Source organism: Rhineura floridana, chromosome 8 (genome assembly GCF_030035675.1).
Source record: "Rhineura floridana isolate rRhiFlo1 chromosome 8, rRhiFlo1.hap2, whole genome shotgun sequence".
Lineage (NCBI taxonomy): Eukaryota > Metazoa > Chordata > Lepidosauria > Squamata > Rhineuridae > Rhineura > Rhineura floridana.
The window spans coordinates 43,990,962-44,135,140 of NC_084487.1; the positions used below are offsets into that span (position 1 = coordinate 43,990,962).

Sequence of the window (144,179 nt, forward strand, 5' to 3'; positions counted from 1 at the left end):
GAACATTGCTGAGGGTATTGTTGGCGGACCATTTGATAATTTTTCTGCCTGTTGTAGCGATTGTAATGTGCGGTGGTATGTGCTGTATGATTTTTTTAAACTGCATTTTTACAGACATGCCGTGGACCACCAGAATGAAACTCGCGGGCCACAGCTTGCAAACCTCTGTTTTAGATCCTTCCAGACCAGTGACTGACATTGACTGACGCACACACACAGAACTCAAAATCCGTTTTCACTAAAGTAGCCTTCGGGGCTTGAAAGACAGTCTTCAGAAATAAAAACCATACAATAATATAAAGGAGGTCCACTAAAACAGCCACAAAAACTTCAGCAGCAAAAGCACGCCATCAATAGACAGATGTTTGTTCTTGACATGTTTGTTTAATAATATGGTTTTCTTGCCTTAATGGAATTAGAATTTACTGACTATGCTGGAGTAGAGATGAAAAATATTTCCCTCTGTCCTTTTCTCAACAAAACGCTAGGGGACTCTCTTTGTTACCTGGAATCTAAATACAGGAAAATAACAGACATCAAAGGCAGGAATTTGCTTAGGACTGTCTGCTGCAGAGGCTGATGGGATCTACCCATCACATGCAAGAGCCTGCATTTCAACATCCTCTTGCTACTTTTACTATTATGCTTCTCCAGTCACCGTCTTCTCACTACACGTATTAATTTATTTACTTCACATGCTACGAGAATGCTCAGTGACTACACCATACAAAAGCAGTCAGTTGTTCCAATAGATGGTGCTCAACAATACCTAACATGCTTTTTTGCCCCTTTTATCGTATCAAGAATCATCTCATAAAAAGTGGACCTCTGTTCACTATGGCTGACAAGACAAGTTGGTGTGCCTAGGGAAAATACTCTGAATGAATTCCAAACGTATATGCTTTGTGCAGAGGACATTCTCTACGTGGTTTAGCATGCTTTGGTAGCAAGCTGGTGTTCTGAAACTTTTGACAAAATATTTTAAAATCAGCATGTCCTCCTTTCCACCCACTTTACAAGACCAAATTACTAAAGTAGTCACTTAAAAGGTATAATTCCATCCTCCTACTTGACTGTCTGCATCCAGATGTCATCTCCTGCTGGTTTTCAAAGGTTCCTTTAACTGTAATAGAAGCTGCAGTCTTGAATCAGAAAGCATTTATTTTATGGCACCTCTAGAGCACTTTATATTTTAAAGTCATTGTATACACATTGACAGTGATGGAGCTCGTTTGCATATTGCAATCTTTTGCATTTTCAGTGAAATCCTTCTGTCAGAGATTACTGGGGATAGTCAATTTGCATAGTAGTGCTTTTAACAATCAAAATCACAGACACACCCAGATACTTTTCAGTTCCACACTTGTAAGAAATAGTTATTTTAGGCTAAAATCCAAACCACTTTCCTGGGAGTAAATCCCACTGAATCCAACAGAGCTTACTTCTGAGTAGGCATGTATTGGATTGCAGCCTCAGTGTGGCAGCATCTTCGCTTTGGAATTCCCTGCCTATAGACATCATACAGACTTCTCTGTACTCTTTTCGGCACCTGCTTAAAACATGTTTGTTTAGGCAAGCCTCTCCAGGCATGTAGAATGCTGACATGTGTTTTAATCTTTTTGCTTATTGTTTTTAGTTATTTTCTTAATGTTTTCAGATACTTGCTTTTAACAGCCTTTTATTGCTCATGTTAATTCTTTAATTTTTATTATTTTGTAAACTCCTTAGAGGTTTTATTACAATCAAGTGGTACATACAGATTGTGAAATAAAAAATAAGTGAATAAGTGACAACCCAGTAGCCATAACCATTTTAAGTTTATACAACAAAAATGATTTTGACAAATGAAGACATTATGGTTTCAATACCAAGCCAACTTTTTTCTCACCTCTCCATTTCCTATTTTGCTCAACATCCAAACCTCATGAAGCATTTGGTAGACTCAAAAACTCACCTGCTATTTTGTGACATGTTGGCTATCCGTAATAAAGGGATTGTGGAATTTTTCAAAAATAAATGTGGCAATTTAATTTTAACTGTACATGCTAATATAACCAACCTCTTCCTCTGCTTAGCTTATTTGCAGCAGCGTAGTGGCAAATTCATAAGTGCAGAGTCCCTTCATGATAGTCACAGCCACACCCCCTTCTAAAATTATACAACCTTCTAAAATTAAAAAAATAATGTGGCTAGGCTTGAATACTGCTTCCTGCTTCTGTCACTCACACCATTTGACTGTCATTTCTCACTGTTTGAGATACTGTTTGAATTACTGAATTCAATGTCTACACATTTGTCTCGTTGTTGTTGTTCTTATGTGCCTTCAAGTCAATCACGACTTATGGCGACCCTATGAATCAGCAACCTTCAATACCATCTGTTGTGAACCATCCTGTTCAGATCTTGTAAATTCAGGTCTGTGGCTTCCTTTATGGAATCAATCCATCTCTTGTTTGGCCTTCCTCTTTTTCTACTCTCTTCTGTGTTTCCCAGCATTATTGTCTTTTTCGAGTGAATCATGTCTTCTCATGATGTGTCCAAAGTATGATAACCTCCATTTCATCATTTTAGCTTCTAGTGGTAGTTCTGGTTTAATTTGTTCCAACACCCAATTATTTGTGTTTTTCACAGTTCATGGTATCCGCAAAGCTCTCCTCCAACACCACATTTCAAATGAGTTGATTGTTCTCTTATCCACTTTTTTCACTGTCCAACTTTCACATCCATACATCAAGATTTGGAATACCATGGTCTGAATGATCCTGACTTTAGTGTTCAGTGGTACATCTTTGCATTTGAGGACCTTTTCTAGTTCTCTCATAGCTGTCCTCCCCAGTCCTAGCCTTCTTCTGATTTCTTGATTATTGTTTCCATTTTGGTTGACTTTGCCAAGGTATTGTTAATCCTTGACAGGTTCAATGTCCTTGTTGTCAACTTTGCAGTTACATAAATCTTCTGTTATCATTACTTTAGTCTTCTTGATGTTCAGCTGTAGTCTTGCTTTTGTGCTTTCCTCTTTAACTTTCATGAGCATTCATTTCAAATCATTACTGGTTTCTGCTAGTAGTATTGTATCATCTGCATATCTTAAATTATTGATGTTTCTCCCTCCAATTTTCACACCTCCTTCAACTTGGTATATGTTCTGTGTATAGATTAAACAAATAGGGTGATAAAATACACCCGTCTCACACCCTTTCTGATTGGGAACCAATCGGTTTCTCTATATTCTGTCCTTATAGTAGCCTCTTCTCCAGAGTATAGGTTGCGCATCAGGACAATCAGATGCTGTGGCACCCCCATTTCTTTTAAAGCATTCCCTAGTTAAGAACATAAGAACATAAGAAGAGCCTGCTGGATCAGGCCAGTGGCCCATCTAGTCCAGCATCTTGTTCTCACAGTGGCCAATCAGGTGCCTGGGGGAAGCCCGCAAGCAGAACCCAAATGCAAGAACACTCTCCCCTCCTGAGGCTTCCAGCAACTGGTTTTCAGAAGCATGCTGCCTCTGACTAGGGTGGCAGAGCACAGCCATCATGGCTAGTAGCCATTGATAGCCCTGTCCTCCATGAATTTGTCTAATCTTCTTTTAAAGCCATCCAAGCTGGTGGCCATTACTGCATCATGTGGGAGCAAATTCCATAGTTTAACTATGCGCTGAGTAAAGAAGTACATCCTTTTGTCTGTCCTGAATCTTCCAACAACCATACATAGTTGTTTGTGATCTACACAATCAAAGGTTTTGCTGTAATCTATAAAGCACAGGGTGGTTTTCTTCTGAAATTCCTTGGTCCCTTCCATTATCCAATGTATGTTTGTGATATGATCTCTGGTACCTCTTCCCTTTTGGAATCCAGCTTGGACGTCTGGCATTTCTCGCTCCATATACGGTAAGAGCCTTTGTTGTAGAATCTTGGGCATTATTTTACTTGCATGGGATATTAAGACAATAGTTTGATAATTACTGCATTCACTGGGATCTCCTTTCTTTGCAATTGGGATGTATATTGAACACTTCCAGTCTGTAGGCCATTGTTTAGTTTTCCATATTTGTTGACAAATTTTAGTCAATATTTGGACTGATTCAGTCTCAGTAGCTTGTAGCAACTCTATTGGTATGCCATCTATTCCTGATGATTTGTTTCTTCCAAGTATTTTAAGAGCAGCTTTCATCTCACATTCTAAAATTTCTGGTTCTTCATCATACGGTTCCTCCATGAATCCTTGCAACTCTTTTATACAGTTCTTCAGTGTATTGCTTCCATCTTCTTTTTATTTCGTCTCAGCAAGTCAGTGTGTTCTCCTGTTGATTATTCAACATTCCTACCCTTGGTTTAAATTTCCCTAATCTTTTGGAATAGGGCTCTTGTTCTATCCTTTTTGTTGTCCTATTTCTATACAATAACTATTGTAATAGTTTTTTGTCCCTACGTACTAGTCACTGAATTATTGCATTTAGGGTTCTAACCATGTTTCTATCTCCTTTTGCTTTTCTCTTTATCGAATTTAAGAGTTTCTTCAGTCATCCATTGAGGTCTTTCTCTCTTTTGAACTATTGTATCTTTGCACTCTTCCCTGATAATGTCTCTGACTTCATTCCATAGTTCTGGTTATCTGTCAACTAAGTTTAAAGCCTCTCCTACTGCTACCAAACTGCTTGATTATGTAAATGGGACACTATCGGGATTCACTATCTCTTCTGCATTACAGAATTCTCATTCTCCACAACTTATCTTGGCTCTTTGAAGTAGCAAGTAATAAAGGCTTGCTTGCAGTTGGGACTCTTCTCAGTGGCTAATAACACTCCCCTTTCATTCTGATTGGCTTGTAGGACACTGGAGACATAGGGACCCTGCTGGGACCTGACTCCCCCAAAAATAAAGAGTCTAAGACACACACACCAGACCCTGGATGACTACTCTCCTGATTATTTGGTAGCCTTCTCCCTGAGAAAAGCTTATTAAGTTGGGATGCAAAGGGTTGGCAAATAGCACCCCAAGAGATGTGAAATAAGTGACGATGGTTTATTCCTGCTCCGCTATTCTTTATCACATCAATACTCTTGCCCTGAAGTTTGTTCTTACAGCAATAACCAGCTTGCTAGGTATAGCCCCCTTCACCACCATCCCACACCAGTGAATTACTGTCAAAGGAAGGGGTTAAGTTATATAACCCTCCTGGGCTTCTCAAAATGCTCAGTCTCTTTCATTCTTTCGAAAGTCTGGAAGTTTAATCAACTCCAGTTGATCTCCAGACATTCTCTATTTCTCTGAAGTACTTTTTACCTTAATTCAGTTCCTTGTTCTTTAACTAGGCACCTGTATTATAAATGCTTTTAAGGAAGAGCTGACAACAGTCACACTAATCCCTTTAAGTGGGATTGCTTTGGCTAATGACTCATGGAGGCTCTCTCCACTGTTTGAGAAACAAGATTTTATACACGGACTTCTGAAACAATTAGTGTAGCTTTTGCCAACCCAGCACACATTTCTATACAGGCTTATTTTTATTAACATTTCTTACAATACTAGTTACCCAGTAGCTGCCAGGGTAACTTCAAAGTGCTGGATTTGGTGTATAAAACCATATACAGCTTGGGACCAGGATATCTGAAATATCACTTTGCACCCTATATACCCAGTCGATGCTCTACAGATGAGGGCCTCCTGCAGATACCAGCTCATCACGAGGTCTGTTCCCACACAATATAAGTAGCAGACTTTTACTGATGTGACACCTATCCTTTGGAATTCCCTCCCCTTAAATATTAGATAGGAGCAGTCTGTTGCGCTTTCAGTGTCTGTTGAAGACCTTCCTCTTTCAATAAGCCTTTTAATTAGAGACCTTATACCATTCTGCATCTGTGTTGGAATTGTTTAAGATGTTTTGTTTTAAATATGTTTTATAGATGTTTTAGTGTTTTATCACTTATTCGTCACCCTGAGCTCCTTCTGGGAGAAAGGGCAGGATATATATTTAATAACTAAATGAAAGTTAATACTAATTTATTTAATACTATTTTATTATGTTGTATTATTATATTATTATATTATTAGATTTTTATCCTACCCTTCCTCCCAAAGGAGTACAGGACAGCAAACAAAACAATTATTTATATATAACACAAACTAAAAATCTTCACAACTAATAATTTCAAAGTTCTATATCAATCCACAGCAAACCTGGCAGTTGTTGAAAACACTTCGATACAAAAGCACCATATACACAACCAAGTACTGCTCTTGTTGCATCAGCTGTGGTATTAGCATGCCCCTTGTACATGTACATTTTGACTGTAGGCAAAATACCACAGGTGTACTTTCAGTATTTATTAACACCTGCCATAGATATATTAATATACATAAGGAAGGAGCTTATTGCAGGAGCACTAAGTTAACTCAGATCTCTTAGGTAGGGAACTTTGTCAAAAACCTTTGTGAAATGCAAGCTTAATGTCTACCAGATCACCCATCTACAATTTCGACACTCAAAGGGTTATGGAAGCAGGATTTCCCTTTGCAGAAGCTATGCTGATACTTCCTCGAAAGGGTTTGTTATACGTTTAACCATTCTGGCTTCAGCAATACTTTCCACCAATATACTTGGGGCAGATGTTAGGACAACAGGCCTACAATTGCCTGGGTAAGCTCTGGATCACTTTTTAAAACTTGGCTACTTTCCAGTCCTCTGGAAAAGAGGCTGCAATGTTAGAACACTAATAAATTTGTATTTGAGTTCTTTAGGAACTCATGATGTATGCTATCCAACATCTTCCACAGTAAAGAGACACAAAAAATTGCAGGATGATCCTATTTATGACTACTTAGAATTAACTCCTGCTGAGTTCAATGGGACTTACTAGGGAGTAAGGATGCTTAAGGATTGCAACCATCCCTTTGCAGCAACCTCCCAATCCTTTCACAATTTCATCTTTCCAGCAGCTTCCCTGGCTAGTTTCCTGCTTGTTTTCTTTACAGAAATTAATCTTCCACTGGATTTCAGTCCCATCCATGAACAGGAGCCCTTCAATTTGTTGCAGCTCAGAATCCAAGCTGTTAAAATTTCAGTGGGAAACATTGGTGTTTGTTCTCACTTCTTCTGTACTTATGCACAGACATGAAATATCTGTACCCGTGAATTACTCTACCCTTCACCAAAGTGGAGAAAGCTGGATTTTGCTCACTGGCCATGCCCTCACACACTTTTAACTCTAAGTGCACAGCTACCAGGGTGGTGGTGAGGTGACTACAGGCAAGTCAGTGTTTGGGGACAGGGCCAGCAGGCCTGAATCCTCCCCCCACCCCAATCAAATATTTGGTGAACCCGATTGGGCCAGTGATCCAAGACACAGGTACACTCATTGTTGTTGTTATGTGCCTTCAAGTCAATTACGACTTATGGTGACCCTACGAATCAGTGACCTCCAAGAGCATCTGTCATGAACCACCGTTCAGATCTTGTAAGTTCATGTCTGTGGCTTCCTTTATGGAATCAATCCATCTCGTGTTTGGTCTTCCTCTTTTTCTACTCCCTGCTATTTTGCTCACATAAATGTTCTCCATGGGAAGCAGTGAAGTGTTGTCTCCTGCAGAAATTATAATACCCTGACTAGTCACAGAAAAAGGAATGGGGAAAAAAACCTGTGCTTTGATTTTGGGTGCTGCCTTTCTTTTTGCTATTTCTGATAAGTAAACAAATCTTGGTTTGGTAAGAGCTATGTACGTGTCCCAGTCAAATTCACAGAGCTCATCACTAGGCTGAATGAGAATAATATTCAGGAAGTTAAAAGCCACATTGATTGATCAGTTTGTACAATTCAAAAGCTTACCTGCTCTCAGACTAACAAAAGCTGAGTCATAAAGGATGTTGACTTACAAGTTTATATATCTAATTCTTCAGAGACAACATGGTAACAATCTATGCATGGTAAATTGAACGCCAAGTTTGAACACAAGATGTTCGCAACTTCTGACCCACAACTGCAGGACTCCCTAACTCTTAGGCCCCCACTATGTATACACACAGTTGTGAGTCACACACCCATGTTGCTATCCCATGCTGCTGTGGTGTGTGTATACCACAGCTATTGTGCCCATCTTCCCCATGTAGATTGGCATTCCTCCTCCAACCTGGGTGCTTATTGGGTGGGAAACACCTGTCAATCCAGTCCCAGCCATGTAGTTCTTGTGTTTTCTCACATGCACACATCACAGCTGTGTGGAATAGCACCACAGACATATCACTCCATGATAGGCGTGGGAAAGAAGCCAAGCGGGAGGGCAATTCTTAGAGATCTTTCAGAGTTGCACTTTAAGCACATGTTGGTGGGTACTCAATTAAGTAGTTCAACTAGCACAAGGATTTTTCCCTTGTGTAACGGAACTTGCCCTCTCATGTCCCCTGCACCCTCTCCTCTTGCACCCTTTGCACTCCCCCCAAACCTCTGGAGCAGATTTGGGGGAAGACCCAGAACAGATTTAGGAGGGCACATGATGAGAGGGAAAGTTCAGCTGCACACCCAGAAGTCCTTGTGCTAGTAGAACACCTTCATTGGATACCACCATTCTCTCTGCCACATGAAATACACTGACCTTTCAGCAGATACCACCTGGCTGTGGGAGAATGTGACCAAACATGTCTTTCCCACATCATTGGTTCCCACTTTCCAGAGTGACAGTCCCATGCAAGAGATCCACATAAACTGCCTTATTAACAAGGTTAGGTCATTTAAACCAGGGATGAGGAACCTGTGGCCCTCCAGATGTTGGATTACAATTCCCCATCATCCTGGACCACTGGCCATGCTGGCTGGGGCTGATGGGAGTTTTGAGTCCAACCACATCTGGAGGGGCACAGATTCACATCCCCTGGTTTAAATACAACCTCCTAACAGCAGAGGTTCCATTCATGGATCAGTGGCTTCCATGCTTCTGGGACAATGTTTGAAAAGGCACCTAAGGCAAAGGCTACATGTTTTCTGGAGGCAGTGTGGACTTTCCCGCTTAGGCTAATATAGTGTGGGGTGATTTTAATTTATGTATTTTTACATTATGCAAGAAGGTTTTGCTTTAAGAAATGAGTAATATTTTCTTGCAATTAAAAAACCCATTACCCCTCCCAAATTGTTACAAAGAGGCAAGATAGAAATCAAACTCTTAGTGTAATCACAACCAGACGCTTTGAATAAGATCTTCCCTGTTTCCCCCAGCCATGTACCTTTTAGAGCCATACTGTACAAGTGAGATGAGAAGAGACTTCCTGGTGTGTAAAACGACTCATCAGACTGCACCACAGAAGGTGGTGAACAGTTGCCCTTGCCAGTGCTGTCTTGGCAGATCTCACAATTGATACCATACTTAGTCACACAGCCAGCTAACTCTTGCTGGAATGTGGAGCCTTGCTGAATCAGTTGTTCCAGCAATATCTTGCAACAGTGAGCTCTGCACTAGTTTTAATGGGAAGCATAACATTGAGATGATGTGTATCAGTCAGCTGAGCACAAGAGTGTGTGTATAAAACTGTATCCGTTTCAGGATCATTAAAATTGGAATGGACTCAATAGACAATATAGCCCAACCTCCTCCTCCTCTGTCCAATGGTCACTCTCAAATCAAGGCTTTGATGTCTTGAGGGATTCTATGGCCTCCCTGGGAAGCAGCTTCTTTGCTGAGCTGCATTTATATGCATGAGGAATTCTTGCCTGATGTTTTAACAAAAACATATGTATCTCATTTATTTTTAAAAGTTCCTATACTGCCCAGCATCAAAGCAGATTCCATGGATAAATTAACAATCCAATAACAAAACTAAAATTTAGAATAGTAAGAGAACAGGAAGTCCCTACTTCAAATGTGAACTGAATTTAAATCATTCCCCACTTCCAAAGTTCAGAGATGAGTGTGGTTTCTTATGCAGACAAAATGGCACCACCCACACACAAGAGGATGGTCACAGCAGGATTTCAGGAGGAAACTCCAAGGTTTGCAGATGTATAAAAACATAATTAAGGGGAACCCCCAGAAATGGTCAGATGGAGGAATGAGTGCACTCAGTGGTCCAGAATGGTGTTTGTGAGGGAGAGCATAGGAAAGACTAGTGTGGAGGGAATGACTGACTGGAATAGCGAACAGGAACACTACACTGTAACATTTTGTTGCAGATCCCACTTTTTTTATATATATAGTCTCAGTCTCAAGTATATTAACCTACTGTACAGTGCCTTGGACCCTCAGGAACAGCACTATATAAAATAATTTAAACTTGTTTCTCCATCTCTGGTGTATTGTGAAAAAGCTATTTTAAAGCCATTTGTCTGGGTATCAAGGCAGGAGTCTTTCCTAGCTCCTTACCTTAACATACATTTTTAACTGAAGATGCCAGGAACTGAACTTATACTAAGCATACGCTGTACCACCAACATACGACCCCCTCCCAAATTTTGTAATAGGAATAATTGTTTTTTAAGATCAAAGCTTATTTAGATTTAATGGAGTGTGCCCCTTCAAAATACTGAGAAGCAACAGTCTGCTCCTTTCCCAATGACCATTTGAATATTTTCAAGGAATGCAAGCCTTCTTACACTCCTGCGCACCCGTCAAGGCATATCCTAGCTTTGCAATTGGATACCCATTTCCAATAACAAAAGCTCTCCTTTTTCTTCTATGGGATACAAAAGACATAAAAGGGAGTTTCCATTCAGTATGACTCCCCTCCACACACACACTTGCTTAGCTTCAACAAGGTTGGTACAGGAGTGGGCAGACTTCAGGTTTGTCACATCCAGTTTTGTTTTGCCTTACAGCCTCAAGATCCACCAATCAAAGCCAGGCATAGAAGATGATCAGTTAGAATTAAAGAACAGGATGTCTCTTGATTATATTCTGAGCCTAGGAACTTGCTTTCAGTACGAGAACTGAACTGAGCTCAAAGTCCTTTCATAAAAAAGTCCACTCTGGGTTAGCTTTCTTCATTTCAGCAGCCTAATTTAGGCAGAAAAGGTCATTTAGTTGCTGCTGCTGGTAAACTGCTAGGAGTCAAGAAACCTTTGCTGATCTACTGCAAATCACCCAGTGACCTACCAGCAGATCCCAATCTACCTTCTGTCCTCCAGTGGTGTATCATGTGCCTTCAGACTGTTTTCGGATCACTCTGACCCACCTCACTTTGTGCTGAGGTTCTTCAGGCTTCTCAGACAAGATACACATTCCTCATCAGTAAAACACTGAAGTCCCTCAGACAATCACCTTCGCCTTCAGCTGGAAAAAGAAATCTCTCAATTTAGATTCTATTCCCAAGAAACATTGCTTAAGGATGGGGGGTGGGTCAACAAAAGAAAAGGATTGGGGCCAAATTAATAAGCAGTTACAGGGGCTGGGAGATGCAAAGGGACATATGAATGCAGGGAAAGACTCAGTTTGGCTTGAGATTTGTTACTTCTGCCACATGAGAAAAGCTGTCAAAATCATTTATTAATTCAGCATTTTCCCCTTGCTTTTGACCCATTTAGGGTTCAGAAAGTAAGCCGGGTTAACGAAAACACATAAGCCAGCCTTCTACTACATTCCACTAAATATATTATCCCTGTATTTTTTGCTTATACGACCACATGATGGAAGTACCTTTATGTTCAGGTGTTTGTCTGAACACACAAATGGTAAAAGTGTGGAAGGGTGTTATGAGTTGGCACACAAACTGCAACCCAAAGTCCTCACATGCAAGCCCCACCCCACCCCCGAACATGGTCAGGGACTATGATGCACAGGGTAGGTCTGCGTGGGGCTTCTACTTGCAGTCATAGATACCAGTTGTTGTAAATGAATTCAAGAGACATTCCCTGCCCAACGCTTATGACCTAATTCAAGCAACAAGGGGAATAGGAAGGTGACATTGGTTAGTACTGGTCATCTGTGGCATGCTAACTAGGCAGAATAAATTTTAACTCTCTCCCATATAGATGCTATCTGACCAGGGTTACCAGATTAAGTGTGGCTCCTGTGCCAATAGCAGCTATAAAGCACTGTTGTATTTAAGCACTGGCCTGACAGCCAGAGGCAACCCAGAATTGTATGTAGGCAAGTAAGGAGACTGGCAAAAGAGATTGAGCACACCATCCCTGCTATGTTGCCCAACACAGAGACCAAGTGGGTTGCTAGAGGGAAGCCTCCAGACTAGTAATTTGTTTACAAGGCTGCTGAAGAACAAAACCTTCATCTGGGATTGCTTCTCCTCTCATACTACTGCAGTGATGGAAGCTGTACCTACTGAAAACCATGCAACTACTATGGAGGGTGGTAACAAGGGAGAGGACCTTTTCAGTTGTGGCTCCCCGTCTGTAGCATGCACTCCGCAGTGAGGCCCACCTGGCATTTACATTGACATCTTTTTGGTTCCAGGTAAAGACTTATATTTTTCCCCAGGCATATGATAAACTGAGATGATGCTGTTGGTGAGCTGCCAAAGCTTTCTGTGGCTGTATGGGGTGGTTATTGTTTTATTTTTGTTTCGTCGTATGTATATTATTTTGGCTTTTAATTATGTTGGAAGTTGCTTGGAGACCTTTGGGTAGCAAGCAACTAATAAACTCTAATAATAATAATAATAATAATAATAGTAATAGTAATAGTAAGAGGCCTCTTCCATATTAAACCTAGCAACCTAGGTTTTAGTAGCATCTCCCTCAAAATAAGTAACTACAAGCCAGCAAGGAAAAAGCTTCACAGCTTTTTCATTAATACACTTTTGAGAAGCTGAGGCCTCTTATCAATATACACATTAGATATCTTTAATTCTGAATTTAATTCAGATTTGGGAGAACCATAGTACATGCTCAGAGAGGATCCTACCCAAATAACTATACCCGATCATTAGTTTCTTGCATACAATGTTTCAACCCAAACATTGCACACCACTTAACGTTTGTTCCAGCCAGGTATCATTCACAATTTATTTTTAACACAGGCCTTGGTGCTGAACAAGGTGCTCACTCAGGCCTGTTATTTCTATAGTACTTTTCAGCAAAAACAATAACATTTTTTCTTTCACTATAATTTTCACCACAGCAAGAGGGGCCAGGACTTGGCATACATAAGATCCCAATTCAATACCTGGCATCTTCATATAAAAGGATCAGGTAGCAAGTGATGGGAAAGACCTCATTCTAAGACACTGGAAAGACATTACCAGTCACAGTAGACAATACTTGGCTAGACAGAAAAATAGTTTGATTTGGTATAAAGGCAGCCTATGTTCCAAATTATGAATAGCGGCTCCCAAAGCTACCTGTCAAGTTTCATGGCTAAGAAGGAATTCAAAGCTCCCATATCCCACAACAAATTCCAGCACATTAACAAGCATGCCACCATGTTCTTATAAATCCACAGAAATTTCTTTTAATAGGAAATCATAAGGTAGAAAAGAACAATTAAACTTACCTGCTGTCAGACCTCTTTAAAAAAATGTTAGAACTATGTTGCTTAACGTAATCCAGTTCATATCAAATTGACCAACATTGAAAACAAAAGGTAGATGATTGCAGAAAATGCATCAGAGGATAACAGTTGGGTCCGTCTCTATCAAATGACAAATATCAATTAATCTGCAATTGCCTGACTAGTTGTGGTAAAAAATGCGCACCCAGTTTCTGCTGAAGGGTTCTAGCCTTTTGTGGCCGAACTGAAGTCACTAGTGTTCACTGAAATGTTTGTTTATTCATGGCAATTACGCTATTTAAATTCTAATGGAGTTCACAACTACTGCAGACTTGGAAGTGTTAAGGTGAGTTGATTTATATTTATTCATTGGATTTATGGTATTCGCTTGAAATCTAAAACTCTAAAAGAATAGAGAGCAAATCTTGGGTATTCAGTCCAACGTACTATGCTTTTATCAAGTCGAAATTACAGGCTGCGTGTTTTGAAAAGAGTCACATTTCACATGACTCTTCTGCTATCAGACCACTATCAGTTATGAATCTGAAGGCCAGATCGGCTTTATTTTTAGGTGTGCAAATGGTGTACATTCTCTTCCCCCCTCAATCTTTTTCCTGGAACTTGGAAACAGAGCAGGAGGGAGGCTGTATGTAAGATGATACTTCCTGCCTACACGACCTCACCACAGCCAGGTTGGGGCTGAAGGAAGGGGGGGGGGGAAAGACAGATGCTTCCATCACTTTATCATTTTCTACTTTATTACTTCAAATTAACAACCACGATAAAGCTCAAAAAAGTCCAATATTTACACAGGAAAAAAGTACAAAATTCCCCCCCAAAGTTCTTCAAGGTTTTTTGTTTTTGTTTTTTTTAAAGTAATAAAAAGGTTTTTTTACTTTAATTAAAAAAAGGAGAGAGAGAGAGAGAGAGAGAGAGAGGGAGGGAGAGAGAGAGAGAGAGAGAGAGAGAGAGAGAGAGAACAAAAGACACAGTAAGCAGGGGAAATAAATTAGGGGGAAAATAAAAGAACTGTGTGTTAAATAGAAAGAATAAAAAGAACAAAATATGCCAAGCCCCGCCTGCTTCCACTTGTTCCACACTGTCCAAAGTTTTAAAAAAACATAAAAAGTGTGCCAAGCAAGAGGCTGGAGGGCACAGTGACAATTGCTGCAATGGAAAATCCAGGATGGATTGGTTTCTTGAGGAAAACCTGAAGTTTTAAAAATAATAATGGGGTGAAAAAGGAAGGTGGAAGAAACCTTTTTAGTGAGGGGAGGTTGTGCTGGGTTGTCCTTTTAAAAATTGGTGATACAGGGTGCAACAATAAAAACCAGGGACTCTCCCCTCACTGTCACCTTTATATATATCTCCCTTTTCCTCAACACCCTCCTCCCCCAGCTCCTCAGGAAGTTAAAAAAATAATTAAAAATATAAACTAAACACACGCAAACAGTTTTGTTTTTGCTTCTTTAAAAAAAGAGAGATCCCCACCGCCTACATGCGAGGCACGCTACATTTCCATGTCCTTCACATTTGCTGCTGTCTTGCCAGCACACATCTCCACCCATACGCACACCCTTCACACACAACTGTCGCTGTGCCAGTATTGTTCACCTTAATAGTATTCGCCCACGGCATCTCCCAACTTGAATGCAGAGGGGGGCAGCGGTGTCCCCTACGGAAAGAAGGCCTGAATACAAATAGAAGGCTTCTTCTGCCATTGCCCCTGGCCCCCCAAGGCAGCACCAGCTTATAACTGCAGCCCACTTTAAAACGAATGTTAGGCCAGCTATTCACACTACCTCAGGCCTGGAATTTTTAAAGTCTGCTGTAAACCTCCTCCTCTCCCTCCCCACCCCAAAAAACTAATCCCAAAGGAATTTAAAATTATGTTGGAAACAATTTCATCTTACAGAAACTGAACTTTTAAAAAATTAAGTCAGGGATTTGATGTGTTTTTTTCTGAATGATACAAACAGATCAAAAAGGGAGTGAGAAGCTGGGGTGGCTGGCCATGGCCTGCTGGCGTGAAATGGGGCAAGGCCTATGGAGACGAAGCTGCACGATAGCAGCAGAGGTGTTTCCGCAAGGCTCCTGCATCGGTGGCTTGTCCAAGGCAGTTGGGCTCGGGAACGCAGGCAGCGATCTCAGAAAAGACATGGACACCAGCACAGGGCAGCTCCTCTCCTTGCTGCTGGCGGGAAAAAAAATTGGGTTTTTTCTTTCTTTTTTTTCTTTTTTAATTTGTTTTTGTTATTTTGTTTTTTAAAAGAAAATACAGTGAAGACACTAGAAAAAGAAAAGGGGGAAAAAAAAGAGTATTGTTAAAATGTTTCCCCCACCCAATATCTAAGACAGTGGTGATCTTATGGCAAATCTTACTACTATCCCCCAAGACTCTTGTGCAACCTCCGTTGAACTGAATGAAAATTGCACAAGAAAAAGCCTCAGTCGATTGTGCCGTTAATCCCCTTTAGAATTAACATTTCTAAAACAATACACAGCGTGCTTCCTGTTCCTCCTTGAGCTTCACAATGTGACTGCAAGGTAGGCACATACTGTTTTATATATTGAAGGCAGCCAGAAAACAATTAAAGATGTTCGCCTCAGTAAAGGCTGAAAGAGACAGACAAGGATTGTTAGCCTCTTCCCTCCTCCCAAAGAAAAATCACAATTCTGCACATCAAGAAAAAAGCAGAATTAAATCAGAAGAAATTGTGATTTCATGAGGGATTCCCCACAAATTTTCCTGTCCAGTTTTTGGAACCTTAAGGGTTAGAAACTTGATTTTATAAAAAGAAAAACAAATGGAAGCAGAGAATTTCAGGGTGCTGAATTCTGTTCCTAGTTCTCGATTTGAGCAGCAAAATTGATCTGGAGCTATGAAGATTCTACACACTTATGTGAAAGCTATAAAATAGTCTCAGAAACTTTTGTTAAATGTTCTCATGTCCGATCCTTCCAACACGTCAGTTCCACACTGACAGGTGTGGTGTCCTTTTTTTAAAAAAATGCAAGTTTAGAAACGCAACAGACAATGCTGCTGCGTGGTTGAGGAAAAGAGTTATACTGCCTAAGGCAAGAAACCTTATTTGGACCTTTGTTTCCCTTCTCTCAGCCATTACCACTGCATGAGGTGGAGGAGAGCAGGGGCACACTCCATGGCACTTCCCACTCTGTAACCTCACCATCACCACCCCTGCAGCCCTCCACGTGATTGGGGATTGGGGGGTGGACTTCTGCAACAGACAACCTGCTCTATTCATGGAGGCTTCCTGCTCAGTTAAGAACCCTGGTAGTTCAGGATTCTAAATCATACAGGGATCCTTCAGATGTAGGGCAGGTTCCCTGCTGCAGATATTCAGCCCCCAAGATGCAGAGGAGGGCTGTGGGAACAGGGATGGTGATGCAATTGGCGGAGGGGAGGCCAGGGAACCTATCTCCACTTGCTAATCACATGGGGGAAGGGCCCCTGGAGAGGGCTAGAGGGTGTTTATGCCATCAGAATTAGGACCAGGTCCAATTCCAGTAAGCTACAGTTAGATACATTTAGGCCTCTTCTAAGAAGAGCTGTGACTTACTCCTGCATTAACATCTGCACATACAAACGAGCAGGAATCAAGCCACTGCTCTTCCCTCTTAACCGGCTGCTTTCTTACACCTTCTGTTCCACAGGCAAGTAAAAGCTTACCCAATATTCCCTTACAACCAAGTAAGGAAGCATAGAGCAAGCTGTTCTTGAAGAACCAACTATTTTCACCTAAGAGAACAAGTGAGCAAGTTACAGTCTGCTATAGAATCATGCCGACCGCATCTTTCAAGAGACCCAGATGAAACAGTGGCAGGTTGTTGTTCAAGAGTGAGGCCTACAGTGGCTGGGTAGTAGCTCCTAGTGTGAATTCATCTCTTAATAATATCTTAATATATGCCCAGGATCACGTTTCCACAGAAATAAGCTATATGGTTTGCTGATCATAGCACATTAGTTAAGCCATGACTAATAATGTTCAAAAATGGCATTGTGATATTGTCTGGGTCTGAAACATTATTAAAAAAACATTTACCAACCAAGAGAGAGAAAGAAAATGAATATTTGGTTCTCTGTATCATGGGTTCTTATCATTTGGGGCTGTTCAAACATCCCAAATGTTCACTGACAGTCCCATTTCCATGACCATGGGGGCTTTATGCTGGGATTACACGCAGAAAGGAAGCATTCCAACCCATCAAGATCCACCATCCACATGGACAACACAAGATAATCCTGGCACAACAAAAAGGGGCAAAGGCAGACACTCACCTAAGCAAACACTGGTCCGGTGGAATCCTCTCTTCACTTCCCCAGGTGATCAAATGGCACACTTGTCTAAAAACAAATAGAGAAGTGAGAAGGCTCCAGAAGAGGATAACAAAAAGACACTGTTCAAGTCTTTTCTCCCACCCTTCTCACAACAAGCTGACCCACACCTCCTTCCCAGTCATATATCCCATTACCCACAAGCATAAGAAAATTTTCATCACAGTACTGGCATATGACTTGTCATTGAATGCACTTCAACCTTATTTCCAAGTTTACTTCTGTTTTCAGCAGATTCAAACACAGTTGTTTCAGATGTGATGCCTAGCTGATAAGTTAAAATGAAATCCACCTAAAAGGAGGAAGTGGTAACTGATAATTCCTAGAATCCAAGGAGTTGGGGTGTTGCATATGGAGGACCAGGCAGTGGCTGCAGCCAGGAGTGCTTTCTACCAATTCCATCTAGTTCAATTATTGTCTTTTTTCTGGTTAAAACCATCCATTTACTTTTGTTCACCTCAAGAACAGATTACTGTAATGGGACTGCCTGCCTTTCAACAGCTTTAGGACATTTCAGCCAGTACAGAATGCAAGAGCCTACCTTCTGTTGAGATGAGCAGACAAGAATGCACAAAGACCACACTGCCCACACTGGCTTCCAAGCACAATTCAATGTACTATTATTAATCTACAAAAAACCCAAAGGTCTAGACTCTACATACCTTGGGGAAATGGCAAATCAACAAAAAGACATTATGGCTGTTAAACATATTCGAGGGCCTTGCACTTGTGAAAAGTCACCCGCTGTTCTGGCAGGGCTTCACACAAGGATTCAGACTGAAGATTCTTTGTACTTTGGCATCTGAGAAGTACCTCAGCACAGCTAGCTCACCTGTTCTACTTCTCACGCTGGGCTGGCAGAACGTTTGCATTCTCAACAGCTGGAACTTTGGCAATTTCTCTCCTTTGTGCAAGGATGCAATTACCATCATTTTCAGAGAAGTAGGACGTTTTTAAAGCAGTCCCACATAGAAGCAGAGTAAGGACTTGCACCAACTGGGTAGTTACCAGATTAACATGTCCTGTTGAGACTCTTTACAATTCACTTAATCCAGCCACAGTGCATGATCCAACGGAAGCTGGTTTGGGCCACTGACCACCAGTAGGAACCTACCTGTGATGCTGAAATCCGTGACACCTCTTGCCGCCCTGTGAGGTCAGATGAGGAGATGTTTGCAGGGGCTCCTCGGTGTAACCTCATACTGACCTTCCGCTCCCTGTCCACCCGTGAAATTGCCCTGGGGGACGTGTTTCCTGACAAGGGGGAAATTATTAATTAATTAAAAAAACATTTTTGCAGAGTATCATAAGAAAAAAGGGGGAAGGGGGCCTTTCCATAGAAGATTAAAATCTAAATTTCAAGGGTACCACCATCACCAGACTGCCGAGGCCTGGAAAAGGCAAGAACAACAAGCAGCAAAGAATGGGAGCAAGTGTAGTTACATATATGGAGACCTTATTTTACTTAGGAATGAGTCCATGAAGCAAATGAGAGATGCATCTGCCTGGCTGGGCTTCCATTGCTACTCGGATGACGGGTTTGCATGTGACCTCCTTTCTACTCACCAGACTGCTGAATGCGGGAGGTGGGTGTGGAGGCCATGGGCTCAGCGACATTGCGGAGGCGGTTAGCTGTTGCTCCGGCAGGAGGCCCAGGAGGCAGTGCCCGCGTAGCAGAACCCCGGAGCTGTCCCATCCTCTCCTCTCGCTCATGTTCTCGCCTCTCTCGATCCATGTCCTCAGGATTCCGGGCTGCCCCCTGAAATATCAATGTCCCACAGTGCACCCAGACTTCAGTAGCAGGCAAAAAGGGAGTATAAATCGCTTCATTCATATGCACAATTAGCTGCAACAGCAGCTAGGGAGAGTCAAGGATTAAAAGCACACATTTCACCCTGCTGAATCATGCAGGACAGATTCCATGTTGGTTTATTTCTTCTAACCATGAAAGCAACAGGGAGTGTGGGCGGGTGGGCATCATGCTCCCCTCGGGCTCCTTGTTTGAATGCACAGTCTTCTTAAAAATTAAATGAGTATTTACCCTTTTTGTGCTGAAAGGAGCAAAAACTGCCCCATCCAAACCCCTCCCAGCAAGCCCAATTAGGGATTTGGATTGCTCTGTACAGTATTAAAATCTAATTACATGAAATTTGAGGGTAGAGACTCATTTCACTTTTTTAAAAAGCTGAACATTCAAATAAGGGGCCTGAAGGGGCACACTGCCCACACCCCCTGTCCTGGTTAGAAGAAGCTGAAAATACAGTAACTAAGTATTTTGCAATACTCATTTAAGCTTTTCCGCCAAGTTACAATACTACGTCACCATACCCTGAGGTTCTGTCACCAGAAGATTTCTGGCTATGGTCCAACAAGGAGATGTGCAGAACACGGAAGCCCTATTCAGCCCCACTGTGAGATTTTACGCTATAGTTTTAAAGCGTACTATCAATGATTACACAGACAGAAGCTGCGATCAAGACATGGAACTCTATTTTTAATCTATATTAAAAAAATTCTGTTTGCACAATGCAACATGTGGACATGGATGCAATCCAGCAGTAAAAAGAGGCCATCAAGCATGTTCATCCCTACTGTTTCCCCAGCCCCCTTGCAGCTCACTGGCGCACACAGACTCCAGCATACAGCAAAAACACTCAGAACTAGAATTACTCACAAACTTGAGCATGTTCCAGTCAAACACGTAGTCATAGGAGAAGCCCTGGCGATGGAACAGGTTGCGGAACAGCTGCCTCAGATAAGAGTAGTCCGGTTTGTCATCGAACCGCAATGAACGGCAGAAGTTGAGGTATGTAGAGAACTCAGCTGGGGGAAAAGCAGGGAGAGATGACCACTTACCATCAAGCACAGCTCCATCCCTATGAGGCTCTGCTGGTCTCTCCTTTGCCTTCTCAAAACCTTCATGTTAAAGATTCTAAAAGCATTACTAGAGAGGCCTTTTCAGTGGTGCCACCACCACTGTGGAATGCCCTCCCTCACCTGGCACTTAATTGTAAAGCCCTTTTTGTTTTTCCAGGCCTTTCAGTCTTAAGATCTTCTAGTGCTTTTTAGATCTTTTGAACAGACATTCTTTGTTGCTAGTTTTACTCTGATACTGCTCTTTATTTTGTTTTAGTTTTCCTGTTTATGTCTTTATTGTATATTGCATGGCTTTAATTTTTCAGCATTTAAATAAATAATAATAAACCCATTCCAGAGGGCCACAGCAGCATGGGATTAGGGTGTTATATGGATGTATCCATGCTCATTTGAATACTGACGGTGGTCATCCATGCTCACCTAAATAAACGATTGCTTATTCCATATTTTGGCTACTTTTCACACCAGAATTAGGCAGCAACATTGGGGCAGGAAACCAAAGCTGGCTGGCTCAGTAATGAGATTCTCCTCTGATATCACTCTTTTGAGTCAGATTGAGGACCCAGGAGAGGACCTTTTCAGCTGCAGTGCCCTGACTTTGAAACGTTCTTCTGTCACCAAGTCTGATGCCCTTCTAGCGCCAGACAAAGACCTTTCTATTTCACTGGTACATGACAATCTCTACCCCTTCTTACTCCAGTTCACCCTCCCAAAACTGTGCCAGAAGCATGCCCCAAGATTCATCCCACCCCTCTCAAATCCAGAGAGAAATAACCTACAGGCAGGCTTCCATGTCACCCCTCCAACAGCAATCTTTCCACATTTAAAGTGACAGTAACCTTAACAGGTACAGCTCTTCCTCTCACACATACGGCCCCATCCATCTGGGCTCAGGACGTATATCCGGCATGCATGCACCTCTAGTATAGATGTGGTACAGGGCAAGGCAATGCTGTAAACAGGACAGACAGGCTGCTTTGCATCTGCTCATAGGCAGCAACATTGGTCAACTGTGGCTACTTGAATACATGCATTCAAGGCTTCCAATTCCATCTTTACAGGAGACAGAATATGGACCGAATAATCCTCTACTACACAATCCCAAAGGCCCACATTTGAGGACTCTGAAATTAGCTTGCCCCACATATATGCAGAAGACTGTTTCAATGAACGGTACAAGTGAGGCTTTAAGAGCATACAAAGGCGCCTTAGACCATCTAGCTCAGTCTCGTCTGCACCAACAGGCAGTGGCTCTCCAGCATTTCATACAGGAGTCCCACCTAGTCCTACCTGGAAATGATGCAGATGGAACCTGGGACCTTCTGCATGCAAAGCAGAAGCTCTACCACTGAGCTATGGCCCTTCCCAGGCTTACACACACACAAAGAAAAACTTACAAGGATAACCTTTGCAGAGCACCTCGATGGGCGTCGACATCTTCTTCTCACTGATGCGCTCGTATTTCTGGCGCTTTGTGGCAGCCTTCAGGCCTTGCCAAGGCAGTGATCCAAGGTTGAAGTACATCAGCACGTAGCCCAAGCTCTCCAAGTCATCACGGCGACTTTGTTCTAGAAAGAGAGGTACACACAGGCATGAGCAGAAACGTTTCAGCAACAGTTTACATTATTTCAGAAAAGTCAAGATGGTGATATAGACAATTTTTCAGAACACAGAATTTGGCTGATTCTGCCAAGAAACCAGGCTTTTATTTATATTTTTTAAAAAGCATGCTGAGTGCTCATTAGTGCTGACAGACTCCTGCAAGTATGCAGGAAGATTCAGCTACAGGCAGGGCTGTGTGTTGTGCAATTCCATGGAAGGGCAGAAAAAGCACCAACTATGGTACAGATTTCAGAATCCAGAGAGTCTCAAGCTTTCATTAAGAAAGCTGTTTCGGCTCTTAGGACTGAAAAGAAGTTTGAAATTTTCTGTCCTATGTCTGATGAAACTGCTGTAGCCAGAGGACCAGGGGATTTCCTGTGATCGAGGTTTCTGTATGCCCTTCCCCATGACTAGAAGCCAAGTTAAGCATTTGTAAACATCTTGTATTTAAGCACTTGCCTGGTAGCCAAGGGTGACAGGAATCACATGCAGGAAAGTGATCAGGTTGGCAGTGCCCAGAAACCAAGCCAGCTGCCAGAGGAAGGAAGCCGTCTTTCTTTCCCATCGTAGAAAAGGAATGAGCTGATGGAAAGGGGGATTAAGCTATCCCTCCGCTGCCAGCCCGCAGCAGACCAGTACATTGTGTTTTTGAAGGCTAGTAACTTTTGTGGGCTTTTTCACAAGGCTGTGTATTAAGTCATGATACAAATCAAACCTGGATTTTATTCAGAATTCAACTTTTCTTTGTATAGGATGTTAAAGCAAAGATAACACTGTCCTTGCTCTAGGGGTCAGATGCTAGCAAGGATGGCACCCCCTCACATAGCACTGGTCTCGGGGCCAAACTGCATGTTATGTTTTAAATAACAGCCACTATTTAAACACCAGCTCCCTCCTGATGCAAATACTAGCTTCAGGGAAGTCATTTTTGCCAAAGACTACAGTGTGTCAAATAAAGTAATAACACCCCTCCCCCCAAAATTGCACATGCTAAAGGTTTTTTTTAAAAAAAATTAACACATATGGCCAAAACATGTATTTTGACTCTAGTGGGTCCATGTGGCACTAGGTATCTATCCTTCTGCACTTTCATATTTGCTGCTACCCTAAAGTCTCAGCTGGCCATGCCTTCTCTCCCTACCATACGACAGAATAGCAGAATCATTCTCAATTTTTTTTTTAAAAAAAAGAATCCTTCCAGCTGAGGAGAAGAAAAATGAAATCTAGTACAGAGTTGAGCACTCTTAAGCTTGTAGATATCAAATGGGCTTAAGCATGCTTAACTGTGATGGACTGTGGCCCTGACCTTTACTACTTGGCCTCTAGCATGCATTTTGCCAAAACATCTTTCTACTGTAGCTGGAATTCTCTCCCTTATATCTGTGCCATTTTCTTGTCAGGATCATATCAGAAAAACTAGGAAAAAGTTACCATTTTGGAAGAAGCAGACATTTTGAGAGATTTTTCCATGTCCAAAAAGTCCATTTAGTACATAGTCTGAACAATATTCACCAACGGTCAATATAAAAAATTATACATTATTCTCTTTTGTGGTTTTCCTATTGCACAACATTTTCCCACATTCCCCAATAAGCAATCCAGTTTACAAGGGTTCAAGGCAGGTTACAATATATCTTGATCCAATTTTATCCTTAGCATCTGTGCTGTAGCTAAGAAGCAGCAATGGTCCAAGTGGGTTCTTAATAACTGAAAAAGGATTTCATTGTCTCTAAGTGTAGCATAGCAGCTCCTGGTAAACTAGAATCAGGGGAACTCTGGTTCAAATCCATGCGCAGCCACAAAGCTGACTGGGTGATTTTGGGCCAGTCGCTACCAGCCTAACCTACCTCACAGGGTAATTGCAAGGACAAAGTAAGTAGGGAGGGTAACTGTGTACACTGCCCTGCACTCCTTGGAATAACGGTGGGATACAGATTAGTAAGTAATCCAATCTCAGTACTCCAGAATCAACTCTACCATACAAAAATGGTATAAACCAATACCACAGCAAGCCATGCCTGTATATCGAATCTTAAAACTACTACAATTTCACAGACAGCAAAAACCAAGGGGACAGGGAAAACAGACAAAAGGGAGGAAGTAGCCAGCAGTATCTTCTTTTATAAATGGACCACACAAATTCTAGAGAGGTAGTCATGTTTTGTATTTTATTTAAATACCTACCCTTTGGAATTCCCTCATGTTGCATATAGGGATAACACCTCTATTAATCTTTTCAGTATCCACTGAAGAGCTTTTTCCCCGCCCCCAACACAAGGGGGATTTTTTTATCCCATTGTATATATCTGTATTGGCCTTGAAAATTGTTTTTATTTTATAGTTAAAGCACTTCAGGATGTTTTACGGAAAAAAAGTCATACATTAAATGTTTATTGCTATTAGCCACCTTGAGCACCACTTGGCGGAAAGGGTGGATATGTATTAACAAAAAACAAACATACATTTATTTGGTACAAAGGGTATAGGGCCTGTATCTTGAAATGGGGGGCTGCCCCAATCATATATAAAGCAGAGAGCTCAGGCTCAATAAATATATGGCATTTGTAGGCATCCCCTACCAAAACAAAGTTCTCTAGATAGCTTACACACACACACACCACATAGGGCTGCTGCCCCTGATCGCTTCGCTTGCCAACTCCACCTACCAATGCCAAAGTCTCCCTCCCCACACACACATACACACACCAGCCTCCCCCCCCAAACACACATGGGCACACACAGGGACTCTCTCTTTCACACACAGAAACACACTCCCCAGGCAAACCTCCAAGGGAAGGCTGTCCCATAACTGTGATATGACTACTACTACCAAAAAAACAAACGCACAAGAAGTCCTCTTCCTGGTAATCACCTGCCTCGCTTCATTTGGCAGGAGCACCCTAAGTCTGCCATGGCCTCTTCCCTGCCTACCACAGTCCTTTTTTTCCTGGAGCTTATTCCTAGCACAAGAGCCCAGCTGAGAGAAAACTGCAACAGACTTCAGAGAGGTAGCCCATGGGGAAGTTTCAGCACCTGTGGACACTTTGGGCTCTTGGGGTGACAATTTATGCCCTCCTGCATTGTAAACACAGGTTTGCCTCCTTCCGTTTGTTTTTGCAACAGCAAAGGACCAAAGTCTTGAGGCACTTTAAAAGAAGCAACTACATTTGTTGTGGCACAACTAATTCCTACTTCAGTTAAAACCCACACGTTATTTTATTCATTAAATTTATATCCCGCCCTTCCTCCCAGAAGGAGCCCAGGGAGGCAAGCAACAACACTAAAATCACTTCAAAATATCTTAAAAACAAAAAACTTTAAAATATATTAAAACAAAACCTCTTTAAAAAAACAACTTTAAAAACATTTAAAAAAGGAATTCCAGCACAGACGCAGATTAGGATAAGGCCTCTACTTAAAAGGCTTGTTGAAAGAGGACGGTCTTCAGTAGGTGCTGAAAAGATAACAGAGATGGCACCTGCCTAATATTTAAGGAGAGGGAATTCCAAAGTGTCAGTGCCACAGTACTAAAGGTCCACTTCCTAAGTTGTGAGGAGCAGACCTCCTGATAAGGTGGTATCTGCAGGAGGCCCTCACGTGCAGAGCGGAGTGAGCATCTAGGTATATAAGGGGTAACACGATCTTTCAGGTATCCTGGTTCCAAGCTGTGTAGGGCTTTGTACACAAAAACTAAAACCTTGAACAGACATTAAGCAGTATGTTGACTCCTGTCTGCAAGAACTATGTTTTTTTTAAAAAATGAGGAGCAGGTCTTTAAAAAAATAAATACTAACCTAACCTCTAAGAAGTTTGTGTATGTTCACATGGACTTAGCCATAGATACTGTGGGTGGCTTCACCTATGATAGGAAACAATGAGCAACAGATGTGCATCTAACGTTTTTCACTGTTTCCTGCATTAGAAGCCATTTTGTATCATTAAGAGGAATGGAACTCTGGAATACTTGGGCCTTTGCTGCACGCTTAACCCACACCATCTTCCCATATCTCTGTCACCTTCACATTGTCTCAGCTTCTTAGGCAATGGTAGAGTCAGCAGCATGCTTTTTTGCCCTATTCCTTATCAATGAACCAATCAAATATCATGGCAGAAGTACATAAGATGCTTTCTTCCAGTATGGGTCATTTTCCAAAATGAGGCCAGATATAATCCTGAATTGGCAGTAAAGATCCATTGTGTCACAGAGAACCCCCCTTAAAAAGGGGGGGTTGGTGCTGAACAAGGCCCATTTCATCCAAAACGTCTGTTGTTGACTGGCACAGGTTTTGCTTCCTAACCTGGAAACAGAAGATGCTTTTTTATTCTGCAGACTACCCTCATAGCTTGCACGGCTGCTCCTCTGATCGGCTTCACCCACTATCGGTAAACCATAGCATTGCTCTACTTCACCTTGCTCTTTCCCGTCACATTCAGCTCTTATTATTTAGGCATGCACGTAAGGTATGTATGGATAATGCTTTACCTTGGCATGAAATCAACTACAGGTACTGGAAGGCAGGATCAGCAGGAATGCTCTGGGACCCTGCTGTGCACTCCCAGTCAGCTGGGGTCTGGTGGAGAGCGGGAGAGGGATCACTTGCAAGTATGTGGAGAAAAATCATTAGTATATTTATGCCCTTCTCCTCCAGCTATTCAAACAAGCGTCTGTTACAGGCCCTGTCCTGGGCACTTCTGGGTGTCTGTTTCAGATATCTCAAACTCTAAAGGGTGCAGGATATGCTGGAAGTCATCTTTTGAACGTGTGAAAGCTGACTGGAATGCTCGACTCCATGTCGACTGCAGAGCTGCCTTTTCAAATGCTTTCTCCCAGTAAAAGTTTCTGCAAGGTCCAGCTGAAGGGCAAGATCTGGGTGAGCCATCTCCTCCTCCTCCCCAGTTTATTTTACTCAGGGTTTGAATAAATACACACCCTGCATCTCCTCTGGATACTGTGACCACTGCAATATATTCAAATTCAGGATTAAGTTCAACAAAATGCAATTCTTTTCCTCCTCCTCTAAAAATCAAAAGAAAGAACTACAGAATAAAAAGTGTACTTGGTTCCTTCACTGAAATCACAATTAAAGCTGGGCAGCCAAACTGAAGCCAACCAGCCCCATTTGCTTAAGTTTATACTAATCTTGCCAATTCAAAATGTGGTATTTTTAAAGCACAGAACTGTAGGCTGAACCTTTGTCAACCATATAGTTGAAAGCTTTGCCGGTTCCAATTATAGCTCCTGCCTCGACTCCTCACAAGACTTCAGACAATCCTCTTAGGTCTTGTCTACACCAGTGGTTCCCAACCTTTATGAGCACGGGACCCCCTTTATAAGCTGAAAAAAAATTGTGACCCCCTCCCCCCAGGGAGGCAGGCTGGCTGCCAGGAAGGAAGGGGGAAAGCAGCCTTTCTTTGCAGGCTTGCTTCTTTTTGCTTCACAAAAAGCCCTCTCCTTTCATTTTAAGTAAGGGCGTTGCCAGTAGCGGCAGTGCAAGGGGACAGGAATCAGTGATAGTAATCCCCTCTTCTTCCTGGTAGCCCCACCCTCAGCCTCCTTTGGCATCTGTCATGTATTTTATAGGCAGATGCCTGCCCTTAGTGTGCCTGAAAGACGCTCTGGCGCTTCAGCAAAAGGCCTCCCCTCTCGTTTGGAGCAAGGGGGAGGTGTCATCTGCAGCGGCAGTGGAAAGCAGACAGTGTTGAGGGAGTGAAGACTTTTTTTAAAAAATTAATAAATAATTCATTTCTTTACTGTTCACAGCCCCCTCTGGATTACTTCGGGTCCCGCCCCCTAGGTTGGGAACCACTGGTCTACACCAAGCGCCTCAAGCCAATTTTCTTTACACTGTTTCAGTGGTACAGAGTTGCCATTAACATAGAGGGTCAGCTTGGGGACGGGACTATCAAGCCCCAGACTGCCAGCAATATATGACTGGCATGTTGCATTTGGTCCAGGGGCTTCAAAGCTGGTAGGCCTGCCTCAAAATAGATCACAGCATGCAAACAAAGTACAGAAGATAAGACTGTGCCATAATCTAACAGAAGATCCTGGTCATTAAACTTGTTTTCTTTAAGTGAAGAATTCTAGCTATAATAATGTTTTTAAAGTAAAAAAAACAACTCCTGGATAGAAAAGTGGCAGTAGTGGAAGGTATTTTATACCCCACCTTCCAGCACAAAAATATCCAAACAAAGATTTTTTAAAAAGGTTGAAATGTACATTTCCATAATTTGCATGCTTAATTCAGTTTAGAGATTTACAGTTTCCCAAGTCTGACTTTCCCCATCATAGAAATGCTAGTTTTGATTTAAAGCCTCTTATTGCTTAGCATAGCATGAATGAGGTAAGAACTTTTTTTAAAAAAGTTTAAAAATATAATTTCTACCAGGCTACTATTTAAGATTGAAATATCTAGAGCAAAGTCAGGTTTATGGCAGTATTGTTTGCTTTTCCAAGAGGAATGTCTAAACACTCATTACGATACACAAGTCAGACTGCTGAGACTGAAGGTCCCTCCAATCAACATGCAAATACACACTTTAGCTGCTCATTTGCCAAGTCCAAAAGATCCATTCATGCAAACAGCAGCTGGCATTCATTTACGCATGGCTACTACATGCCCAGTCTAGAAGTTACTGTGGCTGAAAGAACCTCAACTAAGGATCCTCTCAACCATGAAAAAAAATCTTACATGAAAAGCACCATGTAGGATATTGCACACAACCTGCATGACAGCTTAAATGACCTCAACTAGTCTTGGAGAATTTCTATCTACAAAGTATCAACACAATAAATAGACAGATATAACTATACAAATACAGTAGGACCCCGCATTTCAGCGTTCTGCTAATACAGCGGCACCAGCGGGGCGATCAGCTGGAGCGCGGGAAGCTCCAGCCACCGCACTCCAGCTGATTGAGCTCATGCACTCCAGCTGATCGTTGTCAGCTGGAGTGTGGCAGCTGGAATACAGTAGGGCCCCGCTCTTCAGCAGTTTTTGCTTTCTGGTGGGGCCTGGAACGTAACCTGGCGTATGAGTGGGGCCCTACTGTGTAGTATCCATGTTGTACCACTATTAAAACATATTTTTACAAGCATATACAGTATCTCAAATAACAAATACTATAAGCCACCAACTATGGAACACCGGTCTCTTATCAAGTTCATGTAACTGATAGATGGCTACTTCCTTGGGAAATTCTGCATCACGTTTCAGTCTGGATCAATTACAAGCACTAGTACTCTCAAGATAAAATTGATATAAGTGCAATTCTTCCAATTTTGTCATGTCATTCTTTGGGAAAAAATTATATATCTTTTAATGGATCAGTTATGAGGATGATAATACTATTTTAAAGCTATGTTCCTGGGAAAGCCATTGTTCTCTAGAAGCTTATTTGGGTTCTCTGAAGCTGAAGGAGGGATTGTCTTTTTCCTACCACACACAGCTTCAAGGAGCATTGGGCACATTCTAGGGTACACTTTCAATTTAAGGAGACAACAGCAAGGCTCAACAGTCATGGCTCACACCTGTGCAAATTGAGAATATGCAGTAATAAAGTCACAGCTTTTTTTAGGCAGGGGTTCTTAAGAAGACAATATGGAGAGAGTTGCCCCCAAACAGGAAGTATGAATACCAACAAGACCACATGGATTTATCCAGAGACCCAACCATTTTTATTTTTGTGTTTTTTAAAACCCATTTAAGAAAGGAGCTGTGTGATTAAGTTTGTGAAACCAGGCAAAAATAAGAATAAAGGTAAATTCCCAGTACTCTTTAGTCTGGGCTGGCTCAGCTGACAAGGTTCAATAAAGTAATCCAAAATGCCTGCTGTTATAGGCAAGAGTCTTTCCAAACCTTCTGCACCGTGCCACTTTTGACAAGGAGCATCAAAGTTAAGATTCTAATCACTCCTGCTGCTGTTCAAAAGTCTGCAGATAGCAAATAATCTATCCAGGATGAGGTTAGTTTTGCTCTGCTAGTAAATCTGTTAGCAAATACAGCAGCAAAAATATAGTTATTCAAGGAAGAGAGAGTGAAGTCCACTCTTCCAATCACGTAAAAGCAGAGACTCATTAGGAAATGCAAGTAAATGTCTCTCAAAACACAAAGCTTGTGAAATACTTCCCTCTTACTAAGGTAGCTGTGATGCAGAAAATATTTACAGCACTAGTTGAAAGGGACCCTCCAGTCCTCCAAGGCAGCAATGCCACTGCTTTATCAGTTTCGACACAAGGGGGAGGAAGATATTCTGCAGGTACAGAGTTTTCCTGTAGCTGTAAAAATTATTTGCATGTCCAAAAATTATTTGCATATCCAAGCCCCCCTGGGGGGGGCAATGGCAGGTCATATATCTACTGAAGAATGTTGGATAAGCTCAGCTTTTCTGTTTTTGCAAGGCAGCAACGGGAAGTCATTACGGCAGTTTAAGTATAAGGCTGGTTAAGATTTGACATTTAATCATGCACTGTCCAGATCACTGACCAATTGTCTGGAAACTTAAGCTGGCAGAGGGCCCCAAGAGCATGTTGTGCCATTGCTTCAGTTCTGCAATGGATTCCTATAATCTTCAGCAGCACAGTTAAGGGCAGGCACAAAGGTAGAGATTGGGAATTAATCACAACTCCCACAAGAAGTTGCCTTTCTGGATCACACTAGAGATCCAGTGGCCAGACAGATGCCCCTTGTAAACTGCCAAACAGAGCATAATGTTAGTAGTCATACGTTGTTGTCCCAAGTAATTAAGTATTATACGGTGTCTGAACATGGGAAATACTAATTTCAGCTTTCATAATTATCATTCCAAAACTCCACACATTTCTCTAACTTTTTTTTAAAAAAAAATCTAAGCAATGAATCCAATGTTATTCGTGTACTATGTGAAAAAGTGCATCCTACTATCTGTATTGAAGTCGGTTCACTCAGGACATAATTGACCTGAGGTGGCTTTTTACCAACCTGAAAGATATGAAGTTTAGTACTTGGAAAGATATAAATGATCAGATTCTCTCCGAACAATTCATGATTTTATAACCTTGTATCCTCTTTGTCGTTCTTTCCCCCCCTAAACTAAATGGGGGGGGGAGAAGCTTTCTAGCACTTTAAGTCCCTGGTCATTTCAACTGTCCTTTCCTTAAGCTTTCCTCAGTTCTATCATGTCTTTTTTGAGATGGGGCAAACAGTCTAGAACAAAGTGTTCTGCCTCACTTCTGGACACTGTGATTATGTTGGTAGGATGGGCTACAAACTTTGATTAAGAATATCAACTAAAACCTAGAGATTAAACATTTCCCTGAATAACTGGGTGTGGCTAATAAGGCATCTGGGACTCCTGAAGGGCCATTCTACATAAAACACACAGATGTGAAGGGTCCACTTCCCCTGCGTCAAATACACTTCTCTTCCCTGTCTGTATTCAAACACAACAGGCCTTAAAACGGTGATTTGACACTTCAGAAACTAGAAGTATCAGAGAGGTACCTTCAAGTTTTTCTACAACATGTAAATTTGAATAAGCAATTGCTTAAAAGCCAGACAACTTTTAATAGACTTTCTTCTTAGCACTTATTATGTCCTAATTAGGTCCTCTGTATATTTGTGTACTTGTTTTTGTCATTATTTTTTACCTTTACCACCTATATTTTAGATTTCAGGATAGAGGAGGCAATGAAATAAGATAGGCACCTCTCACCCTGTGAACATAAGAACATAAGAAGAGCCTGCTGGATCAGGCCAGTGGTCCATCTAGTCCAGCATCCTGTTCTCACAGTGGCCAACCAGGTGCCTGGGGGAAGCCCGCAAGCAGGACCCGAGTGCAAGAACACTCTCCCCTCCTGAGGCTTCCGGCAACTGGTTTTCAGAAGCATGTTGCCTCTGACTAGGGTGGCAGAGCACAGCCATCATGGCTAGTAGCCATTGATAGCCCTGTCCTCCATGAATTTGTCTAATCTTCTTTTAAAGCCGTCCAAGCTGGTGGCCATTACTGCATCTTGTGGGAGCAAATTCCATAGTTTAACTATGCGCTGAGTAAAGAAGTACTTCCTTTTGTCTGTCCTGAATCTTCCAACATTCAGCTTCTTTGAATGTCCACGAGTTCTAGTATTATGAGAGAGGGAGAAGAACTTTTCTCTATCCACTTTCTCAATGCCATGCATAATTTTATACACTTCTATCATGTCTCCTCTGACCCGCCTTTTCTCTAAACTAAAAAGCCCCAAATGCTGCAACCTTTCCTCATAAGGGAGTCGCTCCATCCCCTTGATCATTCTGGTTGCCCTCTTCTGAACCTTTTCCAACTCTATAATATCCTTTTTGAGATGAGGCGACCAGAACTGTACACAGTATTCCAAATGCAGTCGCACCATAGATTTATACAACGGCATTATGATATCGGCTGTTTTATTTTCAATACCTTTCCTAATTATCCCTAGCATGGAATTTGCCTTTTTCACAGCTGCCGCACACTGGGTCGACATTTTCATCGTGCTGTCCACTACAACCCCGAGGTCTCTCTCCTGGTCGGTCACCGCCAGTTCAGACCCCATGAGCGTATATGTGAAATTAAGATTTTTTGCTCCAATATGCATAATTTTACACTTGTTTATATTGAACTGCATTTGCCATTTTTCCGCCGATTCACTCAGTTTGGAGAGGTCTTTTTGGAGCTCTTCGCAATCCCTTTTTGTTTTAACAACCCTGAACAATTTAGTGTCGTCAGCAAACTTGGCCACTTCACTGCTCACTCCTAATTCTAGGTCATTAATGAACAAGTTGAAAAGTACAGGTCCCAATACCGATCCTTGAGGGACTCCACTTTCTACAGCCCTCCATTGGGAGAACTGTCCGTTTATTCCTACTCTCTGCTTTCTGCTTCTTAACCAATTCCTTATCCACAAGAGGACCTCTCCTCTTATTCCATGACTGCTAAGCTTCCTCAGAAGCCTTTGGTGAGGCTTCCTACGTTCCTACATTCCTACGGCATGTTCTGTTGAATATACCTGCCATAAGAGCTACAGGCACATCTTCTGATCTATACAGCCACATCTGTAGAAGCAGGAAACCCTGTGCTGATGCAACACACACCTTGAAGGGAGTGTATTGATAAACAACTCAATGATCAGGGCATGTCTCTATAGCCCCTTCCAAGCCAGACACCAGCTTGTTTTGGTAAATAGACACCACAGAGAAGCATGCTTCCTAGCTAACTCTACAAGTTAAAAGGTACATCCTTGACAAATGACTTAAGGCGAAGACTAGCAAGAGAGACTCTTTGGCAAAATCAGCCAAACTGGACTGGAGCCTTGATAAATGATATGACTGCTGGTCTGAGATAAAGAAAACTAATGGTTAATTATTAAGTTGTATTCTTAGGATTTATTAATTCAAACAAAGATTCCCAGAATCTATTTTTGAATGCTTCCAACTAATGCACATTTTCTTAAAAAATGCAGCCCCTTTAAGAAGTATCTCAATCTAGTTCACTCTACTGTATGTTTTCAATAGAGCGCTACACTGCTTGCTATGTGTACCACATGCCTGAATGGACCCTTCATGGATATAAGGTAGCCCTGGACTACTTTATGAAGTGCTATGCATCTAGCTCTGAATTCCAAGACTTGAAGAGAAAAGGAACAGAACTTACCAATATAATACTGCCATTAATTAGTGACTAATACAATCCCCCTCCTCTAGGATGCACACCTTAATGTGGTGAGGGGGATGGAGAGTGTCGAAGAAGCTGAGAGCAATGCCGTCAGGAGTCCAAACCAAGAGGCTAGACTCCTAGCAGGGGCACCCAAGGTGGAATGGGCAAAGCTGGGACACCAGACTAAGATGCATCCAAATTCAAAGGAAGGCAATGGTAAACCAACTCTGAATGCCTTTTACCATGAAAATCCTATGAAGAGAGTATCCAAAATGCAACATGAGATAGTGCTGGAAGATGAGACCCCCAGGCCAGATGGCACTCACCGAGCTACTGGGGAAGAACAATGGACAAGTACAAGTAGCGGTGTGACTAATGATGCAACCAGGTCAAAGCTGAAATGAAGCTCGGAGGCTGATGCACACAGATGTGAAGGGAGAGTCTGGAGTTGTACAATATACACAATAGGAACATGAAATGTGAAAAGCATGAACCAGGGAAAGTTAGAAATTGTCAAGCAAGAAATGGAACGCATCAACATTACAATACATGGCGTGAGTGAATTACAATGGATGAGAATGGGACATTTCAATCAGGCAACTACAAAATATTTTATGCAGGAAATGAGAAATTAAGAAGAAATGGGGGTCCTTTAATAGAGAGAAGTGATGTACCAAAAGCAATTAGGAGCTATAACACAAGGTCTGAGAGAGTGATATCAATGAAATTAAATGGGAAACCGGAGACTTCCGGGAAGGGTGACTTAGCCTGTGCCTGCTTTTGAGACGGGCTCCTGCCTCAAAAGAAGCTTATTCAGATATATCAGTCAGTTTTTTCTTTTTTTTTTGACTGATTAAACTTCTCCCGGGTAGGGAGAAACGAAGAGATTAACCTCAAAGCCTATTTTTGTTGGGACGACCAGATCTCATTAATTTATGGGACGAGGTCCAGCCGACGAAGGTGGGACGGATTTTCAACAGCAAGCTCTATCTGTTAAAGCGAACGTTCATCTTATCTTCTAAGAGAGAACGCACTAACAGGCAAGCACCCTTCTTTCTATATTTTTCTTTTACTTGACTTAAATTGTTGCTGTTTAAAAGAGATTTGCCAGATTGATCGGTTTTTGACATCTCACTGGGGAGCCGTAACTTCTCTCTGCTACGCACTAATTAATAGCTTATCTCTGTTTTTGTTGCAAAAAGCTGTCCTGGATTTGCATTCTAAAGATATACACAGAAGAGGGATTTCTATTCCAGATTTTTATTTTGAAAAATATTATACTGTTTTGAGACTACTCTCTTTTTGGTCTATTTTATTTTGACGAATCTGTTTCTTGACGATTGCCATTAATTGTTTCGATCCTGGGAACTGCATTTTGTTTACTTAACTATTGGAGAGATAAGGCTGTCTGCTCTGTTTATACTGTGATGTCACCAAGTTTGGAGTATTAACCCAATTGTTGCTGAAATAAGAAGTGGTTTTCCTATATTTTTCTTTTAAAATGGCAATTAAGAAAGTGGCTGAGAATCTGGAAATAACTATGTTTCAGAAAATAATGGATGAGATTGAGATAACGAAAATTGAATTGAGTAAAATGAAGCAGGAGATTAAAGATATAAGGGTCCCTGTGAGAGAGGTGACCCTGGAAGGGGTCCCTGTGAGAGAGGAGACCCCGGAGATTGGAACAGGGGTCCCTGTGAGAGAGGAGACCCTGGAGACTGGAATAGGGGTCCCTGTGAGAGAGGAGATCCCGGAGATTGGAACAAATGTGGAACAGGAACAAGATTTGGAGTCTATGGACTTTAGAAATAAAATCTATTGTTTGGAACTCAATGTTATCTCTGAAGAAATTAATGAAGATTCTAGAGATAAAGTTATCAATGGCATGGATTATCTTTTGGACTGGAATGATGTGATGGAGCCCAATATAGAGAAAATCTATGGAATTAACTGCAGCCATGTGACAATGGAAAAACTTTTAAGAGATGACCCAGTGTATTTTGAAAAAAAGAACAGAGATATGATTTTACAGCAGTATTTCAGCAACCTATTCAGAATGGATGGCAAGAAAATATTTGGGATAGAGGTAATTCCCATCAGACTCTTACTATATGACTATGGCTTTGACAGCAAGATTATTATGGAATACTGATAATGGAAGATTGGATATTGAAATTACTGGACTTAACAAGACTACTGAAGATGGAAGATGGAAAATGGAACTACTAGAGATAATAGAACAATGGCTACTGAAATTACTGAACCTAACAGATTCTGATGTGATGGATTAATTGAAATGTTTATTTTGACTATGGTTATGACAATAAGATTATCATAATTAGTAATGAGATGGATTAATCGATATGCTTATCTGGAAAAAAAAAATTGATAGATATATTTCTTAAAGAATTGAAACCTCTCTTTGACTTTTTGTGGAAAGAATAAAGTAATGTTTATGAGATTTGATGATTAAGTAAGATAACTACTGGAGGAAAGTGATTTTATAATATGACTTAAGAGACAGGATTGTTATATATTATAGACTTATAACTGATTTGATCTTTGACAAATGGGAAGTCAATATTTTACTCTTTATTTTTTATTTTTGTTTTTTTTTTTTCTCTTTTTTTCTTTTTGTTTAACTATTTTTGATTTTGTTTTTTGTCTTTGAATGTTTTATGATTTTGTCTTGTATGTTTTATGAAAATCTGAATAAAAATTATTGAAAAAAAAAAAAAAAAAAAAGAAATTAAATGGGAAACCTATTAATATCATCATCCAAGTCTACACTCCAAAGGCAAACACAGAAGAGGAGGAATTGGAGAGATTTTAAAGCAGAAGTACAGGAAGAAATTGATCACATACCAAAACAAGTTGTTCTAATAATCATGGGGGACTGGAATGCAAAAGTAGGGAACAGAGAAGAACTAGAAATTGTGGGGAAATGGGGCTTAGGAGATAGAAATGAAGCAGGAGAAAGACTTATTGAATTCTGTGAAGCCAATAATTTGTTTCATGCAAACACATCACCCTGTGCTTTACAGATTATAGCAAAGCCTTTGACTGTATAGATCATGAGAAACTATGGAATGCTTTAAAAGAAATGGGGGTGCCACAGCATCTGACTGTCCTGATGCGCAACCTATACTCTGGACAAGAGGCTACTGTAAGGACAGAATATGGGGAAACCGACTGGTTCCCAATCGGGATGAGTATGACAGGGGTGTATTTTATAACCCTATTTGTTTAATCTATATGCAGACCAAAATAAAGGAGGTGTGAAAATTGGAGGGAGAATTTAAGATATGCAGATGATACCATACTACTGGCAGAAACCAGTAATGATTTGAAACAAATGCTGTTGAAAGTTAAAGAGGAAAGCACAAAAGCAGGACCACAGCTGAATGTCAAAAAGACTAAAGTAATGACAACGGATTTATGTAATGTGGTGTTGGAGGAGAGCTTTTCAGATACCATAGACAGCGAAAAAGACAAATAATTGGGTGTTAGAACAAATTAAACCAGAATTATCATTAGAAGCTAAAATGATGAAACTGAGGTTATCATACTTTGGACACATAATGAGAAGACATGATTCACTCAAAAAAGACAATAATGCTGGGAAACACAGAAGGGAGTAGAAAAAGAGGAAGGCCAAACAAGAGATGGATTGATTCCATAAAGGAAGCCACAGACCTGAACTTACAAGATTTGAACAGGGTGGTTTATAACAAATGCTGTTGGAGGTTGCCGATTCATAGGGTCGCCATAAGTCATAATCGATTTGATGGCACATAACAAAATATAATCCCACATACATACGCATATCCTGACTGTAGGATTCTGGTGAAAGTCATCATTCCATCCTAAAAGCCCCAAAAAGCTGAATGGCTTAGACTAGTTGATGTTTCAAACACAGACCTCATACTGGATAGTATGCCACATGTTCCCATTTCATCTAGCTTCTTGCTAGTATCTTAGTTATTAGTTTACTAGCTCAAGCACAACCCCATAGCATCACAAAAGGGTTCTGCAGAGAGCCAAAGAAGAGAATGCCCTCAGCCTGTTGTACCAAAAACAAGAAAGATGAACTTGATCTACTATACCTCGTGCTTTGGGCACATCAGAACTTCAAAAAGCACATACTTGAAGACTAAGAAAGTTCAGTATAGTGTTAAATGGTACCCCTTAAGTCATTACACATTTCTGACCTGACCCAACTTTACAAAATTATAACCATTTTGAAACATCTTATGATATAAAACAGAGGTGGAGAATCTGTGGCCCTCCAGATGTTATGGACAACAACTCCCATTATCCCTCATTAGTGGCTATGCTGGCTGGGGCTGTTGGGAGTCCAATGACATCTAGAGGGCACACTGACTTCTTCCATCAAACTGCATTCTTCATTAACATAGGAATATAAAACAAGCTTACCAATCCCAAGATGAGTGTTTATAGAGGCATAGCGGGCTGTGCCGGTCAGATTTTTATTTTCCCGGTAGGGGATGTGTTGATGAGTGCGGGCATCTCGGTACTTCTTGGCCAGGCCGAAGTCAATGATGTACACAAGGTTGCCCTTCTTGCCAAGCCCCATAAGAAAGTTATCTGGCTTCACATCTCGGTGGATGAAATTCTTGGAATGAATGTACTCAATACGGCTGATCTGGAAATGAGGAATATATGAAGAAATTTTTGAAAGCACAGCCACTAATAGCATAGCAAGCTACAAAGCAAACTGCATACCCACAAGAGGGTTAACCTGAAGAGCCATGTGACTTGTGATGTAGTCTCAAAGAGAAATCAGGGGACCTCAAATAGTCTTTGAAATCTAACTTCCTGTACCTCAGAAACCAAAAATATCAGCCTATTCACAGAAACCCTCTGGATGACCAGCAGAAAAAGCTATTTTTCAAGTAGGACATTTCAAATGCATTTATCAGGCCCCATGCTGGAAGCCAGAAGCAGGATTTTCTGGCTACTACCACTTGCCAAAGAGGGGCGGAAAACACAGTACTCAGAGCACCGAAGTCCAAGGGCATCACAAGCTACTAACTCCAGCAACACACCCCACTGCCCTCCCTCCTCACCAATTTCAGGCACTGACCATTAGCCCAGACTCTCCACACACAGCTCATTACGCCTGCCTTTTCTCCTACATGAATACCTGTGCATTTCCAGCCCTTGCAGAATGAGACTCCCTCTGCGTATTTTCTCCATCCTCACTCAAGCGCAATAATTTACGATAATTAAATCTTGAACTACCTCTATGAAGAATGGGAAGAGAGGAGAAAGGCACACGTGAGGGTAAAGGACAAATTATAAGAACTCACCATCTGATCTGCCAAGAGCAGAACAGTCTTGAGGCTGAACTTGCGAGAGCAGAAGTTGAAGAGGTCCTCCAGGCTGGGTCCCAGAAGTTCCATCACCATCACGTTATAGTCGCCCTCTGCTCCACACCACTTAATGGAAGGGATACCCACTAAGAGAGAAGCAAAAGATACACACACACACAAATTATGAGACACCAAGAGGCGGGTACCAAGCATCAGGCTCCAAATCCCATTGTGCCTGATATACCAACTCCTCTTTCTTCAATGAATTTACCTCCTCCCTGCATCATCTTGTAAAATTTGCTTTCGATGTGGAGCTGCGGGTGCTTCGTTTTCACACATTCCAACTTAATGGCTACCTCTTCCCCTGTGGCAATATTGGCACCTGCACAAGTCAAAGAGGTGGGAAAATAATTGTTTATTTAGTACATTTCTATTCCAGCCATCCTCCAAGGAACTTAAAATAGTTTCTCCCCCCCCCCATTTTAATCTCACAACATTTAAGTTAATTTAATTTTAAATGTGTTGTAATCTGATTTTAGACTTTGTACTTTTTATATGCTCTGTTGTATTACTGTGTAATTTTATTGTATTTTTTGTTGTTCACCGCCCAGAGAGCTATTGCTAGTCGGGCGGTATATAGGTTTAATAAATAAATAAATAATAAACAGCCCTGTGAAATAGGTTGGTTGGCTGGTTTGTGCCCATGGTCACCCGGCAAGTTTCATGTCTCAGCAACCATTTGAGCTCAGATCTCCTTAGACCTACTGAGACACTCCTAACCATCACTGCACACTGGATCTCCATTGCTCATGACTTGAGTGAGATGGACACTTTTACTTTCACAGGAAGTTAAGGATGTTAGTTTTTTTTATATTTGGGGAGGGAAGCTACCAAGAATTCAAGGCAAATGTGCTTTTACATAATTAATCAAGCCAGGAGAAGGCAAGAAGAACCTATAGCTAAAGCAAGCATTTGGGAACACCACATTCAAAACCAGAAGTTATGAACTACCCACCTGATGGAGCCTCCCAAATATGGTAAGTGTACACAAACACTTAATAAATGAAAGCCAAGTACTATTTTGCCTCTTATAGGTCCATACACAGAACCCTCAAATGGCACTGAAACACATAGGCTGTTTGTGCAGTGAAGATTTTAGCTTGTTCATCACTGGTCATGTATCAGCTGTAATGAATACACCACAGCAATAGGTGACATTTAAAGTGGTGGAATACCATCCAAGTAAAGAAGCCATTCCTAAACGGATGCATCAGAGGCCAAAGCAGAGCTTTGAATACATGTGGGTGGCTCACCAGTTTGTCCACACTACTCACTAAGAAAATGGAGCACAAGATACTACGTTTGGTCTAGCACAGGGTGGGGAACCTTTTTCTTTTTTTTTTTTCAATAATTTTTATTCAGATTTTCATAAAGCATACAAGACAAAATCATAAAACATTCAAAGACAAAAAACAAAATCAAAAATAGTTAAACAAAAAGAAAAAAAGAAAGAAAAAAAAACAAAAATAAAAAATAAAGAGTAAAATATTGACTTCCCATTTGTCAAAGATCAAATCAGTTATAAGTCTATAATATATAACAATCCTGTCTCTTAAGTCATATTATAAAATCACTTTCCTCCAGTAGTTATCTTACTTAATCATCAAATCTCATAAACATTACTTTATTCTTTCCACAAAAAGTCAAAGAGAGGTTTCAATTCTTTAAGAAATATATCTATCAATTTTTTTTTCCAGATAAGCATATCGATTAATCCATCTCATTACTAATTATGATAATCTTATTGTCATAACCATAGTCAAAATAAACATTTCAATTAATCCATCACATCAGAATCTGTTAGGTTCAGTAATTTCAGTAGCCATTGTTCTATTATCCCTATTAGTTCCATTTTCCATCTTCCATCTTCAGTAGTCTTGTTAAGTCCAGTAATTTCAGTATCCAATCTTCCATCATCAGCATTCCACAATAATCTTGCTGTCAAAGCCATAGTCATATAGTAAGAGTCTGATGGGAATTACCTCTATCCCAAATATTTTCTTGCCATCCATTCTGAATAGGTTGCTGAAATACTGCTGTAAAATCATATCTCTGTTCTTTTTTTCAAAATACACTGGGTCATCTCTTGAAAGTTTTTCCATTGTCACATGGCTGCAGTTAATTCCATAGATTTTCTCTATATTGGGCTCCATCACATCATTCCAGTCCAGAAGATTATCCATGCCATTGATAACTTTATCTCTAGAATCTTCATTAATTTCTTCAGAGATAACATTGAATTCCAAACAATAGATTTTATTTCTAAAGTCCATAGACTCCAAATCTTGTTCCTGTTCCACGTTTGTTCCAATCTCCGGGATCTCCTCTCTCACAGGGACCCCTGTTCCAGTCTCCAGGGTCTCCTCTCTCACAGGGACCCCTGTTCCAGTCTCCAGGGTCTCCTCTCTCACAAGGACCCCTATGTCTTTAATCTCCTGTGTCTCCAAACAATAGATTTTGTTTCTAAAGTCCATAGACTCCAAATCTTTTTCCTGTTCCACGTTTGTTCCAATCTCCGGGGTCTCCTCTCTCACAGGGACCCCTTCCAGGGTCACCTCTCTCACAGGGACCCCTATATCTTTAATCTCCTGCTTCATTTTACTCAATTCAATTTTCAGCTCCTTACAACCCTGTCGCAGGTTTTGTTTCGTTATCTCAATCTCATCCATTATTTTCTGAAACATAGTTATTTCCAGCTTCTCAGCCACTTTCTTAATTGCCATTTTAAAAGAAAAATATAGGAAAACCACTTCTTATTTCAGCAACAATTGGGTTAATACTCCAAACTTGGTGACATCACAGTATAAACAGAGCAGACAGCCTTATCTCTCCATGCTTAAGTAAACAAAATGCAGTTCCCAGGATCGAAACAATTAATGGCGGTCGTCAGAAAACAGATTCGTCAAAATAAAATAGACCAAAAAGAGAGTAGTCTCAGACAATATAATATTCTTCAAAATAAAAATCTGGAATAGAAATCCCTCTTCTGTGTATATCTTTAGAATGCAAATCCAGGACAGCTTTTTGCAACAAAAACAGAGATAAGCTATTAATTAGTGAGTAGCAGAGAGAAGTTATGGCTCCCCAGTGAGATGTCAAAAACCGATCAATCTGGCAAATCTCTTTTAAACAGCAACAATTTAAGTCAAGTAAAAGAAAAATATAGAAAGAAGGGTGCTTGCCTGTTAATGCGTTCTCTCTTAGAAGATAAGATGAACGTTCGCTTTTCCAGATAGAGCTTGTTGTTAAAAATCCGTCCCACCTTCGTCGGCTGGACCTCGTCCCATAAATTAATGAGATCTGGTCGTCCCAACAAAAATAGGCTTTGAGGTTAATCTCTTCGTTTCTCCCTACCCGGGAGAAGTTTAATCAGTCAAAAAAAGAAAAAATCTGACTGATATATCTGAATAAGCTTCTTTTGAGGCAGGAGCCCGTCTCAAAAGCAGGCACAGGCTAAGTCACCCTTCCCGGAAGTTCGGTGGGGAACCTTTTTCAACTCAAAGGCCACATTCTCTTCTAGGCAACCTTCTGAGGACCACATGCCAGTGGTGGCGAGGCCAGAATCAAGTGGGTGGAAGAACAAATTTTAACTTACTCATACATCCTTCTCTATCCTCCATCCAGGCAAACAGGAATAATTATCTGAGTTCAAACACATATTCTAGACAGGAAACAACACTCAAGGACTGTTCAAACTAGGGTCGGTGAGGAGTATGCTGGTGGGAGGGAGAGGCCTGAGATAAGCCCCAAGGGCCAGGTCGAGAGGCCTGGAGGGCCACATTCAGCCTCTGGGCCTGAGGTTCCCCATTCTTGTTCTAGCAGATGATCCATGAACCTGGATCAAGAGCTAGGTTACAATTTCAATTTAGCCATGCATTTGCACTGGGCAAGACAACGATCTCCAATCTCAATTTATTAAAGCAAACAGCCTCACAGCATTAACAGAACTGGAACCCTGCTTCACATATTACATTTTGTAAGTGTGAAAGAAACACATCCATCATGCAGAAACATTTGTGAAGCAGCAGCAACTGGTTGTACACCTCACTGTTGAGGGTTTACTTCATGACAAACCTACACTTGTCGTCGTGTAATGTGCAAAATAGTCTTTAGGAATGAGAACACGCATCAAAAAGAGTGCGAGCGTCTTCCACATCAGGAATGTGGATCCGAATGGGGGCAAATATATTTGAGGACAACATTTATAAGAGTGTTAACTTGACTACGGACACACCATGCTTGATGTATTCCAGAAATATATGGAACACCACCTCTCCCCTCCCCCTCACTGTCATTCCCATGACCCACATCAGCTTTGAAAAAACTATAAAATCAGAATTCTACCAGCAGTGAAGTAACCTCCTGGCTAAGAAGCTCTCATTCACACACATCTCACATCCTAAGACCAAGGCCACATCCATCAAACAATGTGCATATTGTTACCTCTGCAGTAAAACCAGTGACAAGCAAGCAACCAGCTAGCTTTTTGTGTTGCTCTTTCTTCTTTTTGTTAAGTCACACAGCCCCACCTGCCCTGCCTATTCAGGTGTCCTTCTCTTCAGCTTCCCAATGACAAAACATGCAATTATACTTTTGAAAATATAAAAAAACCCTTTTGGTTTATCAATTAACACACACGCATTTTGAATGAAGAAGAAAAATGATTCACTAGCAAATTAAACCACACAGGACTACTACACACAGGGTACCATTATATTTCTCATTTAATTAAATGTTGATATGGGTGGAGCTAAATTTAGCTGCCACCAAGACAAGAAATTGTTGTAGTGCTGCACGTAACCCTATTTAAAAAAATGCTTTTTCGTTTTTTGTTGACAGAGAAGAGGGTGGAGTGTGCCGCGTTTCCCCTTATGGGAACAGAGAGATTCCACCAACCAAAAATGGCAACAGAAAGATGCGCATCCAGCCTACCTACAGCGATTATATCACAGTCTCTTTCTTAATCTCAGGGTTGCCAAATATGTCATTAAGGGATGGCTTTTATTTCAGGACACTACAACTCCACAGAATAGAAACTAGAGAATTAGGCCCCATAGTATAAGGCTTCACAGCAGAGACTGTGTCTAAAATGCACAAACAAGATACAGGGAACGTCACACAAAGTGACCTAAAAAGGACACCCAAACCACCCCAAATCCTTTGAGAAGTTTTGTTATGCCATTCCAAGCCCACCCATGTCTTTCTGTGCCTTGTCACCTCCCAATCAAGTGCAGCCATCTTGCATAGTGGTAATGTATAGGCTGGACAAACAAGTGGCAGTCTCCTCTATTTGAAAGGGACCTTGGGCCAGTAGTACCTAATCCTGTCATCTCAAATATTTGCTTACACACATCCAGATAATCAGCTCCCCAAAACCCCATTTCTATCTTGCTCTAACATACTCCTCTCAGGGCACATCACTATTTTTAACTCTCATTATTCCTACTCTGCTCAGCAGCCTACCCCAGTCTTAACTTGAGGCACCCCCCTTCCATGCAAACGGTTCCACTGCCTTTGATCTTCTGCAGAGACCCTATTCTGGATGGGTGGTCAGACTGTAATCTGTAAGGAACAGGGCCTTCTCAATGGAACTTTCTTCCAAGGAGGTCTGGCAAGTTCAATCTCTCCAGGCCTTTAGGAAGTTAATCAAGGCTTAAATTTTCAAAAGAAAGCTTTTTTAGTTGATTCATTTTTAAGTGCTGTTGCTGAGGCACATTTTAATTGACAGGTAGTTTTTAAAATGATTTTACAATTTGAGAAGTAATCTAAATTGACTTTGAATATAGAATTTGGGTTCTGCTCTAAGCCCTACTTATGAATTAATGTTTCAACCCTGCACTGGTACAAGACTGCCTATAAACATGGCCCTGCAGATTCTGTGCAACAAGAGCCATTCCTGGCTAGCTTGCAGGCAGGATGCAAGTTTTAGAATAAATAATAATAATAATAATTTTATTTTTGTGGTCTGCGTCTCACCCGGAATGCTGGTCCCAAGGAGGATTACAAAGATTTAAAATGGCAAAGTATACATGAAAATCATACAGAAATTTAAAAATACAAAAACATACAAAGAAACTATACATAAACAAATCTATAAAATCCTTAAAAACACTAAAACTCGGGTGGAAATTTAGCCAAACGCATGTATAAAAAGATTTCAGTTATGGTACACAAAATACAACATCCTGAGAATCTCAACTTTCATACTTTGATCACAGCAATGAGGCCTAGAAACTTGCTGAAGATAGGCAAAGCATGCACATAGCACTTCCTCTAGATCAGGGGATCTCAACCTTTCCGTCTCCAGGGCCCACTTGAGAGGACTGCAAATTACCAAGGCCCATCAGTTACAACACTGAAGCCCAGTTTGGCATCAATCTGCTGCCAATTAATGACATAGCTTTCTATTGATATCTAATCCCTCTTTGGAAAGTGCTCAGTTCTTAACCAAGATATTTCCTTGTAGCAGGGAATTCCATAGTTTATCTTTGCTCAAGCTGAGTACAGGTCTTGGCTCTGGAGGTACCATGACTCATCTTCTACACTTCAGGCAACATTTGCTGATCTAGAGGCTCCAAGCACAGAAAGCTTTTTATTTTCTCCCCATCACCACCACCATCAGCCCAACCAAAAGGCAGAGGTTCAATTGTCGGACAGCACTGAGGCCTGTCTGAAACTGCGCTGAAGCCCACTGGTGGTCCCTGGCTCAGCTTGTTAAGCAGTGTTCTAAAAACGTTTTTTGTAATGTTCAGAGGCTTCAATATCCTATGTAACTTCATGCCACTTCCCAGAATCTGCACAGGTTGCAAAACTCTGCTTTTCTTGGTACCATTTATTTTTAGTCTATACACTGAATTATGTTCAAAAATTAACAATTAAATGTGGGGGTCATGCTAAGTTTTCATTCCCAAAGGTTTGAGACAAAAGTGGAGCTTTCAGGATACCCAAGATATTCCCTGAAAATTCAGGGGCCCAATAAGAAGGTAACTCCCCACTGATGACAGGAGGCACTCCGCACATACATCAATTGTCATTCCTTGCAGGCCATCATTGAACATTAAGCACCCAGGCCAAAAGAAAAACCAAATGACATCCCCCCCCACCAAAAAAAAATAATCCTGTATTGTTCTGGAGCTTACTCCTAGCAATGGTGCATACATATAAACTTTTGATTACATTAACTGATGAAAATTAATTCTGTAAATATGTCTACTTTCCCCTCTATTAACATAAAAGGTCAATTATTATTATTATTGACTGCTTATATCACACCCTTCCTCTCCAAGGGGGGACCTAAGACTAAGATATCCCTTTGGCATGCACCAAGACCCCCTGCCCCTCCCAACTGTTTTTAATCTGCTTTATTTTGGGGGTATGTTTAGATGTTTTGCCCGGGGTGTGCATGTTCTAAGCATCACCAGTTATCCTTCTTTGACCCAGGCTCCCAAAAGGTTGGGCACGCCTGCTCCAAGGTAATAACTAGAGAGGCTGAGCTCACCCTTTAAAGCAACAGGCAAGTTGTGCCCATTGTCCCTAAAGAGTATGTATGTGTGTTCTTCCAAATGATTCCAGCCAGTTAGGAATTGCACACGGAACATAACAGTATGATACCACATACCCAGATTTGGCTTAATGAGATTACTGACAGCTAAGAGAGGCAATGCTTTGCCCTCAGGGTAGGGAGGGACCACACTGTTGTCATGGAAACTGCACTATAATAGCAAGACAGAGCATTGTCCCAGTTGCTTTGGCAACAGGGATGCTTCCTACCTTGCCACACCACATGGTAGTGGTTTCACTGGAACATGATGCAGATTATCATCCCATTCATTTTGGCAACAGGCTCATGCTGGTGGGGGTTGGGGAGAGGAAGAGAAAGAGGTCCCACCCAAAGAGATCTCCAAAAGCAATTTATTTTTCACATGGGGCAAAACTAGTTTCAGTTCCTTTGCATTTGAGTAGCCAGATTCATATTCAAATGTAATAGAGATCATATACTATCCTAGCTATACCTCCCGGATGTATTTTCAAACCAATTAAGAAGCTGGTTTTTTTTTAAATCCCACAGGCAACTTCTTCCATTTCCGTAGGATGTGTCTTGATCACTACAACGCTACAATTGAGGTCCAAGTCATGGGATTGTGTTTCTAGCAAATATATTACATTCCTGAGAACCTCAAAATCTAACCCTTATTTTTAGAGAGGCTAGGGGAGGAAGGGGAAGTGAAACTCTGGAACATGCTTTTGATGGTCAAGAAACCATTTTCACTCTTTGCAGTCTCCCCCACTCTAACCTACCCCTTGTAAAAGTTCTCATTAAATTCCATTTCTACTTCCCTTTTGGTGTTGCTTTATTTTGTAATTGGTACAAGTAAGCTAGCTAGACAGGCATGGTACCAGATAAGTTGTTCACTTTTCTCAGCATTTGCAGACAGGCATGTCTAAAAAAAATAAAATCAGTTTTTGGCTGATCAGAAACACCTTTTATTTTGCTTATGATAATTTTCAACAATTTGGCTCCTGAGGTTGTAAAATTGTAAGTTTATTATTATTAATTAAATGTATATCCCGCCTTTCCTCCCAGTAGGAGCCCAGGGCAGCAGGTTTATAGTCTTGCCACAGATCCATCAGGCCTGTTACGCTCAGCCACACTCAGCAACTAAGGAAATCCCTACACAACGGAAGGAGAATTCTCGGACTGAATATATTATGCATGTTTTGCATACTTTATTCTGTCCTTAATTAGATGTGTGGAATGGGAAGGAGATATGCAAAGGTTTAAAGCTCAATCCCTTGGCCACAGGAAATTCTGCAAATAGCTATAGGACATTGGAGGGTCTAGGAAGCTACCTTAAAAAAAAAAGATCACTCTCAGAATGTTGGAACTTGTTCCCAGTACCAAATTCCTTGTTTCACATCATCATGGCAAACACACAGCTTTGACTATTATAATCTAAAGTTATCTTCAGACATTCTTAGCTAACCAAAATGAGAGGTTGTGTGGCACCTTGAAGACTAACAGATTTTGTAGACTAATGCCCACTTCAAATGCATGAAATATTATCTGCAGCTGACAGAGATAACATACACATACACATCTATTCTGATGGGGTGTCTAAGCCACCTTCTTGTCTGATGTCATTACATGAGTTTCAGTTGCTGCCGACTGGTGCTTGGTCAAGTTTGTATAGCTACTTGAGCCTTGGACCCTTGCCCTTTGCTTGTAAAATCTGGCAGTGAGGGGAGACAGCTGTTTGGGCCAGAGAGGAAATTCATGCTTTACTTCAATAGGGAATGGTCCTGGACTACCTGAAAATGGTGGCAATACCACAAAGAAACCTGTGCCGGAGACAGAAGATACCACTCTTAAAGAAACCTCTGCCAGAGGCGGAAGATCCAAATAACTTTAGTACAGCAGCTGATGACCCCTTTCTGGACAAGGTCTTTGAGAGGATGGTTGCCAACCAGATTTAGGCACTCTTGGGAGAAGACAGATTTTCTACACCCATTTCAATCAGGATTCAGGCCCAGTTTTGGTACAGAAACTGATTATTTGCTCTGTATGATGGTCTGCAAGAAACAGGAGAGTATAGCCCTACTGATTCTTCTTAATCTCTCAGAGGCTGCTGGTACCATCAACCATGGCATTCTTCTTTGGTGACGTGCTCAGCTGATTGCAATGGTTCCACTCCTACCTGGACAGCCAGCTCCACAAGGTGAGGCTTGGAGGATACAGCATGGCCCCATGGGGACTCCAGCATGGGGTCCCAAAGTGGTCAATTCTGTCCCCCGTGCTATTTAACATCTACATGAAACCATGGAGTCATATAGAGTTTTGGGGTACACTGTCATTAGTATGGTAATGAGACTCTACTTTATTTGTCCTTTTCCATCTTCTGCAAGTGCAGTGGTGGATGTACTGAACTGGTGCCTGGTCACGATAATGGAGGGCCAATAAACTGAAACTTAATCCAGATAAGACTGAGATGCTGCTTGTGGGTGGTTTTCCTGTCCAGCTTAGTGGTGTGCAGCATGCTCCAGATGAGGCCTCTCTCTGGAAGCATGGGTCCATAGTTTTAGGGGTTCTCCTGGATCTGTTGCTGTCATCTGAGGCACAGGTAGTTTCAGTGGAGCCACCTTGCAGAAGCTTAGGCTGCTAGCGCAGCTGCTCCATCTGGACAGGAACAAGCTGGCTGCAGTAATATACTCTAGTAGCCTCAAGATTTGATGACTGTAATGGGTCTGCCTTTTAAGCTTATTCAGAAATTGCAGCTAGTGCACAAATGTTGAGAAACTTGAGGCAAACCAATCATATACAACTGATCTCGATGCAGCTGCACTGGCTGCCTGTACGCTTCCAAGCCCAATTCAAAATGCTGGTTTGGATCTTTAAAACCCTATACGGCTCAGGACCCCAATATTTTCAAAAAGCCTTTCCCCAACATGAACCTACCCTTAGATCTTTGAGGCCCTTCCTCAGGTGCCTCCCGCAAAGGTGATAAGGAAGAGGGCCTTTTAAGTTATGACTCCATTTGGTGCCATCATTAATATATTTTTAGCACAAGGTTAAAAAAACCTTTTCTCCCAGCCATTTGACAGATTATGATTTTGGCTGGTGACATCTTTCGCTGCTGAAGTTTTTTGCACTGTTTTATTGGACTGGCCCTATGGGTTTTTGTATGGTTTTTATTGTAATGTATTTTTTAGTCTTTATGTTTTTAAAAATGTTATAAAGTGCTTAGACTATGTAGCAGGTGAAATGCAGGGGTGCTAAGAAGGCTACAAAGTGAGTATATTTTATATTTTTATAATGTTACACATTATGTTTTTATTTTATACAGGTATACAGAAAACAAACACTGACGCCAAAAGTCATGGCATGCGATACCATCTGGGACATTTCTATGCAAAGCTCAAAGGTGACCCCTGGCCCTATTTCCCAATCTAAAGCAGGAGACAGAATGTAGCCAAAACCCTTGATGGTTGGTATCAATTCTTTCAAATATACATTGGAGTGCTTAATAAAGAATGTCCCATCCAAAACAGCAACTTGGTCAATCAACAAGCCACAGGAACAGGAAGAGCAGCGATGTTTGATTTAACTTTCCTCCATTAACTGAAAGCTAAGAGGAAGTGCATGTAAGGCCATCTATATACTATAGTTTTACAGCTTCGTGAACTTTCAATGCATGTGACCTTCTATGGGCAGAATCATGATCACACAAGTTGGTCTGATTTTCTGAGAAGACAAAGCCAATTAGAGTCTTCAGAAGAATGATCCAGCTTACCAGTTAGCCACTCACACAGAGGAGCAACAATTCCCATTAGACCAACAGTGTCCAAGACTATTTTCATAATTGCCAAAATTGTGGCAAATGTTTTAAGATTTTTGCCCCATGACAAAAAAATGTAACTGTTTGAGGGTAGAAAAGTACACAATAATGTTTTGAAATTTATTGATAGAATCTATAAGAAATCTGTCTTTTCATTAAGTAGTGCAGGGAAATCAAGCATAAAATCAGTTAGTCTACATCTCAACTCTGCCTTCACATTTTTGTCCAATGTCTGCAACCTATATTTTGATTTCATCATTTTTACTGCTGAAAAAGTTGTTTCACAGAGCTATGTTGAAAAAAAAAATGGAAAACAGTTTTGGAATAACTGTATTTAAAATCGCGAACGCATTTCAATTTAAAATATAAGTCCACATCGTAACAATTGAATCATCTTTCAATTAATGAGTGCTTTGAAGTAAAATCACATCTGTCTCAAAAGAGTGCCTCTCCAAAGAAAGAAGCCTCACAAGCTCTTGAGATAGTTGAGAATTGTAGGTGTTATAGTACATTTTGCAGCGTACAGGCCAAGGACTAATCTGTGATTGTTAAGGGCAGACGATGAAAACTTTTTTGAACTGGTACATATATCAAAGAATTTCATTTAAAATGTTATTTAAAAAATAGTTGGAAGAAGTAAAGCACCAATTTGCCACAGGTCAATAGCCATTTTGCCACATGTGGCGAGTGGCAACTGTGTTGGACACCAGGGCACTAGACCTACCACTGCTCAAATGATAGCTCAGATGTTCACACAGCACCAAACCATGGTGTAAGTGAGCCTTGGACTCCCTTCTTCCTGTGTGCAGCAGTTACCTCCATCTGTCCTCTGGTTTGACTTCTATCCTTCTCTGGTTTGAGAAAATGCATCATTTGCTGTTTTACCAAAACTATACTTTTCACTTACCTTGCAAACCAGGATTGAAAATCAGTATTTGATCCCAATTTCAATATTGCAGGGATATGGAACCTGTGACTCACTAGATGATCTGTAATCCCTGACCATTGGTCATGCCAGCTGGGTCTGATATGTGGTGCGAGTCCAACAAGTGGAGAACTCCCCATCAAGCAATACTAGTTTGCAAGGAAAGAACACACCATAATTAGCCACGTTTGGACAAAACAAACTATGGTTTGCCTCAAACCGGGAAAGGAGGGAGGGGACTAAGGAGGAGTGGGAGAGTCCAAGGCTCCTTTAACTGCTCATTCATATAGCAATAAACCATGGTCTGGCATTATATCTGAACCACCTCAAAGTTATCCTATGACACTGATGCACACAGCCAAGGAACCCTAGCCCTTGAACGTGTTCAGTTCTGGGGACCTGCTACTGACAATGTAAAGCAGTAAAGAACACCTCAGCACTTACACAAAGTGCAAGTGCAGCCTGCCCCTACACATCTTAGAATAGGGGGCAAGGATTCCCAACAGAACTGCACCCCAGCACTTGCCCTTTGAAAGTAATAGTTGACAAGTGTTCTAGTAAGACCTCTGTACTTCTTTATGCAACTGTATTGGCAGACAAACATGCACACAAGTTCCACAGTTAAAGAGTGGTGCCCCAAAAAGACCCCTATCAAACTGTTGCTCCAGGTTCATCAGCAACATTTTCTCTCAGGTGAAAATAAAGAACAGCAAGACAACAGCTGGAATCATACAATGATTTGATATAAGGAGGAGAGAAAAGAAACTTTTTGCGCTCTAAGAGGCACACATGTACACAAAGCCATCCTTTGAACAGGCTGTGCAGGGGGCAGGGCAAGGAGAAGACAACAAAGCGCACAGACAGATGAAAGTGCCATCACCAACTTTTGTTATGGTAAAGCTGTTGCACTCCATTTTAGTCATAGCCCTGAGGGCCAGGTGTAAATTCAAAGTTATGATCCACCAACTCAATCCTTTTCTTGAATAGGACAGGGCATGGCACTTGTGTAATATATATTTCCGCAATTAAATACTCAGCCATTATCTGATCATATCATATTACTCACTAGGAAGATACATCCCCCTTAGGACCACAGTTACACAATCTCTTTTGCATTTCCTCCTCTGCAGGAACTCCTAGTCCTCTCCCCCCACCCCCCTCCCATGGGCTTTATTCTCGCTCCATCTGCTACAATGATCAGCAAACCAAAGTTAATGCTGACATTTAAAGAGTGTTGTCACTAGGCTTTAGAACTACAACCCCAATGAGATTAGCTGGGAGGAGGGAGGCTGTGAGCACACAGGAGCTGACATCTGAGTCACTGGTTCAGGTTTGTCGCCTGCAGACTCAGGAAAAATGGCATCCATTTATAACATCAGTGGCCACATGCAAGGTATTTTTGTGAGCCGGTCTAGAATCCTACATGTGATAACACGGTATTGCAAATGCCATGTGAGGAATTGTATCAAGATGCCTAGATCTGTCCTTTAGGGTTAAGGCCTAACACATCTATGAAGAGGGTACCATTTTTAAACTGCTATTTAAAATAATTTCTCACTCCCAAAAGAGACTGTAAGCTTACCATAGCAAGTGGACTTATACCAGGCCAATTTGTCGCATCTTGCCCAGTTTTGTTTACTCCGAAATGGCTGACAATTCTCCAGAGTCTCAGGCTGAGCCATCTTTCCAATTACCCTTTTTTTCTGGATACCAGAGTACGAATCTGGAACCTTCTGCATACAAAGCACAGTGTTCTACCACTGAGCTACAGGGGTTCCCCACCCATCCACAACACAAGCTGTACACAAACTGCTCATTTGGTCATTCTAAGCCTTATCAACATCTACTTACCTCAACTACTGCTACATAATGTCCGGTGGCGAATGTCCCTTTTTTGGGCAAGGTCTTGGAGCGGGTGGTCGCCGGCCAGCTCCAGGCGCTCTTGGATGAGACCGATTATCTGGATCCGTTTCAATCCAGTTTTAGGTCCGGATTTGGCACTGAAACAGCCTTGGTCGCCCTGTATGATGACCTTTGTCGGGAGAGGGACAGGGGGAGTGTGACTCTGTTGATTCTCCTTGATCTCTCAGCGGCGTTTGATACCATCGACCATGGTATCCTTCTGGGGAGGCTCGCGGAGTTGGGAGTTGGGGGCACTGCTTGGCAGTGGCTCTGCTCCTACTTAGCGGATCATCGCCAGAAGGTAGTGCTTGGGGAACATTGCTCGACACCTTGGACTCTCCATTGTGGAGTCCCTCAGGGGTCGGTTTTGTCCCCCATGCTCTTTAACATCTACATGCAGCCTCTGGGTGCCGTCATCAGGAGTTTTGGAGTGCGTTGCCATCAGTACGCTGATGACACGCAGCTCTACTTCTCCTTTTCACCTTCTTCAGGTGAGGCTGTTGATGTGCTGAACCGTTGCCTGACCGCGATAATGGACTGGATGAGAGCTAATAAACTGAAACTCAATCCAGACAAGACTGAGACACTGTTGGTGAGCTCTTTCCCTGCCCAGATGGTGGATGTTTATCCTGTTCTAGATGGGGTTACACTCCCCTTGAAGGAACAGGTTCGTAGTTTGGGGGTCCTTTTTGACCCTTCCTTGTCGCTCGAGGCTCAAGTGGCCTCGGTGGCACGGAATGCGTTTTACCACCTTCGCTCAGTAGCCCAACTACGCCCCTATCTGGACAGTGATGATCTCGCCTCTGTTGTCCACGCTCTGGTAACTTCTAGATTGGATTACTGTAATGCGCTCTACGTAGGGCTGCCCTTGAAGACTGTTCGGAAACTTCAGCTAGTGCAAAATGCGGCAGCCAGGCTGTTGACGAGGACCAATCGGTCCACGCATATAACACCTGTCCTGGCTCGCTTGCACTGGCTACCTATTTGTTTCCGAGCCAGATTCAAGGTGCTGGTGTTGACCTATAAAGCCTTACACGGTGTGGGACCGCAATACCTTGTGGAACGCCTCTCCCGCTATGAACCTACCTGTTCACTTCGTTCAGTATCTAAGGCCCTCCTCCGGGTACCAACTCACCAGGATGCCCGGAGGACTGTTACTAGATCTAGGGCCTTTTCTGTGGTGGCCCCCGAATTGTGGAACAGCTTACCAGAGGAAATACGCCTGGCGCCTACGGTTCTTTCTTTTAGGCACCAGGTTAAGACCTGGCTATACTCCCAGGCATTTCAATGTTTAATGTTTTATGTTTAATGTTTTAGTTTAATGTGTTCCTCTTTGTTACTGATTTTATTCTATATTGTATTTTAATCTCGTTTTGTACACCGCCCAGAGAGCTATTAGCTATGGGCGGTCTAGAAATGAAAATAAATAAATAAATAAATAATCAGTCTGCTTTTTTCTAAAGACCATATTCAAGGAAGTGCCTCAGCTATCAGATTTTTTTACAAAAACTTACTAACCAAATTGGTTTGTAAAAAAGACAATAACTGTAAGAGGAGGTCAACATTGTGCATGGGAAGGACAATATGGGTAATCTTTTAGGAAGTCTCACAAGTCAAATCTGCAATAAAAGATAGCATCACTATCTCACACATACACACACTCACTCTACAATATCTATGTAGCGTCGGTTTCTGCTAAGCCAGAGAGCAGGAAGCAGTGTGCATAATCCAAGAGTGGCAGACAGGAGTAAAAGCCCAATTTTCTGCCATAGCCCAGCCACACAGGTCACAAGCCCTTGCTGCCTACACCAGAGAACAAGGTGAAAGAACCAGACCGGACTTTATGTGGCTCAGAGCAGAGGAACTCTACCTAGTACCATTTGGTATAGTGATTAGAGTGTTGGACTAGGATCTGGGAGACCAGGGTTCAAAATCCACACTCAAGACATGAAATTCACTGGGTGACCTTCAGCCAGTCACTTCCTCTCAGCATAACCTACCTCACAAGGTTGTTGAGAGGAAAGAATGGGGACGAGGGAAAACCTACACCACCTTGAGCTCCTTGCAGGAAAGATGAGATGTAATGATACATAACTGATAAACTACCTACTAAAAATCAAAAATGTATTCAAAACCATGAGAACTACATTAAAAATGACAAGGGTCAAACTTCTCCTGATTCTATATTCAGGCCTTTAATCATATTGGTGCCTATACCCAACTCATTTATAAAGCTTCTTTTATTTCCACTTTAGTTTCCTTCCAATTCTTCAGCCAGCCCTTTCCTGAGCCCCCCAGTCTTCCTTTACCTGCACCACTCCCCTCTTTTGCAATTCCCAACCTGTCATAGGATCCCAGCCTCATCATTCAAACACAGAAGGAAGAATCAAATGTCTCTTGTAGGTGATATATAGGAACATCAAGAACCCTTCCTCATCCCAGAAAAATCCTCAGGATACCATCTCCAATCATATCATGCCGACCTAAAGGCAAACAGCCTTTGGTATTACAAATCAAGATTATGTAGCAGCCTAGGCTACAAAGGGTAGTTAGAAGCAGTCCTGTTCTTTTGCCACGTTCTGCATAGACAGAAATGCTACTGAGACCTTATGCTTCAGCGATCTGAGAAATCTAGAAATTATCAACAATCCTATGCAGCATCCACCCCCTGTCTCATTCAATTGTGTGGGCTGCACACTTCAGAATCCATTTGTTTCAAACAGCTCAGTGTGTATGTGTGTGTGTGAGAGAGAGAGAAATGAAGAACATCTTACAAAGGGATAGATGCCACCAACCTAGGTAAAAATGGCACTCTTCACGAGGGACTCTTAGGAAATTTAGACGCGCAGTCCTGTTACCACACATATGTATGAACACACACAAATATCTATTAGCATTCAGCAGCAGGGTAAAAACTCTTTGACGCTTCCTTTCCTCCCTGTCATTTTTTGTTACCGGGTGACAACAGAAAAGGATGGGAATAGAACAGATGGGAAAAGTCAGCAGGGAGAGAGAGAGTTAACAAGCCAGGAAACAAAGAGACTGCATTCCCTTCTTCTGAGGGAGGGGCAGGCCATCAGAAACTGTCCAAGCAGATACTACCAGCTACCCAGCATGCCACGCATTGCCAAGCATCCTTTGGTTCATCACTTGCTCTAAAGAAGTTTGATGGAGCAACATCTCTTCTGACCTATAGCAACTCCTGCAATTCTCCCCTGGGTCCAACGACACACTCCCACCACCACCAGTATGATTCACCAGTGTTGCTCAGCTGGGCCTCCCAAACCAAACAATCTTCGACACAGAAAGCAGTCTCCACATTCCAGATGTGTGTTTACAAAAGCCATTGAATTACAGAATCAGAGAATGCAAAAGAGGCCTATAGGAAGTCTAGCCCAGTATACCCCAGTATCTCAGCCTGATTGCCAATACTCTTTCCAATATCAGACTTGCCAAGCAATCTCTCTGAGTTAAGTCACTCCAGTTAGATTTGCCAGGCTGCTATTCTGAGAGCACAATTTGAGTAAATCCACACAGCGATTTGGCAAGTGCAGCAGCAGCAGCCAGCCTTTTTTTTTTTTACCTACTTCACTTTCAGTAATTTTGTGGTAGAATAGTAAGCTTAAGCACTTGCATATAATGAAAAAGTGTTTTATTCAACACTTATTGGACAGAGAAAACAAAAAGGTAGAAAAACCAAGAGGAGAGATGTAAGTGGACAGAAAGAACAATGTGGGCTAGGCCACTTGATTCATTTTCAGTTCAGCCCATGTTGACATCTAGATGAACTTAGAATGCCTACTGGATCTTGAGAAGGATCAAAACACACCAGCTCATCAGACGCTGTTTTTTAAGCTTTCCAAAACACATGGTTGGCCAGGGAGCTGGTGTCCCCCTCATGTGAGTAGTTCCATAAAATTCACAACAGAAGGACTGAAAACAGAAAGACAAACACACACCACCACTTAAACCTCCTGCTTAACAGAACATTTATAGGAATGAAGTACTCCCACTCATATGCATCTTTTCACTTATCATATAAAATTACAAAGGCCTTTCATCTTTGCATATACACATTTTTCTCAATTGCAAGAAAGGGGACGGACAGGTCTGGCATTTTGATTCCTCAAGAGCACACTGCACCTTACTTTATCTCTATATTCAATACAGCAGTGCACAAAGTATACTTGCTGCTCACATCTCGCCATCTGTTATCTTTTTGGCGCCTTTGAAGACTTTCCTCTTTCAACAAGCCTTTTAAGTTGAGACCTACCTCAGTCTGCATCTGTGCTGGAATTGCTTTTTAATATGTTTTTTTTTAACAATATATTTTTAATCCTTTTTTTTTAAGATATCTTTAAAGCTTTTTAAAAAATGTTTTTAAAGTTGTTTTTTTAATGTATTTTAAGGTCTGTTTTTATGATGTTTTGAATTGTTTTTAGCGCTTTTGCTTGCCACCCTGGGCTCCTCCTGGGAGGAAGGGTGGGATATAAATCAAATAATCAATCAAACAATCAATCAATCAATCAATAAACTGTGTCTTTGCAGTACAACCATTGTAGACGTGGTGCCAGCGACTGCCATCTAGCTTTATCTTGTGTGAAGCATGTCAACCCCTAATCAAAGGCCAAAGCTAAATTATAGACAATAAGTATTCCAGCTCCCGAGATGCACTCATTCTCAAACAGCAGAAAAAGCTCAAAATATATGGCTGCCAGTGAAGTGCTACCAAGTTACCACAATTCATCGATAGTTACGAATAATCTATTATTGAACACTTTAGCAGTAGCATCCTAGCTAATGCACAACAGACCATGAAAGTACCTATCCTAAGGGCTTACAAACTAAAATATCAGAGTGGGATAGGGGGGAGAATTTCTTCCAGGTGTAAGAAAGAGCTAGTCCATTTGATGCAGGTGACAAAATATAGGATTTGGACCAGTTGGACCTGGTTCAAATTTGTATTTATTAAATTAAGTGATGGCCCTCCAGATGGTGGACTACAACTCCCATCATCCCCAACCACTGGCCATGTGGGCTGGTGGGAGTTGGGGAACCTGTAGCTCTTCCAACATGGGTGGACTCCATCCCCAATTGAAATGCTCATAACTCCAAGGTACTCTTCTCAAAGCAACTTGTATCAATTACAAACATTTTTTTTAAATCAGTAAACAATTATAGCTACCTTTAAAAAAAACAAAAACAGAGGCTATTACTCTGGAAAAGCCTACTTTTAAAAACCATGTCATGGTTGTTTCCCGAACCTCATTAAAAGAGCAGGTCAGGCGGCCTTGTCCAAACCAAGGGGGCAGACACAGAGAAAGCCCCATCCTTGTCAGCCATAAAGCTCATCAGGGCTTCAGCAAAATCATTCTGATCAACCTGCTTTGCAGGGTTGTCCATGGATAAGAAGGGATGTCATAAAAAAAAGGGGTAGAGGTCAACAGGCCTCAGCAGAGAAGGATGCAGACACCATATCCGCATCCAATACCGTCAAAACAGTTTGGTTTTTAAAATGGTTGTTGTAACTCTGTATTAACCACTTTTGAGTTATTTTTAGTAAGATTAAGGGAGATATAAAAATTTTAAAATCAATAAAATTGATTGTGTCAGAGAAGTACAGGATTTACCGGAGCAGTGCGGGAAGACGACAGCCATACCAACTACCACAGGAGACAGCCCAGCTTCTTCTCAGTGGTGGTTCTTCATTTTTGGAATGCCCTCCCCGGCAAAGTGCATCTGTCCCCCTTATCACTGACTTTCAAGAGGAACTGAAAAATATTCCTCTTTACCCAGGCATTTGACAGAGGAAAGATACTGTACCTAGCAATGCTGAAATCATTGGCAGGGAGAATGTGATTGTTTTTAACTGTGTTTGGAATGTTTTTTAATATTACAACCCTAAGCTGCTTTGGGAAGAAGGACGGGATCTAAACTGAGTAAGTAATAACAATAACAACAACAACAACTATTATTATTATTATTATTATTATTACATCCACATGTGGACTCAAGACAGAGTCAAGAGATTAGCAACACAGATTAATTCTTATTGGGTTTTTAATGGTATCTTTATAACTGCATTGTCACATGCCACACTGACGGTTCTTTTAGATGGTAAGGTAACTTATAAATCCCAATATAAATAATCTAAATACAAAATGAAAAGTTTAGACTGGAAAACTAAAGCAGGGAAACTAAATAGGAAATAACCCAAATCAACCACTTTAAAGAGGAAGAATCTAGGAAACAGTGAAGTTGGCAAATCTTGTGGCAATGCCAGAGTGGAAACCGGAGATGGAGCTTGCAATGCGACACCCTGCTGGATGCTGGGAAAGCCAGCTACAAGCAAGGGAGGCTGTGTATGCAGAGGCATCATGTTACAGATAACTCGGATGGTAGCCCTTCTGTATGCAACCCTGGGAAGGGAAGCCACACCTAGGATGTTTTATTTTCTTCTGGTTACACCATTAAGTGTCCAAAAAGAAGGAGGGACATTCAGAACAAGAGATTATTTGGACAGGTTATGAGATCTTCAGATTGTTAAGAAGAAGAAATGCAGCATGGTATCATAAGAAGAAGAAAGTCAAAACACTGCCATACATAATGAGGTCCAATATCCTCAAAGGAAAAAGGCAAGCATCCCAGGGCAAGGGTCCTCTCTGACCCTCTCCAATTCATATCCTAATGGGATTCTAAAATAATCTTCCCTTTCCCAGTCAGAGCAACACAGGAGGTAAGCGCCTGAATTCCTCCCTCTAGCCCGGGCACATCCTCAGTTAGTGATCAGAACTAAATGGGAGATATGCAAACTCATCTTGGCATGCAGCCAATGTGCTACTGAGGAGCTTGCCACTTCCTTCAACAGCTCCCCCCCCCCTCGCCCCTAAGTCTACTTCTTACCCTGGCTAATGCAAGGAGCATGCAAGCAGCAGTTCCTAAGCTATCTGTAGTCAGAAACTCCCACAACCTTACTCCTCTTTTTGGGAAAGAAACCTCATTCCTTCAAAGCCATCCTTCAGGCAACTCACAACCTAGTAAACATGCTGGAATGGCAACCTCCCTTCCCCAGGCAGTGCACCACAGCCGAGAAGTATGTTTTGCCACACAAACCAACTTTCCCAAGCGTTGAAAGCTTTGTTAATAATGTTGCTGCGAGCTAACAGAAAGGGCTTCCCAATTATGAAACAAATGCACTCAACATACCATCACACCCACAGTCCTGCTCTGGATACCCTGACCTACAGAGGCTACAGGTGGGCTGTTACTAAGGTCCAGAGCTCTTCTCTGAAAGTGCACCAGCTACAGAATACCGGCCCCAAGGAAAGACACACATAGAGCACTTGACCTTCTATTTTTTAGATGCCAAGTGAAACCTATTTCAATTCCTCAACCTTCTGGCAAGTAATATGCCCTTGTTTCTTGCCTGCCTATTTTGCTGCTGACATTTCCATTACTGTATGGTGCATTTGTAAGACTGATTATTTTGGATTATACGCTAACTTGCAGTGGCAAGGCTGGGTGGATAGAAAGGTTTTTTAAGAAAAGGTTACCTGAAAGGCCATCTGCCTATATAGACTTGTTAGATCACTTAGATCTGAGACGACCTTATTGGTAGCAGCATGCCCTACAAATTATCGTATATTAGAAGCTCAACTGGAGTGCATACCGCAGATCAGAAAAGGTACCGCCAGGACCAAGAAGATGCCAGCATGGTTAATGAGCAAAGTCAAGGAAGCTCTTAGAGGCAAAAAGTCTTCCTTCAGAAAATGGAAGTCTTGTCCAAATAAAGAACATAAAAAAGAACACAAACTCTGGCAAAAGAAATGCAAGAAGACAATAAGGGATGCTAAAAAAGAATTTGAGGAGCACATTGCTAAGAACATAAAAACCAACAACAAAAAATTCTATAAATACATTCAAAGCAGGAGACCATCTAGGGAGGCAAATGGACCCTTGGATGATAAGGGAGTCAAAGGTGTACTAAAGAACGATAAGGAGATTGCAGAGAAGCTAAATGAATTCTTTGCATCTGTCTTCACAGTGGAAGATATAGGGCAGATCCCTGAACCTGAACTAACATTTGCAGGAAGGGATTCTGAGGAACTAAGACAAATAGTGGTAACGAGAGAGGAAGTTCTAGGCTTAATGGACAATATAAAAACTGACAAATCACCAGGCCCGGATGGCATCCACCCGAGAGTTCTCAAAGAACTCAAAGGTGAAATTGCTGATCTGCTAACTAAAATATGTATCTTCTCCCTCAGGTCCTCCTCCGTGCCTGAGGACTGGAAAGTGGCAAATGTAACGCCAATATTCAAAACGGGATCTAGAGGGGATCCCGGAAATTACAGGCCAGTTAGCTTAACTTCTGTCCTTGGAAAACTGGTAGAAAGTATTATTAAAGCTAGATTAACTAAGCACATAGAAGAACAAGCCTTGCTGAAGCAGAGCCAGCATGGCTTCTGCAAGGAAAAGTCCTGTCTCAGTAACCTATTAGAATTCTTTGAGAGTGTCAACAAGCATATAGATAGAGGTGATCCAGTGGACATAATGTACTTAGACTTTCAAAAAGCGTTTGACAAGGTACCTCACCAAAGACTTCTGAGGAAGCTTAGCAGTCATGGAATAAGAGGAGAGGTCCTCTTGTGGATAAGGAATTGGTTAAGAAGCAGAAAGCAGAGAGCAGGAATAAACGGACAGTTCTCCCAATGGAGGGCTGTAGAAAGTGGAGTCCCTCAAGGATCGGTATTGGGACCTGTACTTTTCAACTTGTTCATTAATGACCTAGAATTAGAAGTGAGCAGTGAAGTGGCCAAGTTTGCTGACGACACTAAATTGTTCAGGGTTGTTAAAACAAAAAGGGATTGCGAAGAGCTCCAAAAAGACCTCTCCAAACTGAGTGAATGGGCGGAAAAAATGGCAAATGCAATTCAATATAAACAAGTGTAAAATTATGCATATTGGAGCAAAAAATCTTAATTTCACATATACGCTCATGGGGTCTGAACTGGCGGTGACCGACCAGGAGAGAGACCTCGGGGTTGTAGTGGACAGCACGATGAAAATGTCGACCCAGTGTGCGGCAGCTGTGAAAAAGGCAAATTCCATGCTAGGGATAATTAGGAAAGGTATTGAAAATAAAACAGCCGATATCATAATGCCGTTGTATAAATCTATGGTGCGGCCGTATTTGGAATACTGTGTACAGTTCTGGTCGCCTCATCTCAAAAAAGATATTATAGAGTTGGAAAAGGTTCAGAAGAGGGCAACCAGAATGATCAAGGGGATGGAGCGACTCCCTTACGAGGAAAGTTTGCAGCATTTGGGGCTTTTTAGTTTAGAGAAAAGGCGGGTCAGAGGAGACATGATAGAAGTGTATAAAATTATGCATGGCATTGAGAAAGTGGATAGAGAAAAGTTCTTCTCCCTCTCTCATAATACTAGAACTCGTGGACATTCAAAGAAGGTGAATGTTGGAAGATTCAGGACAGACAAAAGGAAGTACTTCTTTACTCAGTGCATAGTTAAACTATGGAATTTGCTCCCACAAGATGCAGTAATGGCCACCAGCTTGGATGGCTTTAAAAGAAGATTAGACAAATTCATGGAGGACAGGGCTATCAATGGCTACTAGCCATGATGGCTGTGCTCTGCCACCCTAGTCAGAGGCAGCATGCTTCTGAAAACCAGTTGCTGGAAGCCTCAGGAGGGGAGAGTGTTCTTGCACTCGGGTCCTGCTTGCGGGCTTTCCCCAGGCACCTGGTTGGCCACTGTGAGAACAGGATGCTGGACTAGATGGGCCACTGGCCTGATCCAGCGGGCTCTTATGTTCTTATTGGGCGGTGACTCAGAAATGGGCCTCATCCATCACTGCCCCTGCCCTTTAGAATGCTCTTTCTTCTACCATATGGGCCACTTTCTCTATTATTTATTCTAAATATCTTTTAAAGACCTATTTTATTCACCAGGCTTTCCCTGGACTGGCTACTTTATCTTTTATTTTGTGGTTGTTATGACAATGTGGGGATTAATGGTTTTATATTGTTGATTTTGATATCAAGTTTTTATGCTGCTTAGAGATTTCTTTTCAATATTAAACCAGTGATAGATCTCCATAAAACCAACCAAACAACCAACATGGGTTTTATATACAAAAATGAAAAACAGAGATGCAATACTATATAGCATTCTTCCTCAACCTGGTGCCCTCCAGATGTTGTTGGACAATTCCGATCACCCCTGGCCATTGACCACACTGGCTTGGGCTGATGAAAGTTAAGAGTCCAAAACATCTGGAGAGTTCTAGGTTGGGGAAGACTGTTATATAGTGTGGAATCTACTATAGTTGGAGAACTTTCCCTCCTATGAATAGAGTTGTGGGAAAACCTTACCATACCATGATTTTAAAAAACGGTAGAGATTCTAAGGGCCAGATAAAAGGGTGTACAGATATACCCTCTGATATACTTCAGAGGGTACATCCCTCTGTTCTATCTTGGTCTCTGTATGAAAGTGTTGCTTTTCTTCTGCCTAGTCTCCTTAGTTAATAGAATACATGGCTGAAGGAACACCAGAGAACCAACACACACCAGCCCGCTATTCAGAGATATCCTAGATGTTAGATCGTTTCTACAGTTAGAAAAACTCACCCAAATAAATATCTCCAAACGATCCACTGCCGATTTTTCGCCCCAGCCGATACTTGTTCCCCACTCGAAGCTCCATGATTCAGTTGCTCTGGGAATAAAACAGAGTAAGATTAGAAAAGTGACCTAAACCAAGACATACAGCTACCACATGAGGACCCAAGGTTTATTTCTAGACACCTTCAAGAAAAGCTTTGGGGCCCAGATTTTTTCCCTTGGATCTCTCTGCCATAATCAAATCCAGGCTCCATCCTCTGTTTCAAAGAGACAAGACTCCCCAAACTTTCAGTTTAAAGAACAGCGGTCCAATATTTCTTCAAAGATGTCAGGGCTTTTTGGGGGAGTGGGGGGACAATATCTGGAAGAAGCAACTTAAGAAAACATTTCAAGCAAACCAGTCACCTAAAGTAACCTTAAATCCAAAGCCAGCCTTGGCTGCAACCTGACCTAAGTGCAAGCCTCACTGAAATCAGTGAGACAGACTTCCATGTAAACATGCTCAGAATCAGGATGTTAAGTCTCTGGCAAAAACAAACTGCAAAGCAGAGAACTTTATGGAGGAAAAAGCTAACCCATTCTCAGAAATTAGCCAGAACCATACACCTAGCATGCTTTCCAATCAACTCAAGCTGAAGGCTCTTCCACAATCATTATTTCCAGAGTTCACAGCAGACCAAGAGGGAAGGGGGGAAATGGGAATTAGTTCCATCTTTCACAGCATTACGACTCTACAGAGCAGTTGCTTGCTCTCTGGGCAGTAGCATGGTAGCACTCTATATAGGAGTACACCAGGTCAGATTCTCCATCACACTGTTCACAAATAGTTCCTGGGCTGACGTTACCTTATCCGTTTGCCTCTATAAAAATTTGACACTAGGCACACCGTATCTTTCCCACACGGTACACTCATGAACTGAAGAGATCTAGCCAAGCTCCAGCACTACCTGCTTTGGCACCTGTCGCTAGAGCAATCTCTTTGCAGAGCCCTGTGCCAAATGGCATCATGGAGGCTTCCCAGCAATATCTTCCAGGATGGCCACCCCACCCCCGCCATTCCAGTAATGTGGATTTGTCTGAAGAGAGGAAAAAAACGTGACTCCTTTTAGAGGATGCTGCCATATGGTTAATTTATGTAATGCATGTTTATTAATGCACAGTGTATGCAGCCTTTGCTTTCATAGGACAGGCTGCTCAGAAGAACAGGCAAGGATTAAGCAGACAAGGGGTCCTTTGCTTGATGGTGTCCACAGCTTCCTCTCTGCTGTGCCCCTGAGGTCTACGGTATGCCAGAATAAGCAGAATTCCAGTCATATTCAAAACCATGTTTGCCACGAATAGTAATACTAAAGAAAGAAATCGATGAACTACAAACACATAAGTGTGACTGTAATCTTTAACAGAGCATCATAACTCTAAACACATCATTCCAGTCACCCAAAACACACCAAGAGGAGCTTCCTACTAAAACATGCACCTAATATATTCAGAATTATTTTTCTGCAAGGCCTAAGTCATCCACTCATCTTAAAATTCAAGCAGAATACACAGTTGAAGTACAGCTCTAGAGAATAAACAGGAATAAAGAGGTTACCTCTGACCAAGAAGATAGCATTTACCAGGGCTGTGGAGTCGGGAGCAATTCTGGGTGGAGTTGGAGTCGGCAGAAATGTACCGACTCCGACTCCTTCATAAATGGCAAATGTATATTAACTAGTAATAACAAATTTACTGTAGTAAAATGGTAGCACAAGGCATTTCATCACCACCACGTGAATCCAGAGCTTGGAAAAGTTACTTTTTTAAACTACAACTCCCATCAGCCCCAGAGATTGGGCTCGTAGGAGTTCAAAAAAGTAACTTTTCCAGGCTCTGGATTCACGTAGTGGTGATGAAATGCCTTGTGCTACCATTTTACTACATTAAATTTGTTATTACTAGTTAATATACATTTGCCATTTATGAAGGAGTCGGAGTCGGACAGTAGAAAAATAGAGGAGTCGGAGTCAAAGGTCAGTGTACCGACTCCACAGCCCTGGCATTTACCCTGTCCACCATCCCAACTAAACTGAGGATGTAACTGCATATACATCTGACTCCTATCCTGCTACTGGTATAAACCTAGGTTCTTTATTCCTAAAAACACTATACAATTAGTGACACAAGAACCACAAAGAGCCAGCACTTTTCAGAAGTGACTCTGGAGATGCTTGATCCCTACAGGTTAAGAGTTTCCTAGGTTTCTCTGCCAGCTCTGAACTAGCATGAACTAAGAGGGCAACAAGAATGAGGGCCCAGCATCTGAACAGCCAGTAACCTATCTTGTACAGGACAGGTGTGGGTTCATGTCACCAGGGGCCCAGCTGTTCACTGTATTTTTGCAGCTAGTTGTGACCTTTTAACTTCCTGCAAGAACACCAGGGCTTGGCTCAGAGGTATCCCACACAGCTTTACAACAACCCTTTCAGCTGACTGGCCTTCAAAGACAGAGAGAGATTGATTGTTCAGCTTTTAAAGCAAGCAAAGAGGATGGAGGATTGACAAAAGAATAAGATCTCCTCGTTTCCCTCTCATAAGCATAATGAAGCACAAACCCAAGTACCTCCAATTTCAATGACCCTACTTCCTAGCAAGGGTGCACATAATTGAACCATTCACAGGGCAAGCAAAGCCGAGTGGCAAGGCCAGTTCATGCCAAGGGAAACAAATCAGCTAATCACCTCAGGAACTGCTTCCAGGTGTGTGTGGCGGAGGAGACACCAACCATTTCTCTCCAGCCTCAGGTCCACACTTCCACCATCCAAAGCCAGAAAGGAAGAAAGCCTATCCTATGGGCTTTTCCAAACTAGGAACAGAGTCAGACCATTGGTCCATCTAGCTCAGTTTTGACTGGCAGCAGCTCTGCAGGGCTTCAAACAGGGGGTCTCTTTCTAGCCCTACCTGGAGATGCCGGGGATTGAACCTGGGACCTTCTGCAAGCAGAGCAGCTGCTCTCCCACTGAGCTATGACCCTTCCCCTAGAGCAACAGGCTCAGACACTCAAGACGCCAACCAAGAATTCCCCCTTCTACTTTCGCGAAGGACTCCCACACACCCTAATATATACTCTCTGCATGAGTGGATGCTTGCGTTATATTAATATCCTCTCACTCTCACAATAACTCTAGAAAGCTGTATCCCAATCACACACTCAAGCAGACCTACTATATACTATGCAAATACTATCACATTATAAAAGCATGTGTGCATACACACAGCAGGCTCTACACATCTGGATTTCAGCACACACTCTAAAGGGAAGGCAACCTTCTTCCCCCCCCCTCAAAAAAATATTATTGTAAACAAGAGGACTTCCACATTAGCTTTAGCTGATTTGCTAGGAATAAAAAATGCACCTAAGGCTACTGTAGGCCACACTGGAGAGAGCAAGAGAGCTGACCAGATACATAATGGATGCTTCTAGGTTGGAAGAATAAAGGGGGGAGAGACAGGAGGGGGATATTTTATATCACCGTCAAGGGTGGGTGAGAACAGATAAATAAAACGTTATTTTCTAAAAGCACTGTGGCAGGGCAGAGATATTTGCTTCTTTCTCCCTCCTTCCCGGTTCCCACTGGAACAGTTACCAAAAAAAGAAGAGGAACCAAAGAAAGCAGATCAACGGCACACAACAAATGCCTGCATTAAAAGCAGGTAAAAACTGGTAAGATCATTTCATCAGTTAGCCACAAGCGTAACTTAACATTTAAATCACCCTCATCCAATGCTAGAAACCTCTTTTAAGGAAGGAGTGTAGGAATTAGGTAGCAAGGTATTAGAAATAGCCACAAAACTTCTATTTACTATACAATCCTCATCACAAATTTCTGGGCTGGTACAAAGAAGCAACATTTCAGAAAAGATGCTGCGGAGGGGGATGGAGATTTTGCCCCCCCCTTCATTCATCTCCACACACCTAAATACCCAACCTTCCCTGTGCACAAAAGGAAATCGCGATTTACAATAACACTTCCTCCCCCTCCCAATACACACCCTAACACTTTAAGAAATACAATGGTTCTTACTATTGGTGAACACCCCCCCTCAGAAAAAAAACCCTAGCAATCGAAGATAGACACTAAGAGGGAATGGGAGAGAAAGGTCACCACCGATCGTTTGGGAAATCATACTAAGATGTTAAGCATAGGAAGCGAAAGGAAGAACGGGGGGGACAGTAATCACCCCAACCCTAAAAAAAAAACAAGAATGAATTGGATATTACGGTGATGTCAACCGCCAAAAAGTATTTTTTATATATATGGTGCTATTTCAACATGTAATAAAGGAAAAAGAGGAACGTGCGGGGTGGGGGGAAGGCGAAGCGATAAAGGAACACCCCCCTTTATGCCCTTCTGAAACTGAAGCGGGGGGAGGAGATGCCTGCATAATCCTTTGTCTCCGTCAAAAACTAACACACACGCAGAAAGAGCCTTTTGTTGAGCTTCCGTCTTTTCGGTTATGGCTTTTTTCTCCTGTCAGATAATTCCGCGGGAGCCCCCCCCTCTCCCTCCCCCAATGCCAGCCAAGCCTTGTACGTGTGAGCGAGCGAGCGTCTCTTCCCCCTCCCCCAGCCTTATCCTCCTCTCTCAGCAGAAAAACAAAGAGACGGAGGGGCCGCCTTTCCCCCCGGATTTACACCCCAAAACCTGCCCGGATCCCCCCAATATTCACCCTGCCTGGAAGGAGCCTGTCTGCCGCTACTGCTCCTGGGGCTGTCAGGGAGGAAAAACGCTGGGGAAGGAAGGATGACGGAGGATTGGGAAAGGCGGCTGGTCGCCGTAGCGCTGTTGCTGTTGCTGCTGCTTCCTCCTCCTCCTCCGTGCTCTGTCTGCTCAGCTGCCTCCCTCCTTCCCCTTCAGCCTCTCTCGGTGTGTATACAGCCGCGACTCTCGCCCATTGAGTTTCCATTGAGTCTCTCGGCCCAACCCAGTGATGTCATCCAACAAAGCCCTGGGCCCTCCCTCTGAGGCTTAAAGGGGCAGCATCTTGTTTTTGTTGCTAGGTCTTCAGAGTCGCCCTCCGATTGAAAAACAACCGATATTTTTAAAAACAACAACAACAAAGCACACAGGAGAGGGGGGACGTCCACACAACCCACCACCCGCTCCCAAAAAGTGTGCCAACACGATGGTGTAAAAGCACGAACGCCTGTCTTAACTCACACCTGCACCGCAGTGCATAACTATCACATCAGCCCCGAATCCGGCAGAATTGCAGCCAAATGCGAGAGGGTGGAGGATAAAATGCAAGGTAATGCTCCCATTCTTCGGCTAAGGACAACAGAGGCTGCAAGTTTCTGCGCGCGTTTATGTGAAGGATAAGCTAACGGCTGCTGAATTCAGTCCCAATTCTTGGTGAACATGCACAGCATCCAGCTCTGCTGTACAGCTCAAAGCATTTAAGTAAATCTGTACCCCATGGACAGATAAACACCTCGAAATCAAAAGAACTAGGTTTTATAGGCTCAGATAAAGATGCAGAAGCTTATATTCCTTAACACTGGTCCAATATAGTGAACACATTAAAAGACAACTCTTATGCACATTTTCTTGTTTAGTAAATCCCATTAAGACTTAGTACTAAGCTAAACTTGCATAGAATCCAGTTACAAGGGTTCTTCTAACAGCTAAGGGCCATAGCTCAGTGGGTAGAGCATCTGCTTTGCATACAGAAAGTCCCAGCTCAATCCCCACTATCTCCAGGTGGTTGGCTTGGAGAGACTGAAACCCTGGAGAGTTGCATAGACAATACTGAGGTGGTTGGACCAATGGTCTGATTCACTATAAAGCAGCCTTCTTTGGCTCTCAGGATTGGCTTAATATCATAGACAGACTTTACGTTACAACAAAAATATGTTTTGTTCTTGTTCTTTCCCCTCTTTCCCCTAGCCCCAGCTTTGACTATCATCTAGCCTGGTGAAGTGTTCTGGAGAAGATGAAAGTTTGCTCACAATTTTGTGACATTTTAGTTGTTCCTAATATAGGTATTGTCCAACAGCGGATTTTGGAGTGTTTCTTTTAGTCCTTCAAACTTGAATATTTTTAACATTGTAGACTCTGGACAACGTTTATTTGCTTTCATTTTCTTTTTGGACTCTGAGCCATTTGGGTAAACATTTCAAGTCCTATTCTCAAACTTGTCTTGTCTATGCAGGTGTCAGCATTTGCTGCCTGAGGTGGTTGCCTCAATCTGCCTCATGACAGAGCTGGCCCTGAATGAAACATCCAAGAAAACACATGTAGGACCGGGCTGTATGTTTGGCACAAAGAACCCAGCTTCAAGTCAAACAATATCCAAACCATAAATATTTAAGGTTGTACCCTGACACTCTCATTGCCTGTAAAATCGTTTTCTCATTCCCCAATTTGTTATAGCAAACAAAATGTTACTTGATTTGAACTTTAAACCTTTGGATCATCCATATCCATACCTTTAATGGTCTTAAATGGTTCAGATTTCTCTGTATGCCCTTGATCAAAAGTCACAACAATTACCCCATCACCTCTTAATCCAAGATCAGCAGTGACTACTTCCTGAATGTTGTGGGCCCAATTCTGTGAAACTCCCTCCCAGCTAAGATCAAACAGACTCCCTCCGTCCCTGTTGGACTTCCACTGTTTGGTGAAGAGCTTTTTAATTTCAGCAGACATTTAAAATAAGTTTTCTGATTTTATTTATAATTTGTTTCAGCGGGCATTTTAAGTAAGTTTTCTGATTTTAATTATAGTTTGTTTTAACTGATTTTATTGTTATTGTGTCTTTTGAAACGTTACTGTATACTGCTTTGAGTCTATGGTCACATCCACACCAAACATTTTAAAGCATGTTTAAAGTACATTTAGAGTACATGGCTTCCCCCAAAGAATCCTGCAAACTGTAGTTTGCTAAGGGTGCTGGGAATTATAGCTGTGTGAGGGGCAAACGACAATTCCCAGGATTCTTTTGGGGAATGTGCTTTAAATGTATGGGGTGAATGTGACAGTGTTCAGGGACAGAGAGAGAAAGAGAGAGATTAAATACGTAAATAAGATTCTAGAGTGCCAATAGTGCCTCTCCATTAATGAAAGTAGAGCAGATAAAAGGAATGGCAGGGTCTATAACCAAAGAAAAGCACAATATAACAATTGTATGTCCCCATACAGCAATTGTGATAGACACCTTTTTCTAGATTAACTGGAGGTGAAGCCATGTGCTTTGGTTGCCAGGTCCATGGCCTAAGACTGATCCTGTATCTTTAGGAGAAGAGAAGGTCAGCCAAGTGCAGGTGTACTTGCAACTCTGTAATGGGAAAAACCACAAGGTGGAATTCTCCCTTCCCCCTGCACAACTTTTAAAGATACAGAAGACCTCTTGGTTGCGAGGCCCGGCCTCCAAGAGGTCTTCTGTATCTTTAAAAGTTGTGCAGGGGGGGAGGGAGAATTCCACCTTGTGGTTTTTCCCATTACAGAGTTGCAAGAACACCTGCACTTGGCTGACCTTCTCTTCTCCTAAAGATACAGGATCAGTCTCAGGCCATGGACCTGGCAAACCTATTTGAATGTGACCCATATAATTTCAAAACATAACATGACAATTCAACAAATAATTCAGTTTGCTTATATGAACATTATAACATTTTAAGTCGTCATAAAACAAACTATCCATCATTGCAATATATCAATTAATGATAAATATAATAAACATTCCAGTGCAATTGCAATACGCCTCTGAGTACCAATTGCTGGGGAACAACCACAGGGGAGGGCTGTTAGCCTCATGCCCTCCCTGTGGGCTTCCCAGAGGCATTTAGGTGACTGCTATGGGGAACAGGATGCTGGATGAGCTTTTCTTTGATCCAGCAGGGCTCTTCTTAACTGGCAAATGGTATTGCAAAAAGGCACAACGGCTAAATGTGGGGATATTTTGGTTGACCTGCTAGATCTGGAACATTTTCACACTTCTTGGCAGTGCTTTGCATTCGCTTTCTGAGCAACGATGTTGAACACTGAGAGGACAAGTGGGATGTGTATTGACAAAGCTCTAAGAATCCACTTGGGTTTCCTTTATGTGGCTTTACGCTTATTAAGCAAAGAAAGACTCTCAAGGAATTCAAAGATATCAACAAGCAAGTTCTGTTAGCACCCAGAACTCCTTCTTGTTTGGCTCATAAGTAGGCTAAGCCAGCCTCAGACAAAATTAATTACAACCACACCTACAGGCAAGACACATTGCAGCAATTTACTTTGTTACCTCTGAATGTTCTCAATGCACTTTTTGCCCATAGGAGTATAGAAGCTCACAAGAATTTCAGAAATTCATTTGTTATTAATTTATGCAACACATTAATGTGACTAGCTGTGTCCACAGAACTATGTGGATGTGTCAGGATTGCTCTACGCAAAGTTTATGGTGCATTGACCAGACCACAGCAAGTTCACTGATGAACAGTATCAGCTGGCATGGCTAGACTTGGAAGACTGTGCATTAGAAGAATTCAACAGGGGGCAGGGTATTTTTTCCTCATGCTTTTTTTGAAAAAACCATATACCTTAGAAATGATTTCATTTTACTTTAAAGCCATGATTTTCAGGCGCATCCAGATTTGGCGGCTCATGCTGCATCCCAGGATCTGCCATTGCGCTTCACTTATTTATACAGCTACTAATAGGCAAAAATTCCTTGCGGTTTAAGAATGTACCTATAGCCAACAGATATTTCTATCAAACTTTAAAAAGCAGGGAAATTGGGTAGCTATAGTGTATCTGAGATATTGTACTGCCCTACAAATTTGTAAAAATGCAAACACAACTTGGGTTGGTCTTTCATAGTCCAATCCACTTCCTGTGTAGTCTGGAATAATTTGGTAACATGTGCCTCTCAGCATATGGTGAGTGGTGGCAATACCTGCCATCTCCAAAGATGGAGAATTACATTTTTGTAGGTTTGTCGGTGTTCTTCTTACTTTGCTTCTTTTCTGTGTTGCTACTGTTTCTACAGAGAATCTAACCTAGAAAATTATAGTTTCCTCATTATTCATCATAGAAATCTGTGCCAAATTTATTTTTATTAATTTCAAAGCCTTTTTATTGGTCAGTGTCATATGATGGTGAAGATAGCCTTTGGTGTTTCAAACTGGAGATTATGTTCTCTTTCTATTTTGGGTGCATTAACAGTTAAATCTGAAACCAGTTTGATGTAAAATCAGACTGATTGCAATATGTTGCTACTTAAGCAATGACTCTATCTGTTGGAAAAAACAAACTTGGCCTGCCCAAGATGAGTGTTTTCAGCCTGCTATGCTTAAACTACCCCACTTAAGGAAAGGTGGGCATGGTCAATTAAAAACATAGAGCACACCTAGAATTTGGCTAGAATATATTTCACCTCCCACTGTTTTATCTTGTGCAAACTGAGACGCTCCTCGTGTACATTGGAAACTATTCTGGAGAACAGTCAGTGCCATTATTCCACAATTGTTTTTGGAGCTGTTTTTTAGTGTTGCAAAGTGTTGCTGTAGTTCACATATTCACAGAAACAGAAGCAAAAGAGAATTATTTACTATAGGAAACTTCACTAAAATTGCAAAGTAAATAAAACATATTAAAAGTGACTATCTGCACAATATCAACTGTTTTAATATAGTTGCTTCCTCCCTGCTAAAACAAGATCAGCACAGCACATGTCTTGTTTCTGTTATTTGGGCTGACAGCAGGTGTTGTCACCACTCACCATATGCTCAGAGGCACATGTTACCAAATTCTTCCAAGCTACACCGGAAGTGGATTGGACTGTGAAAGACCAACCCAAATTGTGTTTGCATTTTGACAAATTTGTAGGGCAGTACAATATCTCAGACAGGAGTTCAGGTCCCCTGCTCCCCTGGTACATTCACTATAGCTGCCAAATTTGCCTGCTTTTTAAAGTTTGATACCAATATCTGTTGGCTATAGGTACATTCTTAAACCGCAAGGTAGTTTTTTTGCCTATTAGTGAATATTTCATACAAAATCTTGGACTGCATCTAATGCAAAAGGCAAAAGGTCAACAGTCTTGGATTGTCCCTCTTATTTGCCATTTTCCTGCCTTTGCTCCGTAATAAATCAAGTTTGTTTGTTTGTTTAATGGCAAGTGTCAACCATCCATTCAGTTAGATGCTGTTTCTCTGCAAATTCCTTTGACCAGAAGTTAAATCTGGATAGTACACCATTCTTTCTCAAGATTTCATCCTGGCCTCAGTGCCTTTTCTTTCTTTTTGCAGACTGGATCATTTTATTGAGAGGTGGGTGGGAAAGGCCATTAGGGGAAAGGATGGGCTATAACTCAGTGGTAAACCTGTGCTCTGCATGCAGAAGATCCCAGGTTCAATCCCCAGGATCTCCAGTTTGAGCTGGAAGAGGCACTTGTCTGAAATCCTGGAGAGCCATTGCCATTCAGAATACTGAATTGGATGGACCAATGGTTTGACATGCCTTTATTAAGTTTTTTTTTTTAAATGCAGTCCTATGCTTGTTTACTGAAGAGTGTTACTCTTCAGTGTTCAGTGGGCCTTACTTTTTGGTATGTATGTTTAGGATTGCAGCCTAAGACTACAATGTTGTGTATACTCTCTTGGGAGTAACTATCACTGATCCAAATGGGACTCTCTTCTGAGCAGACTTGTATAGGATTGCACAATAAGAAGCCCTAGCCTTCAATTCTTTTTTATTTTATTTTACTTTAGTTTTGTTGCTCTTTATTTTGTTTTGATATTGTTGCTGAAGTGCCTGCTGTATTTTACTGCTTTGTATGTTTCTGAAGGGGCTGCAGTTAGTAGTTTAGCAACTTACACATCCTTAAACAGGTAGATGCAGTTGGGTGTCATCAGCGCCCTGATGGCATCCACTATTTCAGCTTTAGGTACTCTCTCCTGAGGTGGGGACTTCATAAAGGAACTAAATGTCCCCTGTGATAAAACAGCCCTCCCCTCTCCACTCCAAAACCACCTGCAATTGATCTGCAATTTCTTTAAAAAGGTCTGTAGTTTTCCAGGATTTAAGGGATATCACAAAGTAACCCTCCTCTAGGATGCACACCTTAACGTGGTGAGGGGGTTTGAGATTGTCAAAGAAGCTGAGAGCAATGCCCTCAGGAGTCTAGACCAAGAGGCTAGACTCCTAGCAGGGTCACCCAAAGCAGAACGGTCAAAGCTGAGACACCAGACTAAGATGCATCCAAACTCAGAGGAAGGCAATGGTAAACCAACTCCAAATACCACTTACCATGAAAACTCTATGAAGAGAGTATCCAAAATACAACAAGGATAGTGCTGGAAGATGAGACCCCCAGGTCAGATGGCACTCATTGAGCTATTGGGGAAGACCAACGGACAAGCATGAGTAGCGCTGTGACTAATGACGCAACCAGGTCAAAGCCAAAAGGAAGCCCGGAGGCTGATGCGCACAGATGTGAAAGGAGAGTCCAGAGTTGCATGACGTACACAATAGGAACATAGAATGTGAGAAGCATGAACCAGGGAAAGTTAGAAATTGTCAAGCAAGAAATGGAATGCATCAACATTACAATACTTGGCATGAGTGAATTAAAATGGACAGGAATGGGGCATTTTCAATCAGGCAACTACAAAATATTTTATGCAGGAAATGAGAAATTAAGAAGAAACGGGGTTGCTTTAATAGTGAGAAGTCATGTAGCAAAAGCAATTAGGAGCTATATCCCTGAATTCAGCAGCAATCCAGACACAAGAGCTGGAAGTTGCAGAGGTATCAGCTAAGGAGCCAAATCAGGTTCAGGCCTCTGAGCTGTCTGCTGGAGACTGGGGACCACTGCTCCTGAGGCTAGCAGATGGAAGACTCTAGAGGAGCCTCCTGTGCCACCAGGGCCAGAGCCTTGACCCTCACAGGTGCATTGCCTGAGGAACCAGATGCCTCCCTGCACACTTCACCAGTCTAGCAGTGCAGGGAGCACACTAGGAGGGAGGCTATGCAGCAAGGAGGCATGCCCATCATCAGCCCAGAGGGTTGGCCCTTTAAGGCTCTTCTCCATGAGAGGGTGTAGCCTGGAGGAGGGAGTTTGCTGAACGAGATTTAAAAGGCCTTGCTCTACTCCCAGCCCTTGCTGGAGCAAGTTGCTCACTCGGAGCTATCCGTGGGTGTGCAATTTCTGACCAGCCTCACTTCCAACCTCGCCTCGCCTTACCTTGCCTCTTTCTGTGTGGGATCCAGCATTAGACCAGAACATGACAGGGAGGGAGGTTATGTTTTTAACAGTAATCCTATGGTGATGGTAGGGAAGAATCCATGCTGGAGCTACTGCCACTTCCTATGTGCTTGTTATGAGCCTGGAGCCCAGCAGCAATCAAGACACAGTGTCAGATGCTGCACAATCACCAGCTAAGGATTGAGACCAAGGGCAGGGCTCTGAGCCGGCCACAGGAGATCAGGAGACCAGTGAGACTGAGGCTGACACAAAGGAGCCCACAGAACACTCCCTCCAAATAGCAGAGAGCCTGTGGAGCCACAGCCCGGACCCTCAGGGGTGCTTTTCCCTGAGCCTGAGGAACCAAATGCCTCCCACAGTACCTCCTGGTCCAGTGGCGCAGGGAGTGCAGGAGCCCGTGGAATTTAGGAGTGCCCATCTTCAGGCTAGAGGGTTGGCCTTTTAAGAAACTAAGGTCTCCACAAGGGGGTGGAACCTGGGAGAGGTGGTTTGGGGGCAGAGGCTTAATAGGTTCAGTTTGCTTTTGACTTTTAATGGAACAAGTTACTCACGTGGAGCTCTCCATGATTCTCAGACTTCTGACCTGCGCCACCAGTATGGGACATGGGGCTGCAATTTTCTCCATTGACTGACACCAATGGGAGAAAATATGCTAGTTGCAGGGCTGGCAGTGGTGACTGCATGCCAGTGGGGCAGTGGAATCCACTCCATGTTTTAGTCTGAACTTTCAAGGAGCTGAAGCACCTCGGCCAACTCCTTGCAAGTTTGGATTAAAACCCAGAGTGGATTCCACTGTCCCATTGGCATGGAGTCACCAGCCGCCACTGAGAGCTGTAATAGTCGCCAGACCTTTTGGAGAGGTATCTCAAGGGAATGTGGGGGATTTGGACTCAGTGGAACTAGACCTTCACCCAATATGCCCCTTTCTCCCCCACTACTAATAGAATACCACTGGCAGTGCATCAACCTCCATTAAGCTTTCTGCAGGCATTCCTGGGGCTCTCTGGGGGCACAGCTGCTGATCCACAGCCAGGGCTTTTATCCACCCAACGGAGCAACTCTTACCAGGAAATTAGGTTTATGCAATTAAAGCATTCTGTTGCTCTAGTGCAACAAATCCACTATTTAAAAAACCCAAACTGACTTTTTGTGGTTAGGAAAGTGACAGGGGAATGTATAATGAATAATGTGGAATGAATAAATAATTAAGCCAAAGATGTGTAAACATCTTGCAAGGAAATCAAAATGAATGCAGGGTCAATGCTCATTGTTGTATATCCACCCCACAAACACATCAGAATGAATGCTCAATAAAGACTGGGTACTATCTAACCTCTTTGTAAGCTTTGTGCAAGCAACTCAGGATGAATGTTCAATAAACAGGCTGTCTGAAGGGCACAAAGTGTGGCAGTTCCGTTGTAAATGCTTAATATGGAAGCACCCTAGGCCAACAAGGGTTGCCCTAGCCCACCTGACAGATAACCAAAGCAAGAGCTTAGTTTAGTAGTCGGTGCAAAGAGGAAGACCTGAATTTAAGTTCTACAAAGCATCAAAGTTAACATTCCATCTCCTTTCATACCATGTGCACTTGGCTCATGACTAAGCTGAGCAAGACAAAGACGTCCTGTCGTCAGCATCTTTCCATTTTTAAACCTGGCTTATTATACCTTTCTCCAGCCGTTTGTATTCTGTAAAGAGGGCTTTGAGATTCAGCAGCATTTTATGTCGTTCTCAGTGGTTAAGAGAAAGCCAAACTGTCAAGCAACCAACAATGAACAACAGCCTGTCCAGGTTGATATAAAGTGGTGTCATAGAGGCTAAGTTTACTTCATCAGCAACTTAGGCCTCACCTACCTGACAAAATGGCTCTTCACTGGAGAGGAATGGGTAAGGAGGCCTCATTTCTGAAGATCTGAGCTCTTCCATCATACAGAAGTCGAGCTGAGACTGGGACACCCCCTAGTTTCAAGGTATTTTAGTAAGAGCAAAGTTTTCTATTCAGACTTTTCATATCATGGAGTCTCACTGAGACAAAGCTCACAGACCCCCTCCCCATCCAGGCTCCAAGTCACAATCACAATCCCTATGGCAACTGTCATACTTGGTGAATTTGTACACACAAAGGTTATATAACATTCAATAGATCTCTTCCTCAAGGTTTGCCTCTGAATTAATGGACAAACTCTCCACCTTTGACTTTCTCCCCATATATCCACTGCCATATGGGATCTTTCTCTTGGTCCTACACCCTCACTTATAAAATTTACTGGTGTTTTATAGTTTTGGCTTCCAAGATGTCACTGTGATGAATCCTAGCATTTCAGTCAGGCATAGGTATATGAACCACTCTGTTTATAACTTGGATCCCAAACATTTTATTCCAAAGTGGAGCCACAAATAAATTGTCCTTCCAGCGAACATGGAATTTGGATACCTTTTTGATCTAATCACACCCAAATCCCATCATACCTAAACCCCAGTGTCATCATCCTGCAATCCCCCTCAAGGCATACCTGATGGGTCTTGATCTATCTTATGCTGTAGACCAGCACCTTTAAATTAGAACATCTGGTCCCATATGCTAAATGCCCAGGTAAACCTCCCTTGTGGGTATGTGAAAGGTATTGTCTCAGCGCTGCAGAGCTGTGAATCATCTGGCATCTCCATCAACCCCAAGAATTCCTTGTCTCATACAAGGGGTGAAGTCAAGAAGCAAAGAAACAAAGATGGATGGAAATTAAGATAAGGGAGAGTTGCAGCAGGCCAGGCCGACCAGAGAGGGAAAGGGATTCACAATGATGGAGAAGATGAGGAGCAACTCACCAATTTTCTCTCACTTGAACTCCTTATGCTGCTACCCTGAGGAAGCCCCTTTAGAGAAGCCCTTCTGTCCTTATTGAGGCATGGGATTCATCCTCAGGCAGTGAGGCCACATACTTACCAGGACGGCAGGACTTGAAGCAAAACAAAAAGTGCAGAGGCAGCCCCAGTCATAAAGAGCTTATTGCCAAGCGAGTGTTTGTGGGTACTGAGGTGCTTTTGTATCAGCTCATGGTTGTACTAGCAGAAGTATGCTTAGGAGTGTTAGAGGGAAGGGTCGCAGCTTAGAATTAGAACTTCTGCTTTGCATCCAAAGGTCCCAGGTTCAGTCCTCAGCATCTCCAGGTAGAGCTGGGAGAATACCCTGTCTGAAATCCTAGGGCAAGTGTGATGAACCTTCAGCCCACAGGCCAAACTTGCCCACCAGGGCCCATGAGGCCATTTTCACACAAACCACACCAACCTGCCCTACATCTGATGTTGTATATGACATCAGGCGTGGGGCAGATAGCGATGCAGCTGTCAGTGCGCAACTGGAAGTCTTAACGTATGCTCCCGATTGTGGATTGGCAAGGTAAAGCAGGCTTCAATTCTACCACCCAACTGCTGATGGACAATAAGGCCAAAGCCTGTCGGATTGGCTGCATGAGCAAGTTCTCAGTGGAGAGCTTACTTGCACAGCCAATGTCTGCAGAAAGCAGACTGCAGCTGTACTGTACATAAATGATAGGCAGTAAAGCTAAAGCCTCAGGTGCTTTAAAACACTGTGCAAGGTTCTTTGTAAATGCTCCATGATGCTTTGCAGTCCTGACTTTGGGACTTCAAATCACCCTATCACCTACTGTCATTGTGATGTCAGGTGATTGACAGGTGGGCAGCCCACTAGGCTAGGATCTGATAAATATCTGTGCTGCAGAGGCAAAAAGGTTCCCTTCCCTGCCTTAGAGAGCTGCTTGCCAATGTAGACAATACCGAGCTAGACAGACAAATGTGTTATCGAAAACACAAAATGACCCTACAGAAGGAAACAGCTAAATTACGATTCATCAGGAGGTTCAGATCTACCACTTAAGGCTTGAAATGAGATAAAGGGTTCATATATATATATATATATATATAAAATTCATAACTGTTTTGTGAATGGGCATTGCTAATGATGTAATTATCACCGTCCATCCTTTCTGCTTTTCACTTACAGTGCTCTCCCAACCTGTGTGTGATATACAAGCTTTTATGCCATAATAAATTTGTTAGTCTTTAAAATGCGTTGTTTTGTTGTTTTTGCTGCAACCAACTGGCACAGTGACCCCTTTGGAAAACTTTTCTCTTAATGAACATAAGAAGAGCTCTGTTGGATCAGACTAATGCCTACATAGACCAGCAAACTGTTCTAACCAGTAGTGTAGTAGCAAATTCAGCAATGCAGGGTCGCTTCATGATAGTCATGCCAAGCTCCCTCACAGCCACACCCCCTCAGTCACTTGCCTGCTTTCCATTGTCATCTCCACACTCTGCAGTCCTTCTCACATATGCCTGCTCCCACAACAACAGACATCCCTGTGAGCCAATCATCATGAAAGGGGAAAGTGTTAGCTACTGAGAAGAGTCTTCTCAGTGGCTTACTCAACTCCTTTCACTCTGATTGGCTCCAATCAGCAGGAAAAGACGACGTATGCTAGAAGTCTCTTCTCAGTGGTTAACGCACTTCCCTTTCATGCTGATTGGCTTGTAGGACGCTGGAGACATTGGGACCCTGCTCCCCAAAAAGTAAGGGGTCTAAGATTCCCCCCTGAGACCCCAGGTGACTATACCCCTGGTTCTAACCAGGTGCCTATGGGAAGCATGCATGTAGGACACCAGTAGTTCTCTCACATTCTTTATTCCTCAGCAACTAGCAATTCAAAGGCACAGTGCCTCTGCTTCTGGAGGTGATATATAGCCATCACAGTAGCAGACAGCGCTGGCTAGTGTCTCCATGTCAGTGGGGCAGTGGAATCTGCTCTGGGTTTTAGTCTGAACTTTCAAGGAGTTGTCCAATGTGCTTGGACAGCTCCTTGAAAGTTCAGACTAAAGCCCAGAGCAGATTCTACTGCCCCACTGACATGGAGACACCAGCCGCCACTGGTAGCAGATAACACAGTAGGTGATGGGGCTTACCTGACCGCCTAACAGCTGAAATGTTGCTGCTTACCAGGGGTGCGTGTGAAGCAGTGGGGAGATCAGCATGGTGCAAACGCACTAGTGGAGCAAATCCAGTGCTCTTCCTGGTGCATTTGCACCACGCTGACCTCCCCACTGCCTCACCTCTCTGCCTCCCAGTAAGCAGCAGCAACTGCCAGGAAGTCAGATAAGCGCCCTGCCCCACCATGCCATCCGCCATTGTGACTAGTAGCCATCGATAGCCTTACTCTCCATGAACCTGTCTAATGCCCTCAAAGCCATACAAGTAGGTTGCCGTTATCACACTGTGTGGTAGCAAATTCTACAGTCTAACTATGTGCTGTGTGGAGAAGGACTTTTGTCTGTCCTGAATCTTCCAACATTCAACTTCACTGGATGTCCATGAGTTCTAGTGTTATGAGAGAAGGAGAAAAAAATTTCCCCATCCACTTTCTACCACTTTCCACTTTCTATCACACCATGCATAATTTTAGACACATCAATCATGTCCCCTTGTTCACAACTGATCATATGTGTACCCCTAGATCATTGAGGGGACCTGTTCCTAGGAATGTGTGTATGTAATTTCTGTCACCTTTCTAAATCCCCCTCAGAAAAAAATGCACACAAAATTATGTAACTGAGTCACCATGTCCACTGATAAATAAGCACCTTGGCGATTTCAGTGTTATATCTCATAATAGAGACTCTCAGGGTTCTTCGGGTGAATTTGCACAATTCTGCCTACTATAATCAAATGGGGGGGGATAAATCTCACAGACCTTCATTTTTGAAATGGGATGTCAGCAAAAATGGGAAGGAGAGATGCCACACATCAGCCATGATGCCTGGCCATGGAGATCTCCACAAAAACACAAAAGTTGCGTTTTTATTTTTAATTTGTTGGAGAGGGGGATTACTTAACATCAATCATTGCCTTTTTGCATAATAATTTATTATAATTTTTTTTACAAAATAACCTTATATTACTAGCTTTGATCCAAGTTAAATAAAAGAAGACCGTTGCCGGGGACAGCAGAGGCTGAAAGCACCTTGGACAGTTCCTTGAAAGTCCGGAGTGGATTCACTGCCTCACTGACATCGGGGCCATCAGTCCCCACTGGCAAGGGGAGAGACTGTTTGAGCCTTTCCATCTGCCATGCACCACTTCCTGTCTGGGAACCTCATAAGGAAGGGTTGCTTGGAAGGCATTGCTGCAGGGGAGAGATGCTCTGGCCATCATCTTTTACAGACAATACTGCATAAGGATATATGGAATCTTGTACTTTCCCATTTGAGTACATTACAAAAATATGATGTAGCCCTTTGGAACCCCCTCCTGTTACACATCAGACAGTGTTCAGTAATGCCATTGCCCACCTGTAACCTCAAGTGGTACAATTTGAGGAAGCTGTGCCAGATGTTTTTTTCTGTTTTTCAGAAGGTGTAGATTGTCTCATAAGGTAGAACCAGAAGATGAAGATAGGTACTAGCAGCAATACTTTCAACACTTACATTGCTATACTGAGAGAGATAAGGAGTGCCAGTTGCCTTGTGAACCTTCCCTTAAGTGAGTACTGTGAGCATCAAGTTAAAACTAGGATCCAAAAGAATTGGGGAGCGTAGAGGATTCTTAAGACTGTTTTTCTAAAAACAAATATATTTTCCTAATTTTTACTTCTTTACTCTCATTTAGGAATACTGTTAGAATTCAGCGTTTCAAAACAATAAGAACAACATCAAGATATAAGAGTATAACATTTTGCAAGCTGGATATTTTATTGCCTTGAAATTCAACAACAAATCTTTAAAGAGTTTTTAAAAAAAACAAATCTCTCAAAACCACGACTCAAAAGTGAAAGCTTTACACTTCCTTAAGTTGTCCAGTCTTCCATTTGGGTCTCCTGGAGGATGGAGATCTAACCAGTGGGACAGCTAGGGATCTTTGGGCCAAGGTCTAGGCCCCACAACACAGGGAGGGGGGCAAATGATCACCCGGAGAGTGGCTGATGATGGGGTCAGCAGCAAACAGGCCTGGCACCAGCTCCTGGGCTGGCATGGGTATGCCAGGCCTCACTGGAGCGGACTCGGCACCACCACAGCATCCTTTCATTCTTCTTTGGTACTTATTCCCAAGATGCAAACTCACTTTATCCCTGTAGCCATGACACTGTTATGTTTAAGGGAGTTTGAAGTGCAAAATGGCACATACTGAGAGTATTTCCTTTTTTAAAAAGCAGGGTTGGCAAACTATTTTTCATTCGCTGCTCTAAAATATCAGGAATGTGGACACATATATATAACAGTGGAGAGGAACAAAGGGAAAAGATCATTCTATGCTTCACGCGTTTGCACGTGGTTGTCCCAAAGGGGGCAGCCATAAGATCCGGGTCTAAAATTAGCTAGGATCTAGACACATGGATTCGGACTACAACCAATAATACCTCTCTGTGCATCTTTACTGTTCAAAAGTAGTGCACAGATGGGACACAGAGACAATAATTCCATTTTGTTCTCCTGCACACAATCCTGGTGTCTTCCAGGTCAACCAGAACCTCTAGGGATTTAAAGCTGCTGCCAAGTCTGTTCATGAAATTCTCTTGGGGACGGAAGGCGTTTACAAAGCACTTGCTCCAGCTAAGTATATTTAAATATGCTTACATGTGGGGAAACCGTGATATTATCCCTCTCTGCTCACATTATCCTTGGATGAAAATTGCCAGGTAGTGGGGTTGTTGGTGCTGCTGTTACAAATGGACCCTTGTACGCAGGGAAATGGAAGTGATTCATCCAAAATCACACAAGTCAGTGGGTGGCAGTAGAAACAGCAAGTGGGGAGGAAAGATTCCCAGTGTCTTTTACATGTCAGGCTGTGGTTGTTTTCAGCACCTCTCCTTTCCCTTTGCCCTCAGCTGATAAATCTAATTAAGGCCCTGGGCTTCTCCTGAGAGGAAAGGTGGGATATACATCAAATAAATAAATAAAGGCATCAGTTTAAGCCTTGATCCACCAGGCTGTGTGCTCACAGCGCTGACTACAAATAGCAGCTAGCCCAGCTGTACCAAAGAGCAGGGAGATTTCAGGTGTTTTCACAGTAGGCATACATGGCAAATCCCTTTGGTATACTGGAGTGACAGGATCACATCTTGTTCCTCAATTATGTGAAAAGACTCCAGTTTCTCCAGTTCATCATCCCCCTTCCATATCTCGGAGTACAGAGCCCTCCGTGAATACGAGGATATAATGCTAACCGATCTTATATCGTTGCTGTAAAGCAGCCACCCTTCACTAACCTGATGCCCTCCAGATGTTTTGGACTGTAACTCCCATTAGCCCTAGTCACTCTGAAACATGCAAATGTTCAAAGTGTGCATGAGAGAAGGGGCACTCAGACAATCCCCACCCCCAAAGACTTTATACGTGCCACACCTCTAAATCCACAAACTTCCCTGTGTTGTACAGGACAGATCTGCAGGGGTTTTTCACTCGTGTTCACTTGAATGTGAGTAGACTCTTGCCTCATCAGGGTTCCCAATCACATGTGGACATGGGGGTGGGCCTTGTGGGGGGGGGCAGCCCCATCTACACTTGAAGCATTCACATGTTCAGTTTGTGTGAACATGCCTGATATACGTGAAGTAGTTTGAACATTTGAAAAGGCCGTGTAAATGCTAAAAAACAGAGTCTTGCAGCATCTTAACAACAAACAGATTTATTGTGGTATTCACTGTTGTGGACTACAGTCTTCTTCATTAAACACAAGAAATCTTCTCCGGTAACATGTAAGGGCAAAGAGTGTTGAAATCCAAGACATCCAGTTTACAGCTACTGTATTAAATGTAAAGATAAGGCATAGTGATCCCTCATCCATTGTCAACAGCAGTAATTGGTGACAGCACAACTATCCAAATCCTTATCACCAATTATTGCTGTTGCAAATAGCCACTGTGCTTATCTTGCATACATAGAAGCTTTACACAGAATTGTCAATCAATTATCCATCTATATTTCACAGCAATTTATACCTACAGTTTACAGTTTTATTTTGTTTTTGTCTACCTGTATATGCCAGCTAAGGATAACAATTGACATCATGCATCTGATGAAGCAGCCTCTGGTCCACAAAAGTTTATGCCACAGTTAGTCTTAATAGTGCTTCAAGTCTCTCTGTTTTTTTGCTACAACAGACTAACACAGGCTAAAGAGACTTCCCATTGTATTCAAGTTCAGTACCCCTCATCTCCAGGTAGGGCTGGGAGTGTCCCCTACCTGAAATCCTGGAGATCCCACAGAGAAAGCAGAAAAACTGTAGGCAAGACTGGTCAAAGGTTGCTGAACCACAGATAGCTCCAGATGAGGAACTTGCTGCAACAAGGCTAAGAATACGGCATTTTAAGCCACTGTCTCCAGACTACCTCCTTCAGGCTCCACCCCACCCCACCCCAGAGAGCTTCAGAGCCTTAAAGGGCCAACCCTCTGGCTCAAAGACAGGCATTCCTCCTTCACTCCATAGCCTCTCTTCAGGTGTGCTCCCTGTGCCACCTGACTGGTGATGTGCAACGGGAGGCATCTGGTTCTTCAGGCTCTGAGGAAATGCCCTATAGCCTTAGGCCCTGGTGGTCTAGAAGGTTTCTCTATGAACTACTTCCCCAACAGCCTCTGGTGCAATGGTCTCCCAATCTTCAGTAGTCAGCTCCAAGCCCTGAATCTGACCCAGCTCCCTATTTGATCTGGTGCCCCTGCAGCTTCCGACTCTGTGTCCAGATCACTGTAGATTCAAGGGTCATGAGGCTTCCCCTCTGGAAGATGCAATTGTTATCTTCTGCCATGACTTTCCCCTGCCCATCCACACTCTAGATAGCATTGTTTGCATCAGAAATGGGATTTGCTATGCTCCTTTGCTATTTTAATAAGTGCTTTCTCATTGGTGGCTCCTTTAAAAAGCTGCTTGGGGCATTGACACTAATAATGGAGAAACTGCCCAAGTGCAGGTGCATGATATCCTCCCCTCCTCCACCCCAGTGCTTCTTTATGGACGACTCATGTGCCATATGCCGGATAGGGTTGCCAGGCTCAGGGCCTGAGACTGATCCTGTATCTTTAGGAGAAGAGAAAGTCAGCCAAGTGCAGGTGTTCTTGCCACCCTGTAATGGGAAAAACCACAAGGTGGAATTCTCCCTTCCCCCTGCACAACTTTTGTATCTTTTGTATCTTTAAAAGTTGTGCAGAGGGGAGGGAGAATTCCACCTTGTGGTTTTTCCCATTACAGGGTGGCAAGAACACCTGCACTTGGCTGACTTTCTCTTCTCCTAAAGATACAGGATCAGTCTCAGGGATTGAACCTGACAACCCTAATGCCAAATACTTAGGAGAGGATAAGCAGCCATTTGGGGGAATCAGCTGCTGGATAAAATATCCTACAGTTACACTAATGAGCCATACTTTATCTGTCTATGGATCATGCCCCAGATCTCATTTGAAAGAGTTGTAAATATTATTGCTAATTGTAAACCAATTTTATTGGATTAGTCAGTGTTGTTTGGTATTTTGTTAGATGGACATTGTTGTTATTGCTATGTTACTGAACTTTGTTAGCTACAATCAAATTATTTTTTGCAATATTTTCTTGATGGATTTTACAAGTTATTGCTTTTGCATTTTGGACTGAGACATGATTTGATGTAGCCGTATTGTTGTGAGCTGTTCTGAATGCAGAATATTTTTTTATTAAGCAGTAGCATTCCCCTTTTAGGGAAGGGCTATAGCTCAGTGGCAGAGCATCTGCTTTGCATGCAGAAGGTCCTATGTTCAGTCCCCCTCATCTGCAGGTAGGGCTGGGAGTGTCCCCTACCTGAAACCCTGGAGAGCTGCTGCCAGTCAGGGTAGACAATACTGACCTAGATGGACCGATGATCAGACTCAGCAGCTTCCTAGGTTCTTACAAATATTTTAAAAAATAACATATTGAGAGGACGATGCAGGGCCAGATCAGAAAGCCGAACACATTCTACTGGCTTAGGTGAAGGGCAAGATAGTGACCTCCCTCTTACATGTACAGAAGCTGACCGAACTGAGAACTGAATCTCAATTCAATACTATGTGATGACCAGCACCAGTGGCACCTGGTGGCTCCATGTCAGTGGAGCAGTGGAATCCGCTCTGGGTTTAGTCTGAACTTTTAGGGAGCTCGCCAAGATGGACAGCTCCTTGAAAGTTTGGATTAAAACCTGGAGCGGATTCCACTGCCCAACTGACATGGAGTCACTGGCCACTACTGACCAGGACAGTGTCTGCCACTGCTCCTGGGGCAGCAAGCAATCTTTGGGGGGGGGGTGTAAGCCAGGTCACATGGCATACAGCTCCTTATAACTCCTTGCTGCCATTCCTCTCCCTTTAGCATCTGCCTTACTCTGCCTAACGGTTATGCCGGCCCTGGGACTGTGCATGTCATGTGTCCATGTAATGAATCAACAACAAGCTGCAGCAGCAGCTTTTCAATGAGTGTTGTGATCTACATGTGATGCCTGTGTGCTGCACATTCATGAAGTGGCAAGCAAGTGATGTACATTTTAACAATTACAGTTTGTGCATGGTGCAAGAATGCGGATTTACTGAATAGAGAACAGCTGCTGCCGCACATGTATGCTATGTGTGGGCGGGCAAAGATGTTCAGAGCTCCAGGGTGGTGGCTTGTTTGTTTGTTTGTTTCTCACTAGGCGAGTAGGCAAGGCGCTGAGCTTGAGGGATTCCAATGGGTTGGCTGCCCCCATGTGGACTGGATGGGGCATCACAGGATGTTATGAAACCAGCCACCACAGTGAGGAGAAAAGCTCACATCCTTCTGCAGGAAGAGCAGGAACACAGGGAGCCAGAGGAGAGAGAGCAAGAGGATGGCTTCCCAGCATGCTCCAGTGGATTAGTCCAGCATCTCAACCCAGCGTAGTTTTAATTCTTGCGCAAGGGGTTTCTGCAGAAGGGACAGCTTGTCCTGCTCATCCAACCGACAGCAAAGGGAACCAATTAAGCAAAGGGCCTCTCTTAACTGTAGTCGCCAGTATGTAGAATGGGAGAAGGGAGGAGATTACTTTCTGCAATAGGCACCTGATGGATATTTTTCCCCATCAAAAAAAAAAAAAGAACATAAGAAGAGTCCTGCTGGATCAGGCCAGTGGCCCATCTAATCCAGCATTCTGTTCTCACAGTGGCCAACCAGATGCCCTGATGGGAAGCCCACAAGCAGGGCCTGAGTGCACCATCACTCTCCCCTTCTGGGGTTTTCAGCAACTGGGATTCAGAAGCTGGCTAGTAGGCTTTGATAAAAATAAAATGAAATCGCTCAGGCTGTGTATACACAGCATGCATTTACAGCACATTTAAAGCACATGGCTTCCTCCAAGAATCCTGGAGCTGTAGTTTACCCCTCACAAAGCTTCCCACGCTGTCTTTGGGGTGAAGCAGACAGAACCTGGAGCCTTGGCATCATTTGCTCCACCTCCAAAGGGTCTCGCTTTATCCAATGCAGAATTAAGCCCCTTTTATACCAAAGCTGCAATCCTAAAGCGGGTGGTGGTGGTGAAGGAGGTTTAACCAGTTTATTCAGCACCCTGTTGGGCTCTCTGTTGCAACATTAGTTTCCAACCTCCTCCTTCCCAAAAATAGTATTCCCCTCCTCTGTTTTCAGAATTGTGTCTAAATTTCCCCCTGGTTTGCAGGTGTGACAGAGGACCTGGAGAGCTTATGATCATTTGTACCCCAGCCACTTCCCACCCACCTCCAGCATGCCCTGATTTATCGCCCTTCCAACACTGGAGCTCCTGGGTTAGTTGGCCCAGGGCATTAGAGGAGCCATCACCATTGGAGAAGGAAGCTAAGGCATCTTATCTGATCCACATGGTGACCCCTGGGACACCAGGGGAAGTCTGGCTGGCATTTGCACCATAAAAGTCTTCCTGTTGCACCCTAATGACTTTTGGTAGACCACATGTTTTGCATCCAGAAGGGCTCAGGTTCCATCCCTGGTATCTCCAAGTAGGGTCTAGGAAAGACCTCTGCCTGAAACCCTGGAGAGCTGCTGCCAGTCAGTGTTGACGCTTGGCGGCCTGACTTTGAGACAAGGTGGCTTCCTACCACAGTTGAGCCATTGCTCCACAATTGGCTGGGAGCAAGCTGGTCACTGTGGTTCCAGATGGAACTAAAGAAAACTCAACGCAGTGCTGTGTCGTCCCCTTTGCAATCCCAGAGCTCCCATCCCTGCACCAAAGGCAACTGCATCAACCATAGCCATCTCAAGCAAAATGGTCTGAATCCTTCCTCTGTCATATTTTTAAGGGCTTTTTTAATTGATGCACTTGCCCTTTAGCACACAAAGGTTTGTTTTTTTTAGCTGGAGGGGGAGGGAAGGTAAATGGTTGGTGTTAAAAAGTAATGAGGGCAGTGACCCTATCCCATTACAGGATGGGGACTGGGAGTAGGGTTGCCTGGTCCATGGCCTGAGACTGATCCTGTATCTTTAGGAGAAGAGAAAGTCAGCCAAGTGCAGGTGTTCTTGCAACATTGTAATGGGAAAAACCACAAGGTGGAATTCTCTCTTCCCCCTGCACAACTTTTAAAGATACAGAAGACCTCTTGATTTGCCAGCCCCAGCCCCCAAGAGGTCTTCTGTATCTTTAAAAGTTGTGCAGGGGGAAGGAAGAATTCCACCTTGTGGTTTTTCCCATTGCAGCGTTGCAAGAACACCTGCACTTGGCTGACTTTCTCTTCTCCTAAAGATACAGGATCAGTCTCAGGCTATGGGCCTGGCAATCCTAACTGGGAAGGATGTAAGCAAGCAGGGCAGGCTTCAGATTTCAGAGGGTCTAAGGTAGAGATGGGGAACCTGTAGCCTTCCAGATGTTGTTGGAGTCCAGCTCCCATCAGCCTCAGCTGTCATGGCCAATCTTCAGGAATGATGGTCGTTGCAGTCCAGCAATATCTGGAGGGCCACAGATTCCCAATGCAAAGCACCTTCTAGAAAGTCCCCTTAATTGCTGAGTTGCTGTGATCAGCTTACCAGGCAACAGGTGGCAGTGCTCTGAACAGTGTTGAGCTGTTGGGTTTAGCTGCCATTTTAAGTTGCCACAATGCCCCCAATGTATTGTCATTTGGGAGCACTGTGGGAAATTTAAAATGGTAGCTAAATCTAGCTGGCCTGATCAGCCCACAGTAAAACATTTAATGCAGTCTTCCCCAACCTGGTGCCTTCCAGACGTTTTGGACTACAACTCCCATTCTCCCTGACCATGAGTCAGGCTAGCTAGGGCTGATGGGAGCTCAAAACTTCTGGAGTGCACCGGGTTGGAGAAGGCTGCTTTCATGGGTGAGGTGGGTGAGGGTAATTATTAGTAGCGGGCCCTGCTGTGGAGCTCAGGTCCCAGCAGCTGCCCGAGGCTGTCAGGTGCTGGTGCCAGCTCTGCAAGCCAGTTGTTTTAAAAATAAATACATAAATTGTATACTTATACTTCAGTGCAAAAATAAAATGCAGGGGAGCAAAATGCCAGCTTTTGCAATGCAATTGAGACTGGGAACCATGCCGTAGGCTATGGAGTGGCAGATATACAAGCAGCCAACACAGTTAAAAATCGTACTAATCTGCTATTTGGTGGGGAAGGAAAGGGAATTTAGTCCTCTACGCCTTTTCCTGAGCAGCTGATCAATGGAACTTTAATTGTTTTGAAAGGGCCTTATGCATGCAGGACAGGAAATGTTGTGTGACCCAGAAGCAGTTGGCAGCACAACCAGGAAAGTGTCAGACAAAGAATGGAGGAAGGCAGGCAGGCACATGATCAGCAACCTCACAGTTTGCTCCACAGCACCAAGTGAGTCAATGGCACTTTGCTAGTCTACATGTGAAAAGCTGGCACAAGGACTGACATTCAGAAAAATCACCACAAACCAGTGCTTCAGTTATGAGGGGGCTTTACCTTTTGAAATGGCCCACTTAGATGCTGTTTTTATAACGCTACCGGTGGCATGATTTGGTTAACAGTGGGGAGCAGAGTATGGGGCTTTGAAGTTCATTAAAGACAAGACCCCACCACTTTTCTCTTCATGATTCAAAGGCTGCCACAAACTGGGATGCTATTGATATCTTTCCTCCATGGTCTACACAGACGTCCAGTTTGGAAAGGCTGGAGCTTGGAGCTTCAGCAATGAAACAACTCAGAATTATATAGGAGATGGAAGCTCCTTTCTTTCCTGGCTCTTGGCCAGGCCCTGATCTTATAGAATCATAGAATAGTAGAGTTGGAAGGGGCCTATAAGGCCATTGAGTCCAATTCCCTGCTCAGTGCAGGACCCAACTTAAATAATACCTGGCAGGTAGCTGTCCAGTGTTGGAGAGCCCACCATCTCCCTAGATAAATGATTCCATTGTCGAACTGCTCTAACAGTTTGGAAGTTTTTCCTAGGTTTAGCCAAAATCTGGCTTCCTGTAACTTGAGCCCATTTTTCCACGTCCTGCACTCTGGGATGATCAAGAAGAGATCCCGGCCCTCCTCTGTGTGACAACCTTTCAAGTACTTGAAGGATGCTATCATGTCTCCCCTCATTTTTCTCTTCTCATGGCTAAACATGCCCTGTTCTTTCAGTCTCGGGCTTTCTTTCTAGTCCCCTGATCATCATTGTTGCCTTCCTCTGAACCTGTCCCTCTGAACCTGGGCAGGTGCTTCCATGCACTTCTCCCTCCTTCTGAATAGCCTCATAGCTGGGCACTTTGGTGGCGGCCCTGAAGCTGTGTGAAGCCCTGAAAATAAGAGGGGGTCTGAGAGGTGGACAGGAACCCAGGCAGCTGATGTGGAGACCTCCAGTTCTGGGACAGGGATGTCTGGATCTAGTAGCTCTTTAGGGTCACCGGCAGTGTGGAGATCTGTTGAGGGACACTGTTCCAGGTGCTCCCCCTGCTCCTCCTCCTCCTCCAAGAAGACCTCAGTTTCCATGCCCAGACAGAGCTGAACCCAGAGGCTTCCTGTTTACCAGGGAGGGGGAGAATTAGGGCCCCTCCAGATGTCTGTATGATTTATGCTCATTATGGTCATTTGTGATCCTGCTTTCAATACTACTTGCGCCTGCGAAAGTTTCAAGGTGGACACACTGTTTCATTCCCAGTTGGTGCATGTTCCGTAGCTTCCTGCTGAAATCTTGTAATGTTTTCTATCACAAACGTTCTGGTGGGGGGTTGTGTTTCCTACTTTTGTTGTTCTGTACTGCAAGAGGGTTCCTCCAGATGGCAATAATGTGGCATTATGCAGGAAACATTGAAGAACAACTAATAAAGTAAGAACATGAGAAGAGCCTGCTGGATCAGGCCAGTAGCCCATCTAGTCCAGCATCCTGTCTTCACAGTGGCCTACCAGATGCCTATGGAAAGCCCGCGAGCAGGACCTGAGTGCAAGAACTCTCTCCCCTCCTGCTTTTTCCAGCAACTGGTATTCAGAAGCACACTGCCTCCAACCGTGGAATGATGTGTGGATGGTTCAGTATAAATCCTCCATTAGTGCATTGTTACTGTGTCAATGATATGTTGCGGAATACCGCTGCCAAAACAACAATAGCAATCTGGTAGGCCATTATTTTGGGCGTTTTATGCCTTGGGTGCCAAACCAACTTGGCTGGCCCAGGATACTGGGCACCTTGACTGGGGGTGGCGGGGGAGGGGAGTTAATGACATTTCTGCTGGTATTATTTTCTGCTTTTATTGTTGTTTTGTTGCTCTTCATTTTGAATCTTTTTTAAAATCGTTTGTGTGAGCCAACTTAGCAGCTTTTGCACTAACTGGTGGGATATAGATTTAAAAACTAAAATAAAAATAAAAACAAAACTGCAAAAATCACAGTTTCAACATTCCTGTCCCTGGAAGCTTTCTTGAAACTACATAGGACCAAGCCATAACACTGGAAAGCAGGACTTGTGCCATGTTGTGCAAAAACAACGAGCAGATGCAATTAGGGATGGGGTTCACTGCATGGTTCCAATCCGCTTGCATTCTGATAGTCTGTCATTTAATCCCGATCTGTCTTTTGTTGTTGTTGTTCCCACTTGCTCTCGTACTTGCCAATTCAATCCGCTGTGCTTGTTTTTGGATTATTTGATCCGCAGTTTATTTATTTTTTTGGTGACCAAACTTTTGTAGTTATCAACGTCAGGAGCTATGGAGGTCTCAAGGTATTATAATGTATGTTAAATGTCTGCATGTGTGTTGTTTGTTCATCTATTCTTTACCAAAGAAGGGCGGATCCTGAAGGACCCTCTGGGAAAAGAGGAACAGTTTCCCCTTCCTCTTGCAACAAGTGCTTTCCGGATTCCAAGGCAAAAGCCTCAGAGGTTACCTGGTTGGAGCCAAATGGTGTCAGTCTTACAAACAGGTTACTCTTTGGATGGTCTAGATTCAAAATTGCCTTCATTGGAAACATTTCTGTAAAATACTAAGGTTCCTAAAATTTGGGGAAATGAGGAGACATGAGAGCAGAGAAAAACAGGGCTAAAGAATAAACCCAGGAGGCTTCACGGCACAGGTATTTGCAAGTACGATGAAACGCAGTTTTAAATTGGCTAATAGAAGCTGCTTTTCCTTGTTAGCAATGGGGCTTGGTGAGCGGTTGATTGACAAGTGACAGAGGTCACAAGGGCATGAAACCCTGGCTTCTTAACAGAAATGCACCATTTACAGAGTGTTATGAAAATAACTCAATGTAAAATAAGGGGGGAAGTTGGAAAGAATAAATTCTTGCCAATTTGCAGCTGAAGACACAAAATCCGTGCTGATTACAGCTGCAGCCCACAGCAAGAAATAGGTGCCAGTTCGAAAAGTTGGTGAACTATCGAATTCAGCTAGAATCTGGTGCCAGGTCCAATTTGGCAGATATTCTCCCCCACCCCTAAAAGCAATACAATACAAGACTTATGTACCTTTAATAGCTGCACTCTGCCTGCCCAAATTCTCTCTTCATTTAGAATAACTAAAAGTACAGGAACCCCAGCATTGGTTGCAGCCAATCACCCTACAGCCACCCAAACTATTCCATCAGAGCATTAATTTCCATTTCAGGACAACTTTTGTTCTGCCAGAGATCATTAGAAAGTATAATTCACTCATCCCTTCAAATTGTATGCCACTAGCAGCCTCGTACCCAGCATAGCTTGTAAATTCTAAGAATCAAAAACATTTGTGCAATTCAAATTCAGTTCAAAATGGCACCCAACTGTATCCATACGTAGACAAAATTCTGCTCCTTGATCTCAGGTACCATCATGCAAAATTTGGTTTTGCTATCTTGTCCAAATGCATAAAAGGGAAACAACTTTCCAAAATGTATAGTAGATTCTAATGCCCAAATACACACAAGAAGAGTGTCTATATCATGGAAACACTCTAGCTGGCGCTGATGGTAGTTGTAGTCCAATACATATGGAGGGTGAAGGCTGAATTACATCATCAGAAGTGTGTGGAGTATACTATTCCACATGTGTGCAATGTACCCATTGGTCACTAGGTGGTGCTCTTGGGACAATCAACCAGGCCAGGTTTCCTCTTGCCCGTAAAACTTCATCGTTCACATTTTGTACAGTGAATACAAGACAGGAAAGCCGCATGCAACTATAAGGATAATTTACATCTCATTATCCCAGTATTTCAGGGGGTTGGCCTGAGTGGGAATGAAGGGTGAGTGGGAAAGCTGAGCAATCTCTCTGCCATCAGCTCAAGCTAAACATATGAGCCTGCCTTATACTGAGTCAGACAATTGGTCCATCTCTAATCCATTACTGGCTGCTCTGACTCAGAGTGGCTTTCCAGGGTCTCAGACAGAGGTCTTCAAGTGGACATGCCAGAGAGTTTTTCAACTAGGGATATGGACCTATTCTTCTGATATGTCAGGGGCTCCTCTCAAGTCTAAGGGCTCCTCCAAACAACCTGTTTGTTGATCATTCATCCTAGTTTGCTTGTGCAAAGATCACATGGAGGTCAGACTACATCTGGCCTTTATTGAATATTCATTCTGATTTGTTTACGGGGTGGTGATTTGACAATGAGCATTCATTTGCTTGGACAGTGTCAATAGGTCTTCCCATTACTTATTTGTTCATTCCACGCTTTTCAATGTATTTCCCCATCAATGTCCTAACAACAAAAAGTGTGTTTATTTTTTTTAATGGATTTGCTTTACTTTAATCCACTTTAATTGTGCAAACCTCCCAAAATAGTGACAGGCTGGAGGCACCCTAAGCCAGTTTTGTAAAATCTGCAAACACCACATCCCCCTGTCAGAGTACTCCTGTCTTGTTTTATATCAGGAAAGTAATAGTTCCTTGCACTAGGAACTATTACAGTGTCTGGACAACATTGTTGTTGTCAAAATGCCAGCCTGTATTTTCCATGCATTTAATCTAGATTTCCCCTTTCAAGGGAAAATCTGGTAAATTAAAAACCCTGTTGCCAACAACCTTTGTGATATGTCAATAACGCATTTACAATATTAAAACCCATCTCGAAGTACCCTAGAGCAGGAAGATCCTGATTCTGTTAGGTCTTGCACATAGCCAGACCATGAACTTTAGAAACCCTGGGAAGAAAGAAGCTTCAAGTGTCATTTAGAGAGCTTGTTTTTTACTTGTTCCAAGATTGGCACTACCATGGTCAGCCATGTCTTTCACGGGGATGGGCAAAGCCGTCAAGGTCAGTTTCTCTCAGTTTCTCATTTTTCTACACTTAAGGTCCCAGGCTATGGTCTGAAGGCACATGGGGCCAGCTCTCTGCTGAAGCTAAGCAGGGTCAGGTCTGGTCAGTGCCTGGATGGGAGACTGCTTGGGAGCCATATGTAAGCTGCCTTGGGTTTCTAGCATGGAAAGAAAGGTGGGGTATAAATGTAATAAATAAATAAGTTTAGTTCTCCACATTTCCACATCGCTTTGCAAATTATTGTTTTAAAATCCTCGTGAAAATTTAGCAGAATCTTAGTGCCAATTTTTCCTCAAATATACACATCTTTCTATGCAATTTTGCCTCATATACACACATTTTGCAAAGCAATTTCCCCTGACATAATTTATTTGCCAATTTATAACCCGCTTTTGTTCAAAATGTATTTTTGTACGCCGTTTTCACTAATATATGCATTTTATGCACACTTTCCCCTACCGTATTTTTGTACACATCACTTGGCTGCATGGCAAAATCTGGAGAAGTGCAAATTTCAAACAGCGTCTCTGTTTCTGTTCACATCTTGTTTCAGGGGGTGCAAATTAGATCGGTTCACCTATCAATGTGCACTGAATCCAATTTCTCCCCCATCCCTAGTCACAAGGCAGAGCAAGGCAGCCACCTCAGGCGGCAGATCCTAGGGGGGTGGGGAGCAGCAGCAAGATGTTAAAGGACAGAGTTGTGTGTGGCACGTGGCCTGTCCCACATCCCCTAAGCTGCCCTGTTGCTCTCAGGTGCGGTGGAATAGGCTGTCCTACGACCACTGTTAAAATAAGACTCAGGTAACATGCCCAAAGAACTGGGGAAGGGCTGTAGCTCAGTGGTAGAGCATCTGCTTTACAGGTTCCCAGACTCAATCCCCAGCATCTCCAGGTAAGGCTGGGAATGTCCCCTGTCTGAACCTCTCTCAGTGACTGTCGAGTAGACAGGGAACTTCAGGCCCAGGGCCCCACCAAACCGCTCTATCTGATCCATGTGACTCTCCACAGGCCACACATCCTCTTGAGCCACATCTCTCATCAGCCCTGCTTTGCACTCTGCTTGAGTGTTTTTGCTCGGCTAGAAGATGTATTTGAACTCTCATTATGCCTCTTGTTTGTCCTCTAGACAACCTGTCTGTTGAGCATACATCCTCATTTGCTTGCACAAAGATCACATGGAAGTTAGACAATGTCCAGTCTTTAATGAGCATTCATTCTGATTTGTTTGCAGCGCAGTTATGCAACAACGAGTACTCATCCTGATTTGCTTGTGGGGTGTTAACACATCTTCCTGTTAATCATTTGTTCATTTGACACTTTTCAGTGCATTTCCCCGTTACTTTCCTAACTGCAAAAAGCCTGTTTTTTTTAAAAAAAAGTGTATTGGTTGCACCAGGGCAACGGAGCACTTTAATCCACTTTAATTGCAAAAACCTAAATTTCCACTATGTCGTTGAATCCTCCCACAAAATAGAGGCACCCTGAGTGCTGTATCAAGCTCACTGAAGCATTCACAAGGTCATCCTCTTCATTCAGTGTCAATAAATACCACCACCTTATTCTATGCTCATTCCCCACTTTTGAGGTCTTGATGTGGCATAGTTAAAATTATTTTGTTCACTCAGTCTTGATGTTTAAAACACAGCAGAAGGATGGGGCTCCTCTATATTATTTCAGTGTATGCTTTATTGGGGCTAGATCACAATCTCATTTTAATATTGCCCCTTTTTTAAGAATAGTGAATACTCACATGGATAAGATTCCCAATTCTGCCATTTCAGCATTTCCATGGCAAGCTTCAGATTCCCTGGCTTTTGCCATATTTTAGCCACCCTTTTTCAAATACCCTTTTTTCAAACCTGGTAATCCGAGGGAGGTGTGGAGGGTGGCGATGCAAGAACAGGCCTTTTCATTGGTGTCTCCTCATTTGCAGAGTGCTGTCCCCAGGGAGGTACGCCTGGTGCCATCATTATCTATTTTTAGGTGCCAGGCAAAAACTTGCTTTTTATCCAGGCTTTTGGCCCTTAATTTGAAGGGCTTCAGGTATCAGCAGCTTAATTTTGCAAGACCTGTCTTTATCTGTACTGAGGTGTTTTCTGTACTGAGGTGTTGTTCTTGTTGTTTTTAATGGGTTTGTTTGTTATAATTGGTTTTAATGCTTTATTGTAAGTTGCTTTGGGTTGCTTTGCAATGAAAGTTAATAATAATAATAATAATAATAATAATAATAATAATAATAATAATATGTTTCTGCATATGCAGAATTCTTTTCCCATCCCAAGGCCTCCATTCTTGTATGCGTAACATGTTATCCTACTTCTCCCTTTGTTTGCACATGAGGTCCTTTTCCATCAGTCAGTGGCATGTGAAGATTGTTAGCATAGTGGCCTTTGGCATGTGGTTAGCCTCAGCAAATCTCATGTCCGTGCAGCCAACAGCCTCCTATCCTGAATCGGTGTGTTTGGGTGGTGGTGGTAATGTGTCCTGGATTCCTCGCAAACAGAGCCTTTCCTTCTCGGTCCTTTAGTTTACTTTCCAATGCAATGCCTCAGAGACAAGTGCCAGCCTTTGAAAGCTATATTGAAAGCCAGGTCAATACTGACCCTTGCTCAATACTGACCCTTGCTCATCATGCCCTCAGAGAAAAGACTTCATTAATTATCACAGGGGAAGCAAAAGGTTGTGAGAGACTGTGGGAATGGGGGTAGGGTGGGAGTCTGACACGCAGATGGATCGGGAACAACATGTGAGGCTGTGCGTCAGGCAAGCAATGGGATTTCAAAAGTAGTAGCACCATTTAATTCCTGCATGGCTTCTATGGCCATTTAGTAATATGTACAGGCTAAATCAATTGCCAGGAGAATCACTGCTGGAGTTTTTATGCTTTACAGGGAACCATCTAACTCAGAGATGGGGAAACTGTGGCTTTCCAGATGATGTTGGACTCCAGCTCCCATCAGCCCCCAGCCAGCATGGTCAATGGTCAGGAATCATGGAAGCAGGAGTCTAACAACATCTAGAGAGCATCAGAATCCCCATCCCTGTTCTAGACCATACCCTCCAATAGTCCAAAATACAGTCTCTGTTTTATGGCACCTCTTCCCAGTCAATCAGTGTTCCAGTATTGCTTTTGGGGAATGCCTTTTTTAAATGTTTTAAGGTGGACTATCTTTCTTTCCACTGTGATAGTAAACTGGGCCTCTGCAATATGAATTTCTCTTTGTAATCAACCAATATTTAATTGATGTTTTATTGATGTCTCTATGGATGCATTTGCTGATTTTGTTATAATTGCGTATGTTGTATACCACCTTGATATATGGTTATAAAGTGTAGATTATAAATACTTCAATAAATAAATTAAAAATAAGTTAAATAACCATAAAAACTAAGGAGCTATGATTAAAATACTAAGATAACCTGCTTCAGGAACGAGTGTTCAGTGGATGGTAGCAAAGTAAAGGAATACCTAACAAGAAAGGTTGCCAGCCTCTTCAACCATCCCTAGAAACTGTGCCTTTAACAACCACAAGATCTGCAGCAATTAGCAGGTAATAACTCTTATGAGCACACTGTGATCAAACCATCACTGAAAACACAGCAACAAAGGCTGGTCAAAAACTTGGCAGCTCTAATACAGCAGGCAGAGCGGCACTTTCAGGGATATGTAATAGTGGAGGGGGGAGTATGTTCAAGTGAAACTTAGTGGGATAAAAGAGGATGTTAAAAGTATACAATAGTGTCTCTATTTTCATCTGTGAAAAATCAGAGAGGATGCTAGACAGCTTAGTACTCTTGCTCCTTCTTAATTTTCCTGTTTCTGCTATGCACACTCCTTTCTTTCCACTTCTTGCTTAGGGTGTGTACACACAACGGTTTAAAGTGCATAAATTCAGTGCATCCCATGTGGACACTTCTTTGCATTGTCCATATGATGTTGCCCTCATCCAAGTAGCAGCCCATGCCTTTTCCCCACTTAATCTGGATTTTCCTGATTTACTGATAATATGGTAAGGTAAAAAAAAATCCAACAGAAAATTGCATGTAACCCAAGTGTGGACACACTGAAGTGTATTGTGTGGACTTTTTTTTTTTAATGCTTTGCTGGGTGCTGTCTATTGCCACACATCCCTACTTCCCTTTGTTCATTGCCTGAGTACAACCTAGCCATTATGTATCCATCAGCTCAAAGGAAAGGATGCCATGTGCCTCGTTTCACCACTTGTTGCTGAAAGCAAATTTGCAGTAAAACAATAAAAAAATTAAAAAACGCCCAGAGAACTTCGGCTATGGGGCGGTATACAAATGCAATAAATAAATAAATAAATAAATAAATAACAGCTGTTTTGTGCAGAACTGTTCTTGTGCAAAACAGATATTAAGTATAACTTAACAAATTCAGAATGCCTTTGCTATCTATGTGGAGCCATGTTGAAATCTTTCATCAGCAAAGTTCTCATGGATTTCAGTAAGAACTTTTATGTGTCATATTAGCTAACTGAAAAGATGCATTTGATTAATGAGGTGAGGAAGGCCAGGTGATTAAACAGTAGTGTTGTACCAACCTTCTGCTGAGTCCATGCAAGGTGTTCAAGTTACTCAAAGCTCTTCATCAAACTTTGCTTCTTTATAGATCTAACCAGGTGAAGCCCATCGCTCACTGGGGGAACATTGGGGGAACATCAATCGTCTTCAATTCCCATTTTAATTTCTTATGCTTGCTATATATAAGGCCTTTTCATATTCCGTTAGTTTTCTTTTTAACTATTTCTGGCCAATAATGTGCATGCATATAAAATGAATATGGTCCCTCCTACCCCTCTTTTACTCTGATTTAAACCCGTATGTTGCTGTGTCCAGAATACAGGATGGCAGCCTAGGCTTTGGTTAATTATTGGGATTGGGATTGGGGGAAACGAGATTCCTATGCCTTTAACAGCTGTATCTCCACAATCAGGACCAGCAGGACATAGCTGACATCCCACAGTAAAACATGAGGTTGTTGGGGATGGGAAGCAGCAATGACTGTACTCTCTCTAATGTTGTGTTATGCCATGCCCCCCATGGCAGCCATTTTGTGATTGCTGCTCTCAGCACTCTCTCAACATTCAAAATGTGCCACCTGGTCCAAAAAGGTTGGTGACCTGGTGCTTCACATGTGTGTTTGGCTGGTCATGCTGGCTAGGGCTGATGGGAATTGGAGTCCAATAACATCTGGAGGGCACCATGTTGGCTAACCTGCTTGATGGGCATATCTACACACTATAAACCTATCTTGGATTTATATCAGCTTGATCATTATGCCAAGGTATACTGGGAATTATAGTTCAATGAAGATGCAATGAATTCTGTTTCAACTCCTTCAGAATTTCTTTGGGTTGAGTGGATCTATTAAACCAACTTAAGCCTGTGGTGTGGATTGCGTATGAAGTCAGTCATCATGCAGAAGCTACTCACTGCATAATGCATTGAACTTCGGCTCCTCTTCTCTTTATTTCCAGGCTTCCCCTGGAACATTATATTTTATTAAAAAATAGTTACAAAGTCAGTTTTTCAGGTGAGAGCATGAAATGAGTTAGATAGAGAAGGTGGGTTAAGCATATAAGATGCCATTGCTTAGAAGAGACCAGGTACTGGTCATTTAGATACTGGTCCAGTTGCGAATCTTTCTTCTTGCAAATGTTTCTCATTTGCCTCCATGGGAAGGGACCAAAGTTTCAAAAGGATCAGAGACAAGTTAAGTAACTTACTTAGAGAGTCATGAATACCAAGAACCAGAATGTGACAGAGATTAACTGTTAACAAGTGCAGAGGAAGCTAAAGCTATTATCTCCTGATGTAACATTTTAAGTATGCAACAAATAATATACATGCAAATTATATCCCCCACATCTATTTTCCACTGCCCTATGGAACACCAGATTCTCTCGTTCATCCCAATGTGGTTAACATTTGCAGCTTTCTTGTCCTGCAGCAATAATGTCAACCACTATAGTGACCATTGGTCCCAATGACTGCAGATTAACGAAGTATCTCCCATATTATCCTATGTCATAGCAGCTCTTCTGCCTTTTCACAAAAAGCAAAAAAAAAAAAAAAAAAAAGCTGAAACATGGAAATGAGGGGGAAATGACCTCAGTTCTATTCTGAATTCAGGATGATTAAAAAAAATTTTTTCTAACCCTCATGGCAGGAATCCTGAACCATCCAACACAGAAGCGTGTCATGTCTTTACATGCTCAGGTTTTTAAGAGTTGGTAGAAGTAGTACTGTGGGGCTTTTCCACCAAGCACTGATGCTAAAGGGATACTCAAATGGTGGAGAATAAGTATGGGATGGAAGACAGCATGGAGATTAGATGGCTGATTCCCTGCGGTATGAAAGTGCGTCCAGGGGGATGGAGACCTGCAACCGATCAAGATCCATGTGGCTCCCAAACTCCATCATAGGTATGATGCCTGCTGCATCTTCCTTAGTGCCTCCTCCCAAATCTACTCCTACATCCAAGTCATCCTCCTCCTCATCTTCGTCTTGGCTGACAAGAGCCAACTCATTCTCATAGCAGAAGGCACTGGGGGGTGGGGGCGGAGAAGGCAAGATGGTGATCTTGCTCTCCTGCAGTTCCCGGGCAGAGCAGCAAGGAGTTCCAGCCACTTCATAGGTCTTGTGGAAGCGTGAATAGTCTACCTTGTAATGCTTCTTCTCCTCAAAGACAACAGGCTCAAAACGGTGTCCCCAAAGGATCTCGCTAGCCAGGTAGGAGCTGCGAGCCTGGGTGGTCATGGCTGTTGCTTCCACCATGCCTTCAAGGATGACAACAATCTCAAAGTCCTCCCTCTCCAGCTCTTCCTTGCCCATCCCATAGAGTGGGCTTTCCTCATCGATCTCGTGAACAATAATAATGGGAGATACTAAGAAGATGCGGTCAAGGCCTATGTCATAGCCCACATTCAGATCTCGCTGGTCCAATGGAAGATACTCACCTTCTGCTGTCATGTAGGGCTTGATAAGCTGAGCCCGGACATGAGCTTCCACAATATGGCTCCTCCTCAAGTTACCCACCCGCCACATGAGGCAAAGCTTGCCATCCCTTAGAGAGATGACAGCATGATGGCTAAAAAGGAGGGTCTGGGCCCTTTTCTTGGGGCGTGCCATCTTGGCCATGATGGTTCCAATCATGAAAGAGTCAATAACACAGCCCACAATGGATTGTGCCACTACCACCATGATGGCTAGCGGGCATTCCTCAGTCACATATCGGAAGCCATAGCCAATGGTGGTCTGTGTTTCTACAGAAAAGAGGAAAGCTCCCAAGAACCCAGTGACATGCTTGATGCAGAGTTTTGTTGCAGTGGGGTTGCTTCCTACACTGAGGTCATCTAAGTCCCCGTGAAAGAAAGCAATGATCCAGAAGAGGAGACCGAAAAACAGCCAGGAGACCAAGAAGGCTGCTGAAAAGATCATGAGCATGTAGCGCCAACGAGTGTCCACACATGTAGTGAAGATGTCAGCCATGTAGCGCTGAGATTTGTTGCTTAGGTTGGCAAAATAGACATTGCACTGGCCATTCTTCTTAACAAAACGGTTGCGGCGTTTCCGTCGTGGGGCATGCCCTTTCCCGTTCCGACTGTGACCACTAATGCTGCCAAGAGAAGAGACTTTATGCCCATCCTCTTCAGTGGAGACAATACTGTACCTTTTGAGGGAGAAATGTTACAGTTAAAAGTGGGAGAAAGATGATCGGCATACACTTAAAGCAGGGATGGGGAACCTGTGGCCCTCCAGATGTTGTTGGCTTACAACTCTCATCATCCCTGAACATTTCTCATTCTGTCTGGGGCTGATGGGAACTGGAGTCCAATATCTGGAGATCCACTGGTTCCTCACCCTCACCTTCAAAAAATCTCTATTAACACTCATGCAGAAAGATCCAGTGCCTCACTCTATCTGCCAGAGAATCATTGTTTTACCGGACTTCTGGCGTATGTGTGTGCATGTGGGCACATACAGGAGAGAGAAGAGAGCACAGTGCACCAGAAGTCCAGAGTGTCCAGTCTGGCAACCCTAATGTGGAGGTAGGTGGCTCCTCCAAGCCAAGGGAGGCAGGGTAGCTGGAGATCTGAGGTTGAGGTGGCAGGAGGCCAACATGGCAGTGCAGGAGGCAGATATGGCAGTACAGCACCAGCAGCATTAGTGGAGATCAGTGTCACAAGTGTTTCCCTGCGCATCTCCTCCACCCAGGCCCTCTCAGAGGTTCTGAGAGACCCAGGCTGCTTTTGAGGCCTCTATTCTTCTTCTTCATCATCATCATCAATAACAACAGTAATAGTGACAACACATGAAAACAAAGTAAGTCACACATACAAAAAGAGTCTGGTTTGTTTATATAATTAGCTGATGTGAGAGGACATCATCATGGTCTAATCTTGTGCCGTCAGAACCAACATATTTTTTATAAATGTTTATGAACATTTTTCACTCATTAATATGACAAAATCTTTATCAGTTAACGAAAAGGTGTGCCTTTTAGAAAACCACGTTTGCTTATATGTGCATCTCTAAGTTGAGTGAGTGTGTCACATCTTGGTCTCATGCAGAGCTTGGAAAAGTTACTTTTTTGAACTACAACTCCCATCAGCCCAATCCAGTGGCCATGCTGGCTGGGGCTGATGGTAGTTGTAGTTTAAAAAAGTAACTTTTCCAAGCAAGTTGTAAAACTTATCAAATGCCAAAAATAAATGTGTCTAATATGAGGCTCACTTTGGCCTAGGCCAAATAGCCCCCTGGCCCTGCCTCCACCCTATGCTGGAACTCACATGCAGATGTAAACCACTAAGCAACAATCCTGGGCACACTTACCTAGCAGTGAATCCCATTCAGCTTAGTGGGACCTACTTCTCAATTAACATGGGCTGTGTAACTCTGCCAGCACCAACCAGAAGAGTAAATGGGAAAGACAATAATTGTTCTCCTCCCTGCTATACTTAGTCTGGAAGGTTTCATTCCTGGCCTATTCAGAATATTGACATTTGAAACTGACAGTCCTGTCCTGGATGTATGGCTGGAGGGCAGCCAATTTTCTTATTCAGAATGCCAGTTACCCACAAGACACTTCATATGGAAGTGCCCTTGTTTAGGAATGTTCAGCTTCTGCCTCCCGAGTTCTCAGCAGGATCCATCATGGAAGTGAAAGGCATTGCTGAAGGAGCCAGAAGGTTGGATACCTCCAGCACTTGAAAGCATCCAGTATTAAGTGATAACATCTCTGCTTTATGTATTCCATTGATTTCCTTTTTCTGAGGCCAAAGAAGGAGAGAGAATGATTTGGGAGGTGATCTGGCTGCAAACTCTGAAAGCATCTCTAATGATGGTATGATTATGGTGTCAGGGAAAGAACTAAGCAAATCTAATTCCAGAGGAGACTTCCGAGTGCTCACATCGACTTAAGAGGGCATCAAGACAGAAATGTGCTCCCTGTCTTAATAGCTTTACTCACACAGAAGATTTTGATGTGGGGCTGCTTTCAAAGGAGTAATGCTCCACATGCATATAAGAGGTAGTACAGTCCTAAACAAGCTATGCCCTGAGCCCTGTTGAATGTTTGAATTAAGCAATGCTGAGGTGTCTGTAAGCCACAGCTTGGAAAAGTTACTTTTTTTAACAACTCCCATCAGCCCAATCCAGTGGCCATGCTGGCTGGGGCTGATGCTGTAAGCAGGTATATAAAAGCATAGAGTTCAAAGCATAGTCCCCAGTGAGGTGTCCAGTGCAACATTCACTGCAACTTCTTGGGATCAGTTTCAGTTGAAGCAGCCTGATGAGGTGGACAAGGTTCTTGTGATGATGCAATCAGCAACGTGTTCTCTTGACCCTTGCCCTTCCTGACTTATTAAAGCTTGCTGAGGGGGTTTGACTGAGTGGATCCAGGGTGTGGTCAGTGTATTTTTGCAGGAGTGAGTGATTCCAGCCACCCTGAAACAGGCAGTGATTCGACTGCTGTTGAAAAAGCTCACCCTGCGCGCATTGGTTTGTGACAACTACCGCCCAGTCGGAAATACCCCCCTTTTAAGGAAAGTGATTGAGAGGGTTATGGCATAGCAATTGCAAGTACTCTTGGATGAAACAGATCGATCCATTGCAATCTGGGTTCAGGCCTGGTAATAGGACTGAATCAGTCTTGGTTGTGCTGATGGATGACCCTTATCAGGAGAAGGACAGGGAGAGTGTGACCCTGTTATACTTACTTGATCTTTCAGTGGCTTTTAATATTATTGACCATGGTATCCTTCTGAGGTTAGGAGGCACTGTGGGTTGGTGGTTCCTGAGTTTGGATAATTGGTCAGTTGCCTACTTTGGATGGGGCTGTACTCCCTCTGAAAGAGCAGGTCCATAGTCTGGGGATGCTCCTGGATTCATCTTTGTCGCTAGAGGCCCAGGTGACCTCAGTGACTAGGAGTGCCTTTTACCACCTTCAGCTTGTACGACAGCTGTGGCTGTTTCTGAACCAGGATAGCCTGACCACTGTTGTCCATACCTCCAGGCTGGATTACTGTAATGCCCTCTATGCCTTCAAGGGCTGCCCTTGAGATTGAGGTGAGTGCAACTGCTCACTGAGGCAGGTATCACCAACATGTCACCACGCTGCTGAAAGAATTGCACTGGCTGCCTATTAGCAACTGGGCTAAGTTCAGGGTTCTGAGTTTTGGTATACAAAGCCCTATACAGCTTGGGACCAGGATACCTGAAAGATCGTCTTATCCCTTATATACCCAGTCAATCACTACACTCTGCAGGTGAGGGCCTCCTGCAGATGCCCTCTTATCAGGAGGTCTGTTCTACACAACATAGGAAGCAGGCATTTAGTGTAGTGTCACCTATCCTTTGGAATTCCCTCCCCTTTAATATTAGACAGGTGCAATCTCTGTTATCTTTTTGGCACCTACTGAAGACCCTCCTCTTTCAACAAGCCTTTTAAGTAGAGACCTTATCCCAGTCTGCATCTGTGCTGAAATTTGTTTTTAAGATGTTTTTAAAGCTTTTAAAAATGTTTTTAAAGATGTTTTGTTTTAATATGTTTTTAAAGATGTTTTATTGTAATATATTTAAAAGTCTGTTTTAATGATGTTTTAGAGTGTTATTAGTGCTTTTGTTTGTGGTCCTGGGCTCCTACTGGGAGAAAGGGTGGGATATAAATCTAATAAATAAATAAATAAATACATAAATAAAATAAAAGCCAAATGACTGCTTTGAATGATGAAAAGAGAAAGTACCAAGATGCTGTCATGAATGAATGAAAGGAGAGGAAGAAAGGCTGGGCAAGGTTCAGGTGTAATGATCCTGCCGATATTTTAAAAAAAACCTGAATGGTCCAAATAATTTAGTATTGTCTGTTGTCCATTTGGGTTATGGATTGCTAAGCTCTCATCTGGATCCAAACTGTACAGAACTGTATAGGTTTAGATTTATGGTAGTATTTCTCAAATACATAGACAAAGGGCTCATCCACACGACAATTTAGTGTATGTCTGGTGCTACTTGCATTCCCTTGTAATTCACATGGTTCACATGATGTTGCAGGCAAGCAGAAGCTATCACACAGTTTTCCCCTTTAAATCCGTATTAACCCAATCCACTGAGAATGCGGAAAGTAAAGGAAAAACTGTTGCAGCTGTCTGCACTCCTCCTTGTAGGCACTTTGCTTCGATGATTTTTTAGTGGGTGGGCTCTCTTATGCCCCATTGCCTGCTCCCTCTCTGCCGCCTGCAAAAGCTGCTGCAGCCACTGCCTACTTTACCTTTCACTCACTCCCCCCCCCTTCACCTTTCACTCAGGCCTGGACAGTGGAGAAGGAGAGGGGGGGTCTAGTCAGTTTCATATTTTCTTGTTAACTGCACACCAAGGTGCTCTCCTGGCTTCAGCCTTGACCCGGAAGGAATAAACATGTAAAATTAGAGAGCAGGGCCACAGGGACATTAATCCTTCCCAGAGCAACACCTACTTCTGTTAATGGAAAACAGTGGTTTGGAAGCTACCATTGAGCAAGAAGTGTGGACCTTGAAAATCTATTACAGTTGTAAAAGCAGTACAAGTTAGGTTCCTATGTGGATAACCCCACAGAAACACTGTAGCAATATCGCCAGGATCTTTGCATGGGAACTCAGTTCAAAACCTGAAACCTTTTAGGAATGTAGGAAGCTGCCTTATGCTGAGTGAGACTCATTTGTCCATCTAGCTCAGTATTGTCTACATTCATTTCAGCTGCTCTCCAGGATTTCAGACAGGGAGTCTCTCCCAGCCCTATCTAGAGATGCTGGGGATTGAACCCAGGACCTTCTGCATGAAGGCAGATGTTCTACCACTGAGGCCCTTGACTGAGCAACGGTCCTTTCTATGTAGAGTATGCCTCTGAATGCCAGTTGCTGGGAAATCAAAGTGTGTAGAGTTAAGTCTTATGTACATTAAAAAAAAAGGCCAATTCAGGTTAGGGATATTCTGAAGGTCTCTTCTAGCTCTAGAATTCTATTATTCTGTGATGTTGCTTAAAGGACGGGAGCTCTTCAGGGTACAGATCTGGAAACCAAGACCCCTTGGAGACTCAGTATAGGGGATGAGCTTGCTGTCTTTCTTTCTTGTCCACAGTACTTTAAGACATCAATTTAAGATGTTTGCTATGGCAGCATCTCCTGAGAAAATAGTGATGTCAAGCAGAACTTTCTGTGATGAAATGGCAGCAGGAATAACTCTCTTCCCATTCCAGCAAAATGGAAGCAGAGAGGGGGTGACAACATATTTTGAGGGATAAGGCAGGTCACAGCTCTTGGAGAGAGGGAGTTGCTTTCAGGGTATCTGCCAACCCTTTGTTTCTTGATCTCTAAATTACACCTTTGGTTTTAGATATAGGATGCTGGGAGACACGCTTGTTGCTGTAGCAACAGAATTGTCTAAACCCTGGAAGTGTATAAACATTGTCACAGATACACAATTAGATCAACAAGCAAAACGGGAACAGAAAATAGAAACTTCAGCCTTATGCAATCCAGAGTTAAAATGTAATTATGAAACCATATTCACATAGTCCCTAGTCTGTCCTGCTTCTCCTTTCAAGTTAAGTCTTGGAGGTCATCCAGATTGTGTGTTGTGAACTTCCTTGCTGGAGAAGATGTATGCATCTGGATACCCCTTCAAATAAATCACAGTGCCTTGGTTGTGCTAGCTGGACACTGCAGTGTTGTGATATTCTCCACAGCACTGCTTTGACTAGTGAGTTGAGTTTTGATCTTGACAAAGACGGTTAGAAGAGCTTCTGAATCCCTGCATTGAATGTAATCTGTGAAGCACGGAGCCCTGAATCTCATATGGGGTTGAGTCCTTACACCCCCTACTTTCAGAATTATTTTAATTTTTTCCCCATTCTCACACTAAACAGCCAATATGCTGAAATATAAATATATATTTTTTTAAAACGGCAAAGAATAGAACAGCATTTTAATTGCAGGTATTTTGAAGTCAGAGTGATTCACCTTTCTGAATCTCTGTATAAGAGAATTCCACCTTGTGGTTTTTCCCATTATAGTGTTGCAAGAACACCTGCACTTGGCCAGCTTTCTCTTCTCCTAAAGATACAGGATCAGTCTCAGGCCCTGAGCCTGGCAACCCTACTCCACATAGCAATCACACATGCAATTATCTCTGAAGAACATCAGCTCAATGGCTTCATGTCTTAGTGTGCATACCTAGGTTACACACTCCAAGAATGCCCACTAAATGAAAACACTGTTGTATTTTACTTTTTTAAAAAACAATTGACATGGGGGGGAAAGTTCGGTCATCTGAGAGGTAGACAGAAAATAAAGAATAAACAAAGACAAAACAACTTGCCAGCTATTGTTTTTTTCCTTGAAGGTTGGCAAACCTAGTTCAAAATGATAATCTGCCAAGTGACTGCTGCTAATCCAGATTAATTAGTGGGATCACCAGAACACCTGCCCTCATGCCAAACACCAACATGGGCTCTAAACCTCCACAATAGGATTTTGTTTGTGATACCTCTTGTAGTGCTTCCTGAAGTGATGCCACCATCACTGCTGGGAACAACATTAAGAGGCATCCTAGCAGAGTGGATGAAGTAAAAAATACAAGATTCTCTTGCATACAAATTTATTTATTGCACTTGTATACCACCCCATAGCCGAAGCTCTCTGACTGATTTACAGCAATCAAAAACATTAAAACAAATATACAATTTAAAACACATATTTTAAAAACAATTTAAAACACAATTTTAAAATTTAAAACAATATAAAAACAATTTAAAACACATGCTAAAATGCCTGGGAGAAGAGGAAAGTCTTGACCTGGCGCTGAGAAAATAACAGTGTTGGCACCAGGCGCACCTTGTCAGAAAGATCATTCCATAATTACAAATCAGATTGCAGATGCAATGTACCTGCCCCATGTTCTTTGTGCCTTGGTGTGTTAGAAGGAGGAATTTTATAAACAGCTGTCTTGCTTATCTACGTCAGAAGAGTATGGCCAACAGAATGTTCAGATGGATATAGTTGGACATGAAAGGTGAACAGAACAAGCCACTCACCTGTTTACCCGGATGCTGCCCATGACTCGCTTTAGCATGAGGTACTTCTCATAGAGGTGAGAGGTTTCTGGCGTTGTGTGTGAGAGTGGGTGTCACACATAAGCGAATGCACAAGACAGGGCAGCAGTGCCTTAGGGCCGGTGGGCAACAGCAGTAGCAGCCATGTTGGTAATCACTGTGGGGTAGATACCTGTTTTAGAGACAGACAAAAGTGGAGAAGAAAGATCATAGCACCTAAAAAAGATTAGTCTCAGCCTAGTCAATGACAGCATGGGCTTTCTAGGGACTTGTATTTATTTACACCCCATCTTCCTGCCATGACAAAACTCAAGCTGGCATCTATGGGGTTCCTGGGCAGTCTCCCCCGAGGCACAGATCAGACCTAGCCTACTAAGCTTCAGCAAGGTTGGTACATCATGTACCTCTTCAGACCATATCTTGGATTTTCACACATGAGGGCTGGCTCCAGAGGATGGTAAGTTTGGGCATTTACCAGAGCCCCAAGTCTAGCAGTGGGCCCACTGCCCTAACAGTACATTTCCACTTTTCACAGAGTATTCAAAAAGAGCAGAGGTGGCCCAAAAGTATTCTTAGTTGGTGTGTCCCACCTCTTTCAGGTTAGCCCCTCCCTCATTTTGCTGTGTCCAAGGGCCCCAAAATCCTAGAACCAAAATTGTTTAAATTATTGCTTGCGTCAAGTGCTTTGAAATGCAAATATGATTGTCATCTAAGTAACTGGTTCTTAAATTGTTTCAATTCCTTTGCAATGCAAATATAAAGCCTATGCTGGCCAAAGGTTTATTCACGTTACAAATGCCTCCCTTCAGCTTTCTCTTTTCAATGAAAAACCTATCAGACTTTTCACATAGATTGCAAGAGAGATGCTCATAGGTGATGTAAGGCCACTGTATGATAATGTTCTATGTCTTCTAAGAATGGGTTGCATGTCTCAGACTGATGCCACCACAAATTCTCAAATGACAGTGTGACCTGTGTAAGAGGGGCCTGGAAAACTTTAATCTGTCTATAATGTTTAAAGTGATATAGTAGATCATAGAGTGAAGATAAATCCTTGAAACAATGACTGCATATGCTAGTCTTTCGCAATATGATGCTCTCCAGATGCCATCAGACTATAGCTCCCATCCCTGACCAATGGCCATGCTGGTTGGGGCTGATGGAAGTTGTAGTCCAACAACATCTGGAAGGCCACAGGTTCCTCATCCCTGATTTAGACATTGGCTGGCCCAGTTGGGAACCTTTTACTTGCTTACATGGGAAGGTTGAAAAAGGCAAACTTATGCCAAAACCCAGAGAACAGTTGCAGAAGTAAAACAAAAAAAAGCATTTGATCATGTCATGTAATTGCACAAAGAAACTCAATGTTAAAATTATTTGTAGGATAGAGGTGGCTATTGTGCAGCTCTTCAGATGTTGTTGGGCTCCAACTCTCCTCAGCCCCAGCCAACATGGCCAATGGTTAGGGATGATAAGAGTTGTAGTACAACACCATCAGAGGGCCACAGGCTTTCAACCCTGTTGCAGTATATTAAAATTAGCATGCACTGGTGTGAGGGATGATGCCCAAACATTTAGGAAATCCCAGGCATCACACATAAATGATCAGCTCCTACGAAAGTTTGTTACAGCAAATTCCATAGTCTGATTTTATCTGCTAGGGAGGGAAGCATATATGTCAAATCTATCTATATAGCTTTCAACTCCTTTAGGGTGCAATCCTATAGCCACTTATCTCTCAGAGTAAGCTCTATCTAACTCAATGGGACTAACGACTGAGCAGACATGTATAGCATTGCACTGACAGTTACACAGTACATTACCAGCAGACTGCCTATCCAGCTGTCTAACTAGGGCAAACAAAACACGCTCATAAGAGCTTTATTGGGGTGATCATCAGGTGTCCACTTGAACATCTGTGAATGGTTCCTTCTATTACGTTTTCCTTTCATTCACATTGTTTGCCATTGGAGGAACTCTGCATATGGTCAGGGTCAGAAGAACGATTAAAACTCTTCTGTTTCAACCTTCGGTACTGAAAAATGAGCTTGCTTGCTCAGATTCCTAAAAGATGTATCCATAAAACAGAAGAATAAGAACCAGTGTGGAGCAGTGCCTACCGCAGCCTTCCCCTATCTGACGTCCTCCAAATTTTTGAACTACAGCTCCCATAATCTTTGATCACTGGCCATGCTGGCTGGGGCTGATAGGAGTTGTAGTCCAGCAACATCTGGAGGGCACTAGGTTGGGGAAGGCTGGTCTAGAGTTACCAGTATGGATGTGGGGAGGAAACCCAGGTTCTGATCCTTGCTCAGCTAAGAAGCTCATTAGCCATGAGCAACTCACTATCTCACAGCCTATTCAGCCTCAAAGGGTGGTTATGAAGCTTAGAAAACTGCTCTGAGCTCCTTGGAGTAAGATGGTCATGTGTCCTACTTTAGAGTGGATAGTCCTAATTTGAAGGGCTGTCCAGTCCAAGTCCAGTTTAAAGAACCCTAAGAATGGAGAGCAGGAAGGGCCTTAAAATTCCCCATCAACAGCTAGCCTCTGAATGTATGGCAGACAGAGTAGGCACACGGGTAGCCAGATTACTGTCCTCCCCACTATGAGTGAGACCTATTGTATTTCAATTTAAGTAATAGTCGTGGTTTCTAAATTTGCATTTGTACATATAAATCAGCATATGTAAATTTTATGCATATTTGTGTCTTCTTTTTCTGCAATACATTTCCTCTTTTTTGGCATATCCTCTATTTGATGATGCATAAGTGATTACTCCACCTCGGAAGCAGTAGCGGCTGATGACTCCATGTCAGTGAGGCAGTGGAATCCACTCTGTGTTTTAGTCTGAACTTTCAAAGAGCTGTCCAAAATGCTTCAGCAAGGTTCTTCAGCACCTTGGACATCTTCTTGAAAGTTTCGGCTCAAACCCAGAGTGGATTCCACTGCCCCATTGATATGGAGCCATCAGCCACCACTGCTTGGAAGAAGAGCTGAATATGAGAGCAATTAATTAATTAATAGCAGTTATGGTCAAACACAGTGACTGCATGCCACTGAAACCAGAAAGAACAGAGGTGCTCTGGAGAAGAGCTGCCTGTGGGATATGCTTCCTATGTTATTGTAGATGCACATTCATTTTGCATAAATTAAGACTCTGAGCCTGGCAAGCCCCCCATGTTCTGGGTCAGTAGCCCACACTGGTTCCTTGATACTCTGCATGGTGGAAGGGGATCAGAGTGGGACCAATGCTGGTTACAGTTTCTAGATGACCAAATATGCATATCAGTTAGGTTGATGTTCTTCTGTGCCATAAGGAGGTTCATTAAAAAACGAAAAAGGGGTGTATTTTTTCACTATACACACTAAAGCATAGAGGAAAATTATATTTTTCACATTTTTTTATTGACCCTTTCCAATAAGTTCAGGATGTATAACCAACATTGCTGGAGAACTGCAAGAAATTTTCCATTGCAGGTTGCTCTTTTAAGAACATAAGAACATAAGAAGAGCCTGGTGGATCAGGCCAGTGGCCCATCTAGTCCAGCATCCTGTTCTCACAGTGACCAACCAGGTGCCCGGGGGAAGCCCGCAAGCAGGACCTGAGTGCAAGAACACTCTCCCCTCCTGAGGTTTCCGGCAACTGGTTTTCAGAAGCATGCTGCCTCTGACTAGGGTGGCACAGCACAGCCATCATGGCTAGCAGCCATTGATAGCCCTGTCCTCCATGAATTTGTCTAATCTTCTTTTAAAGCCATCCAAGCTGGTGGCCATTACTGCATCTTGTGGGAGCACATTCCATAGTTTAACTATGCGCTGAGTAAAGAAGTACTTCCTTTCGTCTGTTCTGAATCTTCCAACTTTTCCTAAATTTCCAATCTGGTGTTAAACAGCAAAACTGATAGAGGGCATTGCCATGAAAGTGCAACCTCCCAGTATATTCCGTCCCATCCCTATTTTCAGTGTGTGACAATACTTTTTCAAGGGAGATCACTCCTGCACTCAACACCCATTTATTTGGCCATAAGCAAAAGCATTGATTTCCTATATGATTGTGGTTTCTAGCCCTCATGATTCTGGAAATAAACTTAAAAAGTCAACGTAGTCTACTAAGAGCTTCCAGACTAAAACTGTCTGGGAGGAGCAACAGCTAGATGAATTGACATGGGGAAACAGTAGTGTCATGGAGAGGGAATACAGGGGGAACAGCTCTGGGACTTTTTTCAGAGCACAGTGTGGAGTGTCATCTGCCGGAGTTCCAGAGTAATTGACAGGCACTCTGACAATTGAATGAGGACATAAGAAGGTTTTGACATTTTTTTTATTGTTTGTGACAGATTACCATAGTGGAAGTCAGAAAATGGGGAAATAATCAAGCAGAAGCTGGATACTTTCTTTTATTTCCTTTGATGAGGCTTCTACTTCTCAGCAAGCATTTGTAAAAGGTAATGCAGGATTGTTTGCGTTTCTAATTATTATTATTATTTATTAGATTTATATTCCACCCTTTCTCCCAGCAGGAGGCCAGCTAAATAATTAAAAGCTAAATGCTGCATTTCAGCTGCCTGGAGATCCTTTGTTAAAGCTCCATGTGTTTTACAATTAGAATTTATTCAATAAAAATCTGTTCTATGGCTGTCAGTTGATCCTAGTAAGTTGGGCATTATGTTATGTACATTATGTTATGTACATTATGCTCTTGTGGAGGGTATATAATGTAAGTGCATATGTATGAATCAGCACAGTTGCCTTTATTTTGGACTCTTCCTAGAAGCATGGCTGTTGTAGATATGGCAATGAGTGTTTCGAGGCCCTTGGAAAGGCCTTGGAGCTACGAGGACAACGAAGAGGAGACAAACTTAGACTTGGGGAAAAGCCCTAGAGATGTGCATTCAGGCACAGTTGAGCTTGAAGGCTCCCATGCTGCTGTCAGTGACAGCTCCACCCCTGTAGATCCAATTACCACTGATGAGGGGCTGGCCAATCAGGAAGTTGCCTCTTTACCTTCCCTTCACCCCCCTTCCTTGGTCACCCTGCTTTCACCTCTGCACAGCCCTCCTCCTGAGGAGGATGACCCAGTTGCCCTCACCTTTGACTTGTAGGTTGTGGCACCAGCAGGCTCACAGGGTCCCTACTTAGGGTTGCCAGGTTCAGGGCCTGAGACTGATCCTATATCTTTAGGAGAAGAGAAAGTCAGCCAAGTGCAGGTGTTCTTGCAACACTGTAATGAGAAAAACCACAAGGTAGAATTCTTCCTTCCCCCTGCACAACTTTTAAAGATGTAGAAGACCTCTTGGAGGCTGGGCCTGGCAACCAAGAGGTCTTCTGTATCTTTAAAAGTTGTGCACAGGGAAGGGAGAATTCCACCTTGTGGTTTTTCCCATTACAGTGTTGCAAGAACACCTGCACTTGGCTGACTTTCTCTTCTCCTAACGATACAGGATCAGGATCAGGCCCTGAGCCTGGCAACCCTATCCCTACTGCATGCACTTCCAACCATGACACTTTTCTCACTCAAGAAGGGAATTCGCCCATTTCTACTTAAGGCTGGTAAGGTGCTATGTCTTATTGCTGTGATGCTGTCTTAGTGCAGTGTAGCTGTGTCTAGTCATACCTGGTAAAGATGCCAAATCCTGTGTAACCTGTAAGCTGATTCACAAAGTGCTCTCAACTGAAATTTTCCATTAAACTTATTAAAGAAAAGCACAGCTTTGTGTCCGTTTACAACTTTGACTGGTTTGGGCAGGACAGTGAGCTCCTACAGTTCAAATTTACCCCTACCTTAATGCGAAGGAAGCACTTGTTCACAATGCCATTTCTAGCTTCCCACAATATTTACTATCCATCAATATATCCTTTTATGTTTGTTCTTCTAAGGAAGGCCCGTGCCTCAGTGGGACAGCATCCGCTTTACATGCAAAAGGTTCTAGGTTGAATCCAGGTAGGGCTGGGAATGCCCCATGTCTGAAACCCTGGAGAGCCACTGGCAGTCAGTGTAGAGCAGGGAGAGCTAACATGGCACCCTCTAGATGTTGTGGACTACAACTCCCATCATCCCTGACCATTGGCCATGCTGCCTGGGGCTGATGGGAGTTGTAGTCCTGAAATCTGGAGGACACCATGTTGACTACCCCTGGTGTAGACAATACTGAACTAGATGGACCAGTGGTCTGACTTAGTATAAGGCAGCTTCCTACTTAGCAGGATGATACTGTGCTAAGTAGCAATGGCTACTCCTGCTAGCACTGAACAGAGTCTATCTTTTCGGGTGCTGCAAAACTAGAATTGTGGATCCAGCAAAACTCTTTCATTGAGGAAGATTTCCAGTGACTAGAAGGAAAGGCAGACAGGGTTCCCATATCTTTAAGAATGGTAAAGCTTGGGGTAACACAATCTGCACTAGCTCTTTAAATATTTATGTTCTTAATATTTTGGACATGTAGATTGTTTGTCAATTGTATGCAATAATAATCTTGTACAAAGCAAAAAAGAAAGGAAAGCTAGCATTTCCTCTTTTACATATGTATTAAGGCTATAAGTGCCCTGCTCTCCTTTGCATCCTCTGATCTACTCAAGCAAGATCCCTGATCTGATCTCTGATAATACTGTTTGGGGTATCCTTTCCAGCTGAGTGTATTTAACCAGAATGCACATTGGTTTTTGTTTGTTTACAGTAGACTTCCTTAGCCATTGAGAATGCTGAAAGGACATGGTAATCTATATTACCTATTATATTTTTATTTAATTTAAATTCCTTGAACTGCAGTAAAGCATACAAGTAGATTAATTTCTTTTACTAGATGCCGTTTATAAGACACAGTCCAGTAGATGAGTTCGCCTTTCAGACTGTGACTTTTTCTGGCAGGGCTAATAATGTACTCTTAACAACTACGTAACTGGCAGAATTTCAACACAAAAAGTTTTATTTATTGAATTTCTGCCTATCATGCAGCAGTTAAAGGTACAGGAGCACTATCAGAAAAAAGGTGGCACTCTTGTCCCTCACCATCATCACCTCTCCTTGTCTCGGCCTACTGATGCGATTCCTCTCAGTGAAAGGAGGCCTAGTAAACTTCACTACACTTCCTCATAGGATCGCATTCAGAAATAACAGAGGGGTGGTGGAACCTAACATAATTAGAAACAAGAATTTAGGGCAGGGGTAGGGAACCTGTGGCCCTCTTGATGTTGCTGGAGTACAGCTCCCATAATTCCTATTGGCCATGCTGGATGGGGCTGTGGTCCAACAACACCTGGAGGGCTGCAGCTTTCCCATCACTCTACTATGGCATGCTGCATTCGTGCCACAAAGAGGCAGGCAATATAGTTCAAGAGATAGCATTCAACTGTGAAGCTCAAGGCTTTTTCACAAATTAGGCTCAGGCTTTCATTGCCTTGCAATGTGAATGTCAAACCAACATTGTCCGGAGTGCTCATTCACATGACAAAGGCGTCTACTTTTCTCACCAGCAATCATCATTTAAACTAGGGTTGCCAGGTTCAGGGCCTGAGAGTGATCCTGTATCGTTAAGAGAAGACAAAATTCGCCAAGTGCAGGTTTTCTTGCAACACTGTAATGGGAAAAAATACAAGGTGGAATTCTCGCTTCCCCCTGCACAACTTTTAAAGCTACAGAAGACCTCTTGGCTGCCAGGCCCAGCCTCCAAGAGGTCTTCTGTATCTTTAAAAGTTGTGCAGGGGGAAGGGAGAATTCTACCTTGTGGTTTTTCCCATTACAATGTTGCAAGAACACCTGCACTTGGCTGACTTTCTCTTCTCCTAAAGATATAGGATCAGTCTCAGGCCTTGAACCTGGCAACCCTAAGTTTAGGGCAGGCAGATGCAAAAAAGGACAGGGCTCCTGCACCTGTCCTTTTGAGGAAAGGGCCATAGCTCAGTGGTAGAGCAACTGTTTTGTATGCAGAAGGTCCCAGGTTCAGTCCCTGGCATCTCCAGGTAGTGCTGGGAACATCCCCTGCCTGGAACCCTGGAGAGCCACTGCCAGACAGTGTTGATGATACTGAGCTAGATGGACCAATGGTTTAACTCAGTATGAAGCAGCTTCCTATGTTCCTTTGTTACCTTGAATAGCTGTGTAGAAGAGGGAATTTCAGCAGGTGTTTGTATGGCAAGTCCTGCTAACACCACACGATAAGCAGTACCAATGAGGTTGTTTTCAAGGCAACATCGATATTACTTGAAACCACACCTCTTGTTGTATACTCTGAGCCTCAAAATAGTTATGAGGTATACCTAAAGTAACCAAGTTGTCCCATTTCTACCATGGCAGGTAAGTAGAGTGGCCAGGTACAAAATAAGCACGGCAAGCTACACCTTCTGAAATCCCCCTCTGTTGCAAAACTGTTAACAGGTGCAGGAGCTCTGACCTCTTTTTCACCCAGCTTAAATGTGAAGACTCACATATGAAAGCACTCCTAGTCAAAACTGCTGACCAGCCATCTTAGGTTTGCCTTTTGGGGTGTGTAAAGCAGCCTTTGCATCAGTCATTTGGGAATGTCAAGGTAAACTTACATTGGTCAGCATGTTCATTCACATTACAAAGGCCTCTTTTCCAGTACTTGGCATGAGCAGGGCTTAGATGTTAACATGAATCTGACAGTGGCTCTCGTCTCATGCGAAAGCATCCTTAAGACTGAACCTTCTCCTAGGTCTATACAAATAACGCTCATGGCAGAGGGGGAACCTGAATGGGGACTGCGCCAGGGGCAAAGCGTTGAAGCTCTGCTCCCCCTCCATGCCACAGGTCTAATCTGGATGGTCCTCCTTCCATTTTAAGTGGCTTCTTTTTAGGCCCCATCTGCACTATATATTTAAAGCAGTATCATACCACTTAAAGCAGTCATGGCTTCCCCCAAGGAATCCTGGGAATTGTCATCTGTTAGCAGTGCTGAGAGTTGTTAGGGAAGCCCTATTCCCCTCAGAGAGCCATAATTTCCAGAGTGGTTTAACAGTCAATCCCTCTTTCCACAGAAATCTGGAAATTGTACCTCTGTGAGAAGAATAAGGGTCTCCTAACAACTCTCAGCACCCTTAACAAACTGGATTATTTGGGGGAAACCATGACTGTTTAAAGTGGTATGATACTGTGTTATATCTACAGTGCAGATGGGTCTTTAGTTAAGAAAAAAGAAGTCAATCATGTGATCATCTCCCCATCCCCCCAGTCTTTAAAAATTAAGCTCAGCTGTACAAGGATCCATGAGGCCTGTACACTGTGCTGGCTTCTTATGATGTAAGCTTTGAAATAGAGCACCGAAGGCATTAGTATATGAAATTAATATTCCATTATGTAATAAAAGTACTTCTGGGGGGAAAAGAGTCATTGCTTATTTGAAGCCACAGAATGCCTCAGCACTATGAAAGCAAATGAGTTAAGCCTCAAAAGGCACCACAGGAGCATTTCATTTGCAGACCAGAGAGCCCCCTAAGTTTGTTTCTTCATGTCTTCTTCCTTTTCAACTTCAGACATCCTGCCTACAGATTTAAGGAGGTCAGCAACGAGCATCAGCGTTTCAGCTCCAAAGACTAGCTGATGGATGGTAGCATGCGCATGGTTGGTGACCCTGAGGAGGTTCTGCAAAGCTATGTCAACGTGCTGTTTCACTGCCCCCATGTTGCTAGACTGGCCCAAGCGCAGGCTTTCGTTCTCTACTTTGTAGCAGGTCAGCTCAGACTGGAGGAAGGACATCTCCTGCTTCATCTTCTCAACATGATACTCTGCCTTAAGAGCCCTTTGAGTCATGCACTGGAGGTTTTGTTCTGCCTGTTGCACCAAAGCTTCCAAATCCTGAGCCTCTTTCTCCTCTTTATTCACTGTGGCTTGCAGTGTCCTCTCAAGGTTTCTCACCATCTGTGTCTGAATTTCTGAGAAGTTCTGGATCCTTTTGATCTTCCTCCGCAGCATGGAATTTTCCTCCTTGAGCTCTTGGTAGCTCAGCTGCGAAGACACATATTCCACATCTCCTATAGGTTCTTCATGGGCAACGTAGGTTTCAGCTGCCTTGGTATGAGAAGGGCACCCAATACACATGTCATTATCACTGAACGACCACAAAGGGAAAGCCTCCATCCCCGAAAGGCCAGTTGAATTGTAATTGTATGGATCACACTGGGCCATGTTGGTGATCTTGGACAGACGCACTTTGTCATAAGCAGAGGAAGGGTATCTATTTCTCCAGTCATCGTCATCATCATTATCTGACAAATTATTAGCAACTGTTGCCTCCTTGTACAACGGGTCTTGAAACTCCAGGCTCAAGCCTAGTGGTTCTGGTGACAGAGACACTTCTTCAAGGCCAAGGTTCTGCCTTGCTATTTTCTTTCTGTAATTTCTATTTTTGGCTTCATGCTGTCTTCCTGGACCACGGCTCTTGTTTTTAGCCATCCCTTTCAAAGAAAATGTGGGTGGGTCATTCAAATTTTTCATCTGATTCTCTCCAGAGCTGATATGACTTTTGACGTGGTCTGGAGGAGGTGACATGTGGTGGTGGTAACAGGGCTGGATTTCTTCTTCCTCCTCTTTCAGGCCTCGGGAATGGGAGCAGCCTGCAAGAAGTGGCCGTGGCATTTTGGAGGCACAAATGGCTTCTATAGAAATTGCATCCTTCCAAATTTAGCACCAGTCCAGGTCCCACTTGTTCTCCAGTGATTTAGCCAGCCCTGTTGACTGTAGTGCCAGTGCTGCTGGCCTCATCACAATTTAATGGTCTACTGAAGCATCTGAATCTATGCCTTGTATGTGACCTAGACCTGGACTGGTGCATCTCTTTGATAGTGAAGGAAGCAGAAGTTACCCTGATCTATGATGTCACTGGATGACAGTACTTCATTTTGTGACTTCACAGCCTTGAGAGACGCACATAGCTAGAACAGCTTTTACAACTTTTCCAGCCAGTATGTTGAACTATGCTGATGATGCCAGTACATGAGTTCACATCTGATATCATAACTCCATTAGGAATCTTCATGTAAATTCAGATTGATTATTATTATACCATGCCCCACTTCCAGTGCCACTAACTAGCTAGAATGCTGATCAAACTAGTGGGTCTGGGACCAACAGGTGAGTTAAACCCTGACTTAAGGTGCGTTGTGTGAATGGTATGAAATTGGTCTGTTAAAAGTTAAATAGGAAAATAGGGGAAGAGAGAGGAGGAGGAGGAGGAGGAGGAGAGACAGTAAAGGTATGTCTATGCTATAGTTTTGTACTAATCCCTTTCTAGCTACCTGTCATGGCTCTATCCCCTCCACCCCAAACATCAGTCCTGTGAATTATAATGCAGGTGATATGAATTCTGTTAGAGATTTCTATACCCTCTACATGCTACAGTTCTGAGGTTTCTCTGTTGCTGGTGTGGGAAGCTTTTTCAGCCCAGGGACCACATTCCCTTCTGGGCAACCTTTTGAGGGCCTCATGCCCAGTGATGGGCAAAACCAGAGGCAAATGTGGGGGGAGCAGTGAATGCAAATTTTACCTTTTTATGGTGGGCTAATTTCTACATACACTCATACATCCCACTCGTTCTCCACCCAGACTAGCAAGAAGCTCTGTCAGAGTTCAAGGACACATGCCAGCCAGGCAAACACACTTGGAGTGTGAAGCAGGGCCAGTGAGGGGCATAGCCTGGGGAGAGTTCCAAGTGCCAGACAGAGTGGTCTAGAGGGCCACATTTAGCCACAGGGCCTGAGGTTCCCCTCTCCTGCTCTAGTGAGAAGGAATCACTTTTAACCAGGATTTATGTATAGATATGCACTAGGAAAAAGAAGGAAAAAAGACATATACATTCAAAAAAATAAAATTGTGTCCCTTTATTTCAGGTTGAAGTTAAATGTGGATTCTGAATTTGAAAGAGTTGACTAATGAGACAGAAAACAGAAGAGAGTTAAGGTGTGTCAGTCAAATTCCTTTAAGGAGCTATTCTGGGGCTTCACACCAATACTAGGGATGCGGGAGAAATTCAAGTAAGTTTACATTTAAAGCCAAATTGATCAAATTTGCACTTTCTGAAACAATATGAGAAGGGGAAAACAGCCATCCTTCAAATTCCGCACTTATCCGAATTTTGCAATAGAGTTATTCAACCAAATGATGTTTACAAAAATGCATATATTAGGAGAAGTGTGCATAAAAATAAATATATTGGCTGAAATAACATAAAAGCATTATATTGGGATAAATTGCTTGCAAAAATGTGTATATTAGGCAAAACCGTATACAAAAATGTGTATATTAGGAGAAATTTGCACTAAAATGCTGAAGAACTTTCATGAGGCTCTTTTTAAAAAAAACCCACACAAATTGCTACAGAAATGTGGAGAACTGAATTTAAGATTGGACAAATGAGAGACAGAGGGACCCAACATTGACAGAACCTTCCATCCCTAGCGTATTCACACACAAACTACAATAGCACCACTGCTATGAGAGCACATTTGCCAGCCTGACAGAGTCTTGTCACATATCAGTGCTAACTTTTGTAAAACCTCCTGTTTTACTTTCAGCTTTTGATCTTCCTCCACTCTTTCACTCTTTTTAAAAATGCATTTAAAATATCTTAAAGAGTTGTGCACTGGTGTATATCCTCATAGTCTGCAATAGTCTCATAGGAGTCTAATCCGGGTCTGCACAGCGCACAGTCTAAGAGTGGTGTGACCCGCCGTGATACTACTACTACTACTACTACTACTACTACTACTACTACTACTACTACTACTACTACTACTACTACTAATAATAATAATAATAATAATAATAAAACTCTTGGTGGTGTTGCCCACTTGGGAATAGAAAAAGCGCTTGGCCAGGCACTGGTACAAGGCTGGTAAGGCAGCATCTCACTTGATGGATCACAAGTTGTACAGACCTCCCCACAGTCCCAAACGTTCCGTTGCCCTCTTGGATGCTCACTCTGGTGTGTGCTTTATTTATTTATTTATTTGATTTATTTCCCACCCTTGCTCCCAGTAGGAGCCCATGGCAGCATACAAAAGCGCTAAAAACACTTTAAAACATCATAAAAACAGACTTTAAAATATATTAAAACAAAACATCTTTAAAAAAAGTTTTAAAACATATTTAAAAGCAGAACACATGATCTTTTTAAAAAGCAATGCTGGTGTTTGGAAATTACACTGGTTAGTGTTCAAGCAACAATGGAAAGGCCCAAGGGCTGCAGAAGAGGAGTTGAGAAACTGATAACTATGTCTACAATCTACGTATACAGATATATACGTATACGGGGGGGGGATGGAAATGGACTGTCTTCAAGTGATTCCGACTCATGGCGACCCTATAAATAGGATTTTCATGGTAAGTGGTATTCAGAGGGGGTTTACCATTGCCTTCCTCTGAGGCTGAGAGGCAGTGACTGGCCCAAGGTCACCCAGTGAGCTTCAGGGCTGTGTGGGGATTCGAACCCTGGTCTCCCAGGTCATAGTCCAGCACCTTAACCACTACACCACACTGGCTCTCTATACAGAATCTACAACACATAATTTACAAAAATGTTATTATTCACATTTCTATGCCACCTTTCCTTTGCTGAGCTCAGGGTGGAATACATGGGTGTGGCTTACCTTTGTGTATTCTCACAACTGCAAAGAGAGAGAGAGAGGGGGTCTGGTTCGTTATGGAATTCCTCTCTGAAACCTCTCACTGATAACTGTCCTGACTTGCCTCCCTATGCTTTTGTTATACTGCCATTTTAATAGAATCATAAAGTTGAAAGGGACTGTGGAGGTCATCTAGTCCCATGTCCTGCTCAATGCTGGATCTGGAATGCAAGACATGTGTCCCTGACAGATGGCCACCTTGCCTCTGCTTAACTACCTCCTGCAAAGGAGAGCCCACCACTTACTGAAGCAGTCTCTGCTCCAGGGTTGAACAACTTGTACCATTAGGAAGTTTCTTCTAATGTTTAGCCAAAATCTGCATCACCTGAAATTTCCATCCATTTACATGTGTCTGTTCAGTCATGTACATAAGGGACTGCTCTATTATAGTTGCAGCCCAGGTCATATGCGTGTTTACTCAGAAGTAAGTCCCGCTGAGGCCAAAGCAACACGGATGGTGTGTGGTGTGGGTGTCACCAACTTACATCTCCCACAGCATCTCCTTGACAACAAATAGTTGAAAAATGATGTGGTGTGACATTGCATGAGGAGTTTTTCTGCCTTTTGCTCTACTTTACTGACTATCGCAAGGACGGAATGCTAATGTGATGATATCACACATCATCATCATCATTATTCAACTACACATGAGGAGTTGCTGAATGGCATAGGATTTGGGCTTTTTGTGTGTTTTACACCTATCCTGCCTCCCTGGAGAAAGGGGGGGAGATTCAGGGGCAGCCTCAATGTGAGGTAAAATGAGACAGCTGACTCAGGAGACATATTTGGGGTGTCAGTAAAGGCACCAGAAATGGAGATGGATAAATCTGGGTCATGGCACAGAGTTTGTGCATTGCATCAAATAAAAGAATATCTAGCAACAAGAATAATATAAAATACATAAAAGAACAGCTAAAGAAGCGGCATCACAATATCACTGTAACATCACCACACCAGTGTGGTATAGTGGTTAGAGGGTTGCAAACATAAATCTCACTGGGTGACCATGGGCCAATTGTAATTTCTCAGCCTAACCTACCTGGCAGAGTTGTTGTGACAATAAAATGGGGAGGAAAAGAACCATGTGCGCTTCCTCGAAGGAAAGGTGGGATCTAAATGTAATAAGTTTAATACTACAGCATCAGCATCTGAAGGCTTTATGAAACAGCTGGAATTTTACTGCTCATCTCCTTTGGGAGGGTGTCCCATAGCTGTGGGACCATTACAGAGAAGTCCCTGTCTCTGTGTAGACACACCTCACTTTTTAATGTGGTGGTGGTTGAGTGGGAAACAGACCAGGGTCAAAAATATTGACCAGAATGTGCAATAGATAGTTATACATGGATTGAGGCAGCTCTTCAAATATTCTGGTCCCAAACTGTTGAGGGCTTTAAACGTTAACACCAGCATCTTGAACTGGGCTCAGAAATAATCTGGTAGCCAACAGAATTGGAACAGTATTGGAGTTAGGACTGGGAGTAGGGCTGGGAAAGCCTCCCTGTCTGAACCCCTGGAGAGCCGCTGCCAGTCAGGGCAGACAATACTGAGCTAGATGGATCAAAAGTCTGACTCAGGATAAGGCAGCTTTCCTCTGTTCCTATGAGTTATATATTCCATACAGCAAATCTGGCTGCCTGCAGTTTGGACTAATAACAGTTTCCAAGCTGTTTTCAGGGGAAAGGCCTGCAGAGGATGCATTAGAGTGGTCCACCGTGGATGTTACCTGATAGCACAAATGACTGTGGCTAGTTTTGCTCATCTGTGGGCAGGATTTCATTGATCTATTTTAATGTTCAAGTGAGACAGCAAGATACAAAACCAACAAATAAACAGAAACTGCCAAACACACGAGTGAAACCAGGCCAGTCTCAGTTCGCTCAACCAACAAGTGGCATGTGAAGGGTATGAAGAGGGGAATGCAATCAACTGTGCTTAAAAAAAAAAAATTATAAATAGACCGAGTATATGCCAACAGTCCCCATCTGTCCTCCCAATGATTGTTAACTGATGGATTTCTTTAGGCCACCTCATTCCCTGAGACTTAAATAGTAATTATATAAATACGTCTCTAATTGGGTGCATGATGGGGTATAAAGAGGGGTGTGGTGGCTTCCCCCCCCCTTACCAGTTCAAGGACCAAGGGGGGGGGGAAACTCACCCCAAAACAAAACAAACGGTTGGAAGTGAAACCATCTTCAGAGTGTGACTCAGAGCTATTCATAGCTCCATGAAACCAGCTGCAGCATCAGAGACAGAAGGGGTTCTGCCCGTATTATTATTTCAATTACCATCTGAATTAAAAGTTTGAGCCGTGATCAGCCCACATGGTGGAGGGAAGGAGTGAGGAGGATGCAGAAAAGCAAGGGATGAACACCAAGACCTGCTAGATGACACAGCCAGTGTGAGACATAGGAAAAGGTTACAACCCCCCTGCCCACCTCCAACTTCTTTTCATTCCCAGAAGAGCGCTGGCATCATCAGTACTTGCCCAGGTTCTTCATTCAGACAGGAACTAGTTTTCCTGGAGGGTCACTTTGGCAAGCAAGTGAGGCTGCTTTGGCAAGCAAGGAAGGACCCTTACCCCTAAAATTGTCCAGGCTTCAAGTTCTATTCCCACAGGAGTTAATTTCTCCACATTTTGCGTCTAGGATTGGGAAATAAGGGGCCAGTCGGCATCCCTCAGAGTGCCAGATTTAGACCAAGAGCCTCCAGTTGCCAGTGAATATAGTATTGTATACCAGCCTTCCCCAACCTGGTGCCCTCCAGATGGTGCTAGATTACAGTCATGGCCAATGGTCAGGAATGATGGGAGTTGCAGCCGCAAACATCTGGAGGGCAACAGGTTGGGGGAGGCTGTCGTACTACCCAGTCACCTTGAAACAACAAAACACAGGACTAGGGATGGAAAGATCCATCAATTTTGGTTCTCTTAGTTTCTCACTTTTCTAATGTTAAATTAAGTTCTCTACATTTCTACAGCAATCTTTGATTCCCCCCCCCCAAAAAAAATCCTCTTGAAAATTCTCCACCATTTTGGTGTGAATTTCTCCAAATAAACACATTTTTGTAGGCAGTTTTGCCAAAGGTACACATTTTTGCAAGCCATTCCCCATCATTTCGTGCCTTTTTGCATGTTATTTTCCCTCATCTATTCATTTTTATGCACATTTTCCCCTAATATACAGTAGGGCCCCACTCATACGGCGGGTTACGTTCCAGACCCCCGCTGTAAAGCAAAAACTGCTGTAAAGCGGAACCCATTGAATAGAATGGCATGCGATGCCCGAAAGCCGCTGTAAAAGCGGAACAAGCGCCATATGAGTGGGGCTTTAGTCTAATTGCGTCTAATTGAGACCGCTGTATTAGCGAATCACTGTAAAGCAAAGCGTCGTAAAGCGGGGCCCTACTGTATGCATTTTTTTAAATGTTTAGTTGGCGAACTGCATCCCAAAATTCTAATAAATGTGAATTTCAAAGGATGGCTCTGTTTCAGTTCTCATATTGTTTCAGAAATTGTGAATTTGATAAATTCTGCTTGAAATTCAAACTGAATCAAAATTCTCACCCATCCCTAAACAGGACTGGAACTAGATTAAAGGGTGCAGTCAGGGCTTAATTTAACCTAGGCCTCACCAGAGTTCAGTGCCTCTGTTCCCAATTTGCTTTTTTTTAATGCCAGGGCTTAACATTGGGACATATGTCAGAGACAGTAAGCCTTTGCATACCAGTTGCTGGGAACCATAAGTGGGGAGAATGCTGCTTCATGCAGGTCCTGCTTGTAGGCTTCCCATAAGCATCTGCTTGGCCACTGTGAGAACAAGATGCTGGACTACATGGGACACAGGTGTGATCCAGTAGGCTCTTCTTATGTTTTTATGTACATATATATTTATCTGTGAGTGTGTGTCAAACTGAAACGTTCATATGTGCAAAGCCCGCCGGCCAATGACATGTTTGGCAGGTCATTTTGTCCGCATGTGTCTTGCTGTGATCCAATTTCCCCTTCCTTTCTTACCCACACCCCAGATCCTGTGATGGTTAAAAGAATAATTTTGCAAAAAACCTTCAGACAGCCTAACTCAGAGTCACCCCATCTGGCTGAGTTGTTGGAAGCCAATGATGTTCCCCGGGGGGGCAAAGACTAGCAACTCTATGTTACCTCTGCTGCTAGGGATATTCCCCAGCAACACAAGAGAAGCATGCTCCCACAAGCACACAGATTGGAGGGAAGGTTGGGGCTGCTCCAAAGCATTATTTTTCTGCAAGGATAAGGACCACTGGCAGAGGAAGACCACTGCCCCTGCCACTTTTAATTATCACTTTGAAAATACAGAGGAAAAACAGGTGCTGATTTGTATTTAGACCCCTTAGCAATGTTTTTGGTTATATACAACATCAGGTTTCTCAAAGTTCTTATGTTTTGGTCTCTCATCTGTTGATATCTGCTTAGGATTCAGTAGCTAAAATGCGAGAAACGGATATTGTATTCGCAATAGACCCGTGGAAGAGGACAATCTGGGATATAATGATTACAAATTAAATGGCAAGATATAAACAGTTATGGGAGGAAAGGATTCATTCAGTGATGCTTTGGTGGGGGGAGGTTAAATTTTTTGTTTCATTGGAATCAATACCAGCAAATGAAGACATGATTATTGATATATTAATATATATTGATATACAGTAGGGCCCCGCTTATACGGCAGGTTAGGGACCAGGCCCCCGCTGTAAAGCGGAACCCATTGGTTTTAATGGGTCGCGCAGCATGAAAATGCCGTAAAAATGCCGTAAAATGCCACAAAATTGGCTTTAAAACAGGGAATTTCCCCTGATTGAAAGCCGTTGCATCAGCAGAATGCCGTAAAGCGGAACGCCGTAAAGTGGGGCCCTACTGTATTTTGTGTACGATGGAACTGGAAATACCAAATAAAAAGACAAAGGAGATTTTATACAGAGGGTGTGTGTGTGTGTGTGTGTGTGTGAGAGAGAGAGAGAGAGAGAGTCTGTGACAAAAGCCAGTTCCCAAGGTTTCACAATTGTCATACTCTTTTTCCACAATATAGGGGCTGCCACAGTTTCCACTGGCTCCAATTGAGTTCTGAGGGACAAAGTAAACAGGCTATAAATCAGGGATATAATTAATGATTATTTCTATACCCTTTCGATCACTGTGATCAGCAGGTGGACATCTCATCAGAAAGTCCATTTCACACCACATGGACGTGTTGTAGAATACATCTGGAAGAAAACACCAATTTGGAGGGGCCTTTGTAGGCACCTACCTTCTGGAATTCCCTCCCCTTAAATATTAGACAGGTACCATCTCTATTGTCTTTTTGGTGCCTACTAAAGACCATCCTCTTTCAACATGGCTTTAAGTAGATACCTTATACCAATCTGCATCTGTGCTGGAGTTGTTTTTCAAGAAGCTTTTCAAGATGTTTTTAAAGATTTTTTTTTAAAAAAATATGTTTTAAGACTTTTTAATGAGTTTTGTTTTTAACATGTTTTGTTTTTAAGATATTCTTAGTGCTTTATTATTTGTTTGCTGCCCTGGGCTCCCTTAGGGAGGAAGGACAGGGTATAAATTTAATAAATTATGATTATTATTGTTGTTATTTGTTCTCATTATGCTATTAGGATAGTCATATGCAATCCCACTTTCAAGATTATTGGTGCCTGCAAAAGTTTTGGGGTGGTCACACTGCTTCATTTCCATTCAGTGTCACTTCTTGCTGAAATGTTCTGGTTTATTTTTGTCTCATTTTTTTTCTCGCACTATAGCCCATCCCAACAGCAATAATGGGGACAATTCTCAGAACAAACTGAAGTAGAATAAATCCACCACTACTGCATTGTTATTGTGCGAAAAACGTGTTGTAGAATACACCTGGAATAAAACACCAACTTGGAGGGGCCTTTGTAGGCCTTTCCTTTCACAATAAATTTGTAGTTGCTACCTATCAGCCAGATCTGAGGAAAAGAACAGAAGAAGAACCCTGCTGGATCACACCAGAGGCCTATCTAGTTGCCAAGCATCCTGTTCCCTACAGTGATCAACCAAATACCTCTAGGAAGGCCATATAAGGAGGACACAAGGGCAACAGTCCTCTCTCACTGCTGTTCCCCAGTAATTGGTATTCAGAGGCATACTACCAATATGGTCCTGAAGGTGGTATACAGCCATAATAACTAGTAGCCATTGACAGGAGGCTGGGTTGCAAATGCTAGGCAACTGTGGGGTGCTCTAAAAAACCACTTCCAGAAAGATACCGATGAAGGAAACCTGGATGAAGATAGCAATAAAGGAAAGAGCTGCTGTTTATGAGGAAAGGAAAGGAGGGGGGCATGTAGAGTGGGAGGTTAGGTCACACTGATGGCAAGGAAGGAACACTGAGCCATACTCCAGTTCAGAGCTAATGCAAACCAAAAGCTGGTACCGAGTGTGTCATAAATATCACAGACCCACTGTAGGTTTTAATTCCCCCCCCCATCTGATGATCAAAAATTTTTGGGAAGAGGGATTGACTGTTAAACCGCTCAGAAAATTGTAGCTCTGTAAGGGGAATAGAGATCTCCTAACTAGCATGATTTTGGAAGGATCTGAAAGGTATATCTATTTTGTTGTGGTATAGTAAAGTCTGGCAATTAGCCTTAATAGAAAAATTATTGCAGAAGCTAAAGATGGCAAAAGGACAGAAATGTAAAAAATATTTTGTGGCAGAGTGGGGGGAGTTTTATTACATATACTAATGTAGCAGACAATAAAAACAAGGTTTCCAAGGCTTTTCAAAATTTATGGAATTTATTTGTTGTTGTTATGGGCCTTCAAGTCAATCATGACTTATGGCGACCCTATGAATCAGTGGCCTCCAATAGCATCTGTCATGAACCACCTTGTTCAAATCTTGTAAGTTCAGGTCTGTGGCTTCCTTTATGGAATCAATCCATCTCTCATTTGGTCTTCCTCTTTTTCTACTCCCTTCTCTGTTTCCCAGCATTATTGTCTTTTCTAGTGAATCATGTCTTCTCATTATGTGTCCAAAGTATGATAACCTCAGTTTCATCATTTTAGCTTCTAGCGGTAGTTCTGGTTTAATTTGTTCTAACACACAATTATTTGTGTTTTTCGCAGTCCATGGTATCCACAAAGCTCTCCTCCAACACCACATTTCAAATGAGTTGATTGTTCTCTTATCCACTTTTTTTCACTGTCCAACTTTCACATCCATACATTAAGATTTGGAATACCATGGTCTGAATGATCCCGACTTTAGTGTTCAGTGGTACATCTTTGCATTTGAGGACCTTTTCTAGTTCTCTTATAGCTGCCCTCCCCAGTCCTAGCCTTCTTCTGATTTCTTGACTATTGTCTCCATTTTGGTTAACGACTGTGCCAAGGTATTGATAATCCTTGACAAGTTCAATGTCCTTGTTGTCAACTTTGCAGTTACATAAATCTTCTGTTGTCATTACTTTAGTCTTCTTGATGTTCAGCTGTAGTCCTGCTTTTGTGCTTTCCTCTTTAACTTTCATCAGCATTCGTTTCAAATCATTACTGTTTTCTGCTAGTAGTATGGTATCGTCTGCATATCTTAAATTGATATTTCTCCCTCCAATTTTCACACCTCCTTCATATTGGTCCAATCTCGCTTTCCGTATGATATGTTCTGTGTATAGATTAAATAAATAGGGTGGTACAGCCTTTCCCAACCAGTGTGCCTCCAGATGTTGTTGGACCACAACTCCCATCTTCCTGACCATTGGCAATGCTGGCTGAGGCTGATGGGAGTTGTGGTCCAACAACATCTGGAGGCACACTGGTTGGGAAAGGCTGGGGTGATAAAATACATCCCTGTCTCACACCCTTTCCGATGGGGAACCAATCGGTTTCTCCATATTCTGTCCTTACAGTAGCCTCTTGTCCAGAGTATAGGTTGCGCATCAGGACAATCAGATGCTGTGGCACCCCCATTTCTTTTAAAACATTTCGATTGTGGCCCCTACCCTCTGGAATTCCCTTCCTTTTGATCTTCACCATGCCCCTTCCCTGATAGGTTTCCGCCGGGCCTTGAAGACCTGGCTGTTCAGGCAGGCCTATGGGATCTCTGGGGTAGGTTATTTTTAATACAGGTACATTAATTACTGTTTTGGTTTTCATTGGTTTTATCGTATTTTAATATGTAAATGTACGTCACCTAGAGTGACTGTTAATTCAGCCAGATAGGTGACTCATAAATAAAATTTTATTATTATTATTTATTATAGTTGTTCATGATCTACACAATCAAAGGCTTTGCTGTAATCTATAAAGCACAGGTTGATTTCCTTCTGAAATTCCTTGGTCCGTTCCATTATCCAACATATGTTTGCGATATGATCTCTGGTGCCTCTTCCCTTTCTGAATCCAGCTTGGATGTCTGGCATTTCTCGCTCCATATATGGTAAGAGCCTTTGTTGTAGAATCTTGAGCATTACTTTAATTGCATTGGATATTACAGCACTAGTTCGATAATGGAACTTATAAAGGTGACCAAATAATAATAACTGATTATTTGTTTGTATATTAAGTGCAGGAAATTTTATTTTACATATATGTTATTTACCCCTTACTCTCAATGGATGTATGATTTATTTTTCTGAAAATTAATAAAATTATTTAAATTAAAAAAGAGAGAGAGAGAGATCTCCTAACAACCTTCAGCACCCTTAACAAACTACAGTTCCCACGACGGATGCTTTGAGAGCTCTGGCTGTTTAAAGTGGTATAATATACTGCATTAAATGTATAGTGCAGATGCGGCCTGAGGTGACACATTTTGAGATAATATAATTATTTAGTTTGTTATTATGCTTTTACTACCATGGCGTATTTTCTGCCTGAGGCACTAAGGTTTCAATCCTAAACTTAGTTTCCAGCAGGAATAGGCTCATCTGAATTCAATCAGACTTTTTTTTTAATAGTCATGTGCAGGATTTTGTGGTAAAACGTCTTGTGCTGTTTCTGAAGATAGTTTGCAATGTACCCTTATTTCTTCGCTATGCCACAAATGGGGGTGGGGAGACAGACTGTTGTGTAACTGCTAGTGCAAGACAGCAAGTTGAGAGGAATCCTTTCATCACCTCACGCTGCTCTACTAGTGTAACACTCCCACTTCTGAAGAGGCACTTCACACAGACTATTGTTTGTGTGAAATCAACATTATTTGTCTGCACTGGTCTAACAAACACCTTCTGCCTGTTTATTCTACACATCAAAAATAAGGCCACTAGTAGTGTACTAGGAAGCTGCAGGCTAGATGCTCATTTATAAATAGAAGTGCTTGATGACTTACATAAGAGTATGTATTGATGACTTAGGTCAGCCTTCACCAACCTGATGTTTGCCAGATGTTTCAGACGACAATTCCTATTAACCCCAGCCAACAGGTTAATCTAAAATTTGCTCCCACAAGAGGCAGTGATGGCCACCAACTTGGATGGCTATAGAAGAGGATTAGCCAAATTCATGGAAGATAAAGGTATCAGTACCTACTAGCCATAATGGTTATGCTCTCCCTCTATGCTTGAAGTATGCTTCTGAATACCAGTTACAGTAGGGCCCCGCTTTACGGCACTTCGCTTTACAGCAGTCTGAATTATACGCAATTAGACTAAAGCCCCATTCATACGGCGCTTGTTCTGCTTTTACAGCAGTTTTCGGGCATCACGCGCCATTCTATTCAATGAGTTCCGCTTTACAGCGGGGGTCCAGAACATAACCCGCCGTATGAGTGGGGCCCTACTGTATTGGAAACCTCAGGAGGGGAGAGTGCTCTTGTGCTCAGGTCCTGCTTTTGGGCTTCCCATGGGCAACTGGTTGGCCACTGTGAGAACAAGATGCTGGGCTAGATGGGCCACTGGACTGATCCAGCAGGCTCTTCTTACGTCATGATTCAAAACATCTGGAGGGCACCACATTGGCAAAGGATGACTTAGATTGGTATTAGAAACCCTCTTGTGACACATATGGGACAATTCACTAACATGGATATAATTAAATAATGCAGCTGCAGGTAAGAACCTGCGTGTTCTGAAAATGATTTGCTACCAACTATGTGTTTTAGATCATTTAATGAATTGAAGAGGCTGGGATCCATTGTGCTGAACAAGAATATTCAATCCTTCCCCCAAAGTCTCGTCCACATGGTTGACCTATAACGATCCCCTCCTAATACGTAGCTGCTTCCAGAACAAAATGTATTGCAGTATACCACAAAATACTGGTGAAATTCTGTAACAATAAATGCATTATTGAAGAAAGTATAATCGTTTCCTAGCTACAATATATATAATACTGCTTTGACTGCTCAGCAAATGCGATGTGCCATAACAACCTGCAAAAGTGCACAGGACTTCTTTTTAAAAAGCAGAAAAAGATTATATAGAAAGGCCCATAATATCTTCTTGATTGCTGGGTCACTTGATAAGGCTGATTTCGTCTGTTGTACATATAGTTGCTCTCAGGACATGCGGACAAACTCTTGTCATTCATCTTAAATATATTAACCAGTCTAATTTAAATCACTTTCTCTAGCTGAAAATTCAGCTGAAAAGTCGGTTATAGGTTTAACAGTGATATGGCTAGTTTTAAGGAGATTTTTGCCCTTAGTTTGATAAAATGGCTCTATGTTGTAGAAAAGAAAGGGACATACCCAGATAATTTGCCTCTGCATCAGAGGGCATGATATAACCAAACTCTAACAGCTCAATCATTGCCAGAACCAGTTTCTCTGCAAATTGCTATTGATGGGAAAATATAAACAAACAAAGAAAGTATTTGCTATTGATCTGTGGGTGCGTGCACATGGGCACAAGGATGAACTGTGCACATGTACTTTTCAAGGGTAGGGATGTTGCTCTCCTACACAGGAATAGAAAAGGAGAGTGAAAAATGGGAGTGAAAAAGCGACAGAAAATGAGTGCATTATAAGGAGAAAGAAGAATGCAAAACCAAGGCATAGGATAGGCCTGGATTCATTCCTCTCTGTACCCACAATGACTTCTTTTTCATCAGGGTTGGCAACATTATAGCACCCATTAACTAGACTGTGCATTTTGGGTCTAAGTACCTTAGTGTAGAAAAGATTGGGTAGGAGGAGATCAGCAAAAACCATATGTTGTTGTTTCTTTTAATAACACAGCTCTTTTTATCTTTTAAATGTGCCAAAGGTATAGAAATAAAACCACAGCTTAGTTGCACAGGGTCAGGTCCTCAGCTGGTGTAAAATCATGCTGGCTTTTCTCAATTGATGGTCACTCTGGTCCATGCATGCAAACATGCCTTGCTTTTCCTTTTGACTTGGCAGAAAATGAATGCCTTATTAACTTCCATGAATGCTTTATGCTCTTACTTTTATAGCTTCTAGTACTGACCACTGTAAGAGGACATTGGGCTAAAATCTGGTGATCCTTAGAAGACATTATGGTCTTAACTACACTAGCCATGTACAAATGCTGCACTGAGCATCCTTCAACTTATATTTTTACTCAATATTTGATCTGAGCTATCTACACTGAAAATGCGTGGGTATAAGTGTGGGTGTTTTACATAAAATTGTGTCAGTCTGGAAAGGGACAAATATTTTCCCTAGCACATTGATGGTTCTTTATATGCAGCTGAAGGTAGAAGTGGTGGTAAACTTCCCCACTTTTAAATTGCACCATTTAAAATAGTGTGTGAGGGAAAAGTCTGCACATTGAACCTTGAGACTGTCACCTTGTGGGATTTCCTTGTACCTATTCTTTGATAAGTTGCCCACTTTCCGCATCTCGTTTTTTAAAAAGCATCTTTATAGCATTGTACTTTGTTCAATAAATGCATAATTGCTGTGAGAGAATAGTAATAACTTGAGGAAGGTGTGTAACAGATAAGTAAAGGCCATGTTCACACTCTGAGGGATAGCCCCTGTAACCCAATGAAGGAGGATGCAGGGAAAAGAAATTGTATGTTAGAAACAGGAGCAGAGAAGAAGACATCCAAATATGAGTGTGTTATAAGACCATATATGCAATTGGCAAAAATGTGCAAGTGTATTACGTAACAGGTACACAGCTGAACTAGGTGGTAGGATCCTGTGCACTTGCCCTGTAGTGGCACTATAAAAGATGCCGCTGCAGCATCAGTGAATGGAATATAAGGAGTTCCCTTACACCAAGTCAGACCATTCATCTGTCAAGTTCAGTATTGTCTACACCAAAGTTGGGGAACCTTTGGCCCTCCAACTGTTGCTGGAACTACAACTCTTATCGCACCTGGCCATTGGCCATGCTTGCTAGGACTGATGGGGGAGGGCCAAAGGTTCCCTACTCCTGGTCTATACTGACTGGCAATGGCTCTCCAGGGCTTCAGTCTTTCTACCAGGAGAGATTGAACCTGGGACCTTCTGGGTGTAAAGTGTGGGCTCTACCACTGAGCTACAAAACAGCATCATAGGACTGGCAGTGTCAGGGAGGATTCCCTCCCATCCCCATTTCAATTTCAGAAAAGAATACCATGTGTCTTTTGACTAAGTTTTCCATTTCCCATCTTCCAGTAGGCCTCCTGTGCTTCTTACCGCGACATGACAGGGCAGAAATTCAAGGTGCATATTATTCTGTCATGCAGATGTAGTGATAGGAAAACATTCTTGTTGAATCTGACCTTTCAACAGGGCCTGAAACCCTACCCAGCTAATTTTGTATCACTGAACGACAACACAGTCTTCAAAAAGACACCCAGCTTTAATTAGAAAAAAAATGGCAAGCAACAGACTTATGCTTCATTGAGATTGACCCAAGATGTCCACCTTCAAGGCCAATTTAGTGTTCTGTGCATTCAGAAACCACATGAACAAGATGGCACTCATAAACACAAATTTCATACCCCTTAATGGCCATACTATTCACTGGATAAACCAGAGAACCAAAATAGCCACTGATGGAACGGTCCTGGGAAACTTTTGCCCTTGTAAAAGTATCCAGAATCCAGCACAAGGTCTGATAAGCCTTTCAATGCCAAGGCTAATTTATCTTGCTATATAAATTGCATCTTATTCTTGCATTGTGCTTGTGCACTTGCAATTTAAAGCAATTTCAATTTATTTGTCTTTTGCTCTCAGGCATACAGAAGCAACAATATGTTCACGTGATATTAGCATAACCTGTTGACAGTCTGTGTGTGCCAACAAGAATATTTTTTGTGGACAAATCAGCTTTATAAGTAGTCTGGGAAACTGTACATTTATGAATAAGGAACTGATTTCTAAGATGTAAGTGTTCACAGACTATTTTGTTTAACTGAACTAGTACAATTAGACCATCAAAACACTGATGATTTACAACATGCTCAGATAGGTAATTATCAGCTGGTTAAAAGCTTGCATGAATTTATTTGTGGTTTACTAGACAGAGTGTACATGGACCCAGGAAACTTGGATTCAAAATGCTGCTCAGCTGTGAGCTCACTGGGGTAGGCTTTGAGAAAGTATTTATCTCACAGCCTCAGTTTTCATCCATAAAATGGAAACAAGTAAGAATTTTCCTCATGGGATTATTGCAAAGTACAGAAATTCTGGTTTATTCTCTGTGTCAGCCACTCAGTCATCCGATCTGTGATTGGATGTAGCAGTGAAATGAGAGCCAGGAGAGAAACATGAGATAGTGGTATATAAATTATTTCCTCTTGCCTTTTGTTCATTTTACCGCAGTGATGAAGTAAAATGCAGCTGCTAGACAGGGTGATTAAAACTCATGGTCAATAGGGAACCCTCCTTATGCTCCTCTGTGATCCTTAATTTTATTTAAGTAAATATATCTTTTCCTAGGAGATAATCAGTGGAGGCTGGTGCATTAGGGCAAACAGAGCACTGCCCCTTGAACCTCAGCCAACCCTTTCCCGCTTGCCTTCATTCTTACAGCCTGTCAGGGGGTAGTTCTGTGTGTCATTGGTTCCGATTTTGCCTACTGTTGGTCTCCCTCTCTTCCGCCCCACCATTCCCTATGGGCACCAGACGCCACTGGAAATGATAAGGAGAATCTCTTCTAAAGAATTTTAAACATACATATAGTTAGCTCACTTGCATCAAGCTGAGGTGGGCTTGCTCTAGGTGCCCTCCCAGAGCTGCACAGGTAGCTAGATATAAGATAATGTGAATTAAAACAAGGATTGCCAAGTGTGCTTTATTTTTTGAGAGAATAGGCCTCGTTCTAGGAGTACAAATAGACTGAATCTCTACATAAATACCTAGAATTTCTGAGATGGGAACGTTCACAGGTCCTGTGAATTCTGTCAAAAGACAGAATGTCAGTATGGGAGAATGACTTTGAAGAGGCTTTCACCCACTAGACAGAACAGAAGCCCTCAATATTTTAGTTGGCCTCTTATTTTAGCCATGTGGATCAGTGCAATGACTAGGGCTGGAAGAGAGCACATAGGAACATAGTTGCACATGTTCAAGTTGGAAAGGGAGGGCCAAGGCTCTTCTACTAGTTAAGAAAAGATTAAGCTGTTCCAGAAGCACCCCCAAAATATCATTAAAAAAAAAAGCAGTCTAAATTCTAGTGATGTGTTTTTTCCAGGTTTTGTTGCCTGCACCAGTCTCAGAAGAGAAACAACAGATTGCACACACACCAATCTTGGCACTGGTAAAGCGGGGGGGGGGACAAAGAGGGGCGGCAGAAGAGGAATAAAGAGGAAAGTGATCTCCATTCCCATATTCTCACCCTCTCCTTCCTAGTCTTCATCCTGTCTCCTTGCTTTCACTTGCCTCCTTCTTCTATCCCCACCAGAATTACTCTTTAAAATATTTGTTCTCTGCTGTGTAATTATTACCATTGTCAGAAGCTATATACAGTAGGTCTCATGCTTTGATGACTCACCCATTCTGGAGGCACCATTTTCAACGGAGAAGACTTTTCAAATCCTCATTTGGCACCTAGCTTTTACTTGGCTGAACCTCTCTTATACAAACCATACAAAGACCAGGAGGTTGCCATCTCATCCATCAGGAAACATTCCCCAAATCATATCCCAGAAGATGCTTAAGGATCATTGACAGCTGGAGCACTTGTACCCCCTGAGCAAAGCAGGCAGGGCTGCTCAATCTTAACCAGGGGTGCAATTTCAGATTTCAGTGCTAAGGGAAAGGTAATGGATCTCAGTAAGAATAAATCCACTCCTGGATTTATTCAAGATTAAACTGCAAAAGAGTAAATATGTTAAGAGGATTTGTTGTGGTTCCTTTTGTATATCTCATTAGCACTATAGAAATGCTGAATGGTTACTTTTTCCCCTTTTAATAAAGGGTTTTGGACCTTTGGCATGCATACCTAGAGACTTGTTTAATAGTTTAAAATAGTGGGACCTGCAAGTTCAGTGCGTCGTTCAGTGTATGGAACCTACCAGAAATCCAGGTAATCCTGAGAAATACTCATAAGTGATTAGAAATTGTGGGTTGGTGGGTGGATGGGTATGATTGTCCTGTCCTCACTAAACAAAACTCCTGACATTAAAGAAGCAACTCCTACACTCACCCCTCCCACTCTGTGGAACTTCAGAGGGCATATCTAGATTCTATGGGCCAAATTAGTCATGAATGACAGTAGGCATCAGATCTACCAAGAAATATTACAAGACAGCAAGTAGTGTGTGCTGATTTAAATAGGGTAGCTATGTATCACCCAAAAGAGGGCAAGGGGACACAGATTTGCATAACATTTGCATGTATTAATTTATATCTATACATGGATTTAAAAATAATTACTATAATTTAAATAGAAATACTGTACATCTCACCATAGTAGGGAACTCTTTGAATAGATGTTACAAACTTCATATTTTTTGAATTCTTTTTCTTGATCTAATCTATAAAGTATTTATTAACCAAACGTGTCTACCAGAAAATTTATATATATTTATTTTTATTATATAATTGTACATACATTTATATTTGATTTCATTTTTCTTTTTTGTAAACTTTTGTTAGCCATGGCAGTTTTGTTGCTCTGTTGTTATTTTTGTATTTGATTTTGTTTAATTTTTTTTAAAGTGATTTCCAGTAGTACAGTATGGGTAGGGAAAGATTTGGCTCCCTGTGACCACCCACCCATGCTGCATTTTAAATGGCCCTACCTCATTCCCCCATTGTATAAGAAATCAGCAGGACCTTCATTGGGCCCTGCCACTGTCTCGTCAGGCTAAGGCCAAGCATGGCACATTAGCATGGCAGGGGTAATCAGAGGGCACAACTGGGGTATCTTGTAGCACTTACAGCTGTTGGCCCCAGTCCTGTCACCTGCCTGTATCAGATGCTAGATTTAATGTTAACTGGAAGCAGCTACCCTCTTTCCATGGATTGATACCCAGTTTGTCGGGTAATAGCATAATCCACTTTGAGTCCCATGGCCAAAAATCATCAGTGGTATTTCAAGAGACAGTCTCAAAAGTTATCTACTTTATATCTCACACGGTTCTTTTTTCTCTACCTTGCCTTTTTATATTACCAAACCTAGTTCTTGGGACTGGATTGTTCCTACTGAAATTATTATTAGTACACTTAGCCAGTACGTTGCTTTCCTCCAAGGAGCTCAAGGTGGCATACATGGTTCTCCCCCTCTCAATGTTATCCTCACAACAATCTTATAAGGCAGATTAGGATAAAGGACTGACTCAAGGCCACTCAGTGAGCTTCATGGCTGAACGGGGATTTGAACCCTGGTCACCCAGGTCCTAGTCCAACATTCCGACACTATACCACACTGGCTCTAACTTTACCTGACTGGACAATATTCCTCCTGGTGTGTGCACACAACTGAACTAAAGGGATTTGATTTTGCTTACAATGTGCCACCAACTCAACAAATATTTAGGCCAACCTACCACCACTGATCGAACACAAATAATTGCAGTGTAATCATTACGCTGCTATCAAATATGTCCAATATTTGGCCCTATTAAAAAATCCCCACGGTGTAGCTGATTCCTAACTCAACCTTCATGATCAATTCTGAATTAAAAGGTTTTTGTCTATGAAGCTCTCTCTCAGCCTAACTGTCAGCTCTACACCGCATCAGCAGTGTCAGGGGGGGCTGGAAATTCCTGGGTCTTTGGCAGGGAAGGAAAGTCCTTAGCCAGCAGTCGGGTTGTAAATCTGTCAGACCTATCCGAAGCGTACTTGCCGAGTCAGAAGTCCAGAAGCGAGGTCAGTGGAGGTCCGGGATCAATTGCCAAGGAGGTCAGTCAAAGAGATGCTGCAGGGAAACTAGGTCTACACAAAGCCACGCCTGACATTGCAGTCAGCAACAAACTGCAGCCAAGGTGTGCCTTATAAAGAGCAGGATGGACAGCAGGTGTGAGCCCTCAGCGTTTGGGCCTTAAGGAGACAGGTCTGCCTCTCTTCTGCCTGACCTTCTGCTGTCTATGTTCTGCAGGTGAGGGGGGAGTATCCTGTTCACTGTCTGTGTCTGGCTGCAGGGCCTCTGCTGTCCCTGGGGTGCTCTGCAGCTGAGGGGCAGAAGGAGCTGAATTCTCAGGAGGCTCCTCCGTGTCTCCTGCTGCTCCTGGGTCTGCTGCTGTTACTCCCAAGTCGTCCTCATCTGAGGAGTCCTCTGACGGGGCCATGACACTAACCCTATGTATGCAACACCCGTAATTTTTAAGTAGCATTTAATTGCTAGACTTGCCACTCATTGAGAGTTCCAAATATGTGCTATTATAATCTAATCCAGCCTTTTCCAGCCTTTGGGTCCCTAGATGTTGCTGGATGACAATTCCCATTATTCCTGACCATTGGCCATGCTGGCTGGAGCTGATGGGAGTTGTAGTCCAACAACATCTGGAAACCTAAAGGTTGAGAAAGGCTGATATAATCCATGCATTTCCATAATGGAAGGAAAATGCATAAAGCTAAATGATGTCATGTTGGATTTCCACAGGAACTTCAGATACAATGAGATTATAAATAAATGTGTTTGTTAAATAAGATAGATTGTTCATCCGATCCCTACAACTCACATGGAAACCCTTCCTTCTCAAGTCCAGGATCCTCTTCCATTTGTCTGCAGCACAGGATAGGAGCGGTCAGGTAGTCAACCACAGGCCCTATAATTTGCGTCAGAAGATCAGTAGAAGTTTACACAGAGAATCACCATGCCTCATCATGCTACCATTTAGCAAGGAGTGAAAGGTTATCTTCTGAGGCTTCTGATTTATCTTAAATCACTGAGTCCAAAGCATGAGAAAATCCCATTGTTGATCAAGGCTTCTATCACATGTACACAAAGCAAAATAAATATGTGCACAATGATATGCACATGGATATGTTATATGCATATTTTTCCTACATGTAAGTGATATTAATTTAGGAAAATCGTATGTGAAGGGGTTTTCAGAACAGTGGGACATAGATGATGCATCTGACTTCACCTGCAGAGACAGTTCTTCTATTTGCCCAATAATGTGGATGCATTTGTCACTGTTTGCAAGAAGGGAAGGCTGGATAGTGGTTCACAAGGGATGATTTTCCAGGGGCATTAGTCCAGCACTGCAAAAGTGACCCATAAGACCCACAGCAAAACATTGGTTGAACATTTGCTGTATATTTTGCTCAAGTGAGCGGAAGGATCCCAAATAGGAACAGGCAAGAAATTCGACTCAGTTTGCATTTGAAGCCAAATTTATCAAATTTGCACTTTCCAAAGCAATATGACAACCTAAACACAGCTATCCTTCAAAATTAACTTATTCAAATTTTGCAGTGCAGTCCGGCAACCAAACAATGCTTACAAAAATGCAAATGTTAGGGGGAAATTTGCATAAAAATAATGTGAGTGAAAATACAGACATGCATAATATTAGGAGAAATTGCTAGGAAAAACATGTACATCAGTCAAAACTATCTACAAAATCTGCTTATTAGGAGAAATTCCAACTAAAATGCTGGAGAATTTTCACGAGGCTTAAAAAAATCCCTGCAGAAATGTGGAGAACTGAATTTGAGACTGGAAAAATGAGAAAAGAGAGAACCGAAACTGACAGATCTTCCCATCCCTAATCCCAAATAGTGGAGTCATCCCTGTGGAGTCTGGAGCAGTGGTGGCATCTACTTGTACTTTTGAACAAAGTGCCGCCTTTCCTTGTCATGTTCAAGTAGTGAAATAAGGAGTCCAGACACAGAGACTGATACCACATGTCTGCTGTACCGCCCCCCCCAAAAAAGTCACCTGCAATTGCAAATGATTCCCTTGGCAATTAGTTTGAGTTCCTTTACGTCATTGCTATAGTTTGAAATTACTTTCTATAGTCAGTATAATATCTGAGGATTCACATTTACCACTAAGCTCCGCTTACGAGTCTATCAGTGGATGATGACCTTGACAGGGTAGAACAAAGAGATAAGTAGTTTATATTAACAGTGGCTGTCTGGCTGTGTATGAGTGGGGGGGGGGGAAGGAGATAGAAGGAGGGAGGGAGGGAGCTGCTCATGGCAGTACTACTCCCAAACAAAACTTTGGTGTGCCTGTATTTTCTGAGAAAACTGGGATTTCTGTCCCACTCCTCCAGGAATTTTGAGAGCTGGCTGTGAACCCTCTCAAAGACCTGAGTCCAAATTCATCCTACTGGAGACCCCTTGGAAATGACCACTTTAAAAATTAGCTTGAAAACAACAGTGAGGAACTGCACAAATGGACCACCCATAGGGAGAAGTTGGTTAAAAACATGGTCTAAAGCCAAATTTACTATACAAGTGTCCCCACAAAGTTATGCGAGCAAATGTTCTAGAGAAAAAAGAGTGAATATTATAAATAAAGACAACAGAGACTTGTGGCATCTTAAAGCCTAGCAGATTTGTTGTAGCACACTCAAGCTTTTGTAGATTGCAGCCC

At 42.6% G+C, this 144,179-nt stretch overlaps 3 protein-coding genes across 7 annotated transcripts in view; all 3 read right to left on the minus strand.

Annotated features, from left to right (window-relative positions):
* Window positions 1-14,164: 14,164 nt before the first annotated feature.
* CSNK1E (casein kinase 1 epsilon) lies at window positions 14,165-85,676 on the minus strand. Of its 4 annotated transcripts, none has more exons than XM_061639127.1 (11): window positions 85,592-85,676; window positions 64,115-64,202; window positions 39,514-39,624; window positions 39,240-39,388; window positions 38,344-38,572; window positions 22,056-22,226; window positions 20,456-20,604; window positions 19,348-19,540; window positions 18,896-19,035; window positions 17,725-17,790; window positions 14,165-15,713 (listed from the first exon to the last, which is right to left on the minus strand). In XM_061639127.1, exons 2-10 carry the CDS (start codon window positions 64,188-64,190, stop codon window positions 17,758-17,760), a joined length of 1,251 nt encoding a protein of 416 aa, XP_061495111.1. In that variant the 5' UTR covers window positions 64,191-64,202; window positions 85,592-85,676; the 3' UTR covers window positions 14,165-15,713; window positions 17,725-17,757. The 4 variants fall into 4 exon arrangements, with proteins under 4 accessions (XP_061495111.1, XP_061495110.1, XP_061495109.1 ...); XM_061639126.1 differs by lacking the exon at window positions 85,592-85,676 and adding an exon at window positions 70,578-70,669; XM_061639125.1 differs by lacking the exon at window positions 85,592-85,676 and adding an exon at window positions 68,819-69,176 and having other exon boundaries at window positions 14,165-15,615.
* A 16,545-nt stretch (window positions 85,677-102,221) lies between these two features.
* KCNJ4 (potassium inwardly rectifying channel subfamily J member 4) overlaps window positions 102,222-144,179 on the minus strand; it is a 42,202-nt gene continuing 244 nt past the window's right edge. The window contains exons 1-3 of one of the 2 annotated variants that reach the window (XM_061582807.1): window positions 142,309-142,359; window positions 110,628-110,817; window positions 102,222-103,730 (exon numbers count right to left, since the gene is read on the minus strand). In XM_061582807.1, coding sequence (XP_061438791.1) covers window positions 102,389-103,730; window positions 110,628-110,665 — 1,380 coding nt within the window. In that variant the 5' untranslated portion in view covers window positions 110,666-110,817; window positions 142,309-142,359 and the 3' untranslated portion in view covers window positions 102,222-102,388. Of the gene's footprint in view, window positions 103,731-110,627; window positions 110,818-142,308; window positions 142,360-144,179 lie in introns of those variants that run through there. The other variant, XM_061582808.1, reaches the window with a different exon arrangement.
* LOC133363315 (endosome-associated-trafficking regulator 1-like) lies at window positions 120,091-121,233 on the minus strand. Its single transcript, XM_061582719.1, has one exon. It carries the CDS (start codon window positions 121,231-121,233, stop codon window positions 120,091-120,093), a length of 1,143 nt encoding a protein of 380 aa, XP_061438703.1.

Excerpts from the sequence above, each read along its gene's own strand:
- CSNK1E (XM_061639127.1), bottom strand. The coding sequence starts at position 64,190 with ATGGAGCTTCGAGTGGGGAACAAGTATCGGCTGGGGCGAAAAATCGGC. Across the intron at positions 19,036-19,347 it reads CTCCCGCATTCAGCAGTCTG|GAAACACGTCCCCCAGGGCA; the intron begins GTGAGTAGAAAG and ends CCCCCTTGTCAG. Across the intron at positions 17,791-18,895 it reads CACGGATTTCAGCATCACAG|ACAAGTGTGCCATTTGATCA; the intron begins GTAGGTTCCTAC and ends ATTTGTTTTTAG.
- LOC133363315 (XM_061582719.1), bottom strand. The coding sequence starts at position 121,233 with ATGCCACGGCCACTTCTTGCAGGCTGCTCCCATTCCCGAGGCCTGAAA.